General features: G+C 36.4%; 1 long non-coding RNA gene across 1 annotated transcript; it reads left to right on the top strand.

Moving 5' to 3' along the window:
- The first annotated feature begins 38625 nt into the window (after window positions 1-38625).
- LOC110346942 (uncharacterized) lies at window positions 38626-90605 on the top strand. The gene is made up of 3 exons (XR_015451627.1): window positions 38626-38899; window positions 89664-89764; window positions 90085-90605. It is a non-coding gene; the product is annotated as an uncharacterized LOC110346942 (long non-coding RNA).
- The last annotated feature ends 11371 nt before the right edge of the window (window positions 90606-101976 follow it).

Below are 101976 nucleotides of genomic sequence, written 5' to 3'. Positions count from 1 at the left end.
ATACAGTATGTACAAATTCTTAGTGTGGCAGCTCCATCAGCTGGAGGCAGCTTTCCAGTACTTACAGTGGCTAGGAGTAGGAGTAGATCTGGGAAAGGGACCTGAGGAGAATGTGCTACCTGATATTTAAAAAATAATTACAATTTTAAAGTTGTGGTACATTGGAAAAGAGCTTCCAGTAACTCTTCTGTACTCCTCTCCTTTTTATGGCTCTGATAAGAAACTTCAGCTAGAGATGGATTAGATAAAGGGAAAAGCAACCTTAAATCTAACATATGAGACTGTCCCTCCTCTGCATTCAAGTTCAAGGTGTAATAGCTAAAGCTATAGTAAAAGGGAAGGGCCCAGTAGAAAATAGATGAATAGACAGCAATGCAACATAAACAAAAGTAAAGTACTCTGTAGGGAAAGGTGTCTTACATCAAGAATGTGATTTTTCCCCTTCTATGGTAGATAAATCTGTAATGTAAGAAGGATCTACTAGTCTGAATAGATCCATAAATATTGGCCCCATATAACCAACTCACCTGGCTCTGATTCCATGCTCACCAAACAATTGTGTGACTATAATTTGGTTTGCCAAATGGATCTGCCAGTTCTGACAGAATGTTTTGCTGTACTGACACATACATTTCATATGAATAGAAGTTATATATTTTTTTTAATAAAAAATGAACAAATTTGGTCTTTGTTTGTTCTATAGTCAGTTGTGAGTTTAGTTTACTAGAGTCATTTTTACTGTACCAAATCTACCCTGTGAAGAGGTAATAAATGTTCTGCACTTTCAAAACTGAGAATTAGAACCAGAGCCATGGTAACCTCCCCAGTTTCCCTGCCTTCCTTGTACTGTACCTGTTTTTAACTTCACCACATAGACATTCAGAGAATGATGAAGAACACTTTAGAACTTCAGGTGTTTGTGGGGAAGAGAGAATTCTACTTTTGTTTTTATGAATGTACATATCAGGGAAGGATGCCAAATTCATAAAGGATGATGAGGAATAACCTGCCACCACACCATAGATACTGAAAGTAGATGATGTGACAATGAATGAGGACAAGAATTACATCTCACAGCACAGGAAAGGTGTGTGAATTGTCCTGGTCCCCTGCCTCCAACCCTACAGAGAGAGGCAGTGAGTGCAGATGGATGCTATGCATATGCATATGGTAAGCATGGAGTTATCCTTGGATTTTGGCACACTCAGCATTCGTCCTCTCAGAGCCTCCACAGGATGACCTTTCCCAATGGCTCAGACTTCAGAGAAACAAAGTAGAGGAAAAAATTCCAAAATGGGAAATGATTGTGCAACTCATATGAAGTAAAATTGGTGTTGGTCAGTTTGGCTGCAACAGAGAGGTTCATTCAGAGGAGTCAGAGAGACATTTCTGGAGAGGAAACTATGGAACTAGATTATAAAGGACTAACCAGCTAAATGGTTCTGCTTTCCAAATAATGCTAGAGTTTCACTCTATGATGTGCTAAAACCAGATTCTAGCTTAAAATCAGATCATTCCCATCCTCTTATATGGAGAAGTAATGGGGTTAGGGAAATCCACAGTATTGGTGTGATTATATAGCCACTTGATTGGTAGCAGTACTGGAAGAAGCAAATATAATTCCTGAAATATAATAACTGGTTAATTCATAGTAGCTATTATTTTTGATTATGTGGCCTTTCTAAAACAAATGTCTATGAGCATACAGTTAAATACTTCTAATTTAAGAATCTGTAGAGGTTCTGGGAAATGGAGATTTCTGTTTCTCTCCTCCTTGACTCTATATCTAAATTCAAGACTGAATATATGTCCCTCTTGAAGCAGACCATACTCAGACTTGCAATGACTGAATAAATCAGTGGCCCATGTTGAGGTCCTTTCAAAAAGAATTAAATCAGCTGCCCCAGCTTCAGTCTGCCACAGGGCAAGCAGTGATGGAGACTAGGAATAAGGAATGTGTAGGATGAGTATGCTGAGCCTGCTGAGGCCAAGGGGCTTTCCTTACATCATTGGATCATTTGACAAGAGACTAATTCTTAGCCAACTTGTGAGCTTCCAGCACCAGACCTGAGCCCCAAAGAAAAACATGCCTAACAGTCTGAGTGGCCTCCCAACAAAGTACAGAATTAAAGTAAATAATCAGAACAAACACCAGTGAAATAGAACTTCTATAAGATTAGAACAGAGAATAATTAAGGAGCAATAGTAAGATGCAAACTTCTTCCTGTTAGAATATGAATAATTTAATTTTAAGAAATAATCCATCAACAGTGGAACCAATTTTTTACCGGTCTGTCCCAATAAAGTGTAACCTCCATAAAGTCATGGATGTGTCTCTGTCTTCACAAAGGTATACCCTAAACTTTGAGCATAATGACGGTCACACAATGGGCAATAACTGGAAGGTATTGAGTACATAAGGAGATGAATGGGCCACTACTTTGTCTAGGAAGCTTTCTCTTTCCTTCTCTTGCCATGTGTTTTGTATTTAATTTAAAGTTCCACATCCTATACTATGGGATAGATTGTTTTCCTTCTAAAATGAGTTTTCTTAGAAAAAATAATTCTAATGCTTTAGAGTTTACTGCTCTATTTCATGGCTCCTTAAACAAATTCTAAGAAGCATTGACAAAATTTTCAGAAACTCCACATGTCAACCCAAATGCCCCAGGGTTATCTTTCTTACAGAGGAGATTAGCAAAGCTTGTGAAATCTGTGCAAAATCTCCATTACAAATGAACCAGTTCTGGCTATAGGGACTTGAAAAGCCTAGGAGGAACTTACAGAAATTTTCAAAAAGTTTAGCTGTCATGCCTGTCTTCTAAACAGACAAAGTATATAGACATTGAGCTGTTTTCTTAACATGTCTTAGAGAGGGCAGAAAATAGCCCTGTTTGGTCAGATCAATCATCACATTTAAAATTATATAGAAAGTAAACGTTTGGTTTCAAGGTAAAACTTAACTTTGGAGCAAGAAATAAGAAAGAGAGAAATAGGACTTGGCAATCAGAGCCTTGGCTATTTAAGTAGCAGCATGTCATCTGAGCCAACTTAAATACCCTTTAGATACCTCCTTTCAGATACCTCTCATTTTAACCATGATTTAGCCTTTTACTGGATCTAGTTCTCTCCTTTTTTTCTTCTGATTTGGCCAGAGTTTCCATTAAAGGCCCTTTATGACCTATACTTTAAAGTAGTTTTCTCAGAATGAGACCTGGGTTCATCTACTGTCTTAGCACCACGTTTCAGGCATGGTTGGCGATAAAAGGGTCAATAAGACAGACACAGTTCTTGACCTACCAGAATTTATAATTTAGTAGAAATGTCACACAAACTCACAATTCCATGCTGTGGTCTGGGTTGTGATGGTGAAGGTTCAGGCTTTAGTGAGAGCACTATGGAAGTTTGGGTATCATTACTTAGAGAAACTGAGGATGAGAAGGATTAGGTAAAAGAAGAAGGGAAGAAGTGAGGTGGAAACATAACAAGGGGTATTACGTGAAAAAATGCCAGGGAAAAATGTTAAGTTTGGGGAATAGGCCTAGTATACTGGATGTGTTGGTTCAGTCACCATACGTGGTTTTGGAGACTGCGCTCGGCACAGAAACATAGAGGTGAGTGTGGGTATAGAAATCCCTCTGACATCCGAGCTTTACACCCTGGCATGAGGCTGTGTCTGCTTGGAAAAAAGCTGCCTTTTCCTATTTGCACAAAAGTGTCATTTGGGCTTGCAGTTGTCCTGTGAAGAGGTAGGTTGGGGCCAGAGTGTGAGGGACTTAATAAATGTTGGACCTGAGTCTTGAAAGCATTGGGGAGCCCTCTAGAGCTTTCAATAGATGACTGGGCAGATACACACTTTCAATAGATCACTAATGAGACCACTGGCTGGGCTTGGCTAGGGGGCAGGGAGATGGATAAAGACTACAGTAGTAACTCAGAGGAAGGATAAGGGAGGCCTAAACCAGGGGGCAGTTCAGAGATAAGTGATTGGTGGCTCACTAGGTTTGGGTGCTGGAGGAGGTGAAAAGGACATTACCTTGAGGATTACCTTGAGATGTACCTTGAGGAACTAGGTTGACTGTTTCCCAGAGGTAGGAGAGCAGGCTGACTGGGGAGATACTGACTTCAGTTTTGGAAGTTCTTGAGTTTTTAGGTGTATATGATGCACCCAAGATGGAGAGGGCTGTGGATAATTGGATACATGAGTCCACAGCTAGGAAAAGATTAGACTGGAGATATACATCTTAGGGTGTTACAAAATATGCATGAAAAATTCATGGGAATAGGAGATTACCCAGGGGAAGTATATACAGTTGAAAGAGAAGAGAGCACATGTGGAATCCCAAGAGACTTTACTGCTTAAACAACAGATAGAAAAAGAAGTGACTGTGAAGGAGACTGCAAAATAGTAGCCAGAGATTTTGACTGATGGCCAATACAATCTGCCCACTGCCCCTACAGATGTAAAGAGACTACCAGGTTTCAAGAGGAAGTTTGATGAGGTGAAGATCAAAACATGTTTATAAAAGTTATTAGTGGAACTTTGGAAACAAGGTGTTTGGAATGGGAAAACTGGAAACACAAAAGAGTTAGGAAGGCCCTGTAAATGCAGTGTAATGGAGAAGAGTACTCTGCCTACATAATGGGGAAACTTGGATTTCCCCCTTTTTCTTCTATGATAGGAATAAAGAGTAAATGGAAAAGGAAGTGATTTAAATGATTGAAAAGAAAAAGACAACCACTCTTTCTAAAAGAATGGAATGAAAATACTTTCTTCTATAAAGCATTTGAAGATTTTGTCTTCTCTGCTCTTAAAGAAATGAGCAACAAGTTTTTGGTTTCTAATAATTTTGGGTTTGATTTTTGTGGGCTTCTGAGGGCTAATCACATAAAAAGAGGAAACAAGGGCTTTGAGGAATGAAGCTAAAAGAGAAAGTAGAGAGGAGTATGAAGAACAAGGAAGGGGATAGGGAGATAGAGCCCTGGAAACCAGTTGTGGAGGCCCATTCCTCTAGTGAGTCAGAAGAAAGAACTCGGAGGCATTGCTTTCATGCTTAGGAGTCTCTGGGAGCTACTAATCAGGAATAATCACTACTTAACCAGCACGCAGGGCTATGTCTGTTGCTCCTTCAGTCTCCTTATAGAGGACCAGCATCATAAACTGCCCCAGGACTGCAGCCTGACCAGATATGTGAGGCTTTGCCCATTTCTGACAACAATCCCCACCATTTATGCCCTATGAAACCCATAAAATACAAAGAAGACACTTGCTCCTCTAGTACAGATGTGATAGAGATTCCTTAACTTGTCTTAGGCAAGGCTGGGAAATAGCAGCTACATGTAATAAATTAAAGACACTTGAGCTGGTACATTATTCAGAGACAGCTGCATAAAAAAAGTGAAGTAAGCATGAAGAAGGATGGCCAAGAAGCCTAGGGAGGAGATGGGTTGATTAAAAGGTAACACAGATAATACATAAATTAGGAAAGAAGAATAGGGCATGATGGCTGACAGGACAGGGGCGGAGGGAGAGAGGTCTCTAGAAGAACTCCTAGATTTCACTCCTGTGATTGGGAAAATATTTTAGAAAAACCATACCTGAAATATTTTCCCCATGTATCCTCCTTGGGAGGTGGGTGGTAAGGGCAAAGAGGAAGCTTCAGCTCCCTGGGAACCAGATGTTTGGAGGATCTTTGCTATTTAGAAGTAGAGCACTCTAGATAGATTGTTGTACTCTATACCTAATATTTGCTCTTCTTTCATCAATTGCCCTTCCTTTTGCATTTGAAAAATATGTGCTTTTTGCACTCATTTGCAGACTTCAATACTTCCTTTTCAATAAAGTGACTGAATATCTGCTTGTTCGAGCAGGAGGACCAGATTTTGACATTTCAAAGGGGTTGTGTTGACCCACATTAGAGACAGGGAGTTTAAAGTAAGTAAAGTGTTTAAAAATGTAGTTTCCTTAACAGCCTTAAACCAGACCCCAGTTCTGCAGTTAATTGACTTGAAACTTTGGCAAACCATTCAAGTCTTGAAGACTGTATTTCCTCATTTTTAAATAAGGCTGATGGGAAAATTAAATATGATATGTATAAAGATATTTAATACTCTGCCTGGTGTATAGAAAAGTGTTAGTAATTATTAGTTGTTATTACTATGGGGCTGCTTTAATATCATTTTATTAATAATTTGGGGACCCCTAGATTAAATTTAAATTCTCAAAGCCCATTGTGCTAGTACTGGTTCTTTAAAATTTTTATTTTATTAGTACACGTTTGTGGTACATTAGGAACACACTGATTGTGAGTAGTTGTTACATGTGCATGATGCATCTTATTTCTTTTTAAGTCCCCTTCCATTCCCCTCTTTCCCTTCCCTTCTCCTTCTATCTCTTAGTCCAATTTCAATTTGAAAAAGAGCCATCTTTATATTTCCTGTTATCTATTTTTATTTTGCTTTTTATTTATATTTTGGGTTTCTCCTCTAAGATAAACCATGTGATATTTAAAATTGTGTGACTGATTTATTGTATTTAACATTATGGTCTCAAGGTGCATCCATTTTCCTACAAATGACTTACATTTATCTTTATTGCAGAGTGGTATCCCATTGTGTATAAATACCACCTTTGTTTCATCCATTTATCTGTTAATGGATATACAAGCCTCTTCCATCACTTACTATTATGATTTGTGTTGCTATAAACATGGTTATGCATGTATCACAGTTATATGCTGTCTTTAACTATTTTGGAAAAACACCTAGAAGAGGAATAGCTGGGTCAAATAGAATTTCTATGTGAAGGAATCTCCATAATGATTTCCATAGTGGTTGTACTAGTTCATATTCCCATCAACAGTGTAGTAGGGTTTCTTTTCCCCAAGGCCTCCCCAGCATTTGTTATTTGATTTCTTGATGATTGTCATGTTTTTTTGGAGTAAGTTGGAATCTCAGTGTTGTTTTAATTTGTGTTTCTTTAGTGGCCAGAGATATTAGCCATTTTTTTTCATGTATTTAATGGCCATTTGTGGTTCTTCTTCTGAGAAATGTCTATTCATGTCTGCTGCCAATTTTATGATTGGGTCTTTTATTTTGAGGAGTCTAGTTTTTTTGAGCTCTTTGTATATTCTAGTTAGTACTGGTTTTGAATTTCTTCACTACCTTCATTCTTTCTTTTCTTTAATTTTCTTTTAAATTACATATTTAAAAGTATTGGTCATACATTTATTATATATAAAAGCTAGATAATGTGCTGAGGCATATTTTGGAATTCTGTACATAGTTCATCTCATTCAAGTCTCAAATTATAGCCTGCACGGTCATGAGCATCTTGACACTGGATAATCATAAAACCTTACAGAAATTAAATGACTTGACAAGGTTATAGAGATAGTCATTGGCAGAGCTGGTATCTGATACAATTTTTATAATTCCAAGTCCTACTGTACCAAATTGATTTTTCTGATGCTAGTGTAAGAGATAAGCAATGATAAACTTTTTTTCAGATATAAAGGATTACACAAATTTGCAAATATCCAAGCTATTTTGACATTATATCGGTATAATAACATGGATTTCATTTTTTTTAGTTTGGTTCTTTAGACTGTATTTTTATAGGAGGAATCACTTTTTGTCTGATCTTCTTCCTCCAGGGGACTTAAGTGCTCATCCCTGTGCCACAAACTCATGTACTTTGGGACAAGCTTCCTCCACCCTGGCATTATGGTTTGGCTGGGTGATCTACAGGGGAAATCCCATTCCTTTTGGTAGTGGGGATATGTCCTTATTCAGGGCAATGAAACTTCAGGAAGGATTTGGCTCTCCAAGATGTTAGAAGGAAAACCAAAGACACCACAATGAAAATAGGGTTTAAAGTAAAATTTAGAAAATTTTTTTTTTTTTTTTGGTTCCGGGGATCGAACTTGGGTCGTTGCGCTTGCGCAGCAGGCGGCGAAACCACTGAGCTAAATCCCCAGCCCCTAGAAAAAAATTTTAAATGGCAATGTATAAAAATTTTTTGGAAGAGTTCTTTTGGTGTATTTTTATTTAATCTCTTTCAATAGGTGTAGTCATCAGTATCATTTATAAATTAAAATACAATTGACATATAAATTGTGAAAATATTACAAAAATAGTTTCATACTTTGCCATCAACTTGAAATTTGTTCTTTATTTTTCTCCTTTGAATGGCAACTTGTAAAAACGGTTATGATAAGCTCTTACTCCTTCATTTTGTCTGAGCTGTGTTTTCAGCTTTTAGGTGAAGCAAGGTCAGTGCTTGGGCTCACAGTCAGTGATGATTACTCTTCTGTCAGATATAAACTGTCCTCTGGTCCAGGGTCTAAATAACTCTGAGGCCTCTGTTAATAAAAATCTCTAGTTCAGCCTGTTATTGCTGAATGATTTTTTTTCATGGAGTACTTATTCTTACCATTCAAGAAATCAGTAACATTGTCATTTTAATAGCTTCTTTTTATGGTTGATGCCATAAGCATATTTCCTTCCCCTTCTATAACATTGCCTGTTATGCAGATACAACTTAACCAAACAAACTTGTAAGAGGTATAAATAAATAATTTTGCATTTCCCTCATAGGACAAATGACTAAATGCTAATTTGGAACCTGGAAACTTGGCTTGCTTGTTAAAAAATTTTAGAATAATGTGCCCCTTTACTGCAATTCATGCCATATATCCTATTTTATATGGCAAATCCCCAAATGAGTAAATGAATTGTGCTTCTACAAATGCTATTTTCCGGAAGACAAGAAACTTATGTGTGGCAGAGGCAGAAATTTAATGTTGGCTCTGCTGACTGAATCCTATTTTTCATTTATATATTCCTACCATCCTAGGTTGGAATGATCTTATTTCTACAGGTTTCTCTATATCATGACCCACAGTATACCTCTGATGTTTCATGAATTACTTTATTCCTTGAGATTTATCATGTCTATATTTTTAGCAAGCACAGATAGACAAGGGTATCTGTTGGAGAATACTAGAATGCTTACATTAAATTCAATCCCTTTTTATAGTTAGTAGAATTATGTTATTCTCAAATTTATTTGAAATTGTTTCAAATATTGAAGGACTACTTAATATTTGAAAACTAAACAGTATCAAGCAGAAATCTGGCAATTTCATCTGAAAAAACCTTCTGCTTTGGGTCCAAAATTATTTTTCAATAATTATTTATGAATACTAATTATGTATTGGTCATTGGTATAGGCCAGTGGTGGTGAACTTCTGTCATGCATGCCTCAGCCTACTGTCTGTTATCATTGAAAGCTCTAGAAGTTTCATCATCACTGGTCTAGGCACTAGCATAATACCAGTAGAAAGAATAAAATTTTTGTTCTCATGTAATTTATATTCTAGTTAAAAGAGAAAGAAATGCACTAATAAACTCATTTATGTGTTACACGTTAGTGTACTTTGGAGTAGGTAAAAATTAGAGTGGCAATTGTTAATGTATATGGATGGGTTATAAAGAGCATCTCTGATAATGGGACATGCAAAACGAGTGCTAAGAAGTAGGATTGGTAAGTGAAAGGTCAGGCGACTGAAAGTACCATCTGCATACAGGATTGATGGTTAGCTAGTATGGGGTCACTTACTATTCACTGGCCCCCATCTCATGCCAGTTATGAAATATTTTACAGATTTTCCCTGACCGTAATGGCAAAAATATTTGACAGGAATATTTCTATAGAAGGACAAAGTGAGACAGGTGCCAAATTCTTTAAGGAACAAGGAGAATGAGCTAGAGGTATGGGTATAAATGCAATAAGGAGGGACATTTGGTGATAATGCTTTAATGGCCTTAAGGCTTAAAATAGCTGAAATATTTTAAGGAGCAGGCAGTGATAACAGCTCTTGAGTGCCAATGGGGAATAAGGTGGATAGGTTTACCACCTCCAGACTCAGTGAAATACATAATGGGGGAGAGAAAATATTGGACTTGAGTTGGCTATCTGCAAAGCAGCATCCTCAGAAGATAGCAAGATTTTAGTTAGACAAGATTGGAGGGAATATTTAGAGAAGTGAAGGGTGAAAGGATGTTTCATCAATGACGGGTGGAGAGTCTCAGAGGGTATAGTGAAAGATCAGAGAGAGTTCAGCTGGTGGTGGAAACTTGAGTCAGATTAAGGAAATAGACAGACCTATATGGGAATAAGAGCCAGGTGATTGGGAACTAATAAAGGTGTACTCAGGTAGGATAGGAAAAGATGTGACCTGAAGGCTTCTCACAATGACTGTGGTATCTTTCTAGAGAAAGAAGAGCTCCCTGGGTCCCTTGTACATTTATACAAATGGTACTGTAGGAGGTGCTGAAGCACTTTGTCATCTATAGGACATGTAACTCTGTGTGCTCAAATGTTACCGGGTGGATGTCACAGGACCAATTAACCATTTAAGTGCCTGTAATGGTTTAAATATGAAGTGCTCCCAAAGACTCATGTAGTGAATTGATCTATTGATCTATTTTTTGATAGATTCATCATTTGATGAGTTCATAGCTAAATGAGCTATTAGTAGGTGAGGTCTACTTGAAGGAACTAGGTCATTGAGGGTGTGTTTTTGAAGAGTATATCTTTTGCCATGATGCTCTTGTCTTGGAGCCAGCTGGCCATGAACTGAACCCTCTGAAACCCTGAGCCAAAATAAGTCTTTTCTCCTTTAAATTGTGTATGTTAGGTAACTGTCCCAGTGACAAGTGACTAGCAGCTTTGCTTTATCTATTAGGTTCAAGGACATTTGGTAAGAAGAAGGGGATCATAGGATATGAGCCACTGGATTGAATTTAAACAAACAGACAGGAACAATGGTACAGATTATCAATGGCACATGTGGATCCATATCACAGAGCCTTGGATTTTGTGTTCGTTTGACAATTGGTAACAATATCACTACCTCTGTGCCATTAATTCCCCTTTGTTTTCGAGCTTTCTCTACTTCCTTAAAAGTTGAGACGGTAAAGCTGTAGGGCATGAATTTAGTTTGTCAATATATTCGGATCTCTCTTCTCCCAACAAACTCTGCTTTAAGCACTGAATAGAGCATCAGAGAATTGAGGAGTAAGTTGGCATTAGCTTACTAGATGCTATATTTCTTTCCTGCTTACTTTCTTCAAGTATAAAGTGAATGCATAGGAGCAGTTGCTTCCCCAGTCCTCTTTCTACTGAAACTATAGTTAACCCTGTGAAAATCTTAAGAATGTAGAAGAAATCTTCAGTTTTTCAGATGACTGACCCATAAGCATCTCTGAAATATTTTACTGAATGAGTTTTTAGTTGCTGCATGTAAGAACAGTTCCAAAGTGTTATACACATTTGTTGAAATTTTATTAATATGTAGATCTACATGACCAGTTCATATGCACTTTAGGATAAGCAATAACATCCCTTATAAGTACAACTTTTTCAATTTTATTTCCACAAAGGAGACAAAGACAGTCTACTTATTCAGCAAATTACTGTAGGTGGTAAGCTATCAATAAAATCTCATGCTTTCCCCAGTGGTTATGCAATCCTAATAATTAAATCTACACATCTGCTAAATAACAGCAGATTCAAAGTCTAGCAATTTACATGGAAGAGAACAGATGTCATTCTGGTATAATCTCTTCACTTTCACCATGAGTGCTGTGAACGCTGTACACCCTGCAGTGATTAATCTATCAAAATACTTTACTCCATTTACTCCATTTTATTACATCCTGTGTCACAGGAGATGGAGCAGCTGTTTCTGGATAGAAAGCAAAGAACTGGCACCAAATAAAGCATTCTCTGAATAGGTGCAGCAAACTGATGTCCCCAAATCATTAGGAAAGAGAGATTAAGTGTTTACAATGGGTTGATTTTCAGAAACTTCAATGGCACTACTATTTTGGTCTAGAGCAAAAGTGGAGAATGATCTGAAATAAAATGAATAGGTACATTTTCCCTTCACAGAAAAGTGCTTTACAATGCAATGCCCTGCTGCTGAATTGAAAACAAAATTTCATATCCTTTGTTAAACACAGCAATTTGAGCCACTTTAATGGGTTCTTTAAATTGGTAGTAATCAAGGAAAACTGGTATTGGGTGGGATACCTATGAGATAATCCCAAATTCTGCAAATATATGCTGAGAAGCTTACCCAAAATAAGTAGGGTTTATTATTTTGGAAAAACTTATTTGATTATGAAAAGTGTTATCAAAGAGGCCATTGAAAATTTGCCGAGTCACCAAGTGGATTTTTATTGATGCAAATAAATATAAAAAGTAAAGAAGAGAAATTTATGTATATATTTAATGTGCTTTTAGGAGGAAAAATCATATTTTATTAGATGAGTAACTAAAACTTTGGTGTGCATGTGAATCCCCTGGTGTACTAAAACCCACAGTGATTTTGATTCAGTAAATGTGGAGTAAAGTTCAGAAATCTGAATTTTAAGATGTATGCTGATTAATTCTGATGGCAGTTGACCTTGGATGATTCTGAGAAATGCTATCTGGATAATAGTTCAGATGAGCATTTATTGGTTCTATTCATCATGTAGTGTATACACATAGTACACACATATATATTGGCAAAAAAGTATGAGAAAATTAAAAACTCTATCTTTGGAAACACATGTCTGCATTTAGGTCCAAATCCTTCTCTTTGCCAGTTTTTTCATTTGTGCTAAATGCTTACTTTCTTAGCCTCAGTTTTCTCATCTGTAAAATGAATACACATATATTTGTAGGGTTATTCTGAAAAATTATGATTAATGATTTACTCCTGAAAATATTTATCTGTATTTGATACCATCAATTTCTTCCCTCTTATTTTCTCTTAATCTTACCATGTCAGGCATCTGCTTTTACTAAAGTATTTAAACTATTCTTGGGTCAACAAATGCCCTCCATATTGCTGAATTCAATTGTCAAGTCTTAAGTCTTCACCTTCTCGACCTATTATCAGAATTTATTCAATTTTTCCCATGCTTTTAAAAAAATTATTTCTTTACATACATTTAAGAACCAAATTTCATTTTTTCTCCTCTCATCTCACTTGTTGCTTCTTCTTAGTCTCCTTTGCTGATTCCATTGGAATGTACCAGGATTTAGTCTTGATCTACATTCACTCTCTTGTTTCAGATGACATGTATGATGGGTGTCAGTTCTATGTCTTCAGTCTGGATTTTTTCCTGAACATACTAGAATCATATAACAAACTATTTACTTGGCATTTCTACTTGGATATTTATTAAGCACTTGAATTAGCATGACCAAAATTAAATAGGCGATTTTTCTTCTAGTCCACTAATTCTGTTCTGCTTATATATGACCTTCAAATCAGCTGACAATCTCATCCTTACGGTGTTTTAGAACAAAAACTTTGAAGTCATTCTTGGTGCCTTTCTTTATCTCATACCCTGAATCCAGTCCATCAGGGAATCCTTATGACACTTCCATTTCTCACCACGAGTACTGCTATCATTCTTTTTTTTTTTTTGGTACTGGGGATTGAACTCAGGACCTTGCACTTATGAAGCAGGGAGAGGTACTACTGAGCTAAATCCCTTCACAGTACTGCTATCATTCTGATGTGAGGCACCACGATGTTTTGCCCAAAATATTGTCAAAGCCTAACTAATTTCTCTGATTCCACTTTTGCCACCCCCCTCCACATGTGTGCATTGTTTATAAAGCAACCAGGAAAATCCTTTCAAAGTGTGAGTCAGATTATATTACTCCTCTGTGCAAAACCACACAACGGCTTATCTCACTCAGGGAAAAAGCCAAGTTTTCACCATACCTCCGAGGCCCTATAATATGCTTACCATTTTCTCTCTAACTTTTATCTCTTTACCTCTACTATCCTCCTACCAAACTGGCCACTTGCTGTTCCTGAAAGTAGCATGACTGCACTGTCTCTTCCATCTGCCTGGAATAGTCATACTGCTGATGTTCTCATGACTTTTTTCCTCACCTCCAAAGTCTTTGCTCAAAAGTTAGCTTTTTAGTGAGACCTCCTCTATTAGTCAGCTTTCCAGTACCAAATACCTAACACCCACAGTTTAAAGGCAGAGAGATTTATTTTAGTTCACAGTTTGAGAGGTTTCAGTCTATGGTTGGCTGCCTCCAAGGTAAAAACATTATGGTGGACAGGCATGGTGGAGTATAGCTCTCACACCATGGTAGCTGGAGAGCAAAGGGGAGGGGCACTAAGAAGACATGTAGTACATCTTCCAAAGGCATGCCTCCAGTGACCTATCTTTTTCAACTTGGTCTCACCTCAGAGAGGACATTCAGCTGTAAACATTAGTGGATTAATCCACTGATGAGTGTAATGCCCTCACAATCCAATCACCTCTCCAAGTGTCTCTTACTCCAGTCATATTGACAGTTAAAATTACTGGTATACCTTCTTGACCATCTACTTAAAACTGCAATTGCAACCCTCTGCTTGAAGTCTCTATCTCCCTCCCCATTATATTGTTATATGTAGCATATCTTACACTTCATACTAGATAAAACACTTCATATTTCTGTTTTCAGTTGTTTGTAAGTTCTATGATGACAGGGATTTCTTTTCTTTTATGTTCAGTTTTGTATCTCTAGCAAATAAAACATTGCCTGACAAAAGGTAATTGCTCAACAAATTTTTTTTTTTTTGTACTGGGGATTGAACTCGGGTCCCTGAGCCTGCGCAGCAGGTGGAAAAACCAGTAAGCTAAATCCCCGGCCTTCAACAAATATTTTTCAATAAAAGAATGAACATCATGAATTTTGTTAATATAATTCATTAATCTAATCAATTATAATTAAACTAATTATATTAATATAATATATAATTATATAAATGATTGTATTCTGCTAATCATAATAATTAATATAATTCATTAAATAATTGTGGAAATTGAGGTCACCTTTGTAAAATAAAAAGTACAAAAATAATTTCATTTAATATTTAATTGATATACTTCTTTATTTAAATTGATTATAATAGATGACACTTAGAAAAAGTTTACAATGTGCTAAGTGTTTTATGTACTTTGCTTGTATTACCTTGTTTAACACTTACAAATGACTATAAAGAAGTTATTGTAATAGTTATTATCCCTATTTTTCAGATAAAAAAAAGTAATCCATACAGAGGTCAAGTAATTGGATAAAGATTATATATCCCTATCAGAGATGGGATTCAGGGGAGGAAGCCTTTTTCAGACTCTGCTTTGATAATACTCTGGGTGGAAAGCCGCACAGAGTCACACAATCACAGTGATGTCTTATGTTCAAAATACCGGTTACTTGATGACTAAAAATTGCTTTCAACAGACATGTATCAGATGCAGTCAGCCTTTGATTCATCTTTTGGGTAATTTTCATTGCTCTAAGACTTTGCTCTATAAACTGCTAAAAATTCATCTCTAATACTTGCAGTTTTGACTGTTAGAGGCTAATCAAGTGCATGACCTATCAGAAACATTTTTATTCATATATGTTGTAGGTCTAATGGGTGCTTCCAGCTTGGCCCATTTTCTTTTCTTTTCTTTTACAAAAATAACAGCTTGGCCTCAAACATGCTTTCAAGGAGACCCAGATGGTGAATACTAATTTTAATGGATCCATTGTTCAGTTTTAAAAAGATATCAGTCTGGTCATTAATGATAGTCAGGAAATTGCTTTACTATAGTGAAGTACTGTCCAAAGACCATTTATAAATTATGAGTATATTACTTTTTCAATTAAACCTAAATATGATAATGAATGAGAGAAAGGTGGACCAGCTTATAATTAGAGGAACTTGAATAAACACAAAGGTGAGAGAAAACATGAAGATTATCAAAGTACTTATAATTTGTATGAGCAGCAGCCTTAAGAACTCAATCTGAGGGGTCAATGCTAAATGACTGCTATTATATTTTAAGCTAGTTTGCTTGGGTTAGTTTTAATCTTTTGACTTATATTGTAGAGGTAGGTTATCTACTAGAGACCTAGTCTTTTATTGAGTTCAAGTTCTGATTGAGGTCATCAGCGATTATGGGAGGACTCATAAATAATATTCTCTACATTCTGGGTTGAGATTGGGATTTCAAGAGCCCATTAATAATGGTTTTTTTTTTTTTTTTTTTTTTTTACTATTCTCAACAGTTAGATAGAAGCAAGGTTAAACTGCCCTAAGGAATACTGAAAAAGAAAGTTCATGTACTGACTTTCTGATAACCCAGAGAAAATTAACTGAAAGCTATGGTTAAAGTACTAAAAATGGTAAATAATTAACCATAAAGATTATACACATTTTTGGTCTTCAGTTTGAAACTGACAACACTTTAGACTTTAGAAATTTATTTTGAACCTAGAAGTTCTTTTTGGTGAGGTTGTAATTAGACTCTGAGATATGATATATGGCATCTTTTGGCTTTTTATTGATGTTTTAATACATGCAAACATTTTTAGACAGTTATTTTTCTTTGACAGATTATTCAATGTTTTGTGTAAAATGGAGTTCTTAGTGAACCTCAGAACATGAATTCATAGACAAAAATGTACCATAATGAGTTAGCTATAACTCTGTGCAACAAGTAATGTTGTTGCCTACCTGTCATTTATTCGCCTTTTCCTCTTTTCTAACAGAACCTTGGTTCAGGTACCCACCTCAGTTTTCTAGTTCATGGAAATTTGACCCTATTGTAGGTGAGTTTACTACTGATTAGTTATTTAACAAATGAACTTTGTTTGAAGACTACTGCTGAATCAGGTATTGATTGATGACTTATTTTGACCAATCAAATTATAAAAACATACATTCCATGAATATAGAAGAGTTCCTTCTTTCTCTTGTTCAACATATATACAAGAAAGCATGAAATTCTAATGTCAGAGATAGCTCACTTGAAGACATGTGAGATCACTTTTAGGATGAAGCTAACATGGGAGATTTTTATGTAGAGTGAAGGAAAGAACAATCCTTAATAGCACAATTGAATTGTCTGAGAGCACAAAGGGCACTCAGACCTCTGGGTTTCCATTCACAGTAGACAGTCAATATGCTAGTTGTTTCAACTAGTTTGAGGTTATATCTCATGCTGTACTTAGAGCTTATTTTAGCTTGCACTAACATAACAGAATAACACAGACTAGGTGGTTTAAACCATACATTTATTTTTCACTATTCTAGAGGCTGGGAGGTCCAAGATCAAGGTGCTGGATCTTGATGAGAGACTCTCTTCCTAGCCTGCACTTGGGCACCTTCTTGTTGTATCCTCATATATCAGGGAAAGAAAGCTCTGGTCTTTCTCATATAAAGGCATTAATACCATCCATCCCCAGTGCTTTCTCTCTGACATTGTGACCCTAATGACCTCCTAAATGTCTTGGCTGTAAGAGTGATCTGGCTAAGACATCTCTCACCCCATTGATTGCCAGCGTTGATTCAGCTGATCTGACTGGCTAGGTGGGTGTCTCTTTCCTCCTTCACTGCTCCATGTTCGACCCTCCCAAAGCTGTAGTCTAAGAGGATGACCACCAATAAAGAAGGACAGTTTCCTTGGTCAAGGGTATATGAGCTTCAAAGATCTCTTCTTCCATAGTGCATCACAGTAGGGGTTAAGGCTTCAACATACAAATTTTGAGGAGACAAAAATATTCAGTCTATAGCATAATACCTGGAACCCCTCAACATTCATGTCCTTGCATGACAAATACGTTAATTCCATTCCAACAATCCCTCAAGCCTTAACTTATTTCAGCATCATATCTAAAGTCTAAAGTTCAGTCTCACTTAAATATTATCTAAATCAGATATGAATGGGACCTCAGGTACCATTCATCCCAAAGGAAAATTCCTCTGTAGCTTGAATCTTTGAAACCATATATATATGTACAATGGCGAATGCCTGTAATGCCAGCATTCTGGGAGGCTGAGGCAAGAGGATTGCAATTTTGAGAGTCCTGACTAGACAACTCAGTGAAATCCTGTCTTGAAACAACAACAATAACACCTACAAAAATAGGTTGGGGATATAGAACAGTGTAAAGGCTCAGGGGTCAATCTCCAGTACTACCCACAGACACACACAGCAATGGTGAGATAATAAAAAAATACTCATTCCAAAATGGAAAAATTGGAAGGAAAGAGTGCCATTTTTAAAGCAAGTCCAAAGCCCACTAGGACAAATACTGTTAGACAGTATGTCTCTAAAATTGTCCTATCTGGTTTGATTATTTGCCTCCTGGACCAACTGGAGAGGCATTCTCATACCTATAGCTCTTTTAGGTGGGATTGTACCTTAGGATCTCACAGGGTGAAGGTCAAGCACTCAAGGCTGTAGGAGCCCTGCTCCACAGTTCTGGATGGCTGAAATATGGCCTACTGAAACTGAGGCAATGGCCCTATTCTTTTTTTTTGGAATCAGGGATTGAAATCAGGACCTTGCACTTGCCAGGCACTGAGCTATATCCCCGCCTCTGGTCCTACTCTTTGAAACCAAGGAGAAATCTCTGAAGATCTCTGACTCACCTTCAAAGTCAGTCTTGTTGCAAATAGTGGACATTCACATATATAGAACTTGTCCTGTAGGATGTAAGAAATTGGGCAGCCTTCTTTCATTTTATCCTCTTCATCTCCTTCAGTTCAAACTGGTAATGTTTCCTTGGGGTGGTTGAATAGGTCGATGGTTTGCATCTGTGATAATCTCTTTATGAAATCATTGTTCAGCTACAGTCTTGGTTTTTTTTTTTTGAGACAGAGTCTCACCATGTAGTTTAGACTGGTCTTAAACTCACTATTATAGCCCAGGCTGGCCTCAGACTCACCATGATCCTCCTGCTTCAGTCTCCCAAATGCTAAGATTATAGATATGTGCCACGCTTGGCTAGTCTTGGTATTTTTTTACCATATGGATAGGCTAAGAATTTCCCAAATCTTTAAATTCTTGTTCACTTTTGCTTAACAATTCCTTCTCTTTTTTTGGTACCAGGGATCAAACTTGGGACCTTGCACTTGTGAGGTAGGCTCCAGAACCACTGAGCTAATCCCTGGCCCCAAGAATTCCTTCTTTTTTAAAATTTTTCCTCAGAAATTTATGTATATTATTATTATTTTTTGTTAAATTCTTTTATTGGTACATTGTAGGTATACAACACAATTACATTTCTCATTGGGAATTGCACCTTTACATGATGCATCTTGGTTCTTATTTTTTCCCCATTCCTAGCCCTCCCTTCACCCCTCCACCCTTCCCTATTTACAAAGACTTTATTTCCATTTATTCCATTTCTCAGCATTTTTCCTTTCCCTTCTTTCCTTTCCCCTGCCCCTCCCACTACCCCTACCCCTTTGGACCTTTTCTTCCTATTTTGCATTATCGATTATTCATTCTAATCATTGGTACATTTTAGGTATACAATATAATGACATTCATCATTGGAAATTTGCACTTTTACATAATCTCTCTTGGTTCTTATTTTTCACCCTTGCCCAGCCCTTCCTTCAACCCCTCCATTCCTCCTTATTTACAAAGATTTTATTCCTATTTTTCCATTTTCTCCTATTAATCCCATTCCCTTCTATCCTTTCCCCTAGCCCTCCCACTTCCTTCCCCTTTGCCCCTTTTCTTCCTATTTCACATTACCTATTATACATTTTACTCCTTATTTACACTTTCAGTTTCTCACACCAGAGAAACTATTCAGTATTTATACATGTGTGTCCCAAACAATTTCTTCTTAATTTTTCTGTTTTTGTATTTTATATTAAACAGTCAGAAGGAAGCAAGCTGCTCTTTCAACCCTTTGTTCAGAAATTTCTTTTTCATTGCTTGTGATTTCTTCTTTCCACAAGATGGTAAAACATGAACACAATTCAGACAAGTTCTTGGTCACTTTTTATTTTCTTTTATTTATCTTTTTTTAAATTTATCTTTATTTTCTTTGTCACCTTTTATTCATTGTCTAATAACTAGTTTCTAGACAGCTGGCATTTGGCCTGTTGAAACTGAGGCAATGGTCCTACCCTACAACCTTACCACAGTGGTCTCTGTCATCCATATTTTTACCAGTATTATGTTCCTGATTGTTTATGTATTCTCTAAGAAGATAGAAGTTTTTACAACTCTCCTTCTCTTACTGAGTCCTCATCAAAATCACCTGTAACATTCCCTTCATGACAATCTTGGCCTTGGCTCACGTGTTCTTGCAACTCATAGAGCTTCTATCCATTACTGAGTTTGAAAGAGGTCTCTATATTTTTAGGCATTTGCTATGACTGTACCACTCTGCAAGCACTAACTTGTATCTTAATTTGCTTGGGCTACTAATAACAAAACACATAAGATCAAATGACTTAAATAAGAGACATCTATTTTCTATTAGAATGGGGGGTTCTGGTGGAATCTCTCTTCCTGGTTTGCAGATGGCCACTTGGCCACTTTCTCACTATGTGTTCCCATGGCCTTCACTCATTGTTTGTCTATGGATATCTATGTCTATATCATGTGGCTATACACACACACACACACACACACACATATGGGGAGGAGAGGTAAAAAAGAGGAGAGAAAAGACAGACAAATGAGGCAGATATTTTCTTCCTGTTTTTATAAAGGAAAAAATCTCATCATGAAGGCTTTATCTTTATGACCAAATATAATTACCTACCAAGAACTCCACTTCTTAGCCATCATATTGGGGGTTAGGGATTCAATATATGATTTTGAGGGACACACACTTATAGTCCCTAACAGAAGACATGTCATTTGATTTGAGACTTTGAACTTCAAAGTCACCCACCACTGCATGATCTGAGATGCCATGCCATACTCAGTCATCCTGTTGGAATACCCTGGACCCCCTACAGCAGTAGATTGCATTAAACTGATGTAGGGAAGAGTTTTTCCTGGGTAGAGGAAGAAAACAGAAGTGGACACTGGAGAAAGATCAGTTTTTGCTTTCAAGGAATTGAGAGAGGTCTGCATAGAGGATGTGAGATGAAGGAAACACTTCGGAAAGAGGTTAAATGCTGGGAAGAGAAGTTGTGTCTCTATGGGTTTACTTAGTATTATTGAGAATAAAAGGACAGAGTGCTGGACAGGACATTTGTGCAGGAGAGATTTCCTGGTGAAGAGCAGCAGCAGATGTGCAGGGGCTCATCGCAGACCTAAGAGAGGCTGTTTTTCAGGAGGAGCTGCTTGAGTGAACAGTTTGAGAAAGTTAGCAAAAGCTTTACTTTCCTGAGTATTTTAGAGGGAGCTGACCCTTGAAATGGGGCTGAGGGGTGGGAATGGATATTGATGCTTGTGTTAGAGTTATATATAAGCTGGATTTATTAGGGCTTCCTCTCATTTTTATTCCTGAAAGGAGAGAATCTTTGCTAACATACATGGGACAGTTTCTGTTGTGATCAACAATACACTGGAGGTGTTGAAAATGCATTACTATGCTTTGTTGAGATGCCCACTGAAGCTCTTCCACTACAGCAGGGTTTAGCTGACCTTTACTGAAGAAGACCAAGTAAGAAATATTTTAGGATTTGGGGGTCATACACTTTCTGTCACAACTGCTTGACTCTGCCTTTGTATCAGAAAGCAGCCCCAGACAACATAAAAACAAGAGAATTATGGCTGTGTTCCAGTAAGATTTTGTTTATGCACACTGAAATCTGAATTTCCTATAATTTAACATTCTTAATTTTTTGAAGCATTTTACCAATTTAAAATTATTCTTAGTTGTGGGCCACACAAAAGCAGAGTTGGCTGGACTTGGTCAGATGGGCCATGGATTACTGACTTCTGCACCGCATGGTAGCAGACAATGGAGGACACCAGGGCTTTCTCCTGCGAAAATGAATGAATGCCAGTCTCTTAATACATGCTCAGTTCTTCACCTTGGAGAGCAGCTTCCCTTAACTAACTCACCTACAAAGTACACCCTTCTCAGAATGACAAGAATTAATTTTCCTCTTTTCGGGCTGATTTGGTAATAAGGAAATGACATTTTTTCCTATCAGCTTGGGTTTTGTGTTTTGTCCTTTGTGAACAACAAACTGCCCCATTACTATGCTGAGAAGCATTTGGCTCTTTCTCACCAGACCTGAAAGTTGGCTAAATCACAAGAACAACCATGCTGGTTGTCAATGGATGTTCTTTTTGGTGCCAAAAGAAATGATGCCAACTATGATTAAATTCTTTTGATTTCTGGCCTCCGACTGATGGGGACAATGAGGGATGGTTCTTGCCAGTTCTTCCCAAAAACTGATTTTTAAAATAGCATTCTATTATGCACATTGTTTCTCTTTAAGAAAATAAGCATTTGACAACATATCCATGCTTTATCATTAACTATAAAATGTAAGTATAAAAATGGCATGATGACATTTCTGTTAGATAAATTTTTGTGCAAATTCATGATTATTTTGCTTTAGGATGAGCTCCCAGAAACAAAATTACTGGAATAAGCATGTATCGAAAGCTTTTGATAAGTGTCATAAAAAATACACTCTAGAGTTACTTCAATCAATTTATACTTCCATCATGACAGTAAAATTTAATTTGTTAACAAATCACACAATTTTAAATTAAATTTTCTATTTATATCCAGTGTATATCTATCTTTCCCAAAATTGTGAATATTTAATGGATGAGAGACACTGTTTTCTTGATCGTTTCTTCTTAGTTCCTAGAAGAAAGCTTGGCATACAGTAGATAGTAAATGTAGTTTGGATTAAAAAATAAGAAAACCAGATAATGTTGTCAATATGTAGACATGTACAGTACTTCATATACTTTCCAGGTGGGTTAATTTGTTATATGATTAAATTTATGATATTTGATTTTTTCAAAGCTGTGCTTACCAATGTACTTTTTCTAAATATGTTTTAAAATGTAGAAGAGAAGGCAGAATGATTGTAGCATATGGTGATTTGTATCTTTGATTTTGATCTTTATAGCAAACCTTCTGTTTTTACAATATTTATATTATGCTTTTTCTCTGCCTGTTCCTAGTCCTTATGTACTGCTTTGGGTCAAGTGTAGGTATCTCTTATTTGGAATGTGTGTATGCAAAAACTTAGAAACCCTTTTATTTAGGGGATATGTACACAGGTTGGAGAATGGCAAAAAATAAATAGCCTTGGATAAGGCATAAATGGAAGTCTCCTTGTTGGCAATTGAGTGCAATTAGGATTTTGCTATCATAATAATTGTTGCAGCTGTGCTTTTTAATGAAGAAATGCCTGCAAGGGCAAGATTCTCTCTTTAGATTGATACCCTACTGCTACTTGATTGTCTCAGTTGACTTATAGACACTGTAGTGCTGAGTAAAATAATTGTCTATTTACCAAGGCAAAGTAATTTCTGACTCCAAGGTCACTTGTAGTTTATAGAAGAGAGAAGTTTCTGACTCAGGTGAGAGCTATGGGAAAGGATAACAGATCGCCTGTGCAGAGCGCTTCCAGGAGATCCTTCTTCTCTCTTCTGAGTTTTGTAGATTTTAAATGTTAGCTCATTTAGGGATGCATTACTGTTTTTTCACTGATGTACCGCAAGCATATTGGCTAATGTCTGCACATGGTAAAATTTCAATAAATATTTGTTGACTGAAGGAGTCCTTTATTTTCCTTTTAGAATCAACCAATCAATAAATATTTTCTCAGCACTTAGAAAATTCTTGGTGCTTTAGAGTTCAACAATTTTCTTTTCAATAAGCTTATCATCAAACTGGAGAGACAAATGTGCTACACATCAAAGCCTACCAGTTGAAATAATGTCAATAACTTAACAGCTACAAATGACTGTCTTTCAAATCAGGTCAGTGAAGTGAGCTTCAATCCCCTCTGAAGAAGCCACTTAAAAATACAAAGTAAAAATTCTGTGATAATGAATGCTAGGATGTCATTTTCTAATTTTCTTCCTCCTCGTCTCTGCTTCATACTGCTTTGATTGATTTAATATGAGTTTCTCTAGATTAAAATCTTTCAGTAGCTCCCTTTTTTGATAGGATAAGATTCAGATTCTATAGAATGGTTGCAATAGATCGGTGATGGCCCCTAAGTTTGTGACATCTCTCTCACTGAGAGATAGTTTCTGAGTCTCCTCCCCACAAATCAAAGCAAGATCCATGATGGCTTTCAATAACAGATATCGCAGATGTGATGTTGTGCAAGTTTACAGGCTACAACCTGACATGACTGACAGTTTCTGTCTCTTGGAGCATCCACTATTGGAACCTGAGCTTCCAGATAAACTATCCTGCTGCAGACCTCATGTGGAGAAAGCCTGAAACACCTAGGGGAAGAAGAGCATGATAGCTGAGCCCAGATCTCTGCTCTTCCCCACCAAGGCACCAGATATCCACCTGCTCAGTTGTGCCCACTTTGTGACACAGATTGTGAAATGACTGCTTTTGAGTCATCAAATTTGGAGTGGTTGTTTATATAGAAATAGAAGGACATAATAATAGTGTATTATGTTTCTTTTATTTTAACATTAGTATCCATCATCTTTTTCCTCTACTTAAAAATTAATAAACTTGGGCCGGGAATTTAGCTCAGTGATTCCTCTGTCTGCCTTGCAAGCTCAAGGACTCGAGTTTGACCCCCAGTACCAAAAAACAAATTAATGTATTTTATTAATTTTTTGAGCAGTATTTGGTTTACCAGAAAAATGGAGTGAAAATATAGAGAGCCTCCATGTGCTCTTTATTCAACCTTGTTTTCCTCTATTTTTAACATCTTGTTTTAGATGTACATTTGTTAGATGTACATTTGTCTTTGTATATTTGTCTTAGCTGGTACATTTGTTGAAATTGATGAGCTATATTGATATATTATTAATTTAATTCTGTAGTTTACATTAGGATTCATTCATTTTATTGTATATCCTATAGGTTTCCTAAATATGTAATGACATGTATCCACCATTATAGTGTTATACAGGGTATTTTTTTCACTGTTCTACAAATCACCATGATTCTCCCTCTTCCTAAATCCCAGACTGGCATTAATTGTATTTTTTAAAGTGAAGAACCTTATATCAGTAGTAAGCAGCAATTTGTTGAGCGCAAGATGATATTTGAGATTCCTGATGTCATTTTTTTGGTGCCAATTCCTTTGCTCCAATTAGGGAATTATACTGGGTTTTCTGACCACTTTATTCCGGTGACAGCTAACTATACCCTTATATTTGTCCATTGACATTTGGTTAGCAGAGTTTCACATATGTAATTGCTTGAGATTATTACAATGCTGTAAGATGTACATTACTCTCATATCCACCTGTATTAGGCAGATTTCTTATCTAGAACTCAATACCCAAGACCCACAATTTAAAGAAGGAGCAGTTTAATTTGGCTCACAGTTTCAGGGGATTCAGTACACGATAACCAGGTTCTAAAGCAGAAATAAAATGGCAGAAGGGTGTTGTGGAGCAAAACTGCTTGGTTCACAATGGCCAGGAAGCAGAGCAGAGGAACAATGCCAGAGGGATAGGGATGAGGCACCAGATATACAACTCAAGGTATGTCTTCATGACCCACCCAGAAACACCCCAAAGTATATATTACTAATCCCATGTGTAGCTCTCAAGCAAATCAAGTTAATTAAGCTTAACAGTCACATCACCTTTTAAAGAACTAAAGAACAGATAAGTTGAGTAACAAGTCACTAAGCCATAGAAGTGGGAATGTCCCAGCCTTCTGATTTGAAATCCTAGGGAATGCATCACTTTATCAATTCTCTTATCACAAAAAAGGAGGAATGTTGATAAATTTCACCTAAAGCACAAGTCAATTGTGGTGTACTAATTAATGTACTTTGAAATACAGTTCTAGAGACTCTCCCAAAATTATCATCTTTTAGTTTGCTTTCCATCACTCTAATGATATACTTGAGGCAGCCTAACATTATAAAGAGGTTTATTTAGCTCACTCTAGGAAGCTGAAGGGTCCGATATCTGCTTTGACTAATTTCTGGTGAGGCACCTCTCAACTAAGTCATATCGTAACAGATGGCAGTGACAGGAGCATGTGCAGGAGCAAGTGATCACATGTGAATACGGGAAGCAAAAAACAATGCGGGGGGGGGGGGCAGGCAGGATCAAGCTTTCAAAAGAATCCTTTGGAGAACTCAAGGGTCATATGAGAGCTATCTTAAATTCTTCAAGGGCAGTCTCCCTCCCCTCAAGTTGTAAGGACCTCACATTTGATCCCACGTTTTCAAGTCCCTACCATTTCCCAGTATCCCGTATCATCACCATGTGGACCAGGCATCCAAAAGATGTACCCCTGGGGGACAAACCACATCCAGACCACAGTATATCCATACAAATTTATATATAACAAAGTTACAGCAAATTCCATCCATTAAAACTATCGTGGGAGGGAGGAGTTCTTTTTGTTATAAACAGTGAAAATTTCAAAGATTGTGTAAATAAATTTAATAAAACATTGAACTTCATTCACCACTCCTAGTCTTTTGATAAACCGTTTTCAGTCTGAGAAGAACAGTTTTATTTTTCTTAAGGAACCCTTTTTGGAATTTATATTATTGATTTTTCTTTTAGTCATAAAATACAGCTAAGAAACATCTCATAAAATAAAGTTTATTTATGTAGATAAACTGTGGAGTTTTGCCTCCTGTGCCTGTGCTCAGAAGCAAAGATATTTTAGAATTGTTCATAAGAATTTACAGGCTACCTGGCCTCAGTGACTTCAGCTCAGCCATGTCCTGCCCTGGTGAAATAAGCTGGCTGGTCATGGAGCGTCTCATACTACACCCATTTAATGTTTTCCCGAGATGGCTCAAATGGAAAATAAAACTGCTATTTTCGAACACTGTATTATAAAATCTTTACCGAAGGAAACTCAAAATGCCATTTAGGTCTGTGGCTCTGGGAACATAGAATAAAAGCTTTTACCAGCATAAAATGACTCAAAGTTGTGGATGTGACATTAAAGTGAGTTTACTGAAAAATTACTCTGCTGTAATTTTTGTTTACTAAACGATCTCTGCTTCTTATTTATTAATTGTTTGAGAACAGCGATGGATTTTTATTAATCTTAGATCCATATTCACAGATCTAGCATGAGGAGCTTGTGGTGTAACTGCCTTCTGAGTCTGGAACAGAGTGAACAAGAAGCACAGAATGAATGGATATATTTTGTTTTGTTTTGTTCTGAGATAGGGTCTTGCTATGTAGCCCAGGCTGGCCTTGAACTCCCAGCAATTCTCCTGCCTTGGCCTCCAAGGTGCTTGGGCACTGGGATTATAGGCATGGGCCACCACACCTGGTATATATTGAATAGATATAATAAAAATTCTTCAAGAGCTGATAAAGCCTTTTATATTATTAATACTTTTCTACTAGAAAAAAAGATTGCAACATTACTTCTTTGTATTGAAAAGAAAGCATCATAAGTGTCTGTGGAGAGCCAAGTAAGAGAAATGTTGATGAGAGGGATATGCAGGGTGCTGTTGGGTCAGAGGGAAGTACTTAGCTGAGGAAGAAAGGTGTGGTGTGTGTGTGTGTGTGTGTGTGTGTGTGTGTGTTTCATGTCCTGAAGAAGGTGGTACCTGAGATGAGCTGTGAGTGATGAAGAAGCATTAGCCAGGTGCAGAAGGTAAACAAGTGTCCTGGTGGAGCGGCACAGACAAATGATGGGAGCCTCTGTCTCTGCACATCCCTTCCCTCCTGCTTCCCTCTCTATTATCTCTATCAAACCATCAAGCATTTTGTTTGTATTTTTAATCCCAAACTTTTCCACAATCTTCCTTAGAGTGCTACTTTTATCACAATTAATATGTTTTAATTCTTCTTTTACATTTCACTTTTTATATTACAGGGTTTATTTAGATTTTAACAATGACTGTCTATGTCCTTTACTTTTGTGTCTTTGGACCCACTAATCCTGTTGATCTTTATCTTTTATTTCACTGATTTTTGTCTTTTATCTAAAAATTCTTCCTGTTTCATCTATGTTTACATTTATATGCTCATTCTTACCTTATGTTTTTCTCCTACACAACTCTTAATTTCACATTTTTAATATTACTTTTAAAATTCTCTTTAAAAAAATATTGTTTCTCCTCTCTTCTTGTTCTCCTTTTGTCCTCCCTGCTTTCATAATGGCAGTGGGAGTGGGTCCACAAGGGTAGCAGCAAGGACAGGACCAGCCCATTTTAACCAGGGGGCAGAGCACTCTCCCTCTGCTGTAGTCAAACTCCCTATGCTCTCCTCCTGCTCTCGCTTTCCCCCACCTCTCACATTTCATTCTTGCCCTTCAGTAAATACAAGATGAAAGCCCCAAGTCCACTAATGGCCCATCTCCTGATTACTTCACTAGAAGTGGTCATTTTTCATGAACTGGTATGTTTGTCAACACTGTTCATCTGACACCTCCAAATGCAATGTTTTCTGTCACCCAATCAGCAATACAACTCTTGTCTTCTGTGAGCTGTAGTCCTTGGCCCTTGAAAGGGTTAAAATGTGAAGCCAGGTTTCTATGGGAAAAGTAGAGTGTGTGTTCCAGGATTGTGCCCTCAGGGCTTAGGAGTTCAATGGAGGAAGGATGCCCAGGGGGAAATGCAGCTGTGTCCTGTCCTGTCCTGTGTCCAGGATGGTGTTGTTGTCCATCGTCAGCTGGGTGTCCAGGGTTGATCTGCTGCTAAGTGTTCTGCCCATCATGTGTGCTGTTTGTTGGGTCAACCAGAAAAAGGAATGGAATCAAAGAGAAACAATGAATTTTATTTACATGGGTTTCATTTGCTACACTTCTCCGAGATTTTTCATTTTTTGCTTTTATTAACAGCATTTTCTTCATGAGAAACAATTCTCTTGGATTCCTTAAATCTTCTGAGGTTCTGGATTGAAACTAGATCAGGTTCAAACTGTTATCTGTTACTTTGTGTATCAGAAGTTCTCCAAGTGTGGTCTAAAAAGGTGGCCAATACATTCATACATATAAATCATTCAATATTATGGCATACATTGTACTTGTCCACAAATTCAAATGAATAATGCTGAGAACCATAATACTGATTATGCCCAAAGCAGGCTGTAAAGAGTTAACCCCACAATTGGCTTGTTTATAGAAGTGAGTCTGGCCAAAACCTATGTGTTGATATCAGAGTAACTTGTACCCAAATTCCATTCCCACAACTAAAACCTTCAGACTAGAAGGACACTGTTCTAATTACAACAATAATATTTTGTCTATTCTGTTCCTAATTCAAAGATGTTCTATCTTGTCCTTTATGAGCCGTGTTTACAATTTCCATAGAAACCACACATCGCTTTTACCCCAGTTGATTGCCAATGAAAGTCAGTGCCAGGGAGTGGCCAGTGCCTTTGTCGGTTGCACCAGCATTGGTCATCCTGGCACCCCACTTTCTCTCTTAGCTGTCTCTTAATGTATTTTTTTCTCAGGCCTATGTCACACACTGGGCAGGTGGGTATTTAAACCTGACTACATGGGTCTCCAGCAAATGAAAACATCAAATTTCTAGTGACTTTAAAAAATACTGTCTATATTACTTTCTTGTGGTTGCTATAACAATTTTTGACCAACAAGCAGATTTAATTTATTCAATCTCTCACAGTTTAGGAGGCCAGAACTCCAAAAGCATACCTCCAAACTCTGCCACCTTCTTCATTTGTCCTTCTTCTCTGCATCTGAAACCTTTCTATCTTGTCTCTTATATGGCCAACAGTCACCATTCTTATGGCCCACCTTGAATACAAGGTGACATTATCCGGGATCCTTACCTCAATGACAACTGCAAAAAGCCTTTTCCACATGAGACCACTTTCACAGGTATGGGGGATTATTATTGAATATATATCTCGGGTATCTGTATGCAACCCATTAAGTTGGTAGTTGCACCTTTTATTTTTTTCTTTGCTATTGTTACTAAGCATGGGTGAATAAATGGTGCATAGGATATGCCTTCAAAAATACATAGTATTACCAGTCTAAATAAAGTTTTTATATTAGAAAGAAAGAAAACCCAAGATACTTGGTTTAAATTTTTAAAAGTTTATTGTAATAAAACAAGAGACTATCTGCTGCATAACTAAGGGCAGGAAATTACCACTGGTCTAAAGTGTATTGGAATAGGATAGGAAGTAAGCAACCCACATGCCTTCATCCCTTTCTCCAGGACTGATCTTGATGCTCCTTCTGAGGGGCAGCTGCATTTCCTTGGCTCTTCTTTGCTGATTATTTGAAGTTTTGGAGCGCAATAACTTCTTGCACTTGGTTTCACCTGCCTTAGTGGTGACACCGTCCCTGGATGGCCTTCCAGCTTTTCTCACATCCATCAGGTGTTGTCCCTGTTTCATCTGTGCCTGAACATTCCTTACAGGATTATGGCGGTCCCTGTGTATTTCCAAAGCTATTTAAACTAAACTGGATGAGCATCCTTCATATTAGATACTGAGTCAGGGTATAATCAGCCCATGGCTGGGGACATCAGGACAGGGTAGGGTCATGAAATCAGCCAGACCCTAAGCAGGGAATTTAGGGAGGGTTATGTTCTCTGAGAAGGTGACCAAGGAGGAAAATGATCAGTACAGCTAGTTTCTGATTTTAAAAGGATATCAAGCTCAGATAAGAAAACTTGAAAAATACAAATGAATGCAAGGTAGAAATTTAAAATTACCACAGTTCAGTTTTGATTGATAGATACTACTCACTGCTTAATCATGTGCTTCACTTTTAATATGTTCCTATCTACATATACAGTGCACCCTTGACTTACAAACTCAGTTGGTTCCAGTGGGCTGGTTGTTACTCAAGTTAATTGTAAGTCAATATAGCTGAGATCTGGGTACATGCTATATAGATAACAATAGGCAGATAAATCTTCCATTAACTTAATTAACCCAAGTTGTTTGTATGTCAGGCCGGTCGTAACTTGAAAGTCCACTATATTTTATTATGAAATATACTTAATTTAGTATATATAGTATATAATTTTAGAATTTAAATAATTTGAAAATCCTTGTATTTCTAACACTTTGCTTAAGGCTTAGAATATTGTTAGGCAGGAGAATGATGCCCTGGGATACTGTTGCAGTATAGTGATTATAGGTAGTAAGTTTGTATTGTATGTGTTTGCATTTCAAAAAGCTAGAAGAAAGGATTTTGAAACTTTTCAAAGCATAGAATTCTTACCGATTTGGGGAGATATATGTGTTTAACTTGATTTAAATATTATGTGACGTTGGCCGGGGATTTAGCTCAGTGGTTTCGCCGCCTGCTGCACAAGCGCAAGGACCCGAGTTTGATCCTCAGTACCAAAAAAAAACAAAACAAAACTCAAAATAAGTATTTTGTGACGTATACAGGTATTAGATGGTATAGCATCAATATGGGGAACTTATGTTTTATGTAAAAGTTAAAAATTTAAAAAACTCAAAAACAAATAGAATGTTAGCAATACTTTGTTAGCTTCTATTTTACATTTATCCAATCTTGCTTCTTTCTCAACTATTATGTAACCAACCTGACTTTATCTTGTGCTTCAATGCCATTTTATACCTGTGCTTGAACAAAGTGCTTGCACATGAATAAAGCACCCCAAACCCCCACATCCTACTTGGCAGAAAACTTGCTGCAGTTGCGGGATGTTTTGTAGCTCACCTAGTGTGTGTGAAACTTCCTTGTGCCCCCCACTAACCTGGCATGGTTCTGCTTCTGTAAGATTCCACTTGCTCTCTCCCTTGAGCCCTTCCCAACTAAAAATATGATTTAAAAGGCAAAATCAAACTGGTTCCCATTTCCAAAGAACTTTCTGGGCGCTAGCCCCCCTCGGCCACCGGCTATAATAAACGGGCTCAAATCTGACACAGAGTGTGGTGCATCTCTATTGTTCTAACTCGCTCATCCATAACACTACCAGAAACAAATTTACTAATGTTGAAAAATATCACTGAAGCTTATTGTTACTCACTGCCATTAAAAGGAAAAACTTAGATTTAAAATTTGGCAGCAGCAATTTGAGTAAGTACTGTATAAACAAAGCAGAAACAAAGCTAAACAAAGTAAATAAAAAGATTCTCAATGTAGCAGCATGAAAAACCAAAGCAGGGTCAGAAGACTCTAACCAATGACATGATCTGACAGAATTTATAGAAAAAAGAAATATTGTGTAGAGACAACTTACTTGATAATGCTTACTTTGTTACATAGCCACATGTAATTAACTATAGCTGCTGCTGTAAACTCCATATTGGTTTGGCCTATTGGTGCTTGGTGCAGAAGCCTCATTAAATCAATACCCTCCCGCAAATTTTAACACTGCTATATAGTATTCTATTTCCTCCATATATTGCATTTATTTGTCTACTCTCTTGTCTGTGGACATCTAAATATTCCCAGTCCTTTGCTATTATACATAATGCTGGTAGAAATATTCTAGTATATATTTCCTGCTCCTGTGTAGAAGTCTTATGCACATACTCTGGATGCATGCACACTTATAACTAAAACAAAACTTCAGTTAGACAGTAATTGTCCTTCTTACTTGCAACACAGTGATATTTTATTCTATTGTATTCTAGGCATATATTTTTTAAAAGGATGGTTTTAAACCCATGAGAACTGCGTTTTTCATAGTTTAGCAATTGTTAGAATCATCTGGAGGGCTTGTTAAAACACAAATTGCTACAACTTACTCCAAAGTTTCTTCTCCAGCAGCTCTTGAGTCAGGCTCCCAGATCTACATGGTGGGTACTGTTGATTTGTGGCTCTCACACTGGGAACCTGAACTAAATAGATTTTTAAAAATATTTATCAATTAACTTACAATCTTCAAGGTATGTACTTTACAATGAATTTGTGGGGGTCATAATGTAGACACAGATTGACTTTTAGGTATACAATTCGTTTACATTTATCATTGGGTGTTTGTACCTGTACATGATATATCTTGGTTCTTATTTTTTTCCCCATTATCTGTGTGCCCTTCACCCCCTCCACCCTTCCCTATTTACATAGATTTAATTTCCTTTTTTTTTTTCTTTTCTCATAGGTTTTCCTTTCCCTCTTTCCTTTCCCCTTCCCCTCCCACTTCCCCTACCCCTTTGGACTTTTTCTTCCTATTTCAAATTATCAATTATTCATTTTAATCATTTTAACCCTTGTTTGCACTATCAGTTTCTCACATTAGAGAAACTATTTGGTATTTACACGTGTGTCCTATTTATTTCATTTAAGAGTATGGCCTCGATATGCATCCATTTAGCTATAAATGACTCTAGTTTTTCATTCTTTATGGCTGAGTAGTACTCCATTTTATAAAAAAAACACATTTTCTTTATCCAGTTTCTGGTTGATGGGCACTTGGGCTGTTTCCAAGCTTTAGCTATTACAAACTGTGCCACTATGAACATGGGTGCACATATATCACTGTGGTATGATTCTTTTAATTCTTTTGGGAAGAATTAAAAGCAGGGGAATAGCTGGGTCAAATGGGACCTCTAATCCTAGTTCTTTGTGGTATCTCCATACTGACTTCCACAGTGGTTGCACCAGTCTGCACTCCCACCAACAATGGGGAAGGGTTCCTTTCTCCCCACAACCCCACCAGCATTTGTTACTTGTTGATTTCTTGATAGCAGCCATTCTTTCTGTGGTGATGTGGAATCTCAGTTTTGTTTTTATCTGCATCTCTCGAATGACCAGTGATGTTGAACATTTTTTCATATATTTGTTTGCTGCTTTTACTTCTTTATCTGAGAAATGTCTGTTCATTTCAGATGCCCATTTTTGAATTGGGTCTTTGAATTTGAGGCGTCTGATTGTTTTCAATTCTTTATATATTCTAGGTAGTAGTGCTTTGTCTGAGGTACAGCTGCTAAAAATTTTTTCCTATATTGTAGGTTGTCTGTTAGCTCTGTTAGTGGTTTCTTTTGCAGTGCAGATGCTTTTTAATAAGATGAGATCCCAGTTGTTGATTCTTTCTGCTAGTTCCCGTTCATGCTGTTCATGAAGTCTTTTCCTATGCCAGTGTCTTCAAGAGTTCTACCTAACTTATCTTCCAGCAAGTTTAGTGTTTCTGTCTTAATATTTAGATCTTTAATCCACTTCAATCTTAGTTTAGTGCATGGTGATAGGTATGGGTCTAGTTTTAATCTTTGGCAGGTTGAAATCCGGTTTTTCTAACACCATTTATTAAATAGGCTATCTTTCCTCCAATGATGGTGGTTGGCTCCTTTGCCAAATATAGAATTTTAAATATATATTATGTATATATTTTTAAAGCCCACTATCAATGCTCCATTAACATTTACTCTTGTTGTTTTAAAATTTTCTTCGTTGACCATTTCTTTTTCATCTTAGTCTTCCTTTCTGGGATTATTTTCTTTCTTTTATAAGTATAAATTTTGAGATTCTGCAGGAAGGTTATATTGGTAATAGACACTCAGTTTTGTCCAAAAATGTTTGTTCTTGTTTTTGAACCATGTATTTGCTGATGCTTAATTCTGTGCATGCATGTTATCCAACCACACTGTGTTTTTAATTGAGTTATCTGGCATAATGATGTGATATGAATATTATATAAACTCTCATCTAAAATGATTTAATGGCTGTTTAATATTCTATTAATGGGTAAAGTACAATTCATTTAAGTCATCTCCAAATTATTTATTTTATAGGTTCTTCCCAACTTTTTACTATTATAATTTATACTGTAGCAAACATCCCTGTATATAAATCTTTGTCCTTATTTCTGAGTATTTCTTTAGGAAATATTACTAGAAGAGGAATTTCTGGGTCAGATTATGTCAGGGTTATAAATTTAATTTAATTTTATTCCTCTCCCCATTGCACATCACTAACCAAGATTCAGGAATCATGATTTAAAATTTTTACTTAAATCAGAGTAAAGCCCGTACATGATTTAAAAATAGTACTAAAGGGTTTACAATTGGAAAAAATAGACTCCTGTCCTATTCTCCTTTCGATGTCCTGCTGCTCAAGAGGTTGAGGCAGGAATTGTGAGTTTGAGCCTGGGCAACTTACACCTTGTTTCAAAATAAAAAGGGCTGAGATATAAGAGGTACAGTGCTTGCCTAGCATGCAAAATAGTATAGAATGTAGTGAGAAGCTTCAGTTTTGGTGGTAGATTTAATTATAAGTCTGTAGAATATTATTTTTATTTAACTTTTTATCTCATTGTCATCCATGGTAATTCTAGCTCTCAATGCTATTTTTAAATAGATTCTTTTTAGAGAAGTTCTGTATCTACAGAAAATTTTTTGAAAATATAAAGATTTCCCTATACTCCCCACCCCCTACACGTATGTCTTCCCATATTACCAATATCTCCCAGCACAGTGATATATTTATTATAATTGACGAACCTAAACTGACACATCATTATCACCTAAAGAATACAGTTTATTACAGTTTACTCTTGGTTTTATACAATCTGTCAGTCTGGACAAACATGTAATGACACATATCCATATCACATCATAAAGATTAGTTTTACTGTCTAAAAAATCTTCTATGCACAGTGTATTCATCCCTCTCCCCTCTCCTATAACCCTGGGCAATGTGCAATTACTGATATTTTTATTGTCTCCATAGTTTTGCCTTTCTCGGAAAGTCATATAGTTGGAATCATAACACTCATTTCTTTAGATTGGCTTCTTTAACTTTGTGATACATATTTAATTTTCTTTCTTCTCTTTTTATGACTTGATAGTTCATTTCTTTTTAGTGCTTGAGTAAAAAAGTCCTTCACCTGAATGTACAGTTTAACTATCTGTTTGCCTACTGAAGGACAATTTGCTTGCTTCCAAATTTTGGCAGTTATTAATAAAGCTGCTATATACATCCTCTTGGAGTGTGTGAATGTAAGTTTCCAACTCCTTGGAGTAGGAGAACAACTGATGAACTATATGGTACAAGAATGTTTACTTTTGTAAGAAACTGCTGAACTGTTTTCCAAAGTGGCAACACTACTCTGCAATTCTAACTGAAATGAATGAGCATCTCTGTTGTTCTACAGTTTCACCAGAACCTTATGTTGCCAGTGTTTTGGATTTTGACCATTTTAGTATGTGCATTTCATTATCTCATTATTTTAATTCACATGATCCCCATTGCATAGGGCATCTTCATTATAAGCTTATCTGCCCTCTCTGTATCTTCTTTGTTGAGGTCTCCATTAAGGTTGTTAGTGTATTTTGATGCTGTTAGTATTTTTGTTAAAGATTGTAAAGTCTTCTCAACAAACTGACTCCTTTAGCTTTATTTAGCCCTAATAACCTACCTTGCTCTGAAATTTGCTTTGTCTGAAATTAATACAGCCACTTTTACTTTCTTTTGATTAGTGTTAGCATGATATATCTGTCTATATCCATTCACTTTCAACTATATGATTTATATTTAAAATGGTATTTTGCACTTAATGTAAAATTTAGCCTTATAGTTTAATATACTCTCACAATATCTGCCTTTTAATTCATAAATTTAGTGCCAGACATTGAAAGTGATTATTAATACAGTATGGTGGTATTAATATCCACCTACTGTATTAGTTACTGTTTTCTATTTGCTGCCCTTGTTCTTTGTTCCTATTTTTGTCTTCTACTCTTTTTCTGTCTCTTATGGTTTTAGCTAATGCATTTTATATAATTACATTTTTATGTTCTTTTTAGTATATCATATACTGCTTGTTCTTTCCTTTAATTTTTTGGAGGGTTTTCCTAGAATTTACTATATATATATATACTAGTTCAAATGGCACTTTCAAATGGCACTATGCTGCTTCATTTCTCCTGCTCCTGCTTTGTATCACTGCTGTCATTCACTTCACTTATAAATAAGCATACAAAAGTGATATATACATATATATCAAATACATTGTTACTATTATTTTGAACAGTTATCAGTCAGATCTACTAAGAATAGACAAATGGCAGTTTTAATTTTACCTTCATTTTACCAATGCTTTTTCTTTATGTATATCTAGGTTTCTGACATATATAATTTTCCTTTTCAATATAAAATTGCTTTTAACATTTCTTTCCAGACATCTACTGGTAAAAAAAATCCCATTTTTGTTTGTTTCAGAAAGTCATTATTCTCCTTCACTTTTGAAAGATTATTTTTCAGAGTTCAGAATTCTAGGTATTTTTTTCTTTTAAGACTGAATATTTCACTTGACTTTTTTTGTGTGCAGTTTCTGAGAAGTCATATAATTTTTCTCTTTGCTTTTCTATAAGGTGGTTTTCCCTCTAGCTTCTTTCAGCATTTTTAATCACCAGTGTTCTGTAGTTTGAATGATATGCCTATTTTATCAAACATTTACTTAGTATTTCTGAGCTTTTTGAATCTATGATATGGTATCTGATATAAATTTAGGGGGGATTTTTCCTTATTATTCCAAATATTTCTTCTGTACTTTCTGGTTTTTACTCCTTTTTATGTTCTTGTTTGTGATTGTCCCACAGTTCTTTGATTTTTAAAAAATTTACCCAAGTTTTTTTTCTCTACTTTTCTCTTCAAGATTTCAATTGAGATGTCTTCAAGCTCAGAATTCTTAGCCATATTGAATATTCTAACAAGCCCATCAAAGATACAGTGAACCCAGGGCTGGGGATTTAGCTCAGTGGTTCCCCTGCCTGCCCTGCAAGGGCAAGGACCGGAGTTCGATCCCCGGTACCAAAAAAACCACAAAACCCCAAAACCCCCCAAAAGTTACAGTGAACCCTTGACTTATGAGCTCGTTCGGTTCCTGAGGGCTGATTGTAACTAAGTGAATACAGCTGAGATCTGAATGGTTTACCTGGGTACACACTATAGATAACAAGAGACAGATGAATCTTCCATTAACCTAATTAATTAACCCACATTGTTCATATGTTAGGCCGGTTGTAACTTGAGGGTCCACTGTATTCTTGATGTCATTGCTAGCCTTTCATTTCGGTTTTTGTACACTATCTCTCTGTTTACATTGCCCATCTGTTCTTGCATGTTGTCAACATTATCCACTGAAGCTTGCTCTGTTACTAATTCCCTTCCTAACCTGTGTTTATGGGTTTTTAGTATGCCTTTGATATTTTTCCTTGACCGTCAGACATGATATACAGTGGACTCTCAAGTTACGACTGGCCTGACATACGAACAACGTGAGTTAATTAGGTTAATGGAAGATTCATCTGCCTCTTGTTATCTATAGTGTGTACCAGCCAAACATCCCGATCTCAGCTGTATTGACTTAATTACATCCAGCCCTTGGGAACCAATGGAGTTCATAAGTCAAGGGTCCACTGTATTGGGTAAAAGGAACTGCTATGGATAGGATCTTATTAATGTAGTGGTAAGTATGGAGGGAGGGAATTTTTCTATGGCCCTGTGATTAAGCTTCAGTCTTCTAATGAGTGTCAATTTTACATGTTTTTTTGGTTTGTGTTTTGAGGCACTTAGGATTGAATTCAGAGTGTTACACATGCTAGGCAGTACTCTATCACTGACTACATGCCCAGCCCAGATTTTTAGCCCCGTTTCCACTGCCAGGTCCAACAGGTTGGTGGGGGGCCTGGAGTGGGGACTGTAGTTGGATGTTTCCATTCCTCCAGATTAGAGGCTGATAAAAATCCGGTAGGTTGGGCTCTTGTTAAATAGCTTCACCCGAGTGCAGACCTTAGGGAGAACAGAATCCTCTGGCGTGTTTCAAAATAATTCCTTTCTCTTCTTCCTAGGACAGTGATTTTTCCCCTTCATGTTTACTGGGAGAATCTCAGAGCACCAAGAGATGAAGTTACAAAAGTGAAGCTCCCCTTTTTCCAACATGTTTGGGTCCCTCTGGATATTTCTCAGCATTGTTCACGTTGAGTAGCCACCAATTCATCAATTATAATGTAGATTTTTCTGGCCACATCACTGGTTCGCAGGAGGATTTCTGCTCTGGTACGTTGCGATTTTCTGTACCTACCAGTTTGTGTATTTAATTTTGGGGCTGTGCTTTTCCCTATGACCTCATATCTCTAGCAGAACTAAGAAGAGTTGTTGACTTTTAAATTTCTTTGCATGCCTGGCCAGAAACTGGCGGAGCTTGAAATACTACACCCCACCCCCACCCCACCCCCACCCCACCAAGTGTGTCAGGCTTGTTTTTGTCTCAGCGACTTTGTGCTTGCTGTTCCTTTGCTTGGAGTATTTTCCTTTGACTTCTCATTATACCAAGATTTTCATGAGTGTCATCTAAATTTCACAGTATTTTTTCTTTGCATCATTTTTAAAGTATGTTTCCCTCATCTTGCTAACAGCACTCTATTTGATTTATTATCCTTGTTACTATCCAAAATTTAATTTTATTTAATTATGCATTTGTTTACTTTGTGTTGTCTGATTTATTTATCGATGTATTCCTAGCACCATGATCTTTGCCTGGTTAATGTTCAATAAATATTTATGGGTTTGTTGACTGGATGAAGAAATTCTAGGTATGCTCTCTCACCTGAAAGAAATCAGGGTAGATGCTGAGAATATCTCATGATGAGTAATGCAAAGCTAGCTGGTCAGTTCTTGATGGGACTAGGGGGAATGATAGAAAAACCTAGAAGCACAGTCTCCCTTTTCACCTATGCATAAGTGAGAGAGCTGCTCAAGAAAATGAGAGAAAACTAAACTAAAGCAAAAAGCCATAAAAAGTACAGGTAAATTCTGAGTGTTCACCATGTCCCTGGCCCTGTTATAAATGCTTCATGTGCAGAGCAAGTTTTAGTCATCCTCACACTACCAGGTGAGGCAGGCAGGGGCTGTTAACTCTGTTCCATGTACAAAAAGCCCAGTTTGAGGAGATTAAGTAATTTTCCAGGTGTTAATAATTTTTTTTTTTTTTTTTTTTTGGTACCAGGGATCAAACTCGGGACCTTGTGCTTTCGAGGCAGGTGGTAAAACCACTGAGCTAAATCCCTGGCCCAACACTTTTTAATTTAGGTAAAACTGAGGATTCAGATCAGGTGGGTTTTACTTCGGGATTTTCAAATTTTAAAGGTATTCTGGATTTAACTTATTGTGGGAAAACAAACAAGTTGTAATTTTGGGCTTACAGAGATCAAATGCACCTGAATCTGCCCTTTGAAAAATCAGTTTACATCAATTTACTTTCCGAGCCTTTGATTCTTGAACTTTAAAATGGAAGTGATAGTTTTGGAAAAGAATAAAAGTTGTTTTCTAGATAGGTGATTTGTCAAAAATTAGTGTGCCAGTAAACACATACTGCATGTCTTCTGAAAGCTCTACAGACCAGGTATCATGTTTTGTAGTGGAGGAAATTGCACCTGTCTCCCTCCTTGGGGAATTTGTTACCCTGGCTTCAAGACTCTCCAAACTCCGTTGCAATGGGTTGCTGCAGATTTCTTTTCTCAACTATACTCTGAGCTCCATGAGGGCAGGACATTTAAGACTAGGTGCATCCCTCAAATTTTGTATACAGAAAAGTTCACAAAAAGGTGATCATATTGGTTTCAGCTTTTTTCCTGGGGCAAACTGTTTGACATACACAAGTTAAAGAGGGAAATGCTTTATTTGGCTTATAGTTTCAGTCTATAGGTGGGAGGTTTCATTGCTGTGTTGTGGTGAAGCAGAATCACATGGTGGAAGGAGGTGGTGAAGCAAAACTGCTCCTTTTGTAGCAGCCAGGAACCAGCACAGGAGCAGAGCGCAGCAAGAGATACAGCTGCCAAAGACCTGCCCCAGTAACCGGGGTCTACACCAGGGCTGCCTCCCAATAGCACAGTGAGCTTGAATAGCAGGGAGTAATCCACTGATGATCATAGTGTGTGCACAATCCAGTCTCCTCTCTGTGAGTCTCTTAATCCTGTCAAATTGACAATTAAGATTAACTGGCACAGTGATAGCAAAGATTTTTACTACAGTGACTGGTCTGAATATTCTCTATTACAACATGAAAAATTAGATCTTTGGATTAGACCCAGAGTTCTGTTTAGTTACATTTTCATATAGTTCTGCTGGTTAAGATAATACAGATTTGAAAAATTGTTGGAGTTGAATTTTTGTGATCTTTTAGTTTCAATTTCCCTCATTTCGCATTTGACTTGTGAGCCCACCTTTGGCTCATGTAGGGGGACTGCTTCTATGTAATGTGGGTTAATGAAGAGCATCAGTTTTGATGATCTGCTGTTTGAAACCAAACATTGAGATTTATGAATTTGTATGTTTGGGAAAAATAATTTATGTCTTTGACCCTTAATTTCTTTATTTGTAAAATGGAATTAATGACAATTGTTATAGTTAAAAACACTCAGCAAATATCTTCTTAATATATTTTGGTTGCCTATTTTTCTTCTCCTGAATTCAAAATCAGCCCTTACCTCAAAACTGCTCTTGTGTTATTATGAAGTCATGAGAGAAGCTGATAATGTCCTGTGTCACCTGTTTTCTCATGTTCTTTTTACTAATAGAACCCTCTGAGTTTTTTTCTGGCATATTTCCACTCAAAGCTTAGCTTTGTCAGGATTGCTTACAATTATATGTTACTTGTGACAAAGTTCTAGGTCAGTGGTATAACAGTGGTGCCCATGTGAATAATTGCCTGGCCCATGTTCTCAAGTTAAAGCTGTTAAGGTCCACTTCTTTCATTTCCTTCCCACAGGCTAGAATGCAGACATGGCTATAGTGAGAAAGTTTTGACCTTGTGAATTTGGAGATGACTTTGTGGATTTGGCAATGGAAGAGAAATAAGATAGAAGGAATTTGGGTCATTTGATGACCATATGGACAAGGGTGTCTCTGTGAACCAAACTGTCAGATTAGATTTTTATGTGAGGAAAATATACCTTCTCTTTTACTTAAAAATTTTCCCTTACTTAAAATTCAAGCTGTTCAAGCTGTTAAGCCTAAATCAAAATGTGTACAAAGTAGATATCAACCAAACCAGGTCCTAAACCCTACTGAAATGAGAGATTTAGGTAAAAGTCAAAATTCTAAGAATTTTAAGTGCAACTAATAGAAAAGAAAACCTATAATATAAATTGATAGACTTTTCTATGGAAGATAGCATAACGTCTCCATCTAGCATGGAAAATTCATATATTGACCTCTCCTGGACTGCACAGTGTCCTGTGTCCCTGTCCTATCTCATCTGTATAAATATTAAAAATATAAAGTTATAATATTTGAAAGATAAACAGAGGATTATTAATATTAGGACTAGGACCTTCTATTGTCAAAGAAAGCCTTTTGTGTGTGTAGGAATTGGTAAGCCAGAGGTGTGCTATGAATTAATTTCCTCAGGCTGTCATGTGCGAAAACAAGATTCCTTTCTCAGCTGCCTGCCATGACAGTGTCTGGACACGCTTTCAGCTTAACTTGAGAGAGGAAGTCACTACATTTTATTGGTGGAGATTAAGACATCTGTTGAGCAGCCTATATCATATAACTCCCCACATAAACATGCAGCCCAAAGTGTCTATAGCAGTGAGGCTGAGAGCTCTGGAATAAGGCCACCCCAGAAGGTAGCAGGGAAGGAGATGTGGAAGAGGTCTGAGGAGAGCTGCTCAATTCCTGGCTGCAGTCATTCTCAAGTTCTGCATCTTTTAGTTACATAAGCCAATACATATCTCTACTTCTCTCTCTCTTGTATAAGTTGGTGTAAATGTGGTTTCTGCCGCTTGAAATCAGAAGAGTTTTGATTATTTTTCTTCACTTAATACTTGGCAAATGGTTCTCTCCTCTCTAATTTTGGTTGCTCTAAAAGCTTTCTTCTCTAGAATCTTGTTGGGTGAACAATCAGATCTGGTCCTCTGGAAAATATTAAGTAGACTTTTAGTCTGGTTTGTGGATGACTTTTCATGGATTATTTTAAGCATATGTCTGCTTACCAAGTACTGATCATTACTGATGACCTATCATATAGGTAACCTATGAGCAACCATTCTCTGGAGACTGAGGCTTAAATAATGTGATGGAAGTATTTGGCACAAGGAATCTAGAAACTGAAAATTTCTGATTCTAAAATATGAGAGTGTTATATCTTGAATTGTGTCCCCCCCCCCAAAAGATGTTAAAATCCTAACCTTCAGTACCTGGAATGTGACCATCTTTAAAAAAAAATAAAAGACTTTCTAAAGAACTAGAAGCTACATAAGGTCATTAGGGTGAGGTCTAATCCAGTGTGACTTTCTCCTCAGAGAAGGAGACAGTTTGAACACAGATACACATAGGTGGAATGCCATGTCAAGGTGAAGGCAGGGATTGGGGTAAAGCATGTACAAGCTGAAGAACACTGAGGAGTGCTATCGAGCCATTAGAATGTGGGGAATGGATTCTTCCTTATTACCCTTCAAAGGATCTAATTCTGATAACCCCTTGAGCTTGTACTTCTAGATTCTAGAACTATGAGATAATGAATTTCTGTGGGTTGTCACCCTGCTTGCAGTACTTTGTTATGATAGCTCTAGCAAATTATACAGATTGTAGGGAGAAATTCTCTTTTTTTGCTTAAATTCTTTTATGGGTACATTTTAGATATACAATACATTTACATTTATCATTGGGTGCTTGTATCTGTACATGATGTATCTTGGATCTTACTTTTTCCCCATTACCTGTGCGCCCTTCCCTATTTACATAGACTTTGTTTCCATTTTTTTCTCTTCTCATAATTTTTCCTTTCCCTCTTTCCTTTCCCCTTCCCCTCCCACTTCCCCTACCCCTTTGGACCTTTTCTTCCTATTTCAAATTATCAATTATTCATTTTAATCATTTTAACCCTTGTTTACACTATCAGTTTCTCACACTAGAGAAACTATTCGGTATTTACACATGTGGGTCCTATTTATTTCACTTAAGAGTATGGCTTTGATATGCATCCATTTAGCTATGAATGTCTCTAGTTTTTCATTCTTTATAGCTGAGTAGTACTCCATTTTATTTAAAAAACCACATCTTCTTTATCCAGTTTCCAGTTGATGGGCACTTGGGCTGTTTCCAAGCTTTAGCTATTACAAACTGTGCTGCTATAAACATGGGTGCACATATATTGCTGTGGTATGATTTTTTAAATTCTTTTGGAATGATACCCAGCAGGAGAATAGCTGGGAAAAATGGGACCTCTAGTCCTAGTTCTTTGAGGTATCTCCATACTGATTTCACAGTGGTTGCATCAGTCTGCACTCCCACCAACAATGGAGAAGGGTTCTTTTCAAATAGTGAGAAATTCTATTGTCTCACTGCTAAGAAGATGCTACCATTCAGCTCCTCAGAGGAGGAAGGGTTAATTAGGCTGAATGTTCTGTGAAGTTGAACCAGTCCTGGGGAGCATTATATTTATTGTTCTAAGAAAGATTTATTATGATCACACATTAGAGTTAGACATTTATGGTAATTATTTTTGAATATTTAAGTAGGTTCTTTAGGTTTTAACACATAAAATGTTATATATTTCTTATGTATCTCATTGCAGTTGAAATTGTATGTTGTGTTTTATTGTTAGTTTTGGTTATTAAATTAGAATCATTCAATAAGAAGTTGTTAATTTAATTTACATCACATGTTAAACATTTAGAAAGGCCATAAAATATTAGGAATAAAATTGTCTTCAGTTTTTTTAGATTGGATAATTTGCTCTTTTTAGAATAAAAATTCTTAAATCAGCTAGATAGAAACTACAGTCCTGACAAATAATTTCTTTGCTCAAAATATGATAATTCCTCTTTCATAGTGGGTGTTTAAACTTAGGTTTGTGTGCCATTTATCAATCTGTTGCATCTCAGCTCCACATTCATGCTTCATAACTTTCTCTACAATAATGGGTGGAATTTCTGTGTCTTAGTCATTTTCTTGTTGTTGAGACAAAACACAATACCCATAATTTGTTTTTCTTTCTTAAATTCTTTTATTGGTACATTTAAGGTATACAATACATTTACATTTATCTTTGGGAACTTGTACCTTTACATAATGTATCTTGGTTCTTATTTTTTCCCCATTCCCCTGCCCTCCCTTCAACTCCTCCACCCCTCCCTATTTACAAAGACTTTGTTTCCATTTTTTCCTTTTCTTATATTCTTTCTTTTCCCTTCTTTGCTTTCTCCTACCCCTCCCACTTTCCCTTCCCCTTTGGAACTTTTCTTCCTATTTTACATTATCAATTATTCTAATCATTGGTATATTTTAGTTATACAATATAATGCCATTCATCATTGGAAATTTGCACCTTTACATAATCTCTCTTGGTTCTTATTTTTTACCCTTCCCCTGCCCTCCCTTCAACCCCCCCCATTCCTCCCTATTTACACAGACTTTGTTTCCATTTTTCCATTTTCTCATATCCATTCCATTCCCTTCTTTCCTTTCCCCTACCCTCCCACTTCCCTTCCCCTTTGCCATTTTACTTCTTATTTCACATTATCTATTATACCTTTTAGTCCTTATTTATGCTTTCAGTTTCTCACACTAGAGAAACTATTCAGTATTTATACATGTGTGTCCTATTTATTTCACTTAAGAGTATCACCTCAATGGGCATCCATTTAGCTATAAATGTCTCTAATTTCTCATTTTTTATGGCTGAGTAGTACACCATTTTATTTAAAAACCCCCACATATTCTTTATCCAGTCTCCAGTTGAAGGGCATTTGGGCTGTTTCCAAGTTTTAGCTATCACAAACTGTGCTGCTATGAACATGGGTGCACATATATCACTGTGGTATGATGCTTTTAATTCTTTGGGGAAGATGCCCAGCAGGGGAATAGGTGGGTCAAATGGGACTTCCAGTCCTAGTTCTTTGAGATATCTCCATGATTTCCACAGTGGTTGCACCAGTCTACACTCCCACCAGCAGTGGAGCAGGGTTCCTCTTTCCCCACAGCCACCAGCATTTGTTATTGGTTGATTTCATGAGAGCAGCCATTTTTTGTGGAGTGAGGTGGAATCTCAGTGTTGTTTTCATTTGCATCTCTCGAATGACCAGTGATGTGGAACATTTTTTCGTATGTTTATTTGGTATTTCTACTTCTCTGAGAAATGTCTGTTCATTTCAGATGCCCATTTTCGGATTGGGTCTTTAAATTTGGAAGGTCTGATTTTTTAAAGTTCTTTATAGATTCTAGATAGTAGACCTTTGTCTGAGGAAAAGCAGGTGATTTTTTTCCCACATTGTGGGTTGTCTCTTCACACTGTTGGTAGTTTGTCTTGCTGTGCAGAAGGTTTTTAATGAGAAGAGGTCCCATTTGTTGATTGTTTGTGCTAGTTCCCAGAAGAAACTGAAGTTTTCTTCATAAAATCTTTTCCTACACCAATGTCTTCAAGAGTTCTACCTAACCTCTGTTCCAACTGGTTCAGAGTTTCTATTTTAATATTTAGATCTTTAATCCATTTCGATTTTAGTTTAATGCATGGTGAGAGATATAGGTCTAGTTTTAATCTTTGGTAAGTTGAAACCCAGTTTTTCCAGCACCATTTATTAAAGAGGCTATCTTTCCTCCAGTGAGGGTGTTTGGCTCCTTTATTGAAGATGAGATGGCTGAGTGTGTCTGACATTGTTTCTGCATCTTTTACTCTGTTCCACTGGTCCTCAGGTCAGTTTCTTTGCCAGTACCAAGCTGTTTTTATCACAGTAGCTTTGTAGTATAGTTTCAAGTTGGAGACTGTGATACCCCCTGCCATGTCTCTGTTACCTAGAATTGCTTTTGCTATTGTGGGTCTCTTCTTGCTCCAAATGAATTTTTGGATTGTTTTCTCAAGGTCCATGAAGAATGCTGTTGGGATCTCAATTGGAATTGCACTGAATCTATATAGCAGTTTTGGAAGTATGGTCATTTTCACTATATTGATCCTTCCTACCCAAGAGCAGGGTGTGTCTGTCCATTTTCTGATATCATCTTCAATCTCTCTTTTCAGAGTGCTATAGTTTTCAGAGAAGTCCTTGATTTCTTTCATTAGGTTGATTCTTAGACATTTCAGTGTTTTGGATGCTATTGTGAAAGGAATTATTTGCCCTATTTCTCTCTCAGTGAATTTGTCATTTGTGTAGAGGAAAGCTATTGATTTTTGTGTGTTGACCTTGTATCCAGCTACTTGACTGAATTTGGTTATTAAATCTAGAAGATTTTTGGTGGAGTTCTTGGGGTCTTCTATGTAGAATATCATGCAGTCTGTAAATAATGACAATTTGACTTCTTAATTTCCCATCTTTATTCCTTTTATTTCTTTCTCTTGTCTAATTGCCATGGCTAATGTTTCCAAACTATACTGAACAAGAGTGGTGATAGTGGACATCCTTGTCTTGTTCCTGATTTTAGTGTGAAGGATTTCAGTTTTTGACCATTTAGTATGATACTGGCTGTTGGTTTTTCATAGATGGCTTTTATCAGTTTGAGGTAGAGACTATCTATTCCAATTTTTTGTAGGGTTTTTTTCATCAATGTGTGTTAGATTACGTTAAATGCGTTTTTTGCATCTATGGAGATAATCATATGGTTTTTGTCCTTGGCTCTATTGATATAATGTATTACATTGATTGATTTGTATATGTTGAACCATCCCTGTATCCCTGGCATGAATCCAACTTGATTAGGGTGTATGATCTTCTTGATGGTCTTCTGCATTCTATTTGCCATTATCTTATTAAGGATTTTTGGATCTATGTTCATTAGTGAAATTGGCCTATAGATCTCTTTTTTGGTTCAGTCTTTCTCTGCTTTGGGGATCAAGGTGATGCTTGCTTCCAGGAATGAATTTGGGAGTATTGCTTCCCTTTCAATTTCACTGAAGAGTTTAAACAGTAGTGGCAGCAGTTCCTCTCTAAATGTCTTGTAGAATTCAGCAGTGAAGCCATCAGGACCTGGGCTTTTCTTAGTTGATAAGTTTTGAATTATGTTTTCAATTTCATTGGTTGATATTGGGTTGTTTAGAATGTGTAGGTCTTCATTCAACTTTGGTAATTCATATGTATCTAGGAATGTGTCCATTTCTTCTGTGTTTTCCATCTTATTGACATATAGGTTCCGGAAGTAGTTATCGATGATCCTCTGGATTTCTGCTGGGTCTGTTGTAATTTCACCCTTTTCATTCCTCATTGCATGGATTTGGGCCTTTTCTTTCCTTTTTCTGATAAGGCTGGCTAAGAGTTTGTCAATTTTGTTTATTCTTTCAAAGAACCAACTCTTGGCTTCATTGATTCTTTTGTATCATTCTCTTAGTCCTCATTGCATTGATTTTGCTCTGATCTTTATGATTTCCTCCCTTGTGTGAGCTTTGGGTTTGTCCTGCTCTTCTTTTTCTAGAAGCTTGAGGTTCATTATCAGGTTGTTTAATTGGGCTCATTCTGTTTTCCTAACATGTGTATTCACTGCTAGTAATTTCTCTCGTAAGACTCCTTTCATTGTGTCCCATAGATTCCGATATGTTGTATTGTCATTGTCATTTAATTGAAGGAACTGTCTGATTTCTTCTTTAATTTCCTCTGTGACCCATTGGTTATTCAGAAGTGTGTTGTTCAATTTCTACGTGTTTATGAAATTTTTCCAGTGTCTTTTGCTATGGATCTCCAATTTCATCACACTATGGTTTGATAATGTACAGGGGATAACTTCAATTCCTTTGCACTTACTTAAACATGTTCTATGTGTGAGTATGTGGTCTATTTTGGAGAATGACCCATGTGCAGCTGAGAAGAATGTGTATCCTCACTTTGTGGGGGTGGAATACTCTGTAAACATCTGTTCATTTGTTCAAGAGTTCGATTGAGTTCTAGTATTTCATTACTTATTTTTTGTCTAGTTGATCTATTTCTGATAGTGGGGTATTGAGGTCCCCCACCACAATTGTATTAGTGCATATATGACTTTTCATGTCTGTTAGTATTTGTTTTATATAGTTGGGCACACTAGTGTTTGGTGCATAGATATTTATGATTGTCATCTCTTCCTCTTGGATTCTTCCCTTTACAAGGATGTAGTGTCATTCTTTGTCTCTCTTAATCAGTGTTGGTTTGGAATCTACTTGATCTGCAAAGAGGATAGCTACTCCGGCTTTTGTTCAGGTTCCCATTGCATGGAGTATTGTTTTCCACCCTTTAACTTTCAGTCTGAGTTTCCTTTTGAATTAAGTGTGTTTCTTGTATGCAGCATATTGTTGGATTTTGCTTCACCCATTCTGCCAGTCTATTTTTTTGATTGGTGAATTGAGACCATTACCATTGATGGTTATACTGAAACATATTGATTTATCATTGCCATAACTTTTTTCTTTTGTTGGGTTCTTCCCCTTTACATTTAATTTCTTGTCATGCCCAATGGGTTCATTCTGCTTTGCTTCATGGGGTTGTGATCCTCATTGTTCCTAGGATATTGTCTAAAAGTTTTTGGAGTGCTGGTTGGTATTCATGAAGTTCTTAAGGGGTTCTTCGTCATGAAAGTATCTTATTTCTCCATCAATTTTACAAAATAGTTTTGGAGGGTACATTAATCTGGGTTGGAAGCTGTTTTCCTTTAGCACTTGGAATACATCACTCCAAGCTCTTCTTGCCTTGCTGGTTTGTGTTGAGAAGTCTGCTGTGATTCTGATGGGCTTTCCTTTGTATGTGATTAGTTTCTTTTCTCTAACTGCTTGTAGAACTTTGTTCTTCTGTTGAGTTTCTGGAATCTTAACAATTATATGCCTATGTGTAGATTTATTTTGATCAAGGCTATTTGGAGTCCTATATGCCTCACTTATCTTTATGTCAAATTCTTTTCCTCAGCTTGGGAAGTTTTCTGCCATCACTTCTGTGAAGAGTTTTTTTTTTTTTTTATGTCATCTGGACTCTCTCCTGTTCCTTCTTTGACTCCATTCAGTCTTATGTTATTCTTCTTTGCATTGTCTAGCAGCTGCTGGATTGATTGCTCATGTTCCCTTATAATTTTGAAGCAATTTTTCTTTTCCTGGTCACTAATTGCAATCTTCTTTTCCTGGTCACTAATTGCAATCTTATCTTCTATATCTGAAATTCTGTCCTCACATTGGCTCATTCTGCTGTGTAGAATTTCAATGGAGTGTTTGATCTCCTTTAAATCTATTTCATCTGTTTTATGGATTCCATTTGTTTCCTATGTTAGAATTCCATCCTGTTCCTCAGTTCCTCTCTTGATTTATTAATCATGTCTTGCGCTAGGAGCACAATTTCTGCTGTTATCTGAGAAAGTATTTCTGATTTCATTTTTTCCAGATCCTCTTTTGTTGCCAGTTCAGTGGGGCCAGGTGGTTAAGTATCAGAGTGTTCCATCTCATTTCCCTTTCGGGTTTCTGTAGGTGATCTGGAAGTCTCGTTTTGAGACTTATTTACATGTCCTCTCATTTTGACCCAGGGAAGGGGGGGCATTGTTGGCGCCCATGTGGCTCACCTCCTCTGAGCTTTGTGGATTGGGACAGTGGCTCAGAAGCCCCTTCCTCTGGCCTTGGAGTGGCGGGACAGATGGTGGCCTGGAAGCCCCTTCCTCTGGGCCAGGAGTAGGGGGATGGACCATGCCCCAGAAGCCCCCACCTCTGGGCTGGGAGGGCCAGGACAGACAGCAACCTAGAAGCCCCTTCCTTTGGGCCAGGAGCAGTAGGATGGACGGTGGTTCAGGGGTCCCTTCTTCTTGGCTGGGATTGGTGGGATGGATAGCGGCCTGGACGCCCCTTCTTTTGGGCTGGGAGCATTGGAATGGACAGTGGCCCAGAAGCCCCTTCCTCAAAGCCAGAAGCATTGGGATGGTGGCTCAGAAGCCTCTTCTTCTGGCCTGGGAGCAGCGGGATGGGTGGTGGCCTGGAAGCCCCTTCCCTGGGCTGGGAGCAGTGGGACAGTGGCTCGAAGCCCCTTCTGCTGGGCCAGGCAATTGTTTCAATTCTTTTGGGAGATACCCAGTAGAGGAATAGGTGGATCAAATGGGACCTCTAATCCTAGCTTTTTGAGGCATCTCTATGCTGATTTCCCCAGTGGTTGCACCAGTGTGCACTCCCACCAACAATGGAGAAGGGTTCCTTTCTCTCCGCAACCCCACCAGCATTTGTTATTGGTTGATTTCTTGATAGCAGCCACTCTTTCTGGGGGTGAGGTGGAATCAAAGTGTTGTTTTCATCTGCATCTCTCAAATGACCAGTGATGTTGAACATTTTTTTTCATATGTTTATTTACTGCTTTTACTTCTTTGAGAAACATCTGTTCATTTCAGATGCCCATTTTTGAATTGGGTCTTTAAATTTGGGTGTCTGATTTTCTTAAGTTCTTTATATATTCTAGATAGTAGTACTTTGTCTGAGGTACAGCTGCTAAAACTTTTTTTCCCACATTGTAGGTTGTCTCTTAGCTCTGTTGGTGATTTCTCTTGTAGTGCAAAAGCTTTTTAATAAAATGAGATCCCAGTTGATTCTTTGTGCTAGTTCCTGTGCTACTGAAGTTCTGTTCATGAAGTCTTTTCCTATGCCAATGTCTTCAAGAGTTCTACCTAACTTATCTTCCAGCAAGTTTAATGTTTCTGTTTTAATATTTAGATCTTAATCCTCTTTGATTTTAGTTTAATGTATGGTGACAGATATGGGTCTAGTTTTAATCTTTGGCAGGTTGAAATTCAGTTTTTCCAACACCATTTTTTCTTTTTATTGTTACTGGGGATCTAACTCAGGACCTTGCACTTTTGAGGCAGGTGACGAAATCACTAAGTTAAATCCCCGGACCCCAGTGCCATTTATTAAATAGGCTATCTTTCCTCCAGTGAGGATAATTGGCTCCTTTGTCAAAGATGAGGTGGCTGAGTTTGCAGTTGTTTCTGCATCTTCTAATCTATTCTGCTGATCCTGGGGTCTGTTTCTTTGCCAGTACTATGCTGTTTTTATCACAGTAGCTTTGTAGTATAGTTTCAATTTGGGGCTTGTGATATCCCATCATTTCTCTGTTGCCTAGGATTGCTTTTGATATTCTAGGTCTCTTGTGGTTCTAAATGAATTTTTGGATTGTTTTCTCTAGTTTTGTGAAATATACTGTTGGGATTTCAATTGGGATTGCATTAAATCTATATAGCAGTTTTGGAAGTATGGCCATTTTCACTATATTGGTTCTTTCTACCCAGGGACAAGGGATGTCTTTCCATTTTCTTATATCTTCTTCAATCTCTTTCAGTGTGCTGTAGTTTTCAATGTAGAGTTCTTTTGCTTCCTTCATTAGTTTGATGCCTAGATATGTCATTTTTTGGGATGCTATTGTGAAAGGAATTGTTTCCCTAATTTCTCTCTCAGTGAATCTGTTATTTGTGTATAGGAAAGCTGTAGAGTTTTAAGTGTTGACGTTGTATCCAGCTACTCTACTGAATGTGTCAATTAAGTATGGAAGTCTTTTGGCAGAGTTTTGGGGGTCTTCTATGCAGAGTATCATACCGTCAGCAAATAATGACAGTTTAACTTCTTCCTTTCCTATCTTTTTTCCTTTTATTTTTTTCTCTTGTATATTTGCTGTGACTAATGTTTCCAGAACTATAGTGAACAGGAGTGGTGATAGTGGACATCCTTGTGTTGTTCCTGATTTTAGCATCAACACCCACAACTTGAGAGGTTTATTTCAGCTGTTTTTTTTTTTTTTTTTTTTTTTTTGGTAAAGGGGATTGAACTGGGGACCTTGTGAGGCAGGCAGTGGCACCACTGAGCTAAATCTCCAGCCCTAGTTCAGCTGTTTTTAGAGGTTTCAGTTCATAGCTGGCATTCTCCAAGGCAGAAACTATCATGGAAGGGCTGGATGGGGGAGAAAAGCTGCTCCTGTCCTGGTGGCCAGGAAGCAGATAGAGATAGGAAGGAGTTGTTGGAGAAGATACACCCTTCCAGGTCATACCCCTGTGACTCACCCTTTCCAAGTAAGCCCCACCTCCTAAGTGCATGTCAGCTATGAACTCATCAGTGGATTTGTCCATTATTGAGTAGAGCACCCCAATAATCCAGTCACCTTCCAAACACCTGAAGCTATTGAAGGACACTCCATATCCAAATCATAAGATCCTCTAAGTGTTTTACCTTTACAGTGAGATGTGGTTAAACTTTCTCAGTGCATGGACTATAGAAGGTGGACTATAGGGATATTTCAGGAAGGTGGGGCAACTCTTACTGGTTGGAGGCTGTATGATTGGTCAGCTGTGTGAGTAGAAGAATGTGCAGTGGTGCTCTGCCTCAGGCACATGACTCGAACACAGGATCTCTCTGACATTGCAGCACTGGTCTGGTCTGGCAATCACTTTTCTGTGTCCCTCCCAACCTGGATGAGATGCCCTCCAAAAAACACTCACATCCTCCATTTACATGGATGCTAGCCTACTGTTCAGAGCTCTTCTGTGCCCAGAGGTTTGCTTCTTACTTGATCAGTTACTGTGGACCAACTCTGGTTTGGCCCCACATAGAAATTTTTTTCTCCATCCAGTGGATTTCAGTCTACCTTCTCTAATAAAATCTAAATCATATTTTTAGAGAGAGTACTTCCTATCCAACTTTGTCCTTAGGTATTTTATTAGTTCTAGAGTAACCCATAGAGTTTTTTTGCATCTTATAGTATTATTTTTGCTTAATGATCATAATAAACTTTGGTTACATTGTATTTTTTGTCAGTTGTTCAGATCTACATCAAAAGTAGTAAAGAAAATTTGGAAGATACTGTAAAGGATATTTTCATATTGGATTCTTTGGGGAGAAATGATTGACTTGAATGATAATTTCTAATTTCAAAGCAAGCTAATATGTTTTCCTGAGTGTTAAAATAATGAAAACCAAATTTTTCTTTGAGGAAACCACTGCTGGCAGTCAATAATGCCTTTATTTACTGTGGCCACAGCAATCATCTGCACTAATGATAATTAATTTGAGAGAATTAGATGATTGATTCATTTAATGAACCTACAGGTAATTGTGAATTTCTTTACTAATGAGATCAGGGAAATGAGACCTGTTAATATTTAAAATAGTTTAAAATGGACATGCATATTCCTTAAAAGAATAAAGTATTACCATCATTTGAAATGAGTGCTTTGGTTTATTACTTCTAATTACTAGATCCATGCTTACATTTGTGATAAGAGCAAATTAGCACAAGATTTATTTGTTCACTTTGGACTCCTTCAATACATAGTGGCTATATGGAAACTGAATTTAAATGAATGGTGCTGCCACTATATACCCAGTGACTGTTTGATACTTTTTTTATTAAAAAATTTTTTCTTTTGAGACAGGGACTCATTATGTAGCCCAGGCTGGCCTCAAACTCTCAGCAATCCTCCTGTCTCAGTCTCCTAAGTGTTGAGATTACAGGCATGAGCCACCGTACTGGCTTGTCTGATACTTGTGACACTTACTAAGTAATTTAATAATGTGGCATAAGATGCTTCTCTCCCCATGCCCAAATCAATGCTTTAAAATAGTAGGCATATATTTAGGTTACAGCTCTGGTGATGTCTTGGGTGGGCACAGCTGGTTGTGATACATGGTTTATTAGCCATAACAAAATACCACAGAAGGGAGGCTTAACCAATAGTTGTTTATTTTCCCACAGTCTTGGAAGCTAGTCCAGATCTACGTATTGGCAGTTTGGTTACTTTTGAGATCTCTCTCCTTGTGGGTTGCCATTTTCTTCCTGTGTCCTCATATGATCTTTTCTCCATGTGCACACATTCCTAGTGTCTCTCTCTGCACAAATTTCTTCTTATAAACACAGGATCAGATTGGATTGCAGCCTATTCTAATGACCTCATTTTAAGCTAATCACCTCTTTAAAGGCCTTATCTCTAAATACAGTCACACCCTGAGGTTCTTTTTCAGTATACTAGTATAAATTTTTTTAGAGGAGGCAAATTTAATCAATAACATCGTGACTAAGCCTAGAAGGTAAAGGCACGGAGCCAGGGAGATTCAAAGATTTGAGGGCATTATTTACCCTAATCTACCGCAATGCTAACAAAATCTCTCTGAGATATATCTATTATATTTGTCATTTTGTAGATGACTGAAAATGAGGCTCAGCTGGACTTGAGTCCCTCCATAGCTGTGTTTTTTTTTTCTTGTATGGAACATTGTTGAACTAAAATGAAGGATCAAGGGAAATCTTTTTACTTTTAATTTTCATGTATTTGAATTTGAGGCAAGTTTGTATAGTTAGTGGCTAAAAATCTGAGCTCTTGCAAATAGCCTGCTTGAGATTTAATCCCAGCTTTAGCATTATCTTGGCTGTGGTTCATTAGGCAAGTCATTTAACTTGTATGTGTATCTGACCTTCATATAATGTGAGACTAAGAGTAATACCTGCCTTACAGAGTTATTAAGGAATTAAGTCTTTTAATATATGCACATCTTAGAACATTCCCCGGAACATATTAAACATTGTAAACTACTTTCTCTAACAGCAATGATAATTACTATAACCTTTTCTCATTTAATGAGACCTGAAAACAACACAATTCTCCTTTGATCAGGGTAAGATTCCCGTCATAAGAGTGATGAGCAGGTTAAGAATTTGGTTGAAAGCTGATCTCTTATTAATAGGGAATCAAATACTCCACTAAGAAATTCTCAAGTGTTGATATTTTAATTACACTATTTTTCCAAATGTTAATTTTCTATAACTCTACATTTTTGATAGAACTATTGTGCCAACTAACTACTTAAATTATTTTCTATAGCTTCAAGCTGATTTTTCAGCGTCTAGTTTCTCCTTCCTCCCAACCATTAAACATACTGATGTCAGAAGCAGATTCTGCAGAACATTGATTGCATGGTATCTTTTCAAGCCTTCAGTGGCTCTCTAGGTCTATGAGATAATGTTTCAACTCCTTATTCTAGTATGCAGGACAGTCCTCAAAGTGATAGCTTCACTTCCCACAATTCTCCAGGGGAACTTTTGACACTAGGCACCGGATGACACTGATCATTTTCCTATTGTGATTTTTTTCACCAACACCATTATTTTGCTCACATCTATTTCTTAGTAGTCTTTTTCTCCTCCCATTTCTCCACCTAGGGAATCTACCTCTATAACGTTAGGACTTGGTTTTAGTCTTTTGACTTTTCAGTGTTTCACGTTATCCATCAATTTTTTGTTAGAAAAAATAAAAACATTCTGAGTGTAGTTATATTATTTTAAGCAAATAATCTAATTATTTGTTTAAATTAATATTAAGGTTTTGCATTATGCTTATACAAATGCTATGGACAGCTGAGCATTGCAGTACACTGTGGTTATGCTTTTCCCTGAAGGGAGTAATAATTTTGTTGCTTATAGATTTGCATAGTTTTCTTTGTTCCAATCACTGATTCTTCCCATATCTTTCAAGAGCTCCTTGGAATAATTTTCCATACAGACAGTTGATTCTCATCTTCAGTCAGTTCAATTTATTTTTTCCTCAAAAGAAACCCTCAACTCTCATCTGGGGCTGGGGGTCATTTCTTTTGCCTGCTGAACTGCTTTCATCCTAGAACTTCCTTGGCATAAAATTCTCTTCACCTTTTTTCTAGTCTGGGTGTGGGTCATTGAGATTCTGAGTAAATTGTTCTGTATCTTTTTAGTGTAAACCTTGAGGGGAACATAATTTCCTAGAATATTGAGGATCCTTAGTTGCTAAATTCTGGAAAAAGGATTATTGCAGCAAATCTTAATGTATTTCAAAAATTGTGAGCTCAATATCCATTTAATAGAAGGACATTAGCTGAAAGTGAGTTTTAAACATTTCATTAAAGATAAGAATTTGGAACTTGTAATTCTTAACCATTTTTAGATGAAACGGTCAACTCCTGCTTTCTATAACCCTTTATCCTCATACAACTTTCCTCATGGTAGAAGAGGAGATAGATTCTCTATTTACTTTAATGACTAGTGGCTAAAAGAAGCAATCATAAAATTCAATGAACAAAGGAAAGATTATTGTGGGACAATTTCCTCTCTAGATCACTTAAACAGATTAATAAAAAAGAATATTTACTACCTACAGCTGTATCACCTTAGCCATGGATGGGCTGCCTCTAACTTTTTATGATAGTATAAAATTCATTTTTCACCTTTAAGTCTCCTTAAGTTGTCCCCATTGCATGATGAAATAGCTGAGGGATGAAATGTGTTCAGAATTTGTATTTGTATGTGCAAGTGTTGTATAAAGAAAGAGGAAATAAGTGAGATACTTCTGAATGGTTTAAATACCTGACCATTATTTATCACTTTTCATTAGTTTTCAATAAGACACTTCTGGGAGTAATACGTGTTTGAGAGAAAAGTGTGACAAACATAAGGGTTTCTGGCTATGAATTAATAAGTGCTCTTTTATTTTTTGTGTGATGTTGCAAGACATACTTTTGTCCTATGAAGAGATGTTTAAAGGAAAATTTGAGAAAGTAATTCTTATTTTTTTATGTCTTTTGGTCTACTGCAACTGAGCTACCTTTATAATTTCCGCCCTTTCCTATCCTCTTTTTCTTCTCTTCCTCCTTCAAACCTCCCTGCCCATTTTTTTCAGTTAACAAATATTTCTTAAGGAACTGATATATGTCAGGTATTAGGTACATAACAGAGAACAAAAGAAAGTCAATGACTCCAGGGTTTTTATATTCAATGAAAGGTAAGGTGGGAGGTTAGAGTTGTCAAGTTTACAGAGGTCCACTAATTTAATTTAAAGCAAAAATACTAATAGCTATCATCTGTACCTATCAAAAATTTATATGGAACCCCAAAAGATGATGAATATCTAAAACCATCCTGAGAAAGAAAAAAAATTGGAGGTATAACTCTCTATAGTTTCAGATTATATTACAAAGCTATAGTAATCAAGGATGTGGTACTACAATTAAACCAGTAGACACACAGACCAATGACATAGAATAGAAAAGGTAGAAATCCTTACACATATATAGTAAACTAATTTTCAAGATGGCCCAAAGAATACACAATGTGGGAAAGGAAAATCTCTTCAACAACTGATGTTGAGACAACATAGTATCTACATACAAAGGAACGAAACTAGACCTTTACCTTATACCATAAGTGAAAATTAATTATAAAAGGATTAAAGTCATTTCAGAATGTAAGACTGGAAGCCATAAATAGTTATAGAAGGAAACATATTGGGCAAAATCTTGATATTGTTGTTGGTGATGATTTTTTTTTTGGTTACACAGGCAGCAAAAGCAAAAATATACAAGTGGAACTACATCAAAGTAAAAACCTTCTGAACAATGAAGGAAACAAACTATAGAATAAAAAGGCTGCTTATAGATTTATAGAAAATATTTGGGAGTCAAATAAGGCTGCTTATAGATTTATAGAAAATATTTGGGAGTCAAATATAAGATAAGGGGTTAATATCCAAAATATTAAGGAACTTATATAGCTTAGAAAAAAATGGATAGCACAATTAAATGGATGAGGGACTTAGACAGTTTTCCAAATAAGATATAAGCAATAGGTATATGAAACACCACTCACATCACTAATTATGAGAGAAATACAAATCAAAATCACATTGACATATCACCTTATATATGTTGAGATGACCTTTTCAAAAAGATTGGAGATAACAAATGTTGGCAAAGGTGCTGAGAAAGTGAACATGTGTATGCTGTTGGTAAGAGTGTAAACATGTAAAACAGCATGGAAGTGCTTCAAACAATTAAAAAGTGAATTACTATATGACCCAGGAATCTTCTGAGTATAAACTCAAAGGAAATGAAATCAACATTTTCTAATATACCTACATTTCCTTTATGATTATTCATAATTGCCAAAAAGTAGAATCAATCTAAAATCAATGAATGGATGAATAAAGAAATTATGGTGTACACACACATGTACATACATCCTATGAAATATTATTGAGCCATAAAAAGAAGATTCTTCCATTTGTGAGAATAAGGATGAAGCCAGAGCACATTATGCTAAACTAAGTCAGCTATAGAAAAACACTGCATGATCTGTCTTTTATGTAGAATCTTTAAAAAGTTGAACATGTACAAAAGAATGGAATGATGGTTGTCTGAAGAGACAGAGCGAAGAATAGGAAAATTTTGCAATTAAATAAGATGAACGAATCTAGGGATCTAAACTATATCATAAGAGCAATAGCTAATATATACTAGAAAATTTCATTTTAGTTGCTCTTACTGCAAAAATATATAGCTATGTGACATGAGGATGTTAAATTTCTTTCTTGTAGTAATTATTTTTCTTAGTTACCTGCAGTAATCATTTAATTGTATATGTATATATCAAAGCATCATAGTTTACATCCTTAATTGATACAATAAGAAAATGTACTGGCTTGAAATTATTCATCTGACATTTAAAAAATTCTTTGAAATTTCATCTCCCTTCACAAGGATCCCATGACCATGTCCCCATTCTCTCATCCAGTTAACTCTCACACCCAGTATGATCCTACTGAGGCTTGTCCTCTTTCCCTTATACTAGCATTTTGTCTAGTCTTCCGTTTTTGTCAATTCTTTCCATCCTTGACACCTGAAATTTCTTGTAGTTTCACTAGAATAATCCTTGATTCTGCATTTGCTTTTTGCTATTTATTTATAGTCATTCACATAATCCTGCTTAATTTTCTCCATTTGTTTTTTTTTTTATCACATCACAATATCTTCATATTAGCTTTTTGGTTACTATATATCTACATCCAAGTGGCCACCTATTATTAGTGAGAATTGACACAAATGCCTCTTGTCTAAAGAACTTTCCCAAGTCTACACATGTTTAACCTCATGACCCATTACTAGGTTGTATTCTTTCAGTTTTGACTTTAGAAAATCCCATAGATTTTTAGTTTGACATTGGTCAACTCAAAATTGTCGTATGTTTGCCTATTGGCTTAGTCCTTTCCTATTGCTGAGACACAATCCTTGACACAAGAAACTTAAAAAAGGAGAAGTTTATTATGGCCCACAGTTTGAGAGTTCTCAGTCTTTGTATGACGAGCTGGCTGAAATGCAGAAATGACATGGTGAAAGTGCCTGGCAGAGGAGAACTCTTTACACCATAGTGCAAAGAAGCAGAAAGAAAGGAATAACCAAGGAGGAAAATGCAGTATACCCCACCTCTAACCAGACCCTCTCTCCTAACAGTGTATTTAGCTATGAACTCATTGGTGGCACCACATGATCCAATCACCTTCAAAAAGTCTTGCCTCTAAACACATGAGGCCTTTGGAGTATATTCTTGATCCAAGTTCTGACCAGAATCTCCCATCAAACTGACTGGCTTATGCCATCCTAGAGCTTCATTAGTCAGCATCTCTAAACTTTTTCAAACTCCTCCTGGAAGCCAGTTGAAAAGGCTTCTGAATCTTGTGTTCAGGTATATTCACAACAATGACCCTACTTCTGGTACCAAAATATGTCATAATCACTTTTCAATGAGACACAGTATTCGACACTGAAAGCTTACATGAGAAGAGGTTTATTTTACCTCAGTTTCAGAGGTCTCAATCCTGGCATCATTAGCTGATTCTAAGACAGAAATGGCATGGTGGAGATGCTGTGTGGAGGAAAGCCACACACACTATAGCAACCAGGAAGCAGAGAAAAAAGGGAGGAGCCAGGGATGGAGAACTACCCTTCCAGGTTATGCCTCCATTGGCCCATGCCTCCAAGATCAAATCACCTCCTAAAATTTCTACTTCTGAATACATGAGGCCTTCCAGATCTAAACTGTAAGTCTATCTTCCCAGAAACCAAACTGCCCATATATTCTCCTGACTTTCTGAAGCTCTCACATACTTATGAATTGCAGTTTTTCTTGGCTTAGCGTTAACTATCATCTCTAGTCTTGTGTCATGAAAGTAGAAGCTGCATATTATCCAGGGAAATATGCTTTTTCCCTATTTTTTCATTTCTGTGTTTTCATTAATACGTGTTTTCAGTACATAGTGATTGGATTCCTTGTGGGGTACTGGTACATGTATATAACACATCTTAATTCTTTTTCATTTCTGTCCCATCCCCTCCCTTTCCATCTCTTGATCCCATTCCCTTTTTAAAAAGACTGTCTTCCTATTTCCCATTATCTTTTGCTTTTTTCTTTTTAGTTTGGCTTCCACATATAAGAGAATCCATGCAATATTTAAGTTTAATTAAGATTAATTTCATTGAACAATATGGTCTTGAGGTGAATCCATTTTCCCACAAATGTCTTATGTTTATCCTTCATTATGACAAAGTGGTACTCCATTGTGTTTACACATCATATTTTCTTTATCCACTAATCTGTTGATGGGCATATAGGCCACTTCCAGGATTTTGCTACTCTGAATTGTGCTGCTATGAACATGGGTATTCATGTGTCAATATAATATGATAACTTTAACTCCTTTGGGAAGATACCTAGAAGATATGTTTATTGGTTTCATATACACTACATGGTCAATGTGCTTGTTGTAATGTAAGTTGGAAAGTGTTTCTAACTGGCTCAGTCCTTTAGTGAATTGCAGAGTTGCAGAAATAAGTGTTGTTTGAGGTAGTTGAAACTCAAACAGTAGTCTTCTCTGAAGAATAGTGTAGAGAGCACTCATGGCTGTGACTCAATCTTCATAATATGCTTATTCCACACAGAAAAATAATTTAATCATGAATTTACTCAGCATATACTATGTGCCAAAAGCTGTGGTAGAGACTTGATGATGCGTCTTCTAAGCATCATGCTATCTAGGAGGAGAGATAAATATATTTAATTATATGCATAATTAAAATATGACCTCCATCAGATTGTTTTGAGGATTACATAAATAGGTGTATTTAAAGGGCTGAAAAAAGTGCCTGGCAAATAAAATACACTATATAAATGTTTGCTATTAATTTTATAATGAGCTTTAATTATGTTCACATGCTAAGAAATTTCAGTTTCTTGCATACACATATTGTTTATCTGTTCATAGATTCTCATGAAGCTCCAAGCAGGACTGATGTCTTGTTCATTCATTTGTTCATTCATTTTAAAAATACTTACTAAGCCTCTTTTGTATGTTTAGACTGCCAGATACTAGGGGGAAAATAAGGCATCATCTTAGTCTTAAGAAACTCATATTTGCTTTTGACCAGTACTTGAGGAATGGAATCATTCTAATATTTTGATACCCTAGAACTCCAGATTTTTGCTATTGATGATAAATATGGACAATTTGGATTATGTTTGAAATGAAAAATGCAACCAAATTACTAGGAGCTATCTGGGGTCTGTATAGATTTAGATGAAATATTCTGCTCTATCCACATTAACAGGATTGCAACAGTATAAAATGTGTTCCCAATGTAACACGAAGCTCCAAAAAAGCCTCATCATCAGACAGGATGAATTTTTAATTATCACAGTTTTATTATTAAGTATATTTTTCTAAATCCTTGGAAAATTGGTAACCTATAATTGGGTAATTTTAATTAAGTAAGGTATCCTAATTTAATTCCTATGATACAGAGGAAAGAGCACTAGACCTAAAGTCAAACGATGAAGGGTTGACTCTAGTTTTACCACTCTTAAGTCAGGTGAATTTAAGTAAATCATTTAGCTTCATTTGTCAAGTAATATGAATATTACCATCAGAGTTAATGAGAAGAATATTGCAAGACATTTTATACTTGATAACCTATAAAATATCAAGGAAGTAGTATTTTCCACCTATATTCTAAATGGGATTGGCTGTGTACAGGCTTATGTATAGGTAGCAGGCTGTATGTGCATATATGACCTGTTTTTTATTCATATCACTTCACTTAATACACAAAAGATTTGAGAATACTATTTTTTTTGGTATGCCACACAGTTTTTACACATTTTTCTTAACATTGGCTGCTAGTAGGGACTTATGACTTGAGTCACAGAGAAGGCTTTGTTTACATGTGCTCAGTGGACACAAAATAAATTCACATAAGGCCTGAATTCCTGGATACAGTAGTATGTTTTGCATATTAGAAAACTCTAGTAGTTGCTGAATAACACATCTAAGGTAGATATTAATACAGCTTCTTAGAGGTCAGTTGTCTATTCCAACGGCCACGGGGTATTCATTCATCTCTATTTTATTCAAGCTTACTTAATAACTAGCAACAGCAAATTATCATGTGATATGCTCTAGGAGAAATAATTTGTCAAGCATGATTTAGGAATAATGAAATCTATTTGCTAAGACATAATGGTGAGGATGGCAAGCAATAGATGAGGTGTTATGCTAGAGGTTCCCTCTGACTCCACATATTCCTTGACTTACTAAACAAGGACATTTTTTCCATGGATTTTATTGAAGGCTGGCTCTTCCCTTGGAGGCTGTAGGACTTCCATCAAAATAATTTAATGATGAAAATGAAGCTGGTCTAATTAAATTCAGTATGAACTAAAAGTCATCACCTTAGGGTGGGTTTAGCCCTTAGCACTTAATATTCTACTCAGCAGCTTGGCTTTATGGCAAAGCTTGAGCTGTAGTCACTGTGGGCTTTACGATTCAGAAGACTTTTTTCTCCTTTAATATAATGAATGGGAAGCAGGAGAGTGCCTGAAATTGACATCAATGTAGGCCCTCACTTTGACCACTTAGGAGCTTTTAGAGCCTGACGCCTTATCAGCAAGTAAAAATCAACTCAGCAGGTCTCAATAAAGTCGATTTCAAAAACTAAAAGTGAATTTTTTGCTTTCCCTTCAAAGGTCCATTTTTTTTTTTCAAGAAATCAACTCAACCCTCACCCTCTCATCCTTAGGAGAGACTTTTCATGAGTATCAGTAGGACTCCCAATTCTCTGACATGGAATTTACTTGCAAATTGAGTTTTAAAAATTGGGTTGAAATCTCTAAGGACAGAATTCCCTAACTTACCCTGCTGTGAGATACTATGCTCACCTCCCTATTGTCTGATCCTGCTTTATTTAACCAGTGATGTTTAAGGGCTAAGATTCAGCCTTCCATTTCATTTCACTGGGTCTCAGAAAGACAATCTAATGTTAACATTGGCCCATTATCTAGACTGGTTTAATTTGTACCTTAAAATGACTTTGGAAATAAGTTTTGATTAAAAAGTTACACCAGTGATGCATTTTCAGTATCACAAAGCAAAACCTATTTGAAGAAGTTATCCCTGCATGCCAGATTGAGCAGAAGCCTTAATTCCCCTTAGTAACTGTGTAGGCGAAAAGAAATTAGGAGACTGGTGAATAAACAGGAAGACATAAAAATCACAGACATCTTTGCTGTATGTCTTGTTTTTCCATCGAATGGATTGTGCAGTCAAAAATTACAACCACAATCAAATGTAAAGTATTTTAAGAATGAATACACACATTTATTTTTTTCTGAAATAACTATTAACAACCAAGAAACATATGCTTCAGTGAATACTTTTAGTTGAATCATAAACTACATTTTCAACAACTGTCTGTTGGAAGCCAGTTGAGATTGCTACACAAGAGAATGTTAAAGCAAATCAAGCTCTTACGAGCCCATCTGTGTCTTTCCTGTGAGTCTTCAGCTAGGTCTTTTCTCCAAAGTTACTATAAGCTGCACAGTTCCGGCCTTGTTCAGGGATAATCTGCCCCCCGCAATATATGGTTTAGCCTTCTAAAAATTAAGCAGAAAATTAAAACCTTTATTTATTTTTTAAAACTAGGTGAAGGGGGTGTAGTTTAGCATAGAAAATTTTCTGAAGATAATGAATTGTGAAGAGATTTAATTTCTCTTATGATTAGATGTTTGATATTTCATTGTTTGATCTGTCCTGTGTCCAGAGGCCTAGAGAAATGAGAAACCAACAAAAACAGGGAAGTAATAAAGTGAAAAACAGTATGAAATTGGTTTGGGATCCTGGTGGGTATATGAGGAGAAAATAAGATAGACTAGCATGCCAAAGCTTAGGGTCCAAGGTGAAAGCAGAATCCAGAGACAGAGCAGCAAGGTATCAATTCACTCTGCAGCAGAGCTGAAGTCAAGGATTTTACCTGTCTTGGAGGTAGGAAAATGCTTGTCCCATCCAAATCCATCACTTGTGGTACTGTGGTAAGGCATCTTCTAAAGGCTCAAAGTCTTGCCTTTGTAAGCTGAGTGGACTTCTGCTGTATTGGAGGTCTAGGGTTCTTATAAGAATTAAAAAAATTAAAGACCACTTTTTTTTAAAGTGCAAAGAAGCAATTAATAAAATTCAACATGGGAGCTATTAAAATAATAAGATTTTTATTTTAGTGCAAATATCTATGATGCCCAAGCATATGTAGAAGGGCCAAGTAATCTTTAGAGTTAAGAAATAGTGAACAGTTGAGATCTTCTCATAAACCTGTTGACATTTGCATGGGTAAAGGTACAAATAGAAGGTGCTGCCTGGAACTTATGAATCTGTTCTGTGGTCCTATTTTTGGCTAAGAGCAGCTTCCTGGTGTTTTATCCATGCCAAGAGGAGCACATATCAGCAGTATGGTCTGTGCTTGGGACACTGGAGGTGGGGAAGGAGAGTCTCCAGCCTTGCAAATAGATTTGAGGGCATCTAGGGGAGTAATGTGGCACTCAGGAGTAAGTACCGGGAGTACAGTTCAGAATGATGAAGTGAGAATGGATTATGGAGTTGAGCGAGTGGGGCAAGGGATTCAGGTTGGCAGGTCAGTTGGATCCACACATGGCTTGCTCCACGGGGAGAGAAACACATGGAAATGAGCCAGATGGCAGCATTCTGAATCCTGAGGCCTAGGGCAGGGGCTGCATTTGTCTGGGTCTGAGTTTAAGATTGCCTCCTTAAGAAGTTTCCATTGTTAACAGACAATTTGGCAAAAGAAATCTTCAACCATTTGGACATCAACATGTATCTTCCTAATATGTGTCGCCTCTCAATTTCCAATGACATAAGAATTCTTGCCATTGAAAAAAAAAAACACTATGGCCTTTCATACTTCCTATCTTTGCTGTGCTGTGCCTTCTCTGAAAAATTCTTTATGCCTGAAAATATCATAACAACTCTTGAACGCCAGGTTTCCATATCACAAATTCTGTGAAAGTTTCTCTGAGTTCCTCAAGAGGAGTCACTGAATCTTCCATTTGATGCCATAGTCCTTTCTTTGTATTTATTTAATTTTTGGTTCACCTTTTTCTGTTTCCTTGAGTCCTCAGTGTTCAGCAATGTGCATAGTATATAATAATTAATATTTCTCAAATTGATTAATTCATTGCACTGACTGTTCTTCTACCTCAGTGGAAAGTATACTTCCCTGTCTATAGCATGACTTGCCTGAATTTTCAGCTCTCTATCCTTCATTTGCTTTTTATTTCCTAAATTTTATATCTCTCTTAGCCTCACATTGTTATCTGTATTTTGCCATGTTACTTTATTTCTTTTAGGAATAAATTTGATTTAATTTCCAATAAAGTAGTTGGCTTACTGATTTGTATTTTTCATAAGGGAGAGGATTGAATTAGTGGGGTCAGGTCAGCTAATGAATATATTATAATGAGGAAGTAACATGGCAAAAAGCTGTTTTAGAAAGGTTGATCTGAATAATTAGTCTTGTTGGTTGAGACAGCAAAATGATATACAGGTAGATAATACTTTAACTGCTTTTGCTTTTGGTGGCTGAGCAAAGTCACTTCTCAGGACCAAAGAAATTCAGAATTGATTAGCTTTAAGGATCATGCATTCTCAACCTCCTATTTAAAAACTGAGGAAGCTAAAACACCTAGATGATAATAGGTAGTGATTTAGCCACAATTAAGATTCAGTTTGGTTGTTACCAATTAGTTATTTTTCTACTTCTCAGTGCTGTCTAGCTTTAATTTTTTTGTACTCTGATTTACTACATTGCTTTGAATATTTTTTGACCAAACTTGAATCTACATGAAAGTTTCACTCATTTATTTATCTTCATTAATATTAATGGTGAGGCCAATGACAGGCATCACACTAGGCCCTGAGGATATAAAGACAAGCAACATATCCTAAAGAAATTTATAATATATTGAAGGAAATAATCACACAGTAGAGGGAGAAAAGGTGCCTAACTCAGCTCATGGATAATGAGGCAGGTTTCATAAGGAGTTGGCATCAAATCTGGCCCTTGAAAGAGACTTACACTTGAAGTGCTAATAGGAATGGACAGTGAATAATGAAAATGAGAACATCGGTTGATTTCTTGATAACAGCCATTCTTTGTGGGGTGAGGTGGAATCTCAGTGTTGTTTTCATCTGCATCTCTTGAATGATCAGTGATGTTGAACATGTTTTCATATATTTATTTGCTGCTTTTACTTCTTTATCTGAGAAATGTCTGTTCATTTCAGATGCCCATTTTTGAATTGGGTCTTTGAATTTGGGGGGTCTGATTTTTTTCAATTTTTTATATATTCTAGATAGTAGACCTTTGTCTGAGGTACAGCTGCTAAAAATTTCTTCCCATATTGTAGGTTGTCTCTTAGCTCTGTTGGTAGTTTCTCTTGCAGTGCAGAAGCTTTTTAATATGATGAGATCCCAGTTATTGATTCTTTGTGCTAGCTCCTGTGCTACTGAAGTTTTGTTCATAAAGTCTTTTCCTATGCCAATGTCATTGAGAGTTCTGCCTAACTTATCTTTCAGCAAGTTTACTGTTTCTGTCTTGATATTCAGCTCTTTAATCCACTTCAATCTTAGTTTAGTGCATGGTGATAGGTATGGGTCTAGTTTTAATCTTTGGCAGGTTGAAATCCAGTTTTTCCAACACCATTTATTGAACAGGCTATCTTTCTTCCAATGAGGATGATTGGCTCCTTTGTCAAAGATGAGGTGGCTGAGTTTGCAGTTGTTTCTGCATCTTCTAATCTATTCCACTGATCCTCGGGTCTGTTTCTTTGCCAGTACTATGCTGTTTTTATCACAGTAGCTTTGTAGTATAGTTTCAAGTTGGGGATCGTGATACCCCCCAGCCATGTCTCTGTTGCTTAGAATTGCTTTTGCTATTCTAGGTTTCTTCTGCTTCCAAATGAATTTTTGGATTGTTTTCTCTAGTTCTGTGAAATATATTGTTGAAATTTCAATCGGTTTTGCATTAAATCTATATAGTAGTTTTGGAAGTATGGCCATTTTCACTATATTGCTTCTTCCTACCCAGGAACAAGGGATATCTTTCCATTTTCTTATATCCTCTTTGATTTCCTTCTTCAGAGTGCTGTAGTTTTCAGTGTAGAGGTCTTTTGTTTCCCTTGTTAGGTTGATGCCTAGATATTTCATTTTTTTAGATACTATTGTAAAAGGAATTATTTCCTGAATTTCTCTCTCAATGGGTCTGCTATTTGCGTATAAGAAGGCTATTGTTTTTTGAGTGTTGATCTTGTATCCAGCTACTCTACTGAATCTGTCAATTTGGTCTAGAAGACTTTTGACTGAGCTTTTTGAGTCTTCTATGTAAAGTATCATATCATCAGCAAATAATAATAGTTTCACATCTTCCTTTCCTATCTTTAATCCTTTTATTTCTTTCTCTTTTCTAATTGCTATGGGAAATGTTTCTAGAACAGTATTGAACAGGAGTGATGATAGTGGGCATCCTTTTCTTGTTCCTTATTTTAGTGTGAAAGTTTTCAGTTTTTGACCATTTAGTATGATGTTGGCTGCTGGTTTTTCATAGATAGCCTTAATCAGGTTGAGATAAAGACCTTCTATTCCAATTTTCTGTAGTGTTTTTATCATGAATGGGTGCTGGATTTTGTCAAATGCCTTTTCTGCATCTATTGAGATGATCATATGGTTTTTGTCCTTGACTCTGTTAATATAGTGTATTATATTTATTGATTTATGGATGTTGAACCATCCTTGCATCCTTGGGATAAATCCGACTTGGTCAGGGTGTATGATCTTCTTGATGACTCTCTGTATTCTGTTTGCTAGTATCTTGTTGAGGATTTTTGCATCTATGTTCTTTAGGGAGATTGGTCTGTAGTTCTCTTTTTGGGTTGGGTTTCTCCCTGGTTTTGGAATCAAAGTAACACTTGCTTCCAGGAAAGAATTTGGAAGCCTTCTTTCCCTTTCAATTTCCTTGATGAGTTTAAAGAGTAATGGTGATAGTTCTTCTTTAAATGTCTTGTAGAATTCAGTAGTGAACTCATTAGGACCTGGGCTTTTCTTTGTTGGTAAATTTTTTATTACATTTTCAATTTCACTCATTGTTATTGGGGTGTTTAGAATTTCTGTATCTTCTTCATTTAACTTTGGCAATTTGTATGTATCTAGGAATCTGTCCATTTCTTCTGTGTTTTCCATTTTATTAGAGTACAGGTTCTCAAAGTAGGTATTGATGATCCTCTGAATATCTGCTGGATCTGTTGTGGCTTCACCTTTTTCATTTTTAATTGTATGGATTTGAGCATTTTCTTTCCTTTTTTTTGGTTAAGGTTGGCTAAAGGCTTATTGATTTTATTTATTCTTTTGAAAAACCAGCTCTTTGATTCATTGATTTTTTGTATCTTTCTCTTAGTCTCCATTGGATTGATTTCTGCTCAGATCTTTACTTTCTTGTAAGAGCTTTGGGTTTGTTATGCTCTTCTTTTTCTAGGAGCTTGAGGTTCTGCATTGGGTTATTTAACTGAGTTCTCTCTGTTGTCCTAATATGGGCATTCACTGCTCTGAATTTCCCACATAGAAATGCTTGCATTTTGTCCCATAGATTCCTGTATGTTGTACTGGCATTATCATTTACTTGTAGAAACTGTCTAATTTCTTCTTTAATTTCCTCCATGACAAATTGGTTGTTCAGGAGAGTGTTATTCAATTTCCATGTGTTTGTGGGTGTTTTGCGGTTTCTTATGTTATTGATCTCCAATTGTATTGCACTATGGTCTGATAATATACAGGGGATAACTTGAATTCTTTTACCTTTACTTAGATTTGCCCTATGAGCTAGCATGTGTAGATCATTGGTTTAAATCTCAGCTCTGATCAATTGATTCAGGTTGAGTCTTTATCACCTGTCAAATGGCAATAATAATACTTACTGGACAAATTTCTTATAGGGATTTAATGGGATAAAGAAAATAAAATTCTCTTCTTTCTTTTACATTAAGTTTATTGGTACATTTTAGGTATACAATGTGATGACATTCATCATTGGAAATTTATACCTTTACATGATATAACTTTGTTCTCATTTTTTTTCTCCATTCCCCTTCCCTCTCTTCAACCCATCCACCCCTCCCTATTTACAAAGACTTTGTTTCCATTTTTTCTTTTTCTCATATTTTTTCCCTTTCCCTTCTTTCCTTCCCCCTACACTTCCCACTTCCTCTTTCCTTTTAGACCTTTTCTTCCTGTTTCACATTATCTATTACACATGTTGATCCTTATTTACACTTGCACTTTCTCACATCAGAGAAACTATTCAGTATTTACATATGTGTGTCCTATTTTTTTCACTTAAGAGTATAGCCTCAATATGCATCCATTTAGCTATAAATGACTCTAGTTTCTCATTATGGTTGAGTAGTACTGCATTTTATTAGAAAATCATATCTTCTTTATCCAGTCTCCAGTTGATGGGCAATTGAGCTGTTTCTAAGTTTTGTCTATTACAAACTGTGCTGCTAAAAACATGGGTGCACGTATATCGCTGTGGTATGATTCTTTTAATTGTTTTGGGAAGATAACTGGTAGAGGAATAGCTGGGTCAAATGGGACCTCTAATCTTAATTTTCTGAATTATCTCTATATTGATTTCCACAGTGGTTGCATCAGCCTGTACTCCAACCAACAGTGGAAAAGCATTCCTTTCTCCCCACAACCCTGCCAGCATTTGTTATTGGTTGATTTCTTGATAGCAGCCATTCTTTCTGGGGTGAGGTGGAATCTCAGTGTTGTTTTCATCTGCATCTCTTGAATGTCCAGTGATGTTGCACATTTTTTCATATGTTTATTTGCTGCTTTTCTTCTTTGAGAAATGTCTGTTCATTTCAGCTGCCCATTTTTAAACTGGGTCTTTAAATTTGGGAGGTCTGATTTTTTAAAGTTCTTTATATATTCTAGATAGTAGTCCTTTGTCTGAGGAACAGCTGCTAACATTTTTTTTCCCACTTTGTAGGTTGTATCTTAGCTTTGTTGATGGTTCCATTTGGAGTGCAGAAGCTCTTTAATACGATGAGATCCTAGTTGTTGATTCTCTGTGCTTGTTCCTGTGCTACTCAGATTTTGCTCATAAAGTCTTTTCCTATGCCAATGTATTCAAGAGTTCTACCTAACCTATCTTCCAGCAAGTTTAGGGTTTCTGTTTTAATATTTAGATCTTTGATCCACTTTGATTTTAGTTTAGTGCATGGTGAAAGATATGGGTCTAGTTTTAATCTTTGGCAGGTTGAAACTCAGTTTTTCCAGGACCATTTATTAAAGAGGGTATCTTTCCTCCAGTGAGGTTGGTTGGCTCCTTTGTCGAAGATGAGGTGGCTGAGTATGTCTGGAGTTTTTTCTGCATCTTCTAGTCTGTTCCACTGGTCCTCAGGTCTCTTTCTTTGCCAGTACCATGCTGTAATAAAATCCTCTTTTTAAGGATGCTTTTCCTTTCTAGAGAAAGTTATTCTCTGATCAGTAGAATAAATGAATTTTCAGGTAGATTTTGGGTCTCAGGCTGACCTCAGTCACTCTGCTCTTTCTCCCAAGTTCTGGTCCATAGAAGTAAAAGAAAATATACCCAGAAGTTTAAAAACAAATTAAAATACCAGATTTATTAGTGGTTAAAGTGGACTGAAAAGTTCTGTGCCAGAGTAGCTGGAAAATTGCAATTCATCTTTTCAGATTAGGAACCTAAGAAACAGAATACAGTGGTACCTTGGTTCATGAATTTAATGTGTTCTGTGATTTTGGAAAAGATGGCCATGTTTGTGTTTGTGTGGGAAAGATGGCTCCGGTCCTGTTTCTCATCTGATGCAGTTTGCAAACAAAAAAACATTTTGTCAAATGCTATTTGTGAGCCAAGTTGTTTGCAAACAAAAGTGTTTTTGAATGGAGGCACCATTGTATTTAAAATTCAGTGGAGACCAGTTGTACATAATGTCTTGAGATGCAAAGAATGGGGCCAAGCAGCAAACGATGTGTATGTACATTTTGGTAGTTGTGGTATATTGCTTGGTAGTTGTGTGGTAGGTACTCTGTAGGACCGTAATTCAACTATTTCATTCTTTCTCCCTGTCGTACCCCTCCTTGAGAGAGTTTTATACATCTCTGCAAGAGCTCATGGCTAGTGTTGGATCATGATGTTAGAAGAGGCATGCATTACTCTCAAGAGAGACCATTAAAAGTAAAGGTGAGGCTTGCCCCATCTCTCTTTCCCTCTGCCACCCTGCCAAGTAATATTCCAAGTTGAGGTTGCTCCATAAACTTGGAGCCTGGTGTGAAGTAGATGTAGAGTACACCAGTGGCTGACCAATGATAGATATTTACCTTTACCCAAAATCTGTGTGTTTTAAGCCCCTAAAATTATTAGGTTGTTTGGTATTGCAGCAAGACCTCCTCTCATTTGGCTGATCAGTAGTTAAGTCATGCTATATAAGCAATTACTATTTATTCAACAAATCAATTCTATCTATTAAGTCTATACTTGGCTGGATTTTCTGGTTTTTGGAATAAGTTCCATAGGAGGTTATAGAATTCTTTTCTAGTTTATTTTAGATTATGTAAAAATTAAGTTTGTATGGCTAGTTCCATTTATCAGGAAACCAAGCCAGGAGGAGTATGAACATCTAATTTTTTCTACTTAATTTATTGCAACATAATTGTCACACTTTTCTGTATTTTAATAATCTACTCTAATATATAGCACACATTTGTGCTATTTATCTTAGAGATTGGTCCTTACTTGGGACCTATCACTGACCAAAAGCAAGGATCATATATCCTATGTGCTGTATCCCTATCTCATACTAAAATAACTGCTAAGAAATGAGAAATGTAGTCAAATGGCTAATTTAATAGAGAGCTTTTTTCTAAAAAGCTGATTTGGGAATTTTAGTACAATTGTTCTACCAATGCTACAGTATAGTTTGCAATATAAATTTGTGTAATAAGAGTAGTACAGAAAAGCTCTTTTAGTCAGATTGAGTTAGCAAATAGAACAATGGTAAGCCAAAGACCCTCAAATGTTAAGCAAATTTTTGTGTTGTTTATGTAATTTACAATATCACCAACTACAGAGACTGTTAGTCAATGAACCCATCCCCTAACCAATAGCAATAAGCAAGTAACCAGCTTTTTAAGCTACTGTGAGTAAATGCAAAAGAAAAAGGGAAATTTCAAGTTTGATGAAACTGTATCTGATATAAGATCACTCACATGGAAGGAATGTGATCATCTTCAGATGGCACAAAGTACTGAAAACTGTATATAGGGAGTTGCTGAAGGATTCATAATGGTAGGAAGTATTAAATGATAAGGGGATTATCATAGTATTAGAAAACAAATGAAAAATGATCTAAGCTGACTTCTGTATTGTCACTGTACTCAAATCACACTTGAAGGACAGTATTAATATAACTAGGAAAATCCCAATGGAAATTAGCAGACCCTGTATAATGTAAATGTTTTTTAATGACTATAGAGATCTTGCAAATGTTATCCTCATTAATGATGCCAACTGTGTAGAACAGTACTTCTTGTCACATTCAACAAGATCAAAGTTCTGCAAGAATTGTTTCATTTAAATATCACCCTGTGAAGAATAAGAGGACAATTAAAGAACACATACCTTATTGCAGGTGTAAGTGCATTTAGCTACTGTACTTGTAAATCACTCTAGAAGAACTATCATTGACCTTTAAAAGTTCATATGATTAAGAGAAGTGCTGCCAGGTGCAACTGTCCATGGTGGTGGAATTGTGCTCCACTTGAGGGATCCATCATGGTAGCTGCATGTAGCTACTGAGCAGTTGAGATATGGCTAGTAAGTCTGAGCAATTAAATTCTTTAATTTATTTAAGTTTAGCCAATTTAATATTAGTTACATGTTGCTAAGGTGTAATGTATTGGACACTGTAAGTCTTAGATACAATTTAAAAATTTTAAATTAAGATTGTTGCACACACATCCTGTGTCATCTTTTCAAATGAGTTCTGCCAAGGCAGATTGATTTAAAACAAAATGAGGATTTCTTTGCCTATAAGAAAAAAAACCCATATTTTCATATGCATTTTATGTCCCAAACATGGTTTAGATAATTTCCAGGGATGCTGACATTTTTAATGTAACTTGATTTTGGTGCAATTAGATAAGGATCTGGAATTTCTTCTATCTAGACATCCCTATTGCAGGCCTCAGGATCCTACACTTGCCCCATCAAGGTTCTTGCTGGGGATCTAGCTTTCTCTGAGGCCCTACCTCTTTTTCAACTAAGTTTTGTGGTTGATATTCTAAGTCTGTCTGCTGGCTAAAGGAGATAATAGTCTCTTTAAATGCTACTGAGAAGGCCCTCTGACTCTCATGCATGACTTTAAATTGCTAATTAATAGACATGAGCCAGTCATGTCCTTTTTTCAGTGAATCAGTGGCACTTAGGAACAGCCATCCTATTTCATAGTCTGTATAGTCTTTTTATCCCTAGTCCTCCAACTCAAGACATTACACCAGTTAATCTTTCTGCCAATATCCCATACTAACCCAGAGAAAATGAACTTTTACAGCACACCACCAACTGTAAATCCAAAATCTATTTCCACTGATTGGCGGACATTGCCATTTGGCCAGTAAGTAAGTACTCCAGATCCCAGTCATGGAGTCTACTTCTTGTTTCCACTTCCAGTACTAACTATATTGGCTTAAATTTCTTTGAAGTAGAACATTAGATGGAAATCTTTGCTCAAGTGACTCATTGGAGGAAGAGGGAGGTGAGGCAAACAAGACAGAGCAAGGGGAAAAACTAAGCAAAAGCAGAGCCTCCACTGGAGAGTGGCTCCAGTCTTACCTCCCAGGGAAGATTTGGCACACATACTGCACTACACAGTCCCATCTTGAGGCCAGAGGTTAACCTGTTTTATACTCTTGTTTCCCCTTTGCTTCTGGCAATAAGTGTGGTACACAGTAGGGGGAGAAGTTAAGTCCTTGGAGAAAATACCATCTGTGAGTTTTTCTCAGCCAAGAATCACAAGGAGGTGGAGATAAGAACTGGGTGCATGTGTAAGTACACTGAATAGTTTATCTGTTCTGGGTGAGACACCAGCAGCATTCACTACAGGAGGTGTGATGCAGGCTGACATGCTCCTTTGGTGGTATCTTCAGCAAAATATGTTGCAAACTGCATGAAAGGGTGAGGATTAAGTATTGCTTGTATAGCACAATTCTTTCCACCACATCATGTACCTCTCTTCATCCAGTCACTGCCATCACATGCCAGAGATAATTAGGAGATCCATTAGACTGTAGATCTATCTCATGCTCTGGGAATAGGGTAATGATTAAGTTTACAGAATCATGAACATAGATGAATAAATGAATGAATCCAGAAAAATGTGAATAGGTGCTATCACGGTGCTGTGAACCTGTGAAAACAGAGAAGGGAGAGACTATCAATGCTGAACTAAAGAATTTCATTAAGAGGTTGAAATTTGAAATAAGAATTCACAGGTGATGAAGAGTTTTCAGGTGAATTTTCCTAGATACATAGCAATCAGGTACCTTGATTCTAGCAGGATTTAGGGGAATGATTTGATTAATCATTTTATAAAAGCTATAGGATATGAATCCAACATTCTCTTTCAGAGATCTGTGTTTGATCCTCTGATTCTATAATGTCATATGCTCTTTTATTTACTTGAACATACAATGACTATTCAGTTTCTATTCACCCAGTATTAGCATTTAGAAGGTGAATCAAAAGATACAAAAATCATTCCATGGAAGAAATTCACATTTAGGATGCATATAGGTGGGTGATGCCTCAATTTCTCATCAAATGGAGATAATTTAATAGTAGACACTTATTTTCTCATGAATTTAACTCTGTGACTTACCTGAGGTAACAGGATTCCAGAATGATAGATTTTTTTTTTCAGTCCAGATGCAAGTTTGTCATAGGACAAAGAAAAATGCTATTTCTTTTTAAAATGAATTGTGAGGTTGAATATAAGAGCTTTTATAGTAGCTTGTCTGGTGGGTTCCCTCTACAATATGCTGCTTATGATTTTCAAAGATTTCTATTTTTCCAATTTCATTAGCAGGACAGCTGACTGGATCTGCTCATTAAATGTGCAAAGTGAAAACACATCTTTTGAAAGCACTGCTAGAGTTAATTAGGAAATATATGGAAGCTTGATTTTGGTAACTTAACGTTGAAAATAAACAACTTTGCTCATCAGAGGTTGTTTTTTGCAGAGCAGACAGACAATGCAGATGGTAAAGCAAAATTACACTTTTTTTTTTTCCTGTTGCAGGAATGACTGAAATGACTTAATCACCTCTTCCTAAATTTTTAGATGAGACTTGTCTCCTAGTACTGACTCAGGGACATATAGCCATTATAAACATTATGATTGCAGTGCTATTTGTTTCTGCAATATGATGACCCTCTATGCTAACTGTCAAAGTGGGAAGAAATTTTCTTCTAGCATTATAAAATGATAGATTGTTACTTTATTATTTCAGCTAAGACATCAGTGATGAGAAAACTTGAGACTGTGAGATGGTATCTTTCAGGGCGGGAAATAATTGTATTTTGAACCAATAACTCTGTGCTGCCTTTTTCAAGCTGAGATTCATAAATATATAATATCTGACATTGGGATATTATGCCATTGTCATTCCATCTAGTGACACAATATCAATATTTTGCTTCAATATCTTACTATCCATTAGGATCTAACTTAAGTGTCCAGTCCTTCTAAGTCTTGGTAATGGTTCTTATTCCTTTTCTTAGCTTCTGAATTTTGAAAGGCTCAACAACAACTAATCTCTTTGCTATGTTTAATCCCACAATAATCTCATTTAGTTCTATAGTTTTAATATCTCCTAAATGTTGATCTATAAGTATTATTTTTAGGTTAATGTCCAGACCTCTACTGAAATGTAACCTCATATATAATTGTCCTTTTGACATTCCTACTTGGATATCTACTAGTCATTTTAAATATAGCAGGTCTAAAATTGAATCCTTAATTTATCTTTCTAAATACTCTGCCTCCCCTATTTTTATCTAGATAAGGGTATACCTTAAATTCATTAGCAGAGAAAACTAGGCATTATCTTTGATTTATCTCTTCTTACACTTTCCATACAACTCACAAGCACACTTTGCTCTATTTTGAAGATATATTTGGAATGTAACTTTAAAAAAAAAATTGAAAGGTTTATTTTACTTGAAAATAAGTTTAATTTGTGGTATCCAACATGATGTTTTGATACATGTATACATTGTAGAATGGCTAAATCAAGCTAATTAGCATACTTATCATTTTGTGGTTAGAACACTTAAATCTGCTTTCTTAGCAATTTTCAAATTTGCAATATATTGATAACCACAGGTACCTCGATGTTCAATAAATTTCTTGAAGGTAGTTCTCCTGTCTAACCTCAATTTTGTATCTTTGTTTTCCTTAAAGACAGTGAGGATGCTTTAATTCTTTGTTCTTGCAACTACGTGGATTTTATTATTGCTTTTTTCCCTCATTTCTCTTTCCTTCTCTCTTATTCCATTATCTTTAACCCATATCTCAGTAATCCCTAGCAGTATCTGGCACCACCATTTTACTTTTTGCTCTTATGAATGCAGCTTTTTAAGAGTCCAAATAAAAGGTCATGCAGTTATTTTTCTGGGCTTGTATTATGTCACTTAACATAAGCCCTCTAGGTCAGTTATAAATTTATGTGGCATAAATAACAGTTCAAGGATTTGTGAGTGTGTATGTGTGTGTGTATGATCCATTCATCCACTCATGTACATGTATATTGATTTCATATCTTCACAATTGTGAATAATGCTGCAATGAATATTGAAGTGTAGCTATTGCTTTGATATACTGACCTCATATTTTTTTTAATTAAATTCTTTTATTGGTACATTGTAGGTATACAACACAATTACATTTCTCATTGGGAACTTGTACCTTTACATGATGCATCTTGGTTCTTATTTTTTCCCCATTCCTAGCCCTCCCTTCATCCCCTCCACCTTTCCCTATTTACAAAGACTTTATTTCCATTTTTTCCATTTCTCATCAGTTTTCCTTTCCCTTCTTTCCTTTCTCCTGCCCCTCCCACTACCCCTACCCCTTTGGACCTTTTCTTCCTATTTTGCATTATCAATTATTCATTCTAATCATTGCTACATTTTAGGTATACAATATAATGACATCCACCATTGGAAATTTGCACCTTTACATATTCTCTCTTGGTTCTTATTTTTCACCCTTGCCCAGCCCTTCCTTCAACCCCTCCATTCCTCCCTATTTAGAAAGATTTTGTTCCTATTTTTCCATTTTCTCATATTAATTCCATTCCCTTCTATCCTTTCCTCCAGCCCTCCCACTTCCTTCCCCTTGCCCCTTTTCGTCCTATTTCACATTACCTATTGTACATTTAGTCCTTATTTACACTTTCAGTTTCACACACCAGAGAAACTAAACTAAACTATTTATTCATGTGTGTCCTATTTATTTCACTTAAGAGTATTGCCTCAATGTGCATCCACTTAGCTATAAATGTCTCTAATTTCTCATTTTTTATGGCTGAGTAGTACTCCATTTTATCAAAAACCCCACATTTTCTTTATCCAGTCTCCAGTTGATGGGCATTTGGGCTGTTTCCAAGTTTTAGCTATCACAAACTGTGTTTCTATGAACATGGGTCCACATATATCACTGTGGTATGATGCTTTTAATTCTTTGGGGAAGATGCCCAGCAGGGGAATAGGTGGGTCAAATGGGACTTCCAGTCCTAGTTCTTTGAGATATCTCCATGATTTCCACAGTGGTTGCACCAGTCTACACTCCCACCAGCAGTGGAGCAGGGTTCCTCTTTCCCCATAGCCCCACCAGCATTTGCTATGGGTTGATTTCATGATAGCAGCCATTCTTTCTGGAGTGAAGTGGAATCTCAGCATTGTTTTCATTTGCATCTCTAGAATGACCAGTGATGTTGAACATTTTTTCATGTATTTATTTGCTATTTCTACTTCTTTGAGAAATGTCTGTTCATTTCAGATGCCCATTTTTGGATTGGGTCTTTAAATGTGGGAGGTCTGATCTTTTTAAGTTCTTTATAGATTCGAGATAGTAGACCTTTGTCTGAGGAAGTGCAGGTGAAGATTTTTTCCCACATTGTGTGTTGTCTCTTCACACTGCAGGTGTTTTTTCTTGCTGTGCAGAAGCGTTTTAAAAAGAAGAGATCCCACTTGTTGATTGTTTGTGCTAGTTCACGGGCCACTGAGGTTTTGTTCATAAAATCTTTTCCTACACCATTGTCTTCAAGGGTTCTACCTAACCTCTGTTCCAACTGGTTCAGAGTTTCTATTTTAATATTTACATCTCTAATCCATTTTGATTTTAGTTTAGTGCATGGTGAGAGATATAGGTCTAGTTTTAATCTTTGGCAAGTTGAAGCCCAAGTTTTCCAGCACCATTTATTAAAGAGGCTATCTTTCCTCCAGTGAGGGTATTTGGCTCCTTTATTGAAGATGAGATGGCTGAGTGTGTCTGGCGTTGTTTCTGCATCTTCTAATCTGTTCCACTGGTCCTCAGGTCAGTTTCTTTGCCGGTGCCATGCTGTTTTTATCACAGTAGCTTTGTAGTAGAGTTGCAGGTTGGGGATTGTGATACCCCCTGCCATGTCTCTGTTACCTAGAATTGCTTTTGCTATTCTGGGTGTCTTCTTGTTCCAAATGAATTTTTGGAATTTTTTTCTCAAGGTCCATGAGGTATGCTGCTGGGATCTTAATTGGAATTGCACTGAATCTATATAGCAGTTTTGGAAGTATGGCCATTTTCACTATATTGATCCTTCCTACCCAGGAGCAGGGGATGTCTGTCCATTTTCTGATATCATCTTCAATCTCTCTTTTCAGAGTGCCATAGTTTTCAGAGAAGAGGTCTTTGATTTCTTGTGTTAGGTTGCTTCCTAGGTATTTCAGTTTTTTGGATGCTATTGTGAAAGGAATTATTTGACCTATTTCTCTCTCAGTGAGTCTGTCATTGGTGTAGAGGAAAGCTATTGATTTCTGTGTATTGACCTTGTAACCAGCTACTTGACTGAATTTGGTTATTAAGTCTAGAAGACTTTTGGTGGAGTTCTTGGGGTCTTCTATATAGAGTATCATGTCATCTGCAAATAATGACAATTTGACTTCTTCATTTCCTATCTTTATTCCTTTTATTTCTTTCTCTTGTCTAATTGCCATGGCTAATGTTTCCAGAACTATATCGAACAAGAGTGGTGATAGTGAACATCCTTGTCTTGTTCCTGATTTTAGTGTGAAGGATTTCAGTTTTTGACCATTTAGTATGATATTGACTGTTGGTTTTTCATAGATGGCTTCTATCAGATTGAGGTAGAGACCATCTATTCCAATTTTTTGTAGGGTTTTTATCATAAATGCATGTTGGATTTTGTCAAATGCTTTTTCTGCGTCTATGGAGATAATCATATGGTTTTTGTCCTTGGCTCTATTGATATATGTATTACATTGATTGATTTGCATATATAGAACCATCCCTGCATCCCTGGGATGAATCCCACTTGATCAGGGTGTATGATCTTCTTGATGAACTTCTGCATTCTATTTGCCATTATCTTATTAAGGATTTTTGCATCTAGGTTCATTAGTGAGATTGGCCTATAGTTCTCTTTTTCAGTTGGGTCTTTCTCTGGTTTGGGGATCAAGGTGATGCTTGCTTCCAGGAATGAATTTGGGAATATTGCTTCCCTTTCCATTTCATTGAAGAGTTTAAACAGTAGTGGCAGCAGTTCCTTTCTAAATGTCTTGTAGAATTCAGCAGTGAAGCCATCAGGTCCTGGGCTTTTCTTAATTGATAAGTTTTTAATTACATTTTGAATTTCATTGGTTGATATTGGGTTGTTCAGAATTTTTAGGTCTTCTTCGTTCAACTTTGGTAATTCATATGTATCTAGGAATCTGTCCATTTCTTCTGTGTTGTCCATCTTATTGGTGTATAGGTTCTGGAAGTAGGTATTGATGATCCTCTGGATACCTGCTGGGTCTGTTGTAATTTCACCCTTTTCATTCTTAATTGCATGGTTTTGGGCCTTTTCTTTCCTTTTTCTGATAAGGTTGGCTAAGGGTTTGTCAATTTTGTTGATTCTTTCAAAGAACCAGCTCTTGGCTTCATTGAATTTTTTGTATCATTCTCTTAGTCTCCATTGCATTGATTTCTCCTCTGATCTTTATAATTTCCTCCCTTGTATGAGCTTTGGGGTTGTCCTGATCTTCTTTTTCTAGAAGCTTGAGATTCAGCATCAGGTTGTTTAATTGGGCTCATTCTGTTTTCCTAATATGTGTATTCAGTGCTATTAATTTCCCTCGTCAGACTGCTTTCATTGTGTCCCACAGATTCCGATATGTTGTATTGTCATTGTCATTTAATTGAAGGAACTGTCTGATTTCTTCTTTATTTTCCTCTGTGACCCATTATTTATTCAGAAGTGTGTTGTTCAATTTCCACATGTTTATGAAATTTTTTGAGTTTCTTTTGCTATTGATCTCCAATTTCATGACACTATGGTCTGATAATATACAGGGGATAACTTCAATTCCTTTGCACTTACTTAAACATGTTCTATGTGTGAGTATGTGGTCTATTTTGGAGAGTGACCCATGTGCAGCTGAGAAGAATGTGTATTCTGATTTTGTGGGGTGGAAGACCCTGTAAACATCTGTTAAGTTCATTTGTTCAAGAGTTCGATTGAGTTCTTGTATTTCATTACTTATTTTTTGTCTAGTTGATCTATCTATTTGTGACAGTGGGGTATTGACGTACCCCACTACAATTGTATTAGTGCATATATGATTTTTCATGTCCGTTAGTATTTGTTTTATATAGTTGGGTGCACTAGTGTTTGGTGCACAGATATTTATGATTGTCATCTCTTCCTCTTGGATTCTTCCCTTTACAAGGATGTAGTGTCCTTCTTCATCTCTCTTAATCAGTGTTTGTTTGACATCTACTTGATCTGCAAAGAGAATAGCTACTCCTGCTTTTTTTCGGGTTCCTGTCACATGGAGTGTTGTTTTCCACCCTTTAACTTTCAGTCTATAAGTTTCCTTTTGAATTAAGTGTGTTTCTTGTATGCAGCATATTGTTGGATTTTGCTTCTTCACCCATTCTGCCAGTCTATTTCTTTTGATTGGTGAATTGAGACCATTAACGTTGATGGTTATAACTGAAACGTATTGACTTGTCATTGCCATGACTTTTTCTTTTTGTTGGGTTCTCCCCCTTTACATTTAATTTCTTGTCATGTCAGATGGGTTCATTCTGCTTTGCTTCCTGGGGTTGTGATCCTCAATGTCTGTTCCTAGGATATTGTGTAAAATTCTTTGGAGTGCTGGTTTGGTATTCACAAAGTTCCTAAGGTGCTCTTTGTCATGAAAGTATCTTATTTCTCCATCCATTTTGAAAGATAGTTTTTCAGGGTACATCAATCTGGGTTGGAGGCTGTTTTCTTTTAGGGCTTGGAATATGTCACTCCAGGCTCTTCTTGCCTTGATGGTTTGTGTTGAGAAGTCTGCTGTGATTCTGATGGGCTTTCCTTTGCATGTGATTTGTTTCTTTTCTCTAACTGCTTGTAGAACTTTGTTCTTCTGTTGTGTTTCTGGAATCTTAACAATTATATGCCTATGTGTAGATTATTTTTGATCAAGGCTATTTGGAGTCCTATATGCCTCACTTATCTGTATGTCAAGCTCTTTCCCCCTGCTTGGGAAGTTTTCTGCCATTATTTCTGTGAAGAGATTTTTTTATGTCATCTCCACTCTCTCCTGTTTCTTCATTGACTCCGATCAGTCTTATGTTATTCTTCTTTGCATCATCTAGCAGCTGCTGGATTGATTTCTCATGTTCCCTTATAATTTTGAAGCACTTTTTCTTTTCCTTGACCTCATATTTTTGTATTATGGTTTATATTCAAAAGGTCCCTCAAAACTCATGTGTTTAGAGGCGGATCTTTTGGCGGTTGATTGGATCATGGAGGTGCTGTTCTTCAGTGGATTTAACCACTCTCAAGTTCACCCAATGAATGCACTCTTAAGAGGTGGGGCTTGGAGGCAGCAGGCTACTAGGGGTTTGACTGGCTGGGAATATTTCCCTCCTGACTCCTCCTTTCCTGCTCTGCTTCTTGGCTACCATGAGGTGAGCAGCTTTCACTTTCCTCTCTGCTAGGCTCTTCCCTCACACCATTTCTGCTTTGGAGCTAGCTATTGATTCAGGAACTGAGAGCTCAGACATTGTGAGGCAAAATACACTTCTTTTTAAAGATATGTGTGCTGGGCTTTGTGTGTCAATGATGAGGAGACCAAGTAAGACATACCGAAAAGTAAGATTGCTGGATCAACTGGTTGTCCTATTTTAAATTTTTTAAAGGCTCTTCAAATTGTTTTGTAAAATGTCCATAGTAATTTTCATTCTTTCAACAGTGTACAAGGTTCTCTCTTCTCTCCAACTTCAGCAAAATTTAATATTATGAGGTGCGCATGGTGGCACATGCCTGTCATCCTAGCATTCTGGAGGCGGGGGGAGGGGGTGCTGTGAATTTGAGGCCAGCCCCAGCTACATAGTAATTTCAAGGCCAGCTTGAACTGCAAAGCAAGACCCTGTCTCAAAATATCACCACCACCACCACCAACAACAAGCAAAACCCTAATATTTTGGTAATGGCTATTCTAACATATGTGGTTGCAATTTTGCCTTGGACATCAGTGAAAAGTACTAAGGTTGAGTATCTTTAAAACTTTTTATTAGTAAGTGTTTGCAGTACATAATGATTACAGTCATCATCGTGGAGAGTTGTTACATGTGAATGACACATCTTAATTCTTTCTAGCTTCCTTTTCTCTCTCTCTATCTCCATCTCTTGGTCCTTTTTCCATTGCAAAAGTTCTATCTCCCTGTTTCCTGTTATCTTTTATTTGGCTCTTTTTTTTTTTGGTTTTTTGAATCAGGGTCTTGCTTCGTAATTCAGGCTGGCCTTCAACTCACACCAATCCTCCTGCCTCTGCCGCCCAAGTGCTGGGATTACAGCCGTGTGCCACCACTCCTGGCCTTATTTGGCTCTTTTATTAATTTATACTTTGGGTTACTTGTGTAAAAGAAACCATGTTATATATAAACTTATGTGTCTAATTTATTTTGCTTAAAATTATGGTTTCAAGGTGCACCCATTTTCCTACAAATGGCTCAAATTTGTCCTTCTTTATAGCAGAGTAATACTCCATTATGCATAAATACCACATTTGTTTTTATCCATTCATCTATTGATGAACATATTGGCCACATTCAAGATTAAGCTATTTTGAGTTGTATTGCAATAAACATGAATATGCGTGTATCACTGTAATTTCTTTAATTCTTTCAGGAAGATACCTGAAAGGAGAATACCTGGATCCAATGGAATTTCTTATTTTTTTTCAGAAATTTCCATACTTATTTCCATTTTAGTTGTACTATTTTACATTCCTGCTAACAATGTAGAGGGGTTCCCCTTTCCCCACAGACTCAGCAGTACTTATTTTTTGAATTCTTGGTGGTGGCCATTCCTTCTGGTATAAGATGCAATCTGTGCTTTAATTTGTATTTGTCCAATGGCCAAAGATACTGAACATTTTTTCATGTACTTAATGTCCATTTGTACTTCATCTTCTAAGAAGTGTCTATTCATTTCAATTTGTCATCTTTTGGGTGTTTTATTTTGGAGGCTGTATGGCTTGTATCTAGATGTCCCACAAAACTTCATGTGCTCATAGGTGGGGGTTTTTAGAGCTGGCTAGATCTAGGGCATGTGATACTGGGATTAAGGGTGTGTGGCACTAAATTAGTCCACTGATTGAAATTAGCACAGTTCTGAGTGTGGCTGAGTAGATTTACTGAAGATTTATCTTTCATCCATTTTCAGTCTTCTACAGGTGTACAACCAGCTTTCTCAGCACCATTTGCTGAGGAAGTTATTTTCTTCAAGCATATATTTGTGGTCCCTTTGTCAAAGATCAGTGGTTGAATGTGTCTGGAGTTGTTTCTGCATCCTCTTTTTCTGTCCCAATGATTCACATTATTATTGTGCCAGTATCATGCTGTTTTTGTTCCAGTAGCTTTGTTATAGAAATTGATATTAGGGATTGTGATGCCTCCTACTTACTCTTGTTGCCTGAGATTGTTTTTGCTATTCTGGGTTTCTTCTGGTTCCATATAAATATTAGGATTCTTTTTTTCAGTTCTGTGAGGAATGCTGTCTGTACTTTGATTGGGATTGCATTAAATCTGTTTATCAATTTTGGAAGTGTGGCCATTTTGACTATCCTTGTTCTGTCTATCTAGGAACAGGGGATTTTCCTGTTCCAATTCTTTGATATCTTCTTTGATCTTTTTCATATTACTTTAGTTTTTTTTTTTTGGTATCAGGACCTTGTGCTTGGGTGTGGTGCCACTGCATTAAATCCCTGGCCCCACTTTAGCTTTTGTTGTAGTGGCTTTTCACTTTCTTGGTTAATTCCTATGTTTTTGATATTCTTGCTGTTATTGTGAATGGTATTTTTTTCCTAATTTATTTTTTGTGGGTTGGGTTTATTATTGACATAGAGGGCTACCTGCCTGCCTGCTTGCTTTCTCTTTTTCTTTCTTTCTTTCTTTCTTTCTTTCTTTCTTTCTTTCTTTCTTTCTTTCTTTCTTTCTTTCTTTCTTTCTTTCTTTTTCTTTCTTTCTTTCTTTCTCTTTTTTCCTTCCTTCCTTCCTTCCTTCCTTCTTTCTTTTTTTCTTTTTCTTTCTTTCTTTTTGTGGTACTGGGAATCAAACTCAGGGCCTTGTGCTTGCCAGACAGGCACTGTTCCACTGAGCTACATACATCCTTGGCCCTGATTTTTGTGTACTGATTTTGTATCCTACTACATTGCTGAACTTGGTTATACTAGGACTCTTTTGGTGGAATTTTTGGACCTTCTATGTAAAGAATCATGTCACCTGCAAATAATGTTAATTAGACTTCTTTCCCTATACGTATCTCTTTTATTTCTTTCCCCTGCCTGGTTGTTCTAGCTAATGTTTCAGGTACTGTACTGAACAGGAGTGGTGATAGTGGACATCCTTGTTGTGTTCCTGAGTTTAGAGGGAAAAGTTTAAGTTTTTCTCCATTTCATAAGATGTTGACTGTTGGTTTGTCATAAATGGCTTTTATCAGATTGAAATAAGATCCATATATACTTATTTTCTTCAGGGTTTTTTCATCATGAATGGACATTAGATTTTATCAAAACCTTTTTCTTTATTGAAATGATAATGTGATTTTTTTCCTTTCTATTGTTTATATGTTGTATTACGTTTATTCATTTGGCAATTTTTAAGTATTCTTTCATCCCTAGAATGAAGGCTACTTAGTTATGATAAAGATTTTTTGATGATTTGGTGCATTTTATTTGTCAGTATCTTGATAATTTTTATAACTATGTTTATTAAAGAGATTGGCTTGTAGTTTTCCTTTTCAATTGTGCCCTTGTCTGATTTTGCAATCAGGGTAATGGTAGATTCCAGGAATGAATTTGGGAGTACTCCTACCTTTTCAATTTCATTGAAGAATTTGAGGAGTATTGGTCTTATATTCTCCCTGAAGGTCTGGTAAAATTCAGCAGGTCCTGGGAAAATTCCACTAGGTCCTGGGCTTTTCTTAGCATGCTTTTATTATTGACTTGATTTCACTGCCTGGATTGTTCAGATTACCTATGTCTTCTTAGTTCAGTTTTAGTAATTCATATGTTTTCAGGAATTTGTTCATTTCTTCAGGAATCTTCAATGTGTTGGAGTGCAGTTTTTCATAATAGTTACTAATTGTCTGCATTTCAGTGGTGTTCATTGTGATCACACCTTTTTCATTTCTAATTACATGGGTGTGGGTCTTTCTGTTCTATCTTCTGGTAAGTTTGGCTAAGTATTTGTCTATTTTAATTAGTTTTCAAAGAACCAGCTCCTCAATTAATTTGATTCTTGGTTTTTTTTTGGTCTGAATTTTGTTAATTTATGCTCTAATTTTTATGATTTCCCTCCTTCTACTAAATTTAGATTTAGGCTGTTCTTGTTTTTCTAGTATTTTGAGTAACATTCTTGGGTTATTTATTTAAGCCCATTTTGTTTTCTAAAGTGAGCATTTATAGCAATAAACTTCTCTGTTAGGACTGTTTTCATTGTGTCCCATAGATTTTGGCATATTGTACTGGTATTATCATTTGATTCTAGGAATTAATATCTTCTTTGACTTCTTCTATGAGCCATTGACTGTTCAGTAGTGTTATTTAATGTGTTTGTAAAATTTCTGTGCTTTTTTGTGATTGATTTTCTAGTTTCAAAGCATTATGATTTGATAGTATATATGGAATGATTTTGATTGTTTTGTATTTGTTTAATCAATTTGGACTAGTATGTGGTCTATTTTGGAAAAAGTTTTGTGTGCTGCTGAGAAAAATGTATTCTAGTAGAGTAGAACCCTATGTAGATATCTATGAAGTTCATTTGTTGGACAGTGGGGTCAGTTCAGCTCTACTATTTCATTCTTTCTTCTTATTTTTGTTTTAGATATTTTTTTGAAACAGGGTATCACTATGTTGTTCAGGCTTGCCTTAATCTCACTGTGTAGCCTAAGCTGGTCTTGAAACCATAATGATTTTCCTGCCTTAGCCTCCCATGTTGTGAGATTATAAGCGTGCACCACCATGCCCAGCAGCTCTGATATTTCTTTGTTATTTTTTTGTTTAGTTGATCTATTTGTGAAAATGAGGTATTATGGCCACCTACTGATAGTGTTGGTGTTTTTTTTATCCTTTACGTCTAATAGTGTTTGTTTTATGAACTTTGGTGCACTGATGTTTGGTGCATATATATTTACAGTTGTTATCTCTTCCTGTTGAATCATTCCCTTAACTAATGGAAAGTGATCTTGTCTTTTCTCATCAGTTTTAGCTTAATATTTACTTTATCTACAAATAAAAGTTGCTACCGCTGCTTTCACAATCCTGGTACATGGAATATTGCTTTCCATTCTTTGGTGTTTAGTCTATGAATTTTTTTCTTGGTTAGATGAGTGTTTTGAATGCAACAGACCATTAGCTTTTATTTCTTGATTTGGCCTGCCAATTGTATCTTTTAATTGGGGACCTGAGGCAATTTATGTTGAGAGTTATTACTGAAAAATAATGACTTATTTCTGTCATTATGTTCATTTTTGTTGTTGATTCCTTTACCCCCCCCCCCCCTTTAACTATTTACCTTGCTTGACATATTGATTCCATTCAACTTTTTGGCTTTTTTGTCTTCATCATTAATGTCTAGGACATCCTTGAATATTTTTAGAGTGCTGGTTTGGTGTTCATGAATTTCTTAAAATGTTCTTTTTTATGGAATATTCTTATTTCTCCATAAATTTTGAATGATAGTTTTGCAGGATATATTAGTCTGGTTTGAAAGTTATTTTCTAGGGATGGAAACATTTTACTCCAAACTCTCCTACCCTTTAAAGTTTGTGCTGAAAATAATCCTGTAATCCTAGTGGGTTTACTTTTATATATGATTTCTTTGTCTCTGACAGCTTTAAAGATTCTGTCTTTTTGTTGGACTCTGGGATTTTGACAATGATGTGTCATGGGGAGTTGCTTTTTTCTTTTGGCATTCCATAAGCTTTACTTACCTGTATGTTGAGTAACTTCACTGTACTTGAAGTTTTCCACTGCAATTTCTGTAAATAGAATTTTAAATTTCATTTGTGCTGTCTTCTAATGTCTCTCTAATGCCAATTAGCCTTAGGTTAGTCTTCATATCATCTATAACTATTGGATGAAGTTTTCTTGCTCTCATTGTTTTTAAGGTTTCTCTGACTATATCACAGTGTTACTCCATTTTGTTTTTGATTTCTGAAAAATTTTCTTTACATCGTTCATTTCTTCTGTTTATGAATTCAAAAGAATTATTTGTCTTTGGAATTTTTGTTTGGCACCTTTTTGTAGAACCCATTTTTTTTTTTTTTTGGTAAATTTGTCATTCATGTTTTGAACCATTTTTCTGAGTGCTTCTAATTTTTTATTTGTTTCTCTCATAACTACACTGGTCAGTTTGTTTGACATTTTCACTATCTTTTGGGTAATATTATGCTGATTTTCTTTTCTTCCTCTTTAATCATTTCTTGCAACTCAGCTATCTGGTGTTTGATTTCCTCTTCATTGATGCCCCTTGGATCTGCTTTGAGAGAGTTAGGAGTCTTTGATTTTTTTCTTTTTTCATTTTTGCCTTGTTTTTCCATGTTACAATTTTTGGTGTGTGTATATGCTGAGGACTGAGGTAAATAGAGTGAGAAGAATTTGTTGTTGGTATGATCTCTTTGGTTAATTCTTTTTTTTTTCAATGATGTGTTCTTGACTTTATCAAAAGGTATTGTTAATTTGTTCAACTTATTCAATTTAATTGGGTTGGACCCTGTAACTGTGTTATAAGGAAAAAATTTCTACTGGTTATAGCCACAGCAACAGATCCAACCATACAGCAATGATAAACATTAAAACTTGTTTTGATTTTACTTTTTTCAACGCCTCTTACAGACTTTGTTGTACTGGCATTTGTGAATTGTGTACCATGTGGAAGGTGGACAAAGAGAGGAATGGGACACGGAATAGGGGTATGCCAATAGAAAAGGAGGGAGGTAAGATACATGTTAATATGTAACACAGACAGGAATTTGGAATTGTTTTTGATAGGATTAAGAGCTAGTGTTGAGTTTGAAAGCACATTTGTGTAGGCAGGAAGTACGCAGTTGGGTGGAAGTGTAAAGACTGAGAGAGGCTCTGAGATTGCTAGAACCTGTTAATGTATTTATATATAGTTTTGTTTGGATCCTCTAAGCCCAATTTTATTAAGGATTACTCTGATATGGCTATGAATGGCACTGCTTAGTTTATAGCACTGATTAATTCTTATTCTCTAACGTACTTATACAGGCCCTTGTAATATTTGTGCCATTAGATAAAAAGGAGGAGCAAGAAGGGAAGGAGGTGAGGTAATGAAGAAGAGAGGAGTAAAAAAGAAAACAGGAGAGAGAGTAAAAAGAAGCACTAAAAGAAGGAGCAGATCAAAGGGGAAACGCCTTGAAGAATAAAGTATAATAACAATACAATACCAAGAAAGAAACAAGAACCATTGTTCAACCAAGATGACCCAAATCAAACAAAGAAGGAAGGAAATAATAAAAGGAACAAATAAAAATAAAAAACTAAAATAAAATAAAAATAAAAAACTCTGCACAATTGTTAAAGCATTAACCCAGAGCACCCACAAGACTCCCTCTACACTAGAACCACAATCTGATCGTAAGCAGCAGTAAATTGTCTGCCCAAAGCCATAAGGACTATTGTTCCTGCTGAACATAGGGCAAGGTTGCAAGCTGTGCTCCAGGCATAATCCACAGCAGGCCTCTGGATCTTACTGCCTTAATCTATCTGAGGTGAAATATCAGGGATGTCTTTGTGTCTTCCCTTCACAGACTCTCCTTGCCTGATATATGTCCCTTTGCCCACAGAACTCTTATCTGTCTCAGCTCCACCTCTGGAACCTAGGGCCACCCCTAGGCTTGGCAGAGGGCCTCGTTTTCCAGTGCAGGGTGATGGGCAGCATCTCGTGCTGTCTCAGGCCTTTCTGGTGTTTGAGCAATCAATAGGAGAGCTCCCTCTATTCGGGCTACACCAAATTGTCCTTTCATCTGGCCTCCAGTGTCTCTCCTCTTACAGATCTCTCCCCCTCCAATCTCAGCTTTGTGTATTTGGTATAGACCTGCGTTCCCCTGGCCTCTGGAATCCTTATCTAGGGTATGCTAGAGGCCCTCTGCAGGAGCCTGCAGCCAATTGAGGGTAGTGTGGTGAAAGTTCCACAAACAACACTCCGATTTATGTGGCAGGATTGGGTGAACTGTTTTTTTCTCTGTTGAGCAAGCCTTCTGTCTTTCCATTGTCCTGCTGCTCCCAGGTGCTGGAGTGCTGGGTGCAAGTGTGTGGCATTTTGTCCCACTCCATTCTCCTGCTTTCAGCTTCTGTGTTTTCCCAGGGTGTATGTGTTTCACTTGCCATGCCAGATAGTTAGAGAAACTGTGAGTCTATTCCATTAGCCAAGCTGTCATTGAAGGGCTACCTCCATCCCTCAGTCAGATCCACTCCCAAAACGACATCTATTCTGTGTCTGGGGTGGGCAGTGAGGTGCCGGTGACCTAAGAGTGGTCTGGTTTCCTCCCACAAACCCCTTAGACACTGGACTTTAGCTCAGCTACATTTTCTTTTTATTTATCCTCTGTATCACATTATCTTTTGCCCCCTTGCAGGGTCTCTGTCTGCTTTTCTCCAGCACAAGTTTAGACACTCACTCTTACCATCTCCTCCTGGGCGGCCATCTTCTCTCCTCCAGCATTTTTTTAGCACTGTATACCTGTTGCCAATTTGGATGTCTTTAAAGAGATTCTCTTCAGGTTCTCTGTTTTGAAAAACCAATGCATTGTTTATTCTTGTGATCAATTTTTAACTTTTTTTAGCTGTCGAGTTCTTGATATATTTTGGATATTAATCATTTATCAGACATATGGTTTGTAAATGTTTCCATTTTGTAGGTTGTCTCCTCTATTGTTTCTTTGGCTGTACAGAAACTTTTCAGTTTACTGTAATCCTATTTGTATATTTTTTATTTTGTTATCTATACTTTTGGGGGTAATATCTCAAAATAATCACTGCTCAGGCTGTCATGGAATTTTTCCCTATGTTTTCCTCTGGTAGATTTATAGTTTTATGTCTCACATTTACATCTCTAATCCATTTGGATTGATTTTTGTATGGGGTGGTGAGGGTTTAATTTCATTCTTCTGCATATAAATATCCAGGTTCTCAGCACTTTGAGGATACTGTCTTTCTGCATTGTGTGTTTTTGGCACTTTTGTTAAAATTCAGTTGGCTATAATTTGTGGATTTATTTCTGGCCCATCTATTCAGTTCTATTGGTGTTTGTATCTGTTTTATACTAGTAGCATTATTTTTTTTTCATGATGTTTTGATTACTATAGTTTGCAGTAGATTTTGAAATGAGATAGTGTGATGCCTCCAGCTTTTTTCTTTTGGTTCAAGATTGGCTTGGCTTTTTGGAATCTTTTGTAATTTTGAATGAATTTTATGATTATTTTTCTATTTCTATGAAAAATATTGGAATTTTGATAGTCATTTCATAAAATCTGAGAATGTTTTGAGTAGCATGGATATTTTAAAAAGTTAATTCTTCCAATTCATGAAGGTAGGATGTTGTTCCGTTTACAAGGCATGTAACTTCTTTGAAGAACTGCACTCTATGTCCCCATTATTTATTTTTTTTCCTTTAAATTCTTTTAATGGTACATTTTAGGTATACAATACATTTACATTAATCACTGGGTACTTGTACCTGTACATGATGTACCTTGGTTCCTATTTTTTCCCCATTCCCTCTCCTCCCTTCACCCCCTCCACCCTTCCCTATTTACAAAGACTTTGTTTCCATTTTTTCCTTTTTTCATAATTTTTCCTCTCCCTTCTTTCTTTTCCCCTTTGCTTCCCACTTCCCCTAGCCCTTTGGACCTTTTCTTCCTATTTCAAATTATCAGTTATTCATTTTAATCATTTTAATCCTTATTTACACTTTCAGTTTCTCACACCAGAGAAACTATTCAATATTTACACGTGTCCTATTTATTTCACTTTGGAGTATGGCCTCAATAGGCATGCATTTAGCTATAAATGTCTCTAGTTTGTCATTCTTTATGGCTGAGCAGTACTCCATTTTATAAAAAAAACCACATCTTCAGTTTCCAGTCAATAGGCACTTGGACTGTTTCCAAGCTTTAGCTATTACAAACTGTGTCACTATAAACATGGTTGCACATATATCGCTGTGGTATGATAGAACTCTTGAAGACACTGGCATAGGAAAAGAGTTTATGAACAAAACCTCAGTAGAACGGGAACTAGCACAAAGAACCAACAACTGGGATCTCATTAAATAGCTTCTGCACTGCAAGTGAAACCACCAACAGAGCTAAGAGACAACCTACAATTTGGGAAAAAAATTTTTGGAGGTGTGCCTCAGACAAAGGACTACTACGTAGAATGTATAAAGAACTTAGAACCTAAAAAAATCAGACCCCCCCCAAATTTAAGGACCCAATTCAAAAATGGGCATCTGAAATGAACAGACATTTCTCAGACAAATAAAGTAAAAGCAGCAAATAAACATATGAAAAAATATTCAACATCACTGGTCATTCGAGAGATCCAGATGAAAACATCACTGAGATTCCACCTCACCCCAGAAAGAATGGCTGCTATCAAGAAATCAACCAATAACAAATGTTGGCAGGAGTGTGTGGAAAAAGGACCCCTTCTCCATTGTTGGTGGGAGCCTATTATTTCTTACTTGGAGTACTCTAATGGCCTTTTTCATGTTTCCACATTTGTGTCCTCTCTCTAGCATTTACTTTTTAGAGAGCCTATGAGTAATTCCTTGAAAGCATAATGCTAATCATTTTACTCCTCTGAAGCCCATTATAATAGAATGATTAAAAACATACTTTGGTTAAGAATTTAAGGCCAGAGCTATAAGATAGAAAAGAGAGGTGAAAGATAGACCATATTTTTTTGAATCTCAATAATAGATAGCTAAAACCAGCTATATGATTCTAAAATACACTACTCACATCAAGAACTCAAGATGTTGATGGATACAGGAAAACTCATCAAGAGAATTTTTGAACAGAACTTCTCTGGAGAGAACTTGGCTGTCTCAGTTATCTAGCATGGGCACTTCACTGAGACTCTTCAGGGATCTTACTATAGAATGCCACTACAAATTTTATACAAATTAGATAGAAACCATATAAGAAAAAGGTAGCCTTAAGATTATTTCTTTTGGTACGGGGAATCAAACTCAGGGCCTTGAGCTTGTCAGGCAGGTGCTACATGGCTGAGCCACATCCTGGCCCTTTAAGATTTTAAAAGTGCTGTCAAAAATCATTGCCTTGAGTAATAATGGGACTGAAGGGAAAATGGCTAACCAGAGGAATGTACATCTCCCATGACATGGAAATTGGAACTGAATCTTTCCAGTGATCTGTCTAAAAAGCTATGAAAGTATCAGAGACAAAGAATTAGATTTAGATACTTGCTATACTCATAAAGTGAGGAGACTTGCACTTCCTCCTTTAAATAAGCAAGAAGTTTTTGTGTACTCCTTATTTTCCTTCTAGTCCTTTCTCTTTCAACCTGGTACTATCAGAAATGTAGGTTATAAAAAATGTGAGAGGAGAGTGAAAATTTAGGGAGAAAAAGAAGTATGAATATACTGTCCCTCTTGGATTATTGCTAATTTACAGACGCTCTCAAATAGGAGGGAAGAAGCATTTTAACTTTAAATTTAACTTTAAATGTGTTACTCCATTAATCTTGATTATTTTAGTTATTGAATTGAGACAAAAGCTTTGCAACTTATGGTAACTGTGGGACTTATTGTGATCTATCAGTTTAGAGACTACTGGATCTTTATCAAGTTTATCAATAAGTGAATGTCTTCCTCTCTTAGATAACACCAAGGGAGAATAGTATGTAAATATAAAGTGATTTTTTGATTAAATCTCAAAAATAGTGCCTATTTAAAATACTAGTCTAACACTCTGAAGCTTATCAAACTTTGAATAAAATCATAGGTGCTCTTGATCTCATCTCTTGCTGCCCCTGTCCTAATTCACTCATTCATTCCATGTCACACATTGGCTTTCTTTATTATTTTTCTATTTCATGAGCTGGACCTTTTCTTCCTCATGTGTAAGATTCACATCTTAGCCTGAAGGCTCTCCCTACCTTTCTGCTTTATTCGTCTTTATTCTTCATAATATTTTCCACAATGCTGTTCTCACCTGTCTAAACCTGTACTGGTGTCTGGCTATTGGAGGACCCATGCTGACACATGATCAGTGGGGATATTTTTCAGAGCTTCTCTGAGAGTAAAAGCTTGATTTGAAATTTGGAGCATGAATGGGAGACAAGCATAGATATTAAATGTGGATTATTACTTATGGATTCTATGTGTAATTAGATGGGAACGTAGGGTGATATCTTGTTGAACTTTGTTGTTGATGATTTTTGTATGGGTGTTAGGAAGGCAATAGGGGCCAGGGCTTTCCCTTATGGTGGAAATCTAGTCTTTGCTCTATGTCTTTGGAGGTGGGTATTATTTTTCCCACATCAAATGAGGAAGCCAAGGCTTATGGATTGTAATCAAATTGCTTGCTCTGTTAAGAGAGATGGATTATTTCAAAGTCTTTCTTTTCTTAGAGCTAATATGATAGCTTTGAAAAAGCCAGTAAAGAAGGTGTGTTGAAATTGTGGAAGAGCAAGAGAGGGGATAATTGATGTATTACGAATTTTACATCCTAGAAGTGGCAGGAGATTATATAACATCATCAAATAAGGAGAAACATCTTCCTCTGATATTAGGATGGCTGGTATCATCAGTCCATGATACTTCTTAAAATTTCTAATAACTACTTTTCTATTACACCAGGAGTTAAAACCCAAATTTTTTTTTTTTTTTTTTTTGGTACCGGAGATCGAACTCAGGTCCTTGTGATTGCACAGCAGGCGATGAAACCACTGAGCTAAATCCCTGGCCTCATAAACCTAAATTTTTAATCATGGCCTACAAGACCCACTTTGCTTTACCTCTGCCCAATGCTCTGTCCTCTTCTACCACCCTTAGCTTCCTTGAGGAAGCATCCCTTCCTTGAGCAAGTCAGGCCTTGCTGGCCCCAGGCCTTTGCACTAATCTGTTCCTCTGCCTAGAAAACTTTTTATTGAAATCAGGTCTCAAGGCAAGTATTATATTAAAGATTGCTCATAAGTAATCCTTTCCCCAAGTTATTCTTCTATAGTACTATTTGTCATAGAATGCACCAGTTTCTGAAATACATTTCACTATCTTTTTTTTTCCCGACAGATATAAACTTCATGAATATAGAGACCTTGTTTGTCACATTACTGCTGTCTTTTCAGGGTTTAGAATGTTGTCTCCTATATAATAGACATTTTTACTGTGTTTCAAGTAAAAAGCAGGGAGTTGAAAATACTTATATCAAGAGATAAATTTTCTGCTTTTTGAACTTGGTACCTCTGAAAGTAAGAAGGTCGGGAGGATTTAGGAAAGGTTGACATGCTGACTATGAATAGTAGATGAGAGATGAGTAAGTGATAAGTAAAAAAAAATATCAGCAGTGAGCTAGATGAGCTAGCATTTCTCTTCTATTATAAATACAAATGCAAAAGTCCCTGAATCTAGGAAACACACACTCACCCTAGCTTCTTATTTGATCAGTAAATGTACAAATAGCCTTAAAACTTTACCAATTTTGTTGATGCATTTATATTGTTTCCTTGTTGCCACAAAACCTTTAAAACTAAACTTTGGCCTGTTTTGTGATTTTTCTCCTCCAGTTCCAGTGAAGATTAAATCGACCTAGCATTTTTCTTTGCATATTAGTTTTGCTTTTTCCCGGTTCTTTTCTTTCTAGGCAATTTTTTTTTTTGTCTCACCCCAACCACTTTTCACCCTGAAGTGGAGAGTTTAATTTTCTTTCTCATTAAAAAAAGAATAAAATCACTACATGGATAAGCCAACCAGAATTTTCAATTTTGCATTTTCAATATTCAGTTTTATTTCTGGGGGATTTCCCTTACTTGCTCTCTCTGCCATGTATGTTATTATGAGAATTTTCCAATCCCATAAGCAAAAGGCAATGTGTTTTTATTTTAAAAGTTTCTGTGAGTTTAGGAAATAAATCACATAAAGAATCAGAAGAGTTTTACAAGTAACAATGAGTGTACTTTGAACCTGGGAAATAGTCATAAGCTTATATGATACATTCATCAATTTATTCATTCATTTAATATTTATTGAGTGTCTGTTACATGCTAGGCAGTATATTAGGCACAAGGATATGTAGGTAGAGGTGACTTTCCCTTGAAAGATTACTGAAGAAGACAGATGCTTATCAACAATTTTGTTTAAATTCAGTAAAGATTTATGGATAGCATGCTCAACAGAACTCTCGCGTCTACTTGGAGATTTAGAAGATGAAAAAGTTGAGGGGGATCACACAATATTTTAAAGGTTGAAGTTTGAAGTTTACCTCTATAAAATGGCAGAGGATAGTCCAAGCAGAGCAATGAAGCTGTAGGTTCAGGATGGTTCAAATAGTGAGTAAGTGGTTCAAATAATAGTACCAATTGCTGGCCATAGTGGTACAAGTCTGAGTGACAGTACTTGGAAGTTTGAGGAAGGAGGATCTCTACAAGTTTGAGGCCAACATGGACTACATAGTGAGTTCAAGGCCAGCTTGAACTACATGGCAAGACCCTGTTTCAAAAAAAAACTACAAAAAAATAGTACCAGATTATGAGAGCTTTGAACAAACTATTAAGGCAGGTGGACTTTATACTGAAAGTGAAAAAGAGTCTCCAAGGAATTCAAGAAAAAGTCACAGCTAAGTTTGTTTTTATAAAAGTACCAGTTTGAAAGCAGGTTCCACCATGGCATTAGAGGAGTTTGAGTGGAAAAGGGGACAGTCAAGAGACACTTGAGAAACAACAAAAGCTCAACTATGGAAGGTGACAGCCTGAAAACTTGTAAAAGTAAAAGAATTAGTAGAGCATGATGCTGTCACTGTATGTGGAAAGTGATCACTCCTAAGTTAATGACTTGAAAAACCATTTAAAAATTCAGGAGTACTAAAAGATGAAGCTTGAAGGTTATTGGGGCATTTTCAACTGATGAGTTATTGAGATAGTCAAGTTCAGATGGCTGGGAAGCACTAAAATTCTGCCTTGGAGCTCAAGGGAGAGAAAGAGGTTAGAGGTGGAGGTTGAAAGTCAGAAGCATCTAAAAGTGCTTGGAGCCTGGCTAGGGAGAGATTCCGCAGCCAATGTGGATGAGTGACAAGAGAGAGGGGGTAAAAAGAAACTCTGGGGTGCATTAGCAGAGAAAATGGAGCCGAGAAGATGGCTGAGAATATGTGACAGGAGAAAAATAAGGACAAAACAGTTGTAGAAGTTAAGAAAAGAGAGTTTCAAAGAGGATGTATTTTCATTATTTTAAAACTAAAATTTCAATTAGCCATTGAATAGACAACCTTAGAAAGATAATGAAAAATGGTTTTAAACTTTTTTACTTAGGTTAAAATTTTGATTTTAGAACTTTGCAATAAATTCTATTTTATTTTAAAATTTATATTTTACAACTTTAGCATATTTTCTAAAGATTGTTTCTTATAATAAATCACAAATGAAAACCATATGGAAGTCAGGACAAATGTTCACATACGTTAGATCTGTATTTTATATTTTAAAGTTTGCCTCAAGTGATACTGCTTTTCTTCTTTCAAAATATATATGCAGAGATCATTTTGTGTCTTTTGTTTTTCTGAATTGTAATTAATTTAAGTCTCATTGTAAAAACTCTCAAATAAAATTGGAGAGAATGTCTGATAAGTCTGTTTGTATTCACACTCTAGACTCAATTACCAATATTTTGCCATGACTACTTGTCTGCCTTTAACTTTTCTTTCTCTTCTTCCATTTTTTCCTCCTTTTATCTTTGCATTGCTTTAGTAAATACCTGCTATCGTGCATTGTGTGTGTGTGTGTGTGTGTGTGTGTGTTGATACTGTTGATTGAACCTAGGTCCTTCATACTGAACTACATCCCAAGTTAGTTTGAATTTTTTAAATTTTAAGAGAGTGTCTGGATAATTCTCAAATTTCTCAGGCTAGTCTTGAACTTCAAATCCTCCTATCTCAGCCTCCCAGAATTCTGTGATTACGGGTGTTTGCCACCATGTCCTGATTTTTATATCTTTCAAAAAACCAAGTATTTATATAAAATAAACCGTAACTTGTCACAACTAACAAAACCAGTGTATCATCTAGCTAGCCCATTTGTTTCCCTGATCCTTTAGAAATATATCAATGACTTATTTGAATTAGAATTCAAGCAATGCCCCTTTCCTCTATTATTCCTTACATGTTATGATAAAATGCTGAAGAATTTCCCACATTCTGGATTTGATCAATTACTTCTTCATGGTTTCATATGCATATATTTATTTATTTATTTTTATATAGTCTTGTGTTTGTTATGGCAGGTACACTTGAATTTCAAAAATTTAAAACATATAAAAAGTGGTTAGGGACTAACATTTGTATCAACAATTGATAAATGTCTAAGATTATTTATTATACAGCAGGATACAATGGTAGGGCTAATGCCAACAAGGCACCATGGATGTTAGTCTAAAAATTATCACTAAGCTTTATACAAGCAACAACATATGCTGCCATTACAATTTTGGGACATATCCTTCACAGTCTGATACTCTGCCTTGTGAATATTTACTGTTTTGGGATTGAACTCAGGACCTTGCACTTGTGAGGCAGGCATGGTGCCACTGAGCTAAATCCCTGTCCGTTTGTTATAGGTTTCTATTTCTATGTTATCTGCACCTGATAGACAGAGAAGCTACATAAATTAGACTTTAGCTTTTTATCAAGAATACTTTTTAGTGGTATTATATATTTTATCAGTTTGTAAATAATGTGTGATTTTCCCACTTTAAGTTCTGCTAAAGTTATTGGTAAATTCAGGTGACAATCTAATGTCAGATTCTTCATCAGTCACTTTTAATAGCAACCATTGATAAAAGTTGCCTGAATCAATATTTAATTAGGGATTGAAGAGTAATGACTTTTACAAATTTCTTATTTAATCTCCATGTACCACAGGGAACATTTTCAAGATAGATCTCATTTTATCTATCTTCTGTTTATCTATTCAGCTTTGTTGTTTTCTAACACTGCTAGATGGTACACACTTGTCTTGTACAATTCTGGTCCCAGACCCCGAATCAACTATTTCTCCAAGAAGCCATAGTTACCTTCAGTGGATAATAGGGACTGTTTCAGTCCAAGTTGCCTAGGAAACAGATTTTGGTGCAATCTTGGGATAGCGTGACTAGAGGAAAAAGGAAGTGAGGTAGGAAAGAATGGAAACAAGGGTACGTGATGCATTTCAGTTTCTGTTGTTTTATGTTAAGCTTTGATACAATGACATCTTTACCCAAAGCATCTAAATGGCCATGTGACCCACATAAATACAGACGTATCCATGCATTGGAGAAAAGAGAGGAATTTATTATTCTGTCTCTATTTCCTACTGGTCAATGTTCACCCACCAAAGTATTAGCATTGTGTACTTTTATGTCATTCAATAGTTTCAGGTGCTGGTTGTTCAGTCAAATCCTATGTCTTGCACTGTGACTTTGTGACTGAATAAGACTGAATAAAGAGGTTGTGAGAGAGAGCAGAGCCCTAAGAGTGTGCTTCATTAGTCTGATTTTGAGAGCAGGTCAAGCTGTTGTTTGTTCTCATGCAGTAGAATTTAGTCAATTGGGTGGCAGCAGAGGTAAAACAAGCATTTCAAGGTGTAGGAGGCAGGTGAGACAAAAGGAGTTCTGAGAGAATTGTGTGTTTAATACAAAATCTGTTGATAATTGTAAAATATAATTTTTAACTTCTAGAGTTATTTTAAAAAAATTTTTTTCCTTTTGTTCTTACAATAATCTGAAAGGACCCATTGTTTGACAAAAAAGATGTTCCTTATTGAAAGTAAATTCCAGGTTATATTAGGATACTACTAGATAGCATGCATCACTTTAATCACATGTAATCAGCTAAGATACAGCTTTTGCCCATGCCAGGTCAGAGAGCAGCTGAGCTGGGGTATATTTGTATTCAGTCATATTCCCAGGAGAGAAGGAAAGAAGTTTGGTGAGCCAGTTTCTGCCACAAAGGTAATGTATAACACTGGGATATTTCTAAACTATTGTGATCTGCTTTCGTCAGCAATTATTAGTTCCTGTTAGAGATAAATGTGTAACTTGGCACAGAGATCATAGAAGGGGGATCCAGATATTTGGCTGTATGTGAGATTTTTTCTGGTAACCGACATGAGCTTAATTCAAGATTAAAAAACAGTTGAAGCTCTCATGATAGGAAATTGGCCATCTCTGAATATTTGTGAATGTTACACTGCAACTGAGTCACCAGTTGACAATATGAGCTGCTAAATTCTTTTACTATACTTTGGCATTCAGGTCAAGAGGTAATGGCAATGTAAGCAATCATTAATTGTTTATTAAAATTGCAGTTTGATTTTATGTGGTGGGAGCAATCAGCTATTTAGTGAATTTTATCTTGATCCATATAATGTAGTAACATGTAAAAATTTCTTCTTGCATAGGTATGAATCATGAACAATCTATGTTTTACAAAGATACAACTCAGTATTGTTACTAGTACATAATTGTTAGAAAAGAAATAGAACATATCAAGATGACATGTTATAATTTTCAAAAAACAAAAGTTTATTAAAAACAGAAAATTAAGATAGGGTTTACTTGGTTTGGTGTCTGTCTCTTCATAAAAAAATTTTTTTTGCTATGTCATTTTAAGGCGAACTTCAGAATCATATCATTTTACCTGCATATACTTTTCTATGTGATTCTACCTGATAAAGATGATAGATAGTAGGAAATAGGGAGATAGATCTCTTGCAAATGGGAAAGGGATCAAGAGATGAGGAGACCAGGGAGAGAAGGGAAGGGAAAGGGATGTGAAAAGAATTAAGATGTGTTATGTATATGTTCCAGCTACCCAAAATAAATGTATTTGTTATATGCACAAACATGTACTAATGAAAAACTGTTAGTATGACTATCATTCCTTCTCTTCCATTTAATACCCACTCCCTATTC

Source organism: Heterocephalus glaber, unplaced genomic scaffold (genome assembly GCF_053883595.1).
Source record: "Heterocephalus glaber isolate CG9 unplaced genomic scaffold, H.glaber_assembly_v1.0 deba00001429, whole genome shotgun sequence".
Lineage (NCBI taxonomy): Eukaryota > Metazoa > Chordata > Mammalia > Rodentia > Bathyergidae > Heterocephalus > Heterocephalus glaber.
Note: the sequence above shows the minus strand (reverse complement) of the source record. Positions and strands in the feature narration are given on the sequence as shown.